At 56.2% G+C, this 139325-nt stretch overlaps 2 protein-coding genes across 10 annotated transcripts in view; both read left to right on the top strand.

Annotated features, from left to right (window-relative positions):
* The window catches only part of CHCHD6 (coiled-coil-helix-coiled-coil-helix domain containing 6), a 247727-nt gene extending 236325 nt beyond the window's left edge, over window positions 1–11402 (top strand). For 6 of the 7 annotated variants that reach the window (XM_054551314.2, XM_054551311.2, XM_024245304.3 and 3 more), the window contains 2 exons: window positions 8428–8563; window positions 11199–11402. In XM_054551314.2, coding sequence (XP_054407289.2) covers window positions 8428–8563; window positions 11199–11204 — 142 coding nt within the window. In that variant the 3' untranslated portion in view covers window positions 11205–11402. The other variant, XM_054551312.2, reaches the window with a different exon arrangement.
* Window positions 11403–34128: 22726 nt separating this feature from the next.
* Window positions 34129–88311, top strand: PLXNA1 (plexin A1). 3 transcript variants are annotated; one of them, XM_054551305.2, is made up of 32 exons: window positions 34129–34302; window positions 39508–40783; window positions 42379–42561; window positions 54343–54483; window positions 55499–55599; window positions 55773–55896; window positions 55978–56131; window positions 56974–57073; window positions 58701–58815; window positions 62844–63044; window positions 64908–65004; window positions 65070–65263; window positions 65366–65517; window positions 65594–65714; window positions 66067–66203; window positions 67423–67590; window positions 67849–67942; window positions 68348–68587; window positions 68672–68815; window positions 69221–69455; window positions 71109–71251; window positions 72987–73243; window positions 73654–73720; window positions 78837–78983; window positions 79078–79237; window positions 79891–79994; window positions 80338–80434; window positions 80796–80986; window positions 81168–81337; window positions 83310–83522; window positions 83609–83759; window positions 84844–88311. In XM_054551305.2, exons 2-32 carry the CDS (start codon window positions 39530–39532, stop codon window positions 84937–84939), a joined length of 5751 nt encoding a protein of 1916 aa, XP_054407280.2. In that variant the 5' UTR covers window positions 34129–34302; window positions 39508–39529; the 3' UTR covers window positions 84940–88311. The 3 variants fall into 3 exon arrangements, with proteins under 3 accessions (XP_054407280.2, XP_024100494.3, XP_054407281.2); XM_024244726.3 differs by lacking the exon at window positions 34129–34302 and having other exon boundaries at window positions 38827–40783; XM_054551306.2 differs by lacking the exons at window positions 34129–34302; window positions 42379–42561 and having other exon boundaries at window positions 38827–40783.
* Window positions 88312–139325: the final 51014 nt, after the last annotated feature.

Raw genomic sequence — 139325 nt, 5'->3', positions numbered from 1 at the left:
AACCCATGCTACCCAGGCCAGAAGGGGAGACTTGAGAAATAAAGGGGCATCTCTGCCTTACCTGAGAGTCCTGCTGTGTGAAGTCAGTGTATTAATAGACAGCAGTGGCACAGCTCCTGCCTTGTAGCACTGCCAGGTCCAGTGTTTCCTTCCCTCCAATGCTCCTGCTTGGCAGAGTCTCAGATACAGCCAGTTGTGTGCTTTGAACCAGCAGGCTGTGCTGCTGACTCTGAACCAAGGAGAACAGAAGGGACAACCTGACCCTGCCCAACAGTCTGCAGTTCCTATCTAGGCACAAACAGACAACACTTCATAACCCGGTGGCGGCCCTGGACCCAGGAGGTTTGTGCAGTCATGGACAGCTACACAGGTGCCTGCCATGGACGGAAGGGAAGGCTGCACCAACAGGTCTGCCGTGGACGGAAGGGAAGGCTGCCGCGCGGACTCCTGCCGTGGACGGAAGGGAAGGCTGCACAGAGGTCTGCCGTGGACGGAAGGGAAGGCTGCCGCGCGGACTCCTGCCGTGGACGGAAGGGAAGGCTGCCGCGCGGACTCCTGCCGTGGACGGAAGGGAAGGCTGCACGGACTCCTGCTGTGGATGGAAAGGAGGTTGCACAGAGGTCTACTGTGGACGGAAGGGAAGGCTGCACAGAGCCTTATCACTAATGGGAAAGAAAGGCTGCACGGAGGCTTGCTTGGATAGAAGGGAAGGGTGCAGATTGTCTTGGACATGAAGGGAAGGCTGCACACAGAATTCTCATGGATGGAAGGAAAGCTGCACAGAGGAATGTTTATGATGAGAAGGGAAGAATGCAGAGCCTTGCCATAGATGGGAAGGAAGGATGCACAGAAGCTTTTTTGATGAGAAGAAAAGGCTGCACAAAACCTTTTCATGGATGGAAGTGAACGCTGCACAGATGTCTTGTCATAGAAGGAAGGGAAGTCTTCAGAGACACTTGTCAGGGAGGAAGAGAGGGCTGCACAGTGGCTTGTTGTGTTATGAATGGGAAGGAAGACTGCACAGAGGCTTGCCATGGGGTGAAGGGAAGTCTCCACACAAAATTCTCATTCCTTCACAGATGATGGGAAAAGAAGGCCACACAGAGGATTGTCATGGATGGAAGTGAGCAAGCACTGCACCAAGTTTTGTCATTGAGGGAAGGGAAGGCTTCAGAGAGGCTTTCTGTGCATGTAAGAAAAAGTTGTATGCAGAGTAGTCAGAGACAGAGATAAAGGCTGCACAGAGGCCTCCCATAGAGGGAAGTGTAGTTTACAGGGGCTTGTCCTACAGGAAGGAAGGTCTGCAGAGAAGCTTATCATGGATCGGCAGGAAGGCTGCGCACTAGAATGTCTATGAAGGGAATGGAAGACTGCAATGAAAATTGTCATTGATGGAAGGGAATGCTACAGAGAGACTTTTTTTTTCTTTTGAGACAAAGTCTCTCTCTGTCTCTCAGGCTGGAGTGCAGTGGCACGCTCTCTGCTCACTGCAACATCCGCCTCCTGGGTGCAAGTGATTCTCCTGCCTCAGCCTCCCAGCTAACTGGGATTACAGGCCCTCACCACCATGCCTGGCTAATTTGTGTATTTTTAGCAGAGATGAGGTTTCACCATGTTGGCCAGGTGGGTCTCGAACTCCTGACCTCAAGTGATTGCCTGCATCAGCCTCCCAAAGTGCTGGGATTACAGGCATGAGCCATTGCGCCTGGCCTGCACAGGATTTTCATGGATGGGAAAGAAAGGCTGCACAGAGGAATGGCTATGATGTGAAGGAGAGGGTGTTCAGAAGCTTGTCATGGGTGGGATGGGGCAGCTGCATAGAGCCATACCATTGTTGGGAAGGGAATGATGCAGAAAGCATTGTTGTTGATGGGAAGGAAAGGTCATATGGATTCTTGTTTTGGATTGAAGGTTGCATATGTCATACATGGGAAGTGAAGGTCTCACGGAAGCTTGTCACAGATGAAATTGATATGGTTTGGCTCTGTTTCCCCACGTAAATCTCATCTTGAATTGTAATCCCCACGTGTCGAGGAAGGAAGATAATTGGATTATGGGGGTGGTTCCCCCAGGCTGTTCTCATGATGGTGAGTTCTCATGAGACCTGATGATTTTATAAGGGGCTCTTCCCCCTTTGCTTCTCTGTCTCACCTGCCACCATGTAAGATGTGCCTGCTTCCCCCTCCACTATGATTGTAAGTTTCCTGAGGCCTCACCAGCAATGCAAAACTGTAAGTCACTTAAACCTCTTTTCTTTATAAGTTACCCAGTCTCAGGCAGTTATTTATAGGAGTGTGAAAACGGACTAATACAAAAAAATGAATACTGCACAGAATGTTGTCATGTAACTACGGGAAGACTTCATAGAAGCTTTCTATGGATGGAAGGAAAAGTTGCAAAGAAGCTTCACATGGATTGGAAGGGAGGTTGCTCAGAGGCATGTCATGAGTGGAAAGGGAAGGGTGCAGATGTTATGGATGGAAGGGAAGGTTGCACCAAAACTTATGGATAGTGGACCAAGACCAGAGAGAAGGAAGAGGGAGGGAGGATTTCCTGGGTCTCTAGCTAGTTATGGGTTCTTCACCAAGTGCAGTGTATTCTGCCTAAGGAGAAGTGGAAATGAGACCAGGGGCCAGTCGGCCACCAGAGGTGTGAGGTCAGTTCCCTCATCCAGCTGGGGATGGGCTGGGGATACAGACCACCTTCTCAGGGCACTCAGGCTGGTGGCAGAGTTATACCAGCTCTGCGACAATGGCAGGGTGACAGGTCACAGTGTCAGGGTGCTTGAGGTAGCCTGAGGTCCATGGGAGACCTAGCAGGCCGTCAGGTCGGGGTACAGTCTAAGTAGGCCTGAGATCTGGCCCTGCTTTTCAAATGGTGAACTGGAGCAAGTTACTGTATCACTTGGAGACATTGTGGGTTTGTTTTTGTTTTGTTTTGTTTTGAGGAAAAACAGAGCTTCTACCTTATATGGGCCTGCTTGGGATTAAATGAGGTAATGCTTCGCACATTGTGCAGTGAGTTGTGATTACCTAAGAAATGAGTTTTTGAACTGCCTTGGTGTTTTAGAAATCTGTGGCCTGCATTATGTTCTAAAAGTATCACTGTTGGCTGGAAGTAGAGAGGACCGTTGGGAGGCTATTTAATGACAGTGAAGACAAAGGCATGGGCTAGGGCTCTCCTGTAGGCTAGACTTGGGGGCGCTCTGTGGGCATGGGGGCTGGAGAAGTTGGGTGCTCCGGGTGTGCAGCTGGACCAGCTGGGTGTTGGTGCTGCCGACCCAACTGAAATTCAGGAGGAGGAGATGTTGGGGTGAGGGCTAGCCACATCTGGTCCATGTGGGCCCATGGCCAGCTGCTGGGCTGCATGGCAGGCAGGGGACAGCAGGTCTTGAGCTGGGCACCATGCTGGTGTGCTGAGGGGACAAGGGCAGGGGCCACAGGTGGAGCTCGCACACAGGCAGAGGCCCAGGGTCCAGCAGAAGAGAACCAGAGTAAGTGGCCAGAGAGGCAGTGAGGGCCAGGCAGGTGCCGTCAGCTGAGCAGTGAGGCTCGGCATGGGGCCCAGGGGAGTGGGGCAGGGGGAGCCCCAGGCAGCACCTCTCTAAGCAAGGAGAAGCTGCTGTGGCCTGGGACAGAGACGGAGGCAAAAGGGGGTTTCGATTTGAAAAGCTTTTCCATATTTTGAGAGATGAATGTGTTTTGGATGGAGTGCGGGGAATGGAGAAGGTCCAGGAGAGGAGGTCAGTGGGAGAGGCCTGCTCAGGCACAGGGGTTGGAAAGGAACCACATGGGGCCTCTGGACTCTGCTGTGTCTGTGGTCTCAGCCGACAGGGTGGGGGCTCTGGGAGTCAGGCAGACCTATGCGGCCTGCTTGCCAGGGACCAGGACCCATGTGCTTGTCCGTGGCCATCACACTCTCAGGGCCATCAGGAGGCTGGGTGTGGGGTCTTCTGTGGTCCTGTTTACTGAACGCCGATGATTCCTTCAGGGCCACACTGCGTTACTGAGCACGTTCTGACCGGGCCATCTTGGGCTTCACCTGCCATTCTCCTGCCATCCTCTCAACAGCTCTTTGGGGCGGGGTCCTCACCCGTACCTGATGCACCGACCACACAGTGGAAAGTGACAAAGCCAGCGCCTTGCCCCAGGTTTGTCTGATCCCAGAACCTGTGTTCTTTCCACTAGACCAAGAGTCCCAGCCTCAGACATCTGCCAGCTCCTTGTTGAAGAGACACGATGATTATGCAGACATGCTAATGCCTTAACATGCCTGAGGAGGAGGCACCACTGAGGCTGGGTGAGGTCTGAACTAGGTCTCGAATGACATCAGAGCTTACGCTGTAGAGGGAGGGACCCTTTAAGATAAGGTCCCACCCTCCAAGCCCTATGTCTGCAGTTCCACCACCCCAGCATATCCTCAGCTCTTCTCTGCCAAGTGCCTCCAGTAACCCAGCCTTTCTGCAAGCGCACCCCACTCTGCGCCCTGGCCCCACCTCAGTTTCTCACACTGATGGCTAGGTTGCTATGAGAGCTGCACTTCACAGCACACACTTCTGTTCTTCTATGGGGCAAGTGGTGTTACTGTTCCCATTGTACCAATGAGGAACATAAGAGCCGGTGAGGCAAGCCAACTTCCTGGGCATTGTCTTTGATGCCTGTGCAAACAGACACCCCATACTCCAATGCGAATGGTGTGAACCCCTTCGAAGCCACATGGACCATTAGATCTTCATTCTCCAAGGAAATTTCCTTACACAGGGGTACAGGACTTATTTCTATCCCTGGCAAGTTTGTGGCACACTTTGTTTACCTTTATCTGTGCATGTGAAGAGTAGCTGTTTGCAAGACCATGTTTCTGAACATGGGAGCTGTTTTGTATGCATTGTAAACAGGGTCATGGTGTGCCAGGGCTGGGAGGGGTTCAGGGTGGATAGAGTGCACCTACTTTTGTGAATGGCTTCACCCAAGGCCTAGCCCTGCCTTGCTTCAGAGAAAGCTTTTCATTTCCAGAGCTGTGCTCTCCCTGTCTTATCCTATTCAGAGCCTTTTTGTGGACAAATGGGTGAAATTTCTTCCAGTTGACATTTGCCTTCCATTGTGTCTCCTCATATTGTTCTGATAAGTCCCAGGAGAGAGAGGCTGTCATGGTCCCACGGGCAATACTGGCATGGAGGGGATAGATTTCGCCACGGCCCAGTTTCTCCTGAACTGGGAGCCCACTGGGAGGTTTGCCCTCAAAATGCAGAGGCCCTTGTCCTGGCACCTGAAACTAAAGTAGGAGAAGCCAGTGAGGAGGGGACACAGCCAGGTTGACCATGGGGAGAGGGGCAAATGTGGCTGTGTCTTCCTGTACAGTACCATTCTGCAAAGTGTCGGCGTCTCTGTTGTGCCTCTGTAGAGGGCAGGGCTCAGCAGGTCAGCACTCCAGCTCCATGAGGCTCAGCCGCACGACTCAGGCTGGGGCCACTTAGCCTCCGCCTGTCCTGTCTGTGGTACCTCTTTTCACATAGATCAGTAAGCCTCACAGAGTTACAGCTTAGGACAGCTCTGCCCTTACTAAGCCTGGGGCTTCCCCTGAGCCACTCACCATGACACACAGGTCCCCTCAGTGCCTGCTGGCCTCCACGGTGCAGCCAGGAACCAGGCTTACCAGGGCCCCATGAGGACAGGGTGGGGTCCTGCTTCAGGGGAGTGCAGCAGAGGCTATGATGGAAGTCATGCTCTGGGGTCTCAGATTCTAGAGGGCCAGCACCATCAGGAGGAGCAGAAGGCACAGCAAGAGGCTGGTATGAGGGGACAGCAGTACAGGTAACAGGAGAGAGCCTAGGGAGACTGGCAGTGCCACTGAAGGCACCCACTGCCCTACAGATTTAACCCTGCCTGGGGAGGGGAGAGCACAGCCTTCCAAGGATGGAGAGCCGGGGAGCAGAACAGGAGGGGAGACCTCTGCGATGGAGGCAGAGAGCCTGGCCTGTGACTTAAAGGTGCTCCTAAAACAGGTGTCAGAACAGTCAGAACCAAAGCTGTACGTGCAGTCCCTGAGAACGCCTGCCTGAGATGAAATGCCATGAAGCCAGCCATCTGCCAAGGAAGAAGCAGCCTAAAAAGCCCACAACTAGACACACCCATGTCACAGTTCTTAAATACAGATGTGGAGCCATGCTTAAGCACCTGGAGAGAGGAATCAGGGGCTGCCCCAGACACCCCAGCTGTATTCTTGCCCCAGCCGCCTGTACAGCAGCTGACGCAGGCCAGTGAAGCGGCTCTCCAGAGCTGGGCAGAGGACTGCATGCCAGGGGCTCATCTGCCCTGCATATGTAAGAACGAGAAGTCAATGCAGATAAAGACCCCCCACCCAGTCCTCTTCAGGAAATAAGAGGACCCTTTAAGACTTGGTGCATGCAATGTAGACATGAGTCAGAATTGTGACCTCAATGGCTAGGATGGGGTGGAATTCAAGGACCCAGACCAGGGCTGGGCCACCATGGCCTCCCCCGGCAGGAAGGGAAAGGCGTGCTCTCCTTTCACATTCTTTACCTTGGCACTGGTGTGGCATGGCAGTCACAGGCGGCTGCACCCCACCCCACACTCATCCCTCCCCGTCTTTAATTTAGGGACTGTTCATTTTGTTCATGCCCTGGGGATGGGTCTTGCTGGCCTTAGCTGAACATGGGACACTCACTGTTCATGTTAGCGATGGTGTTAGGCATGGGTATGTGACCTGGTCCTAGACAGTGAGTGGAGGAGAAACCTGGAGTGGGGTTTGAGGGGAGCATTGTCCCGCATAGTCAGATGAGACAGCAGAGAGACCTGCTCCTCCCTGCTGCCTTTGACCTCTGCTGCAGAGAGGACTGCGCTGCATACAGTGTCCTGGGGATGACATGGATGAGAAGGGAAGACCAGGCCCAGGTGGCATCGCTGCTAAGTCAGCAGTGTACAGAAGTGTCCACCCGCAGACTTCCGGAGTGAGACAGCTAAATATGGGGTCCTGTTCCCAAGCTGTCGAGCATCCTGGTGCTGGTGGCTTCTAGCTGAGGAACTGTGTTGGAATTACCGTTAGATGATAACGGCTCTGGAGACCCTGGTGGGAGAGCAACTGACCTACACATCTCTCTCTCCACGTACCTGGAGCGGAGCTGTGGCATGTGTGACAGTGATCCTTTCTATTGCTAAGAAACTTGAGGAATGGCTTTCTACATTTTTACAGCTCTTTTTGGTGCCCTCAGCCATGAGTGGTGTTCAATTTGGAAAGGCTGTTAAGTGTTACAGTGGGTCAGTCTACAGCTGGGAAGGGTCCTGGCCTAAAACCCACTTAAGAAAACAAATGGGCAGCAACAGTACATCCAAAGCCATGTAAATAAATATGTCCCGCTCCTCCACTGTCCAGCTGCGTGGCCTTAATTCTCTGAGCCTCAGTTTCCTCATTTGTGTGAACAGCATGATGAACAATAGTGTCTGCTACCAGAGCTGTAAGGAGCAGCACTGAGCACGCCCAGCAGCCGGAGGACAGCACCTGGCCAGCAGGGAGTGCACGAATGTGCTGCTGTGTGTGTCATTGTGTGGGTGTGTGTGTGTGTGTGTGTGTGTGTGCAAGAGAGAGAGAGACAGACAGAGAGAGAAATCTGGAAGGAGACCAACCAATCCAAAATTACGCTCAGCAGGCTGGGCCAGTGACTGACTTTAGTGTCATCTATATTTGCTCTTTTTTCCCGCAACTTTAGAAAGTGAACTTACTCACTTTTGTGGATTCTAAAACTACTTTGAAAAAGAAAGAAAAAAATAGTAAATTACCCCCAAAATATTATCATGGTTACCTCTAAGAAGTAAAAAGAAGAACATTTTTCATTTCTTTAGACATTTCTGTAGATTTCATTTTCTTTGTTGCACGCATATTAGTTTTAAATCAGGAAAAAAAATAAGTCACATGGTTATAGTCATGGGTAAACCACAGGCACAGGAAAGCCCAGGAAAGCAGCTGACAGCTATCCTGGGCACAGTGGGGCAGGCTGTCCCAGGCATAGAGGGACAGCTATCCTGGGCGCAGTGGGGCGGGTTGTCCTGGAGGTGGGCTGCACCATCCTCATGGGGGCCCTCCAGTGGGGGCCAGCTCGCTGGGCTTTCCTGTCTCCTGAATGTACACAGGCCCCAGTGAAGGAACCCGGTGTGGAGCCCCAGACCACAGCACGTTTCAGTGTCTGCTATATTGTGAGCCTAAGCCACCCACCACAGGGCTTGACCCCTGCGACCGTCCTCTCATTTCTAGAACGGGAAAGCACAGGGCTTCTCCTTGAGGGTTAAAAGGACGCTGCTGGGTGTCAGCGGCTTAGCCTAGTGCCTGGCAGGTAGGTGGAGTGAATGTGAGTTGTTTCTCTCCCCTGCCTGCTGGCACCTGAGCCCCAGGCCTGCCTGCTCTTGTCTTCTGCAGGCCCCGCAGGGTGGAGCCCGTCTGCTCAGGGCTGCAGGCCCAGATTCTCCACTGCTACCGAGATCGCCTGCATGAGGTGCTGCTGTGCTCGGACCTGGTCAAGGCATACCAGCGCTGCGTGAGTGCCGCCCACAAGGTAAGGCCTTGCCTCCCTCCCAGGTTTCCAGGGTCCTTGGGAGGTAGGGGAGGTACCTCTATCTAGCATTGGAGATCTCTGCCTGCCTTTTCCTGTTAGAGTCAGATGCTCCACCTGGAGGTCTCTGCATTTGCCAAGGGAGGAATTCTTCACTTTCCTCAGTCACCTGCACACTCTCCTGGCTGCTTCCAGGAGCGCCTTGGACATCTGGCCCCAGGGAGATGATCCCTGTTGCGTTTGCCCTATTAGGCTGGGTGGGAGCAGGCTGGGTAAAGTCAGGCCTCACCTTCAAAGGCCGGGCCCCTTGTGGGTGCCAGGGACTTCTTAGCTCTCGGCACTTAGGGGTGGGAGCGTGGCAGAGGCCTGAGTGCAGAGTGGGGGTCCCAGCAAGGACAGGCCATCTGGAAGAGGAGTGGGAGCAGGTGTGGCTATCAGAAGCTGCTCGCAGCCACCCCCTCTGAGCTAGTCTAGAGGGGTGTGCTGGCTTGGCCTTCCTGGTGAGTGGTCCCAAGCCTCATGTGCTCTCTGGTCACCTCCCACTCCAGTGGGCCTCGGTTGTCCTGGATGCCTGCGATGCGTTCCCAGCCAGCTCCTACTGTCTTCCTCCCCTACCCTAGATCTAGGAGGACTATCCTAGATAAGGCCTCCCCTTTCCCAGGTCCCATAGCGTCCTCTGGTGCAGTCAGGCTGTTCCCAGCCATACCTCACCCTTGCCCCACCCCAACAGGACAGCTCCCACCTTGGGGAGCATCATTCACTCTCAGAACACCTAGTTTGGGCTCACCAAGGAGTGCGGCCGGTTTGTGAAAATGTATGGGAGAAGCAATAGGATGTCGCCTTTCCCACCTAAAAGCCTCTTTGGCCTGAGTAGGAGACAGGCTGCTTTAGGTACTTGGGATGGAAAAGGCTGAGGCCGGATGCTCTGTGCTCTCCAGCCATGTCCGAGGGGAGATCTCTCCCACTGAACTGAGCGGGGTCCTGCAGCCCCAGGCCTGTGAGAGCTTCCTTGGGTCATGCCCTGCTCACACCCATCTGCCAAGGCTGATTGTTCCACTCTGGGCTGGTCACAGCCCCAACCAGCACCGACTGTCCCTTCATGGCCAGAGCACAGCCCAGAAGTAGCTCCACACAGGACGAGTGGACACAAGGCCTCTGTCAGCCTTCCAAGAGAGGGAAGCCCTGGGTAAGACAGGCGGCCTCCTCCTCCATCTCAGAGTGTGGAAGGCTGCTCACTCTGCTTCCACGTGGGCAGGAGGCGCTGGGGCACTGGGTAGGCTGGGCCAGACCAGGGCCCTTCGCACCGACCAGACACTTAGCTCCCTACTCACCAGCAAGGTGAAGCCTCCAGATCCTCCACACACCCAATCAAGGGCAGCTCCGAGTCTCTGTTCATCACACACCTAACTATTTACCGAGGGATCTGCTGCAGCCTCTTGGCTTCCTGGCAGGGCCCACGCCTCAGTGGCCAGCCCTAGACTCCATCCTCTCTCCATCCAGCCCCACCTCTGTGGTAGTTTTCAGCCCCTACTCACTACCTCTAAGAGTATTTCTTTAACAAACACACCTCACCAATATATCTTCCTTGCACCAAGGCAAAAATGTGATTACCAAGGAAGACAGATCTCATTAAACCCCAGTGTATTCCCTGAGAGAGGCTCTGGAACACTGCCAGGCCTGGCTCCCTCCTTCCCGGCCCCTACCCCTGACTAGCAAAGAAACCAGAGACTGAGCAACGGCAGTGCCAGAGGCCTGCCTGCTCTCCCCATGTGCTGCCTTGATAGTGTGTGTGCGTTTGGAGACAGCATATTCAGCCTGACTCCCTCGGAGCCCCAGCACCCAGGCACTTGGGTGGTGCCCTGTGTGTGAGATGTGGCAAGTGCTGGAGAAACTCTCAAGACCCTTCACCAGCCTTTGCCTCAGAAGGCTGCTGGCAGAGCCAGAGAGCGGGGAGTGAAGGGTCCCTAAGAGGGATTTGCTTCTGCAAGGGGCCAAGCGGCAGGGGACAGAGGCCCACATGGTCAAGGGCCTTGGGGTGGGGCAGCACTGCTTCTCTCTCCAGGATCTAACATCTGCCCTGGGGCTCCTAGGGCAGGTAGGCGATGCCTAGGCCCAGAGCCTGGCGCCTGCCTGTGTGCAGATGTGCTGGGCATCTCAGATGAGGACAGGGGCCTCAGGCTCTCCACCACAGGACCCTGACTGTGCGGACCCCAGCATCACAGCAGGCTCCCGCTGAGCTGCGAAAAAATCAGAGAACAGAGGAGAGGACTTGATGAGGCAGAGCAGAGTTGGGTTAGACTCTTCTATACCCAAGGTGCTTGTCAGAAACACCGCAGCAGGTTGAGGGGGCAGGGCAGGGGACCTGCCTTCTGAGCCAGCCCTGGGAGAGTAAAGGAAAGGGGAGCATGTGCTGGTGTCACTGTCACGTGGGGTGAGGGCCTGTCCCCTGCTGCTGGGGACTATGCTGGGTTCCGGGGTACAGAGGTGAAGAGACTCACTGATGGGTCTCCAGGTGAGGAGGGAGACCAACTCACAGCTGCTCCCTGGGAAGCGGTTGCTGTCACAGGGCGGTCTGCGCGGAGCTGGAGGGCATGGGCGGATTTGGCTCTGACTCAACTCTGACCTGTTCTCTTTGTAGGGCTGAGGAGCAGACATCATTCCCTGCCCTGGCAGTGACTTGGAGCCCTGAAGAAGGGACCAGTCATGGGACCACAGCCACTGTGCCCTGCCGTTTCCTGCTGGGCCCCTGCATATGCCCCTGAGCCTGGGGCTGCCATGTGTTTAGGAAACAAAGTATGCGCTACTGTCTGAAAACAAATAAAGCAGATGCCTTTGTTTTCAATCGTTGACTCACTGGCAAACGGTCACTGCTGCCCACTCTGCGTCCAGCCGTCTGCTGGACACCAGCAAAGCGGAGCTGAGGAAGATAGGCTGCTCCCCTTGGGGAGTCCCTGGCCTGGAAGGGGAGATGGCCTGGGAACCCCTAATTACATTGCAGCAGCAGCAGGCTGCTGCGGAAACAGGGAGGAGAAGGAAAGGGAGCAGGCCTTTCTAGGGATGGCACAGAGGGAGAGCAGGCCAGCTTCCTGCAGCGAGTGCTGCCTGCGCCCAGGGCGGAAGCTGACCAGACGAGGGCAGGGCAGGCCGGAGACCCAGCAGAGTGGATCCCAGGTGTGAGGGCAGCAGGCAGTGGAGGAGAGCAAAGGCAGGCAAGGCAGGCAAGGCAGACAGGCGGCGCAGCTGCAGAGGCGGCAGGACTGCGGTGCAGCAGGCTAAGCTGGCACTGTCTCTGAGTGACGTTGCTCCGGCTGTCAGGTGGTGCCAGGGAGACAGGACTCAACGCCAGGGAGCATCACCAGTGTGGAGGGCCCTGCACAGCTCAAGCCCAGGGCGGGTTAGTGGGGCTGATTGGCAGAACTGAAACCGACTGAGCGACAGAAAAGGCCAGGTGACTTTGAAGTCTCTGGCTTGGGTGTTGGGGGTTCTAAAATAAGGAATGCAGGGATTGAGGAGGGCAGATGACAAAATGGGTTTGGGACATGCTCTGCCTGGTAGGTGTCCAAACACTGGCCTTCCAGTCCTTGTCCTTTGGCCATGTCCTCCACCCAAGGTGCCCTGACCACACTCAGCCTGTACCACGCCAGCAGGAGGATTTTGGGTTGGAGCCTGGGATCCTCTAACTGCTCTGCTGGTGACCTTGGGTTTCCTGATAGAGCCCTTGGGGAGTCCCCATGCCATCTGGAGCTGAAAGCCTGCAGCCTTGACTCAGGCTTGGTAGCACAAACTTCCCTTCTCAGATTCTCACACTCAGAGCTCAAGGGGTGGGTTGGGGCTTGGGCATGTCCTACTGGCTGGGCGGGTAGTATACTATCAGCCAGACAGACAGCTTTGGGAGACTCCCTCTCTAGGAGTCCCGGGTCAGCCTGTGGAAATGCACAAGGAGACTCCATGCAGTGTGATGCAGCGAGGAGGGGTGGGGTGCACTGGGCACCCTGGCCTGAGCCTTTTGGGGAGGGGCCTACTAAGAGGAGGGGTGAGGGGTCACAGGTCAGGCCTATCCACCATGCTGTTCTGACTCCCTCAGAAGCATTTGGCTTCCAGGGCTTTGTCCAACTTCAGATCTCACAGGAATAACTTTCAGCTGTTCATCCTCTCCTCCAGGTGTCACTTTTGGGGGTTGGGGACGCATCCTGGAGTGGGAAACACACTCCCAGGTACACAGACACCTGTGGGCTGCATGCTGCCTGAGCCTGTACCAGCTCGCTCTGTCTGGATAACAAACCACCCCCAGACCTCGTAGCTTAAAACAATGCCCATTTTATGTGGCTCATGATTCTGCTGGGTGGAGCCTATGGCCCAGGCCCACTCATGTCAGCCAACAGACCTGTGACCTCAAATGGCCTCCAGTGTCCAGCGGCCAGCGGCCCCATGGTTTCTTCCAAATGGCCCCTCCTCCTCCAGGCTAGCTCAGGTTCCAGTTTCAGGCTCCAGCACAGCCAGAGAGCCAGCTTCCAGGGGCAAGCACTTCCTGATCCTCTGCCTGCAACCCCTGGTTCCTTCATTCCCTGGTAGCCAGTCTGGTCAGATTGCAGTTGGCCCGAGAGGAGTGAAAAGACCTCTTTGGCCTCTGAGCTCCACAAAGCCACCTCCTGCTTTGGGAATGAGGCCAGAACGAGGTCAGCAGTGGCAGTGGTGGGTAGCAGCAACAGCCCTCTCCTGCCTGGGCAGGGCCTGTGCAAAGCGGCCTCATGAGATGGCACTGTTGCCCGCACGTCACTGCATGATTGACTCAGACCGGGAGCTGATAGAGGTTTGAAGGCCAAAGAGCCGAGCTGGGGCCACAGGTGTGGGAGGTGCAGGGCAGGGGCCTTGGGTCTCGGTGTCCACCATGCAGGATGACTGTGTGTAGGGGCTCATGCAGAATCCAGGGCCCTTCCTTGAGGTCCCCCACTGCCTCTGGCCGGCCCCTGGCTGGCTGGGTCTGCCTACCTCTCTCCCTCCTCCCCATAGTGTCCTTAGCCCTGGGTCTCCCACACCCCCAAATCCACACATCTGTCCCCAGATCTTGCTGGATTTTCATAAACTTCCACTTGGTCCTGAAAATAAGACTCACGCCTGACCCTGACCAGTCTGTCCACTTCCCACCTCCATGTCTGGCTCATGGCCCCTGCCTGAGACTCTAGCCTCCTCCTCCTCCAGGCTCTGTGTGGGAGCTTCTGGTCTCCTTCCACATTACTCAAGGGTTAAGCCCTGTGTGAGTCCTCGAAGCCCTCCTCCTGGGTGCCCACCCAGCCCCGACACAGGCCTCCAACCCAAAGGCAATACAGTGTGTGCACAGCCCACCAGCTTGTCAAGACCAGCCTGACGTGGGCTCCCATTGGCCACCCCTGTGGTCCCTGGTACAGGCAGGTAGGGAGTCGTTTGGGGACCAGGACTAGTGAATGAATGAGATGTAAGAACTATTACCAGCTTCTTCAGCATTTCCGGGCCTGCTGGCATCTGTCTGGAGTCCAGGTCTTGGCACCTCCTATAGTGGGTTCAGGCAGGAAGGGAGCCCGGTGCACACAGGAAAATCCACAGGCTCTGCAGGCCTGGGGGCCTCAGTTTAAATCCTGACCTGTCTCCTGTTGGCTGCCAAGAAAGGCTAGCAATTCCCTTAGGCCTGAGCCTCAGTTTCCTCATTACGGAACAACTAAAGCAGTGTCTAGGATTTATAGGGAACACCTGTGGCTCACTCTGCATCCGCCCGTCTTCTTTTAGAAATAGCTTTTCAAGTTTCTGAAGAACCACTCTCCCCAACTCTATCAATGACTCCTGTTCCCCGCTTCCCAACACCTTCACCTCCACACAGAGAGAGGGTTCTAGAGAGCAGAGCCGGCAGAGGCACACAGCCAAGGGATGGAGAGACTGTGCAAGGTCATTGAGCACCTGGATCCAGCCAGACCTGAAGTTAACATGAGCTAGCAAGTTTCCCTTTTTGTTTGAACTGGGTTTTTGTCATTTGCAACAGGACTTCTCTGTGAGAGAGCATTGTTCTGGGAAGCAAATGATCTGCTGTCAGCGCCTGGCTTCCCTTTCCTTTGAGCCAAGTTGAGGTGGCAGGTTTGACTCTTCCCAGCCTGGGGAGGGGAGCACTGGCTTACACTGACTCTCCCCTCAGGGCAACTTCAGAAGCTATCCCAGGCTCAGCTACAGACTCTGCCATAGGGACCACAGGGCAAGACTCAGGAATGGACTTTGTAACTGGAGAGGAGCAGACAGACGTGCTAGTGGCAAAGGCTGAAGCACTGATAGGGAGGTGGGGGAAGCATTCTGGGATTTCTTCAACCAGACCAGTTGGAGGTGAGGCACCCACACACACCTCACCTGGTGAGCTCCTATCCATCCTTAGGGGCCCAGCTTCGACTTCCACCCCTCTGTGCCCCCACCCACACCTACACACCTTTAGGTAGAGGCTAGAGGCTCCTGTGAGTGAGTCCCTACAGTCTTCACCTGAGGGGGTGGAGGCCAGGCCTGGGGGGCTCCAGTGGATGGGGCTCTACTCCCCAAACTCCAGCACCCCTGAAGGACCAGGGCATGTTCAACCATTTCTATCCGCTTCTCTCTCCCTCATTGTTTTCTGGGGGCTTTGGATTGGGATGAGGGAACGAGCTCCTGACTGTGCACATGACATTGTGCATTCCTCCACTTGGGTCTCGGTGTCCACCATGCAGGATGACTGTGCGAATGTGTGTGCATTGGTGTGAACTGTGTGTCCAAGTACACAAGTGTGTGTGTATGGGTCTGTGTGCACATGTCCATCCTGCGTGTGTATCCATGTGTGTGCACACATGTGAGTGCATGGTGTGCCAGCACACATGTGCAAGCATGTGCATAGGTGTGTGTGTGTACCTGTCCATCCGCATGTGTTCATGTCTGTGCATGTGTACTTGAGTTTGTGCACAGGCAGCCAGCCATGCTCGGCACCTGCGGATCCTCACGGGCTCTTCCCAGCCTGGATATCATCTCATTTCTCCACTTTCTCAGAGCCAGATCTTTGCCCCTCCCCTGCTGGAGACTGTGTGTGTGCTGGAGCCATCTGTAACACTGTGTTGAAGTGTGAATGTGTGTGTGCTCTCATGTGTACCTACACCTCAGTACCTCCACGTGTGTGGTAGGAGGTCAGGTCTGAGAGAGAAATGCACAGGTGAGGGGTGTGTCCAGCAGGGTGTGCACCTGGAGGCAGGTGCTGCAGGCTCATGCCCTGGCTGAGTGACCGTTAAGCAGGAGTATTAATACTCATCCCCCCGGTTGCAGGGGCATTCTTGGTGATGACATTGGTTGTATCATTCAGGGTCCAACCAGGAAAACAGCACCCTTGCTTTTGAGCAGGGGAAGTTGAATGCAAGGGATTGGTCGCAAAGGAGATGGAGGAACTGAAAACCCAGATGGGATAGTGTGAGAGGTAACTCAGATGAGCAGCCATAGGACCTCCCGCCACCTGGGGCTGCAGAGACAGAGGGAAGAGGCAGGATCACCCAATGGAAGCTGGCACCACAGGGGCCCTGCACAGGGCAGCTGGGGCCTCTGAGGAGACACAGCAGCTGTTGAGAGTGCTGCCCATGGCAGAGGAGGTGGAAATTCCCTGGCTTTGTTCTGCCCTTAGCCATAGTTAGTGCCTCCCATGGCGAGAAGCTGGAACCGAGGCAGCTAGGAGCTGCTGCCGGCCACCCCCTGTGGTAGAGGAGTGGGTCTGAGAAAAAGGCCCAGGAAGGCGCCTTAGTGGGACCGTGTGGGCTGTGTTGAGTGTGTGTGTGTGCCTGCATGTGTGCCTGTGCTCGGGTGGGCATGTAAGATGTAGCTGGAATGGCAGGTGTGTGCATGTACCTGTGCACCTTTATTCCTTGTGTCGACAGGACAACCTGCAGAGAATAGTGCCGATAATCACACTGAGCATGTATCAGACCTTTACCATGTGCCAGGTACTGTGCTGAGCCCTTTATAAATACTTACTTGGTAAAGATTTAACATAACCTTGTGAAGCAGATACTGCTGTTATCCTCATTTTATAAGTGGGGAAACTTTGGCATAGCGTGTGAATAATTTGCCGAAGATCACGCAGTCTAAGAGCTAGGGCTGGGCTTGGAGCTGCCTGGCTCCAGAGTCCTGTGCCCAGTAACAAACTGTGCCTGCTGTTGGAGTCAGGGCCCTGGCTGTGTGCCGGGCGGGGCTCTGACACCCAGAGTCTTACTATGCTCAGCTCCAGGGACTCAGCTGAGGGGCCAGTCCATTCCCCTCGCCTCTCCAGATGGGGAAGGTGGCCCCTGGCAGAAATGGCTGAAGTTTGTTCCTTCCCACATCATTACTGGCCTGGGGAAGTCCAGTGACCCCAGGCGGGGATCTAAGCCAGGCATCACCAGCAAGGTGGCTGTGAGCCCTGGAACAACAGCCCAGGTGAGGTGGGAGAAACTGGTCCTGCCTCAGCCTCTCACTGCCACCTCACCCTCCCATGGCACTGCCCCCCCCACAGGTGCAGATGTGGCCGCGGATGCCTAGAGTCAGGTGGCTGGGAGGGGAGTGGGAGCACCCAGGAAGGTGCCGAGTGGTCACTGGTGCTGCCACAGGAGGTGAATCACTGAGACCTTCTGGGAGGCCTCATTGGGTGAAATGCATCGAAGCCTTTCAGAGTGTGCAAACTCACAAAAACAAGCAAAACAAACCCCACAACATTCCTCTGTTTGCTATTTACAAGAGACATCACCTTAATTATGAGAGCACAAGTTGATTGACAAGAAAGGAATAGAAAAAGATAGTCCCGCAAACTGTAAGAAAGCTGAAATGGTTGTATTAGTATCAGACTGAGCAGACTGAGACAGGAAGCATTATAGGCAACAAAGGGGGGGCATTTTGAATAACAGAAGGGACAGCTCAAGGGAAGACTTAGAACCCCAAAATAAAACATGCGTGCATCTAACACAGAGCTTCAAAATACAGGAAGCCAAACTGGCAGAATGGAAAAAGCAAGAGCCCAATCCGGAATCATCACTGGAGATTTGGGAATGTGCACACCGTTTGCAGAGCAATTCTAGTTCTAAGAACCAATCCTAAGGAAGGTAGCATGTGTGCAGGTCCTGTGTCCTGGGCGCTCGTCCTGATGTCTGCTCACTGCCTCCTCCCTTTGTTCACACATAGCCCTGGAGCGCCCGCCCTGGAGCTGGAGCATCCAAGCCTTGAGCCACTCCTGAACATCTAAGTCTGTTTTCTCATGTGTAAAGTGGGGACAGGCATAGGCACCATCCCCTAAGGGAGCTGAACGCTCGTGGAGTTGGGAACACAGGGCAAGTCTGCCCCCCAGGAAGGCCTTGGCTGCTGAGAGTCACTTCACCAATAGTCACGCCCTGGGGGCCAGGGGCTTCATCCCTTGCCTGGTGATGGGGTGGGGTATAAAGGGTATCTTCACTGGGAGTGACTTGGAAGGGGATCCCAACTCGGGAGCTAGCCCAGCCCACCCTCTGCCCACTGCCCCCTCCCTCACCACGTGGATGTGGACCCCAGTACCTCCTGAGAACTGCCCTGCAGGTTTATCTCTGAGTCAACTGCTCAAGGGACACAGAGAACTAACATTACGCTCTCCCCATTCTATCCCAGGTGCCCTCCAAGCAGTAATGATACCAGTCCATTTCCTCATGGGCTTAGGGTCTAGCAGGAAAGGTGACATTTGCCATCAATTGTGGTGAGGCCCCCAAGCTCAGGGCCTTAGGGCTTGGCCTAGGTCAGTGGTCCCCAGCCTTTTTGGCACAAGGGACCAGTTTTGTAGAAGACAAATTTCGCATGGATGGGGTCGAGGCAGTGGGGAATGGTTTCAGAATGAAACTGTTTTCCCTCAGGTCAGTGGGCATGAGCTGGATTCTCATAAGGAGTACGCAACTAGATCCCTTGCATGTGCAGTTTACAATAGGGTTTGAGCTCCTATGAGAATCTGATGCTGCCTCTGATCTGACAGGAGGCGGAGCTCAGGGAATGCTCGCCACCCACCGCCCCCGTTCCTAACAGGTCAGGGACTGGTACTGGTCCACAGCCTGGGAGTTGGGAACCCCTGGCCCAGGTGATGCGAAGTTAGAGGGCTGAGCCGGTGCTAGCCAGGTGAAGGAGCTGCTTTGTTCATGCTTTTTTCAGCGGGTGGGGGTTCTTTTGTTGTTTAGAAACAGTATCTCACTCTGTCATCCAGGCTGAAGTGCAGTGGCTCGATCCTAGCTCTCTGCAGCCTTGACCCCATGGGCTTAGGTGATCCTCTTGCCTCATCCTTCCAAGTAGCTGGGACTACAAGTGTGTGCCACTAGTGTTTATAATAGTGTCAAAGTATTGGAAACAACCTAAATGCCCAACAATAGGGGATGAAATAAAATGTGGTACCTCCATAAGATAGCTCTAAAGCCTCTAAAAATAGGGATACTGAGTGTATTCACATGGCACTCTCTCCACTCCATTTAAAGAAGTAGCATGCACTGTACAAACCCATTCTTTAGATGAAAAAAATCTTACCTATGCATATATAAAAGTATATAGATGCCCAGAGAAAAAGGTCAAGAGTGTTAGACATTAAAATGTTATTGCGCTTTTCTCTGGGGATAGGATTATGGATGTTTTGGTTTTTGTTTTATAATTGACTGTATTTTCTGTTTTTCTAAGTTAATCTGAATTTTGTTTATTACCCCCAGGCTAGAAGCCTCCTGAATGTAGACGTTGGACATGGTCTTCTATAGTCTGGGCCTGTCGGGTCATGGCCAGGCCGGGGTCCACTCTTCCAACACATCTGGGGTCTTCAGTGGGTGCTACCTGGGCCCAGCTGTTCAGCCCCCAGGCCAAGCCTGGATGTCCTTGAGTAAGGTGCTGTCCCTGCCTGCCAAGCAGGGAGAGGCAAGGGAATAAACCCTGTGGAGGAGGAGAAGGGAGAGGAGGGACAAGGCAGGAGGTGACTGTGTGCCAGAGGGAGGCCCCTAAAGCCACGGGAGTGGCATCTGCAAGAGGGATCTCCGTTGTTTATTCACCCTTTGTGTTCATCTACTGAAGATGGAGCATGAGCAACACAGAGGGAAAAGCCCTGTCCTCTGAGCTTAGAGATCAGTGGGGGAGACAGACCAGATCAAAAACAGGTTCTATAGAGTGGTACACAATGCAGAAAAAGCACAGGGGATGGGACAGCCCGAAGCAGAGGGGATGGGAAGCCCTGGGACAGGGGCTGCGGTTCCCTGCACACCTCTTCTCCCAGGAGAGACACCCACACACAGGCGAGCCACCTCATTGCCCTGGCCCTGGGACCAGCACCGCCCAAACCGGGTTCTCTGTAAGGAAAAACACTTCCCCCTCATATGTGATAACCTGCCTCATTAAATTTAATGGGCTGGTTATTCCCATTAAATAAACATCAACTAATTATGAAAAACATATTTGCCGAAGTTTGACTATGAAATGGACGAACCAATTACATGGTTATTCAGCCTCAAAACACACTCAGTAATGAAGTGGGGTGCACACTAGCAGTGGGTGGGATAGGGCAGCGCCTGGGAGGCAGAGCTCCCCTCTACCCTTTCCCATGCTGCAGAGCTTGGGGGGCCTCCAAATGTCAGTGTGCTGGACAGAGGCTCAGTGTCAGTCACCCCTTCCCGCACACATGAGAGAACCCTCGCTGAAACTGACTACCGCAAAGAATGTATGGGCTTCAAAAGTCCAGGAGTAAGCTTCAGGCCAGCTGCATCTAGAGGCTTAACCACAGTTACTGGGACCTGGGCTTTCTCCTTCCAGTCCAGCTCTTTCTGTCCCCATTGTTCTGTTCCCAGCTTTCCATGGGTCCGAGCTCTGGTGTAGCTTAGCAAGGTCCTCTGCTGAGGGGCTCGCCAGGCCAAGATGAGATGAGGCACCCCCTGTGTCTCCGTGAGAGGCTCCAGCAATGCTCACCTTACAAGGTGAATTTCTCTTTCCCTGAACTTCCAGCTCAGGGTTAAAGGTCAGATAAAAAAAACAAAAAACCCTAGCACTAACAAAGTAATATTAGAAAATCCTCCAGGGAGACCAGTAAGCATACCAAAAAAACTATTCCACATCATCACTGCTAACCAGGGAAATGCAAACTGAAACCACTAGGAAGTGCTTCTACATCCAAGCAATGGCTGAGGTGAAAGGACAGGCAATACCCAGCGTCAGTGAGAAGCAGCAACCCCCGGGGGCTCACTGCTGCTGTGAGGAGTAAGAAAGGATGACAGTTGCTTCGGAAAATGGCTTGGCAGTTCCTTACAAAGTTAAACATCCGCCTACACTGCGATGCAGCAATCTTACTCCTGAGTTAATACCCAAGAGAATGAATATGTATGTCCTCTAAATAGTATGCACAAGAATGTTCATAGAGCCTTACTCATCACAGCCACAAGGTTAAAATAACCCAAGTGCCCATGGAAAGTAGAATGGTTAAGTTGTAGTTTATTCATACGATGAAATACTACAGCATCACGAAAAAGAACACACTCGAGCTCCCTGTAGCAACACGGATGGATCTCTCAGACACCTTGCGGTGAGAGACAGAGGCAGATACAGAAAAATTCGCAGTTGTATTAGCTTTCTACTGCCTCCTGACTAATGACCACAGTCACTTGCAGCAATGTATGTCTGTCCCCCGCTTTCCGTGGGTCAGAGCTCTGGTGTAGTGCAGCGAGGTCCAAGACCGCCCTCCAGATGTGGCCAGCCTGGGTTCCTCTCTGCAGCTCAGGCTCCTCATTCAAGCTCACCTGGATATTGGCAGAATTCATTATCTTGCTGGAGGACCAATGGCCTGTCTTTTTGCTATCAGCTCAGCTAGAGGCCCACCAGCTGTCCTCTGCCTGGAGACTTGCTCACAGACCCTCCATTGCCAGCAAAGAGATCTCTTGTATGTATAACATAATCATGAGACGGACATGCCTTCACATTTGCCCAATCTATTGCTTAGAAGCAAGTCACACACTTAAGGGGTGGGGGGATTATAGAGATCTGACTCATGGGGGACCTGGAGTATGTCTGCCATGGTACTGGATGGGTCTGTTTATATGAAGTTCAAAGATAGGCAAAACTAACCTATGGTGAAGGAGTCTGGATAGGGGTTCTCTGGGGGGCGAGGAGTGGGGTCAGAAGGAACCTTTGTTTTGTGGAGATTACACATGTATTTGTGTAGAAGTGTAAAGATGCATTCATTGAGCTGTGTGCCTAAGGATTGGGGACTGCATTGTATGTGACGGAAATAAGAAGGAGGGAGGGAGAAGGGAAAGGAAAAAGGAAGGAAAGAAGGGAGGAGAGAGAGATCTATCTAAAAGCAGCTCTTAGTTTGTATGTTTTTTGCAGAGAGGCAGGATGTCCCTCTGTGTCTGTACGTTGGACACAGTGTATACGTCTCTTCATGGACACAGGAGACACCCATATCAATTTTCGCTCTGGTGAGCTGGGGGCAGGTGCTGGAGGGAGGCCGACTTCATTGTATCCTTTTATGCATTTCTTGGATTTTTTTTACAATGAGCATATATTTTAATAATTAAAACATCTTTAAAAAAAAAAAAGGCCAGACAACTCAAAGGGTAAAGCGTACTTGGGGCAGCGGTGGCTGTGATATCAGAGCAGTCATCCCCACACCATCCCCACCTTATAGTGTGAAGTTGAGAGGTGAGTGCAGCTGTAAGTCGGGGAGACTGCTAGCATCTGTTCCAGGTTGGGGAAAGTCTCTTGTATTTTCCTCCTAGTGGCTGCAGCAAAGGGTCAGGTAGGGACACCACACCTGGGAATGCACACAGAGGAAGGTGAAACCAAGAAATAGATGCCTGGTGACATTATGGGAGTCCCTGGATTCAGCCCTGCCTGAAGCCAGACAGGGAAGCACATCGATGAATGTCCCTTGGGATGAAGCAAAGCAGGGTTTCAGCCAGCTTTCTCCGGTGCTGTCCTGCCCATGGTTTATGTCCGGTGTCTACTCTGACTGGCTGTTAAACATATACATATTTTTCAGTTTTTAAAGATGGAGTCACACTATGTTGCCCAGGCTGGAGTCAACCTCCTGAATTCAAGTGATCCTCCCACCTCAGCCTCCCAAGTAGCTGGGACTGCAGTCGCACGCCACTGCGCCTAGCTTTGGCTGTTAAATATTTAAATGTTTAAATATTTTAAACATTTTGGTGTTTATTCCTTGAGCCCAAAAAGCTCTGCCATCTGGATGGGGTCTCCAGGCCATGGGGCTTGGAGCTGGGTGCTGTGTGTTCGGGTCCAGCTCCTCCCTTCGCTGCCCTGCTGCCCCCTCCTCAGTGGGCCCGTGTCCCTGAGGCTGGTACCTGGCACACCAGGTGCCCAGGAAGGGTGGGCGGCACGGTTGGCCTGGGCTTCTGAGGGCACAGGAGAGCTGGGCTGGTTCTGCCTGTGCGTTTTCTGTGGAATGCAGACCATGCTGGCAACACCAGGGCCTTGGGACACCTCTGCTTCTGACGCAGGCCCAGGACCGGGGGTAATGCCCTGTGGTGAGCTGCAGCTGCTCCCGACCTAGGCCGGATGGGCGGGTGCTTCAGGGCAGGCTTCCCAGAAGAGGAGGAGCCTGCGCGGGGGCTGGAGGAAGGTCAGCAGGGTGACCTCAGGGGAAATAAGTTGTTCCCTCTGTCTCCAGAACAGAGGAGCAGAACAAGCATCATGTGCAAAGCTCGTGGTGAACCAGGGAAAGCACAAAGCACCCCCGTGACGGAGCGTGGGGGTAGGGTAGGAAGAGAGGCTGGCAGGGGGAGGGCGACTCTCTGCTTCCTCTGGGGGCCTCTGTGGCTCCGTCTGTGGCTGTCCAGAGCAGTTGCCAAGTATGCCCCTGGGGCCTGTCACTTCTTCATGCCTTGGTTTCCTCATCCGTGTAAAGGGGGCAGTCGTGGCCCCTCCCCACCCACCCGGTGGTCGAGATGCCTTGGGGAACCTGGCACAGGGCCGACCCTTCAAATTTCTTTGCTCTGGTCCTCACAGAGACCCCAGGGCCACGTGATTTGTGGTGTGGTCCCGAAAAGGCACTGAGGGATGGTGTCGGGAGGGGACCACATGTTGCTGCCTTCAAACCCTGTGCTCTTTCAGAAGAGCCTGGAGCTGCCATGGTGGCATTCCCCGCTGGGCCAGGGTTGCCCCATAGGGCTGAGGCAGAGTATGGCATGGTGGTTAGAAAAGATCCCCAAACTCCCGCCCTCCCTTTGCATCTCCACTCCCACCCATGCACCGACCCATCAATAGCACAGGCTGCTGCAAAGAGGCGTGTGTGGGGCTGGGGGTGGGTAGGGGGCTCCCAGCAGTCTCTCCATGGCTGGGGCTGGAATCCAAGGCTAGCAGCTCAGGCCCCTGGAGGCCAGCCTGCTGCTGGCCAGGTGGCAGATTGTATTTTCCAAAGACTGCCTCCCCTGCACACCTGTCCTGCAGGGCTTTGCAATGCACAGTGGGCCTGACACCGCTGCCAGAGGTAGGGGCTGTGCTCTGTTCCCTGGAGAGCCATGGGGCTTGTCACCAATCTGCCTGATGCAGCGTAGCCCAGCGGTGGTGCCCTCCAGGCTTCTGAGCCCCAAACCCCCACTTCTCCTCCTCTGCCTTCCCTCTCCCTGCCCCGCTGGATGCGAGCCATGCATGGACACATACGAAGGCCAGCTGCCCTGAAGCCACCATGCTGGAGAGGCTGTGGAAAGGCCCCACAGAGCTAGACAGAGCTGCCAAAGAGCCCCACCCTGGGGGAGTCTTGCCAGACAGGTGGGTGAGGAGCTGCAGCCTGTGCAAGTCCCAGCTAAGGCCTCGGACACTGGGACAGAGACCAGCTTTTCCCACTGTCCTCTCTGAATTCTCCGCAGAGACCATGAGAGAGAAGAGCAGCTACTGGCTGAAGCCACTACATTTTAGGGTGACTTCTGATGCTGCAGCAACTGATAGCAACTGCACCCCCACAGCCCCTGATGGATGCTCTGCCTGGCACCAGGCTCTGTGCCCCTGAGAAGATGGGCTACCTGGCTTGCAGAGTTGCTATTTGTGGGGCTGGATAATAAGCAGCTGAATGGACCAGAGACTATCAGTTGGTTAAATGGGACTGGGATGCATTTTCCATCAGGGAATCAATCGGGGGCTCCTCTGAAGAGGTGATATGAGCTCTGAGGCCTGGAGAAGGAGGAGATGGCTCTGGGAGCTGGGACCAGGCAGCCCGGCCCAGGATTGCTGTGATGGCCTCTGCTGGGTATGGCCCCCAGAGGCCTGCTGGCCTGTGAGCTCTGTGGGGGTGCACAGGGCACTGGTTCTGCCCAAGAGGAAACGCCAGCAGTGGAGTTGGTGCTGGCGTAAGAGCAACAGCAAAGATTTTTTTTTTTTAACTTTTTATGTTGAAATAATGATAATCTGTAACAATTACAGAATCACAGGAAGTTGGAAAGATAATAGAGAGAGAAGCCTGTGAACCCTTCACCCAGTTTCCCCCAATGGTCACATTCTACATAACCACCGCACATCAGAAAAGGGACATTGGCACTGGTGTGACAAGGGTGTCAAGCCCTGTGTCACTTTATCACACATGGAGATCCATGTTTCTGTCCCTGTAACCAGGGTACAGAACTGTTCCCTCTCCACGGAGACCCCCTGGTACTCCCTTTCACAGTGACAATCACCCCCCTACCCCAGCTCCTGGCAGCCACCAATCTCCTCTCCATCCCTATGATTTTGTTATTTCAAAAATGTTATATAAATGGAATTATGCCATTTACATTTTCTGTAATTACTGACATAACTTCAGTCTGCTGTTTTATTTTTTGCTTGTTTGTTCCTGTGTTTGTTGGTGGTGGTGTTTCTCTATTTTCTTTTTTCTGACTTGCTGTGTGTTACTTGGACATATTTAAGCATCTATTTTGGTTTATGTACAGTATTTTTAGTGTATATCTTTGTATAGATTTCTAGTGGCTGCCATATTGCATTATACATATGTACTTATCACAGTCTACTGCCATCAACATTTTACCATTTCAAGTGACATGTGGAAAGCTTACCTCCCTTTGTGTCCCTTTTCCTCCCCCATTTATAATATAATTATCTTAAATATTTTTTCTACATACATTGAGACATTCGACAATGCTATAATTTTTGCTTCAACCACCAAATGTAACTTAGAAACCTTCAGAGAAGGGGTCCATTGTATTTACTCATAGTTTTGCTCTTTCCATTGTACTTTCTTCCTGATGTCTCAAGATTCCTTCATTATCACTTTCTTTCTATGAGAAGAACTTCCTTTGGCCCTCCTTTCACAGTAGGTTTGCTGGCAACAAACTTACTTTTCCCTTCACCTGAGAAGGTCTTGATTCCTCCTCATTCCTGAGGGATAGTTTCACTGGGTATAGAATTTATTATTGACAGCTCTTTTCTTACGGCACTTAAAAACGTTCCACTTATTTCTTGCCTCCATGCTTTCTGATGAGACATCCATGTTTTTTGGAAGGTGGTTACATGGCTGCTTTCAAAATTGGGGTTTGTTGTTGTTTAGTTTTTGGAAGTCTGACTGTGATATATCTTGGTGTGGATTTCTTTGGGTTTATAATGTTTGGAGTTCATTCAGCTTCTTGAATCCTTACATTTATGTCTTGTGCCAAGTTTAGGAGATTGCTTCTTCAATATTTTTTCGGCTTTGTCCTCTTTCTTTTCTCCTCCTGGGAATTAGATGACGTGAATGTTAGATCTTTTGTTATCTCTCAGAGAACTCTTTTCTCCCACCCCTAGTCTATTTTCTCTCTGTTTTGGACTGGGTGGTTTACATTGCTCTATCTCCAGGTTCACTGCATCTTTCCTTTGTCCCCTCTGTTCTGCTTTGGAGTTATCGATTAAGTTTTTATTCTGAATATTGTATGTTTTAAAAAAATTCTAAAATGTCCATTTGGTTCTCTTTATAACTTCTGTTTCCTTGCTGAGACATTCTTTATTTTCATTTGTTTCAAGCATGTTCATAATTGCTCATCAAAGCACCTTTATGATGGCTGCTTTAAAAGCCTCATCAGGTAATCCTGATATTCCTTCCTGTTCAACATATACCAGTATTGGTGTATGCTGATTGTATTTTCTGGTACAACTGACATTTCTCTGGTTCTTGCTATGACAGGTGATTTTCTTATTGGATCTTGAAAGTTTGGGGTATTGTATGATGAGACCCTGGATTACATTTCAATCTTCTGTTTCACAGCTGGCCTCTCCTGACCCCATATGGTAGACAGAGAGGGGTGCTGCCCCATTACATTAGGAATGGGGGAGGGAAACCCAGCTTCCCCACTTTAGCCCAGGTGTTTTTAGCACAATGAGAAAACTTGGGCTGCTTCCCTCATCTCCAGGGAAGCAGGAGGCTGATCTCTTACTGCCCTGCTTCTTGGCAGGGCAGTGGGGGGCAAGGGCTGCTAGGCCTTAAAAAGAGGGTGCCAGGGATGGCTTTTCCAGAGGCTATGGCCCTGGAGAGGGCTCCCATACTTGGGAACATCTTTGGTGACCTGACTGTGACCCCCAGGGTGACAAGCAGCATTCTGGGAGTGGTAGGAGCTGGACTGAGCCAGACACTGCAAACTGGAGGCCTGGTGGCTGGGATCTTCACACTTTTGAAAGGTCTTGTTCACTCCACACTCTCCCAATAACATGTGCGTGCATTCCACCGCTCACTGCTGCTGCAGCCCTTGCCTGCTCCGGCATTCAGCTCATCTCACTATTTACCTCCATCAGCTACTTGGCTCCTGAAGTCATCTGAGTTTGCAGCCCCAGGAGGAGGCGGTGCCAAGTCCCCCCAGTGCTCCAGGGATTGCTTGCATGTGTGGGGGCAGGTGGGGGGCAGGGGGAGGGACTCTGCTACTCTGTCTTTTGTGCAATAAAGTATTGACATTGACCTGGTTTTGTCTCCAGACCGGGAGTGGGGTGGTGACAGACCTGAGCCCAGAGTGGTCAAAGGGAAAGGAAGCCAAGGAGTGCTCCTGGGGTGGGGTGGGGGCTGCAGAGAGGCTTCCTGGAGGAGGGGAGAAGGAGCTTGGGCCTTGAAAAATGAATGGTGGCCGGGCACAGTGGCTTACGCCTTAATCCCAGCATTTTGGGAGGCTGAGGCAGGAGGATCACTTGAGTCCAAGAGTTTGAGACCAGCCTGGCCAAGATAGGGAGACCCCAGCTCTACAAAATTAAAAGAAAATAAAAATAAAGAAAGAGGAAAGGGCCAGATGGGGACCCTCTTGGCCAGGAGCACAGCATGAGGAAAGGCCTGGTGTGGAGGTGTCTTTGGAGCAAGAGTACAGTGTGCAAAGAGCACTGGGTACCAGGGAGACATGGCTGTAGGGTGGCCTGTTGGCCCCACAGGGTCCTGAGTGCAGGCATCTCCACACTACCCACTGTGCCACATGGCAGAGCATGGGTTGCAGCGTCCACAGGGGAGCCACACCACTTGCTCTGGAAACTGGGCCCCGCCACCACCTGGCTGTGTCCTTGATCAGGTCAGCCCCTGACTTGCTGCTGTGTCCATATGTGTAGATGGGGGACAGCAGTCTGCCCACCTCATAGAGGAGCTCAGCAGGTAAGCATGTGGATTCCTGCCTTGTGCGTGCTGAGCATTTGGTACCAGCTGGATGTGGGGGAAGGTGGACAGCAGTGGGCTGTGCTGGCTGTCGAGGTGCACATCAGGGCTGCAGTGGCTCCTGGTGGGTTTGACCTGTCCTGCATCCAGGCCCACTTGTTTGAAAACTGCACCTGGATTTTCTTTGGGGAAACCACTTCCCCAATTCCACCTACTCACTCTGGAGTGGTCCCTGATCCCAGCCAACAATAGAGCCACAGTGACGGGTTCAAGGGGGCCACACGATCCAATCTGGTTCACTGAGGCTTCATTCTGGGAACTTTCCTGGACCTATGAGGAAAGAAAAGCTTGGAGCTGCCAAGGCCACCAGGAGCAGAAGGGCTGTGTGGGCATGAACCAAGCCAGCGGCCAGCAGAACCCTGCTGTGCCCAAGATCCTGTAGGTCTGAGCTGCTGCTCATTTGAGCCGATAGATGCCTCTTGGAGCTTGAGTCCAGTTGGGTTTCTGTCACTTGCAACCAGCAGCAGGGGTGGGCAGAGAATGGTGCTGTGTGAGCCTTCTCTTTGGCATGCCTGCAGCTGGGCTGAGCCCTTCTCCTCCTGCATAGGGAGGAGGACCAGGCAAAACCCTCGGAGTTGGAGGATGAGTCCATGAACACCAACCATAGGCATCACCTCTTTTCAGGCTTCTGCAATAGTTAGCAGTCTCCCCACATTCATGCTAGCTCCCAATGTCCTCTCCACCCAGTGGCCAGAGTGGGCTTCCTAGAATGCAACAGTGATGGCATCTTGCCCCTACGTCCACTGTCAGCGGCTCCCTGTGGGCCTAGGCTCACAGTTTGACCCCACAGGGGCATGTGGGGATGAGCTGAGATGACCACAGTGCTCTACACTCACGACCCGGCACAGGGGGCATCTATTCCATGCCAGGCCACAGGCAGGGTGACAACAAAGTGCACAAGGCCCTGACCCCATGAGCAGGGAGGACAAGGGAGGGAACAGTGACAATAAAGTGGTGACATGGGAAGTCAGAGAGAGGAGGGCCACCCCGGGTCTCCCAGGTGGGAGAATGGGTGTAAGTGCCACAGACATAGGGGGAAGATGAACCTGTGTGCCAAGGGACAGGGAGGATGGCATGTGTGCACAGGAAGGAGAGAGGTGGGAAGCAGGTCCAAGTGTGTGTGTTCTTGCATGTGTGAGTGGATGTGCATGTGCATGCTTGCATATGAGTGTATGTGTGCATGCTTGCATGTTGGAGTGTATGTGTGCACGCTTGCATGTTGGAGTGTATGTGTGTGCTTGCATGTGTGAATGTGCATGTGTGCTTGCGTGTGTGTGTGCATGTGTATGAGTGTGCTTGTGTGTATCTGCTTGCATGTGTGTGCTAGCGTGTGTATATGTGCTTGCATGTGTGAGTGGATGTACATGTGTGTGCTTGCATGTGAGTGTTTGCATGTTTAAGAGTATATGCATGTGTGTGCCTGTGTGCATGTGTGCTTGCATGTGTGTTTGCGCTTGTGTGTGTGCTTGCATGTGTGTGCTTGCATGAGTGTATGTGTGTGTTTGTTTGAGTGTGTGTGCGTGTGTATGTGTGCACATGTGTGGAGGCATTTCATGTGTTAAAAGATGCCACTAGAGGGTCTGAGCAGAGGGGTTCCCCCAGCTCTCTATCAGATCCCTGTGGACCAGTGTGGAGAGCAGAGTTGGGAGGACTGCGCTGGCAACTAAGGGTCCCCATGTCCTCCAGGCAGGAGGTCACAGAAGCAGGGGAAGTGAGACAAAGATGGGTTAGGAATATTTGGCAGTGGTGGTGCCAGTTCCAAAGTGGGCCCAAGCAGGAATCCAGATGCCCCCCCAACCAGCTTTGAACCCAGTGACCAGGGATCTGAGGGCCATTCCCCAGAGCTGGGGGTGCCTGGATCCTCCCCATCTCCTTTCTCACCCAGCAGCAGTGGGGCTGCCTCAAGGGGAAGGAGATCCCAAGAGAACTTTTGCAGAAAGCTCTGACTCATACAAATGCAGAACAGTCTCCAGAGCTGCCCCAGGGGCAGGAGCATGGGAAGGTGCCAAAAGAGGCTCCTCTCCAGACCCCCCTGAAATGGAACCATGTTCCTAGGAATCTCCTGCACTACTCTACAAACTCCCCAGCCCTCTGAGCTGCCGAAGGCAAACAGAAGCTAAACCAACAGGGGAAACCCAGAGGGAAGAGCCCAGCAGCCTGCTGAGTCACTTCCCCTCTATTTGATGTGGGGTCAGGAGCCCCAAAGTCATAGACCCCAGCTCCAATCCCAGCTCCTCCAGGGTTGCTCACCTCCAACTTCTCCGTCTGCATTTGGGGTGCTGCAGTCCCTCCTCAGAGTGCAGTGTCAGGACCCAGTGTGGTCACACCAGGAGCTCAGAGCTAAACAGAGGGCAGCTGCTGCCGGAGCCAGACAGGACCCACAGGAGCTCTAGAGCCTGCCTCACACAGCCCATCCGTAGCAAGAGGCACTCGCCTCTGTCCCCACAAACCGCCTGTAGAGTCTTCTCCCCACCTTCCTGTGGGGGCACAGCCTTTTCCTTGTTGACTCTTGGGAGTTCTTTATATATTCAGGATACACATCCTTTGACAATTAGATGTGTTATAAGCCATCTCTTTCTAGATCCTGACTTGTCTCATTATTTCATTATTTATAACTTTTAATGAGCAAAAATAACTAATTTTAATGTAGTCAAATTGACTCATATTTTCCTTTCTTTATTTTTTTAGCATCTTGTTTATGAAATCCTCCCCTAGCCCAGGGACAGGAAGCGAATCTGCTCTCTGGTCTCCTAAAAACCTTAGAATTTTCTGTGTGGTGCTGAGACCTAGGCCACCTGGAATCCACAGTTGCTCATGATGGGAGAAGGAATTCCGGGCGTAATGAGAGGGTCACATGAGCAGATTCTCACAGTGATGGCTTTTGCTGCTGCTGTCTGGGGAGTGGACAGAAAGGCGTTACCAAGTACAGCAGGCAGAGCAGAAAGGAAGTGCTCCTTCCTGAGGAGCCCAGAGTGGGGATGGAGGGAAGTGGAAAGTTCTGGAATATGTTTTTGGGACGAATCCACCAGGCTGAGGGATGCAGGGGGCATGGGGAGCATGGAGGTTCCCAGTAGGGCAACCTGGGGGATGTGGTAAGTTTCGCAGAGACGGGGAAAATGAGGGGAGGCACCTGGTTAACCAGGAGCTTGGTCCTGGACACCCAGACTCCAGCAGCCCTGGACCTTCCCAAGATGCAGCTGGAGACAGGGGGCTCTACCTCAGAGGAGAGGCCTAGGCTTTCCCGGGCACCATGAGCACAGAGCAGGAAGCTCCTTGAGGAGTGTCTGCCTTGGGGCAAAAGGGCAGGAACAGGCAGACAGCAGGGACAGCCCCTGGGGCTGGTGACAGGCGGCGCAGACAAGAGCTGGTGAACATTCCCCGAGGTCAGCCATGGTGCCCACACTCACTGTGTCCCTCGCCACAGCTCTGCAAGCTCTCACGTCCATTTCACACATGAGGAAATCGAAGCTCGGAGAGCAGTCAGGACTTGCTCTGCCCTCACCAGCCATGAGGATGGATTTGCGCCCACATGTGCGCCTCGGCAGTCCATGAGGAAAGAAAGCTCTCCAGTCTTGTTTGCCAGGGAAGGGAGGGGAAGTATAGCCCAGAGGCTGGGTCAGGACCACAGACTGGAGAAGCCAGACTCCTGGGATTAGCCTCCCAGCCCGGCCTCCTATCCACTGGGGAACTTGGGCACGTCTCCAGCGTCAGCCCACCCATCTGTAGAAGGTAGCAGAACCAGCACTGTATTAGTGCTTGGGAAATAAAATAATAAATATAACTTTTGAGGAAGATGTTCTGCCTCATTCAGGAACATGTAAGTTAAAACTACAATGAGGCTGGGCATGGTGGCTCACGCCTGTAATCCCAGCACTTTGGGAGGCCGAGGTGGGCAGATCACCTGAGGTCAGGAGTTTGAGACCAGCCTTGCCAACATGGCAAAACAAAAATTAGCTGGGCATGGTGGCACATGCCTGTAATGCCAGCTACTCAGGAAGCTGAAGTGGGAGGATCACTTGAACCCAGGAGGTGGAGGTTGCAGTGAGCTGAGATTGAGCCACTGCACTCCAGCCTGGGTGACAGAGTGAGACTCAATTAGGCTGGGTGCCATGTCTCATGCCTTTAATCACAACACTTTGAGAGGCTGTGGTGGGAGGATCACTTGAACCCAGGAGTTTGAGACCAGCTTGGGCAACATAGAGACCTCATCTCTTAAAAAAAAAAAAATTAGGCAGGCATGGTGGTGCCCATCTGTAGTCCCAGCTACTCAGGAGGCTGAGGCGGGAGGATGGTTTGAGCCTAGGAGCTTGAGGTTACCGTGAGCTCTGATTGCACCACAACACCCCAGCTTGGGTGATAGAGTGAGACCCTGTCTGTCTCTAAAAAAAAAAGCAGACAAGCAAAACCACCTAGTGAAAAACCAGTTCATGCCACTAGATTTGCAAAACTAAAGAGTGCCAAATATTAGTGAGGATGTGGGACAGCCAGACCCTTCCACACTCCTGCTCAGCTGCTGGGAGTGTAAACTGGGGCTGTCACTTGGGAAGACGGTTTTGCTGTATCTCCTAAAGCTAGACATATCCTACCCCGTGACACTGCAGACCGTCCCTGGATCTAAAGGTGCCCACCGAGAGGCACGCACAGGATGCTTATCACAGCTTTGCTCATCATGGCTCCAGATAGGCAACAATCCCACGTCCATCAGCAGGAGAATAGGTGAGCAGAAGCCCAACAAAACAGGCTGAGAAGACGATGCCTGCGAGCAGCTGCCATGTGCCCTCACCACACAGAGCAGACAGAGCAAACAGCCACAGGCTGAGTGACCCCGTTTCTATAATGCCCAAAACAAGCCACCCAAAACAGCGTCCCATGCTGGGATGCAAATATAAGACGTCACACCCAAAGAAAAGCAGTTAAAGATGAACACAAAACTGAAGGTTAGGGCTGCTCCTGGGGAGGGACACCTGGGCCCGGTATGAGTCCCTTCCCTTTCCCTCTTAACCATGTGAACTGTAGAGAGTTCCTCTTCTGTAGGGCTGACGTGATTCACACAGCAAAAACCGCACCCCTCAGGCTACAGATGGGGGCCCAGTCCCCAGCCGGGACTCAGCCCTCCCACGACGGGGTTTTCCTGGCCCTTCTACTCTGTTATCAATGCTCCTGTTGCCGGCTTCCCCTTCCTTGGCCTGGTTGCCCTCCACCGGGAGGCCCTCCCGGATGCCTCCCGCCTGCGAGTGGCGGTTGTGAGTACAGTAACTGAGTGCTGGGTGTCTGCCCCTCAGCCTTGCCATGCGGGCTGGGGGTATTGCCTGGACAGCTCCGGCCCGTCACCCTGGACTCTGCAGCCCCACACCTCGCACCGTGCAGACACGCTGCCCCACGCTACACCCGGAGTTCGCGTCTCGCCACGCCTCTGCCGCGGGACTTTTCTCCCTGGGCTGCGACCCCAGCCGGGAATGCGCCACCAGCCTGGGGCCTGCAGGGGGCGCCCGGGCTCCCCGCGCAGGTGCCCGCCCATCTGACAGAGCGGAACGCGCGAGGCCGAGAGCTGGGAACACCCGGCCCCGCAAGGTCTGGGAACTGCGATTGCCTCCTTCAGCCTCAGTTTCCCCTCCCGTGAAAGGAGGCCATGCTCCTAGCCTGGGCACACTGTGCCAGGCGCTGTTCCCGGGGTCGCGGGCTAGCCCGCTCGAGAGCGGGGGGCTCCCGGAACTGCCCGCGCGGCCCCGGCGCCCAGCGAGTTGAGGCGGGCAGCCGTATCGCCCTTTGAAGACGCGCGGTGGGCCCCTGCAGGCGCGCGGCGCGGGGCAGAGCGCCCTCTGGAGGCCGCCGCCGGCGCCGGCCCCGCCCCCGCCCCGCCCCCGGGCTCTGGGCGGCGCATGCGCGCGGCGCGGGGCTCCGCGGGCGGCGAGAGCGAGGCCGGTCCGCAGCCGCGCGGCGCTCGGCGCCCCATTCATGCTGGGCATCGGCGGCGCGGCCACGCAGCGGAGCCCGGGCGCGGCGGCGGCCTCGGCCTGGGCGGCCTGCGCGGCTTCGGCGGCCCCGCGGCGGGGCGGGCGGCGGCGGCGGCGCGGGCGGCTGGGCGCGGCGATGGCCGGCGGCAGGGCGCGCCCCGGGGCGGCGGGTGAGTCGGGGCGCAACTTTCCCCGCGGCGCGGGACGGTGGGCGGGGGCCGGGCCGGGCCGGGCGGCCCGTGGGTGGGCGCGGGGCGTCCTCCGGCGGCGGCCCTCTCGTGAGGCAGCAGGCAGGGGGTGTGCGCGGGGACTGCGGCGCGCGTGTCCGCGGCCCGCGTGTCCCTGCGGCTCCGGCCCAGGCGTCCGCGTGTGTCCGGGCGCGGCCGCGGCGCCGACGCGGAGAGACCGCACCCCCGTGCGGCGGGGCTGGGACCGCGGCCCGGGATCCAGCGCCGCGGCCTCCCCCGCCCCCCGGCCGGGCCCGCCGAGCCCCGCGGCAGCTCCGGGTTGGCGGGGGGCGGGCGCTGCCCCTCCACGGAGGCTGGGGAGAAAGTTTGCGGCGGCCCCGCGGGGAGGCCCCTGCGGTGTCCAGGCCCGGCCCGGCCGCTGGACCTCGGCTCAGACCTCTGGCCGCGGGCGAGGACGGGATGGCCAGGCCCGGGTAGGGATCGGAGCCGCCCGGCAGGGCCGCGGGGGTCGGAGGAGGTCATGCAGGCTAAGCCCCCGGCCGGCCCTGGGGCGCGGGGTGGAAGTTGGAGCGGCTTCCCGGGACCACCACTGCCACCGCCCCCTCTGGCCCGGGGTGGCGGGGAGGTGGGCTCTGGGTGTCGCCCGGGAGGCCGCCCCGCTCGGGCCTCCTCGGCCTCCCCCTCTCGGGGCCTCTCCGGGGTCAGCGGCTTCCCCCGGAGGCTTCCGATTGCTTCCTGGACAGTCCCGGGCCTGGTGTGCCGCGAAGCTGGAGGCGGCGGGCCGATCCCGGGCTGCCAGGGGAAGGGGGAGTGGGGACTCCAGGGAGGCCCCTCAGTCGGCGTGAGGTCCCAGGTGCAGCCCTGGAAAGGAGGGGAGGGGCTCCGAGGGGCGGCCCCGGGCGGCGATCTGCCCCCGGCTCCTGTGTGGGGTGCTGGGGCCACGCCCCTTGAAAGAAAGGGGTGTGTGTGCGGGGGAGGGGACGTGGTCGAGCTTCTGTCCCCTCAGCGCGGTTCCTGTGGCTCGGGCTGCTCCGTGCTGCCCCACCTCCTTTCACACGTAGCCGGTTTGAGGGTCGGTGCAGGGATGGGGCGCAGTCTCTGCTCCCCGGGCCCTTGAGGAGCTTGCCTCAGGTCCCCTCCGCTTCCTGTGGTTTGGGGTGTGAGGCAGAGGCCAGGTGCTGCACCAGGGGCACCAAGACGCTGCCCAGCTCTTGAGGAGCACCCAGCCCCCTGCCAGAGGCAGGCATGTGAACCAGTGATTTGCTGCAGGGCCAGGCTTCCATTCCTGGGGGGTGCCGGTGGGGCCCAGGAAGGGCGTTTTGGGCAGAGAGGACAGCATGGGCGGAGGCCTGGGTTTGTGGCCTCAGTGTGTGCTCTGGGGGTGGGGGACACATGAGGTGCCTGTGGACAAAGCAGACAGTCCTTTGCTGGACTCCTGGCCCCCCAAGGTCGTTGCCTGCCTTTTTTGATTCCCCAGGAAGGCCCCCGTGCACAGAGCAGCTTAGAGCAGCTGGCCAGGAGGAGCGGGTGCCCCAGGGGAAGGCCTGCAAAGGTGGGCACTTTTTCTCAGGAGCAGGACTCCAAGGCCGTCAGATCCGGATCCCCTAGGACTGGTTGGGAGCAGGACCACTGGGACCACCTCCCATGAACCCCGTTGTGGAGGAGGCGGAGTGCCAGGAGCAGCTCTCTTCCCCCGGCTGCTGTTGTGAGCTAATGGGCATGATGGCAGCCCCACATCCCAACCTGCCTGAGCCATAGCAGGATCTGGCGCAGGAGGACTTGGGGGGATTGGACTCTCCCTTGTGGGGAGGGCTTTGGGGGTCTTTGTTTCTCAGGGTGAGAAGGAGCTGTGGTGTCACTCAGGCCAGGAAAGGGAAGGGGACACTGCTGGCTTGGCGTTCCACCAGGCGGCGATCCCCTCCTGTCCAGGAGAGGAGCCCCTGGGCTGGGGCTCCTGCCCGCGGACCGCCGGGTTTCTCTATGCCTCTCTTTCCCTGGCTAGCCCCATCAGCATCCCAACGCCAGTCTAGCCTCCTCTGCCCTGGCTCTGGCTCTGCCTCAGCCTAGAACAGCTCTGGCCATGCCGGAGAGCCACAGCCGTTCTTACTGCCCTCTCTGCACAGCCAGTGTTTCCCACCCCAGGCCTTTGCTCCTCCTATTCTGCCCCCCACCCCCACCATGAATGCCCACCCTCCTGCACCAGCTCCCAGGCTACCTGGTCCTCCCTTGAGGCCTTTCCCCAGCCACAGTGGCCAGCTCTGCTCCTAGGTAGAGTGCAGCATCTGCCCATGCTCCCCTCCTAGCCCCGGCGTGGCCCCCTGGCACCCTGGCACCTGGGCCCAGCTTTGGAATGAATGCATTTTTTGCTGGGCAGACCCGGCCTATGAGAGTTGAGCCCTGCAGGCTGGCTGGCCGGCCCAGTCTCTGGAAGCTCGAAATTTGGGCCCTGCCCTGCTGGGACTAGTTGGGTGACCTTGAGTCTGAGCCCCAAGTCTTATACCCCTAAGGTGGAAGAAGTGGCCCAAGCATTGTCACTGGCCTTTATTAGATGCTGGGCGTGAGGGACCCAGCCCTAGCCTCGGGGCTCCCCCTTTCTTGGCCGGCAACCCTGTGACCCCAGGCAAGTCCCTTCCCAGCAGCCTTTGTTGGGGCAGTGGGGTGAGGGTGGAGTTTGGGGCGGTGGGCCCAGGGCCAGGCTGGAGTTTGGATGGTGGCTTCTTAGCCTGGTCCCTCCTGTTGAATATAAAAAGTAGGGCCCATAATTGCATTAAGACGTGTATAATTATCCCAGAGGAGGGGAGAGCCCAGCCCCTGGTAATTGCAGGCCTGCTTTGAACTGATAAACGGTGAGTGATTCATGTTTTCTTTGGAGTTCACATGTGCTCAGCTCCCAGCCGCAGCCCCACTACCACTGTGAGGAGCCTGTTCTCTGGCTCCCGGGTCTTCCTTGAGCTCTGAGGCGGGGGCGGGAGTGGGGACTCCTCCCCTGCTGTTCTTGGGGCGCTGTCCGGCAAAGGCAGCTGGCAGCCTGCTAGGAGCACCCTGCAGTTCCTGCTCTGGGATTCCAGCCAAAGTTCTTTGCTTCTGAGAGCCTCAATTTCCCCACCTGAGCAGTGGGTGTGTGCTGTGCACACACTGGGCAGGGAGTGTGTGGGGAGTGAAGCAGGAGTGAGGAAGCATGGGGGGCTGCCGCACCCAGGCCTGGCTGGCCCTCTGCATACCCTTCATTCATTCGCTCACTCATGGGGATTTATTGAGTCTTCCTGGGTCCCTGGCTTGGCTTGGGGATGCAGTGGTAACCACCCAGAGCCAGGCCCTGCTCTCACAGGGCAGCCATTCTGGCCGGGAGAATGGGAGCAATAAGTAACAGAGACCCTTCATGAGTCCTGTGCTGCAGATGAGAACAGGGTGACTGAGCAGGGCGGGGAGTGGAGACAGGGGCCCAGAGGCCTGGGGGAGGGGCAGGCAGCCCCACACTGCATGTGGGCACCAGGCACAGAGGCTGATGGGACTGTGCCCAGCTCCCCGGTAGACTTGGAGAAGGCATCCATCTTCAGGCCTCAGCTTCCCCATCTGTAAAATGGGGCCAGACCATACAAGGGGTGTCTGGGATGGTGTGTGCAAACTGGCTGGCTGAGGCTTGAACTCAGGACTCAGGACTCAGCCTTGCTGTGGCTGGCTCCAGCCAGGAGTGGGTGAGAGGCCCCAGCACATCAGGCACATCCAGAGCAGCAGGCCCTACTGACACCAAGGGGGTGGCACTGCTGACTATGCCTTGTGAGCAGGTGTGCCCTTTCCTCTTTCATCCATGAGAAAAGAGCTTTCATGCCCCTTTTGCAAACGGGGAAACTGAGGCTAGGAAAAGGGAGTGTCCCCATCAGAGTCATCTGCCTACAGAGTAACAGGGTCTAGATTTAGCCCAGTGCTTGGCTGCCAGTTGCTAGGCAGGGGGTGGTGAGACTTTTCCAGAGGCAGTGGAGGCCAGGACAGGATATGGGGACTCCCACCAGGATCTGGGCAGCACTGACCTCGTGTGCAGGTCAGAAGAGTGGCCTTAGCCTCTGCATAGGGACCTGGCTGTAGGTGGTTGTGGGTGGAGGGAGCCGAGTACCCTGGCAATCCAGGAAGGAGGGGTGGGCATTTTGTGGAGTTTGGGGTGGAGTCAATGGACCTTGGTAGTGAGTGTGACCAGGAAGTGAGGGCCCGATGTGGAGCAAGGTGGGAGGGGGCCACACAGGTCTAGGTGGGTATGGGGTGCTGAGGCTGGGAAGGGGTCACTGTGGAGGGGTGGAGTGCAGGGAGCACCTGCCAGCCTTCCCTGTGGAGGAGTTCCTCTTCCCTTGGAGTTGGGTGTGAGGCTGGGAGCAGGAGTGACAGCTTGGATAGAGTGTTGAGAGTCAGGGCTGGGTGGGCCAGGGAGCCTGGGAAGGGGTAGTGTGGCGGGGCACCCATTGGCTGGGTGGGGATGTGGGTGGGACGCATTGCCTGGCTTCTGGACTGCAGGTCTCAAGGTTTATCCAGCATGGGGCTTGGGGTCCCACGGAGAGCAGCCCAGGCTGCCACCTATCCACAGTGAGAACTGCTGCCTATGTGGCCTGGGCCTCCATGTCCTCCGTGGTGCCTGTGCTGTGGGCTGTCAGGGCGTGTTCTGGGGAGAGGCAGGGCTATGGAGGCGGGAGTGAGCACTATAGCCTATCTATGTCAAGCTTCTGTAGGGGACGGTAGTGGAGTATGTCCCCACCAGCCTCAGGCAGGGAGCTGGTGCCCACCCTGGGAGTACAGAGCTGTGGAGAGGGTCCTGCTCCCCAGTGCATAGGGAGGCTCTGGGTGAAGGCTGCTCTCCAGGTCGGTGTCAGCTGTTGGTGTCAGCTGGGGTCCCATTCCACACCTCAGGCCCTTGTCCCCTGCCTTCCTGTTCCTGGCCTCCGCCAGTGATGGCAGGGCACAGGTGCCAATGGAGTGACCTCTTGCCAGGTGTCCTAGGGATACCTGGTGCACCCCACAGCTTATAGGGCCTCAGGCCAGGGAGGTGCCCGGTTTGCCCCTGGCTCCTCCTGGTGGGTCAGGTCCTGCCTCCTGGAGGTGCAGTGGGCACGCCCAGCACTGGAAGGGCTCACACTGGGAGATCATGATATCATGGGATGGGACATGCCTGCATTCACATGCCCTCTTCTGCCCCTTCCCCAGGGCTGAAGCTCCCGGCACCGTGATGCTCGCCCCAGCAGGACCAGAGCGCCGAGGCCCAAGGCCCCAGCCTGCCATGCCGCTGCCACCGCGGAGCCTGCAGGTGCTCCTGCTGCTGCTGCTGCTGTTGCTGCTGCTGCTGCCGCTGCCGGGCATGTGGGCTGAGGCAGGCTTGCCCGGGGCAGGCGGGGGTTCGCAGCCCCCCTTCCGCACCTTCTCGGCCAGCGACTGGGGCCTCACCCACTTGGTGGTGCATGAGCAGACAGGCGAGGTGTATGTGGGCGCGGTGAACCGCATCTATAAGCTGTCGGGGAACCTGACACTGCTGCGGGCCCATGTCACGGGCCCCGTGGAGGACAACGAGAAGTGCTACCCGCCGCCCAGCGTGCAGTCCTGCCCCCACGGACTGGGCAGTACTGACAACGTCAACAAGCTGCTGCTGCTGGACTATGCCGCTAACCGCTTGCTGGCCTGTGGCAGCGCCTCCCAGGGCATCTGCCAGTTCCTGCGGCTGGACGATCTCTTCAAACTGGGCGAGCCACACCACCGTAAGGAGCACTACCTGTCCAGCGTGCGGGAGGCAGGCAGCATGGCGGGCGTGCTCATTGCCGGGCCACCGGGCCAGGGCCAGGCCAAGCTCTTCGTGGGCACACCCATCGATGGCAAGTCCGAGTACTTCCCCACACTGTCCAGCCGTCGGCTCATGGCCAACGAGGAGGATGCCGACATGTTCGGCTTCGTGTACCAGGATGAGTTTGTGTCATCACAGCTCAAGATCCCTTCTGACACGCTGTCCAAGTTCCCGGCCTTTGACATCTACTATGTGTACAGCTTCCGCAGCGAGCAGTTTGTCTACTACCTCACGCTGCAGCTGGACACACAGCTGACCTCGCCCGATGCCGCCGGCGAGCACTTCTTCACGTCCAAGATCGTGCGGCTCTGTGTGGACGACCCCAAGTTCTACTCGTACGTCGAGTTCCCCATTGGCTGCGAGCAGGCGGGTGTGGAGTACCGCCTGGTGCAGGATGCCTACCTGAGCCGGCCTGGCCGTGCCCTGGCCCGCCAGCTGGGCCTGGCCGAGGACGAGGACGTGCTGTTCACCGTGTTTGCCCAGGGCCAGAAGAACCGCGTGAAGCCGCCCAAGGAGTCAGCACTGTGCCTGTTCACGCTCAGGGCCATCAAGGAGAAGATTAAGGAGCGCATCCAGTCCTGCTACCGCGGTGAGGGCAAGCTCTCCCTTCCGTGGCTGCTCAACAAGGAGCTGGGCTGCATCAACTCGGTGAGTGCAGCAGGGGCGCCCCTCCTCTTGTGGCCCCATTCCCTCCAGGGACGACAGCATCGGTGTCAGATGCACGCCCAGTGGTGCCTGCTGCGTGCCTGGCCTGGCCTTTGGCTTGGCCATCCCCAAGGCTCAGCTAGGTGGGGCTGCCCTTTTCCATCCCCCAGAGAGTGGGTTTGGACCCAGGGTGCTAGTCCCAAAGGCTGCTCCCAGCCATGACGCGGTCTGGTGCCTCAGAAGATGGGGTGACGAGGCCCTGCTGGCGTAGTCCACAGCCCCTGTGGGACACTGGACAGAGTGCCAGCCACATGCCTGGTCCTACACCTGGTGCTTGCCTGCTCCATCTTGTCCCCATCCTACAAATGAGGTGACAGGATCAGAGAGGTGGGGTAACTTGCCCCGGGTCACACAGCGAGTGAGAGGCTGGGGCCAGAGCCTATCAGGTGAGCCCAGACACCATTTCCATGGAGCGCTTTTGTCCCCCACATGACACTGGTGGCACCTGCCCGCTAGGCCTCTGCCTTTGCCCAGCAGTGGGAGCTGATGGTGCCCTGGTGCAGGCCACAGTTCATAACTTGCAGAGAAGGTGACCCTGACTGCAGGGAGCCACAGCCCCCAGCACCTATCCCAAGGCACAGCTGGGGCTGGGCCTCTATCTTGCTGCCTTTCGGGGAGTGTCTTGTTCACACTCCTGGGCAGGCTCAGAGGGCACGGGCCTTGCTTAGGGTGGAAAGTGAAGGGGCTGGGACTCGCCCAGACCTGGGACCCCTGAGGCCAGGCCTTCTGGGCTTGCTGCTGGGGGTCGCTGGCCATCGCAGGGGAAGGCCTGGCCCTCTCTGGCTGTAGTCTCCCATGTCTGACCTGAGGGTGATGCTGGTTTTGTCCTCAGGGCAGAGTGGGACTGCAAGGGCCCCTCAGCCCTTCCGTCTCACGCTCACTGCCTGTATGAGGCAGGGCCCACGTGTGCTTGGCAGATATGGTTGTCCACCCTCCCCTTGGGTTTTCAAGGAACGTGTTTTCTCTGCACCATACAGATGGAGACACTGAGGCTTGGAGGGGCAGAGCCTGGGTGAAGCCCCACCACACTGTCTCTTTGTGCCCTGCCCCAAGGCTGGGGCCTGCTCTTTCCTCCCTGGGGACAGTCCCCACTGCCCCCTCCCACCTGTTCATTCCATGTGGCCTAGCCCTGGCCCAGCCTCCCCTGCTCCTTCCTCCTGAGCAGCCTGGCCCCCGCTGATGAACCCGCTGCAGATGAGGACCATCTGCCCCACTTCTCCCCACACCCCTTCCCTGCCTGCCCTGCCGTCTCCTTAGGCCTGGCGGTGGAGCAGCGCCCCCTCCACACTGGCCCCCAGCTGCTCCGGAACCTCAAGCTATTGATTGCTTTCTCGTGCTCTTAGCTGGGAGCCCGCCCTCTGCCTTTCAGGTGTGACCTGCTCCCTCCTGTCTTAAACCCTCTCTGTCTGCACATCTCCTCTGGGGGCTACCCCCAGCCTCTCTAGAAAGACAACTGCACTCCCAGCTCTGCCCAGGGAGGCCCAGTCCTCTGGGAGAAGGCGCCCGGGGAGTGGCTCTCACCCTGCCCCTTCCCACAGCCCCTGCAGATCGACGACGACTTCTGCGGGCAGGACTTCAACCAGCCCCTGGGGGGCACAGTCACCATTGAGGGGACACCTCTGTTCGTGGACAAGGATGATGGCCTGACCGCCGTGGCTGCCTATGACTATCGGGGCCGCACTGTAGTATTCGCCGGCACGCGAAGTGGCCACATTCGCAAGGTCAGGCCTGGGTGGGGTGGGGTGAGGAGGGGGCTTGGGGCAGGAACAAAGGCTTGAGGCCGTCCCAGGTGGCGGGCCCAGTGCTGCTATATGCTGTGGGAGGCTAGATCTGGCGTACGGGGGGCAGGGGGAATGTTGCCCTACACTGGGTCCAGTGACCTTGAAGGGCCCCCCACTCCCCTCTGTGCCTCTGCCCATGACTGGCCCCAGGCCCACTAAGCACGGACACTTTGAGATCACGCAGGAGTCTGTGCAGGGGCCCAGGGATGCTGAGGTGGGGGCCGGCTCTCCAAGGGCACTCGACCTCCTGGGGAGGCTGCTGTGTGTGGGTGGTGAGGGCAGGCCTGCGCGGCCCCCTCCCCTCTGGGCCCTGCTCCCCAGCCAGGAGATCCAGTGTCTGCTGCCTCAGCACTCTGCCTGGCCAGAGGCCTTGGCCCTGCCTCTCCCCAGCCCCTCTACTGGGCCAAGGGCAGGGCAAGGGTAGTGCCCCTGCCTGTCTTTGGCTGGTGCTTGAGGAGCTCCAGCACACAGCCCTGGGCTGGCCCCACGGTGGCAGGGTGAGGGCTAGGTGCTGCAGGGATGTACATCTGGTCTTCAGGGTTCTCCTTTCCTTCCCCAGAACAGTGGGCTGGACAGAGGCAGTGCAGAGCTTCCTGGAGGATGTGGGTGGAGGGGAGCTGTCTGGGCTGGGGTGGGTACCAGGCTGGCCTGATGTGGAGGAAGCTCCCGGAGACACTGAAGGGTGGGGATACTTGGACACCCCAGAGGCCCAGTGGGCAGTGGTGGGCCCTGGGGAGCATAACAGGCACCAGAGGCTGGTGCCAATGCAGCTCCCCTGAGCCCATGTGTGCCCGCGAGTGGGGCTGGGTCAGGGGCTGACCAGGGCTTGCAACTCTCAGCCCCGTGCCCAGTGTTAGGAAGGGGGCCTCCCATCTCTGCCATGGTAGTTGCGCTGGGAATGGTGGGGAGTCCTGCCCCTCCCTGGCTCTGTGATCTCTGGGAGGGGATCCCCTGCAGCCTCAGCTTCCCTCTGTGAAATAAGCCAGATGTTCAGGCTCTGGGCTGGGGGCGGGGCGTGCTGGTGGTCTTGGGGCCAGTGGGGGCCCAGCTGCTGATAGTAGGCCCCCCAGGGTGGGGGTGCCCTGGGGTCCTGCTGGTTCTTCTCATAGTGGCTATGAGGCTGAAGCTGATGGAGGAAGTTCTGTGACCCCTGAGTTGGTCCTCTGCTGTGACTTCCCTCTTGGCCCCCATGTGGGGTACCGCCCTGTGGCTCTGGTGTGAGGCCCCTCCCGTCCTCTCAGCCTGCACTCCCTATCCTCACGCTGGGAGGCACACAGGGCTCTCGAGCGCATGGGGTGGGTGTTGGAGTGGGTTTTGCCAGACAGAGGGCCGTGCTTGTGTGGAAGCTCAGTGCAGCAGCTTAGAGACATTTTGTAGGACGCCCCAGAACCTGTTACCCAGCCAGTGACCAGGTTCCTCTAGCCCTACCCTGTTCCTGCTGCCCGGCACTCACTCTCTTGTGCCCCAGGGGCACCGTTTGGGTCGGAACTTTGCTGAGGGAGCAGCAGGACACAGCTGTTCCTCTGGGTGCCAGTTGGCCTGTCTCCCCTGCCTCCTCACCCCATTCCCACAGAGGGAAACTGAGGTACAGAACATGGAACTGCAGAGTTGGGCTTGGGCCCATCTATGGGAAGAGGCTGCTTCTGGGTTGAGATTCTACCAACTCTTTCCCTTCTTCCTGCCCCCACTCCTTCCCCCAATTTTCCCCTTCCCACCCCTAGTCCCAAGGAGGGCCATTCTCAGGGAGGCAGGCAGGGGTGGAGCCTGTCCTCTGCTCCCTGGGCCAGGCGCCTCCTTGAGCCTGGCTTTGTGGGCAGCTGCTGGAGAGTGCAGCTGGGAAGGTGGAGGCTGCGTCCTCATGGCCTGACATGGCTAGTTCCTGCCTGGTGACCCTGGCCGGGCCCCCACCCCTCAGAGCCCCAAGTTCTCCTCAGAGGCTCTAGGTGCCCACACCTGCCTCCCAGCACCCATCCTGGGTACTGCCTCCCTCCACCCCTAAACAAGTCTGGGCTGGGTGCCGTGGGCCACGTGTGAGTGGATGGCACCCTTTGGGAGCATCTGGGGTCAGCTGTGCCCAGTAGTTGCTGGCCTGGCAGAGTCTGCAGTCGGGGACTTGGGTCTGAGTTTTGTTCGGAGGCCCCCCCAGGCAAGGCACACCTCTGCTTTGTCCCCCTGGATGCAGACATGGTCATGTTGGTGAAGAACCTGCCACCTATGCTCTTTCACCCAAATCCATCTGCTCTCAAACTGTCCAGCAGCTGGGCATGTCCTGTGCAGGGTTTTTGAACCTCAATGTCTGCAAATGGCTGCATGTCAGCGTGGGTCCCAGCCCTCTCCCGCCCACTGTGTGGCTCTGAGCAAGCCGTCCAGCCTCTCTGAGCCTTAGTGTCTCCTCGTACCATGCAGACCTGGCATGCTCGTGTGGCCTGGGGTGTGCGATGAGTGCTGACCGTGTGCCAGCACCCTACAGAGGCCTCATAGCAGCCTGTCATCTGTTTGACAAGTGGGGAAACTGAGTGCTCAAGGCAGGTGCTCAGGGCTGCTGGCTCTTCCCTCCCTTTCTGCGGTTCCTTGGAGGAGGCTGGGCAGAGTTCTCTGCTAACCTTGAGAGCTAGGCCCCTTCCTCAGTGACCCCCTCTCTGAGGAGCCCCTCGCCACCCACTCCCACCTGTGTTACAGTCCAAGACCCTGGCTGTCTGGCTAGCTCCTGCCCTCAGACCTGGCTGGGGGTCCTGCTGCTGTGGGTGCATTTTGGGGTGGGTGCCTGTTCCATCTGCTCTGCCTCCCTTGTTCCCTAGTTACCGTGGGGCCTTCAAAGCCTAACTTCCCACCACAGGCCACATGGGCAGAGGGTGCCCTGGGTTTGGGGTGAGGGGCCAGGAGGAGGAGGTCTACCCTCACTTGTTCTGGGGCCTGGGTTCGAGTCCTACTCTGCTTGCCTTGGCTCTGTTATGTCCTGCAGGCTCCAGTGCGAGGCCTCTGGCCTTGCTCCACTGTGAAGGATGCTTGCTCCCCGCTGGCCACACAGGCCTCTACTTGGCGGGGCCTGGGGGCAGCAGAACTTCACTTCTCCTCGTCTCTCCTTGTCATGCTGACCCAGCCTATGTGTGGGGCTGGCTGTGGTCCAGGGTCCAGCGCCAGGGTAAGGAGGGCCATGCTGAGCCCGGCCCCCGGGCTGCCCTGCCTCCCTCTTGCTCTCAGGGCCTTGGGAGGGGCCGGGCCCTGGGGCTTCCTCCTGCCTGTTCACACAGAGCTCCTCCTCCCCTGAGGCAGCTGGCCTGGCTGTGCTCTCAGAGCACAGGGCCCCGCCTCCTGCCTTCTCCACTTGGTCTGCTGGAGCTGGGCCCTGGGGACCCCCAGCCCACTCTTGACCCAGGGGCAGGCCTACCAGGCTGACCATTCCCCGTCTTTCCCAGGCCGGTCCTTTCCGGGCTTTAAAAAGTGTCTGGGTAGCTCCAGGGACTTGGCTGGCCCCAGGCCAGTGCCTGTCAAACTGTTGTTGTGTAAAATTGTAGCTGATTAATTTAAGACCTGTCAACTTCGGCTATGAGTCTGACTGGGGGTGCCCCTGTCCCCCCTCCTTTCACCAGAGCCCTGCCTGGCACCTGCCCCACCCCCACAGAGGCAGCCTCTCCCCCTGGGGTGCCTCTCTCAGCGAACTTTCTGGGCCCTGCTACCAGCTCCTCCCGTGGCCTCTGGGGACCCCGGGCCGTGTCAGGAGCTTACAGGAGCAGCCCCTGTTTTGGGTCCTGTAGCATCAGCCCAAGTACCCCAATGCGAGGGGAGAGCACAGGCCCCGGCCTCCTGCAGAGTGGGTGCCGTCCCCCTACAGAGGAAGCTGGGGAGAGCCTTGCCCTGTGGGCCGGCTGACGGGCACCTGAGGCCAGCCCTGCTCTGGTCCTGCTGCTGCTGCGGGGCAAAAGGAGCCAGCCCCTGGCTGAGGCCCAGCCTGCCCGTTCTGGGAATAGTAGGCCTGACTGCCTGAGCACCCGGTTCTTCAAGATTCTGGAAACCTGTATTTTGTGTGAGATCGCTTGGTTATTAAATCCACGTTTTAAGAGAGTATAACAGGACCAACTCAAGCATCCCTTTGGCCACCAGTTTGTGGCCCAGGGACCTGCACTGTGGCCTCGAATAGCTCAGGGAAGCCACCCACCTGGGCTCTGGGGCATGGCCCTAGTGAAGCCCCATCCTCTGGGGCCTTGGTTTCCTTCCCTGGATGTTGGGTGCATCTGGGCATACCCCAGGGAGGCTTGGGGCTTGAAGTTCCTTCTGGATCTGGCCCCTGATGAGCCATCGCACATCTCCCTGTGGCGGTCCCTGCACAGAGGCTGCAGCTGCAGTTCCCTGTGTGCGTCCTGGCCTGGCTGGCCCCTGTGCCTGTGCTCATGGGCCCTCAGGACTCATGCTGCAGCATCTCCTGCAGCTTGCCTGGTCCACACCACTCTTCAGCACTCCTGGGGGTTCCCAGTGGCGGGACCTGCAGCAGCTGGGTCTCTGAAGTGCTTAGGAGGCCTGTGGAATTAGTTGCCATCCCTGAGCTTCGGGAATGGTGGCCTGTGGGGCCTGGAGCTGGATCGAAGCCTCTGGAGCCCTGCGCAGCATTGGAGGTGTCCTCTGCCCGGCCATCTTCCTCTCTGCAGACAGCTCGGCACCTGCTGTGTGCCTAGGCTGCCTGGGGACAAGGAACACCTGCCCCCTAGAGGCCCCGCTGCTCTAGAAGCTTCCAGCATGCTTTAGAGGCCTCTTTGCACTCCCCTCATACCCCCAGACCCCAGGCAGGATTTTGGAATTTGTAAGTTCTGGAAGTTGAGTGGCATCTCACAGCCCACGCAAGTGCAAGGCAGTTGGTGGCAGGTGCCCACTGTGGGGTTGGCAACTTGAGCCTCTTCAGGTCTGTAGTGAGCCTCCCTGTCCAGGGTCTGTGCCAGGGATGTGGTAGGAGACCGTCCTGAAAAAGCTGGAGCCGGGGGGGCAAGAAGTGTGCTGGCCACAGGCAGCCCTGACCCAAGGGAGGTGCAGGGCAGGACTGAGCCCCCAGCCCCTTAGCCGTGGAGAGGCTGCTGTCCCTCACCATTGAGTTTCATCTTGTGTGTTGTTGAGGGAGGGACGAGGGGAGTTGATTTCAATGACTTGCCCTTGAAGCCTGCAGTCATTCCCAGGTACAGCCTGTGCTGCACTGTTGGCGTTCTTTGGTGCCCCTTGCACCTGCAGCATGCAGCCCACTCCCGAGCCTGCAGGAGGGTCCTGTGCCCTGCATGGTCAGCCTGTGACAGACGCCACATGGAAGTGACACACATGGAAGCGTGCATTGGGGGTGTGTCACGGGAGAGCATAGGCACCCACCATCCCCAGCAGCCCCTCCTGGTCCTTCCCTTCCCAGGGTGACCGCCCTGGCCGGCTCCTTTGACGCTGTGTGCTGCTATGTGGGCTCTGGGGTTGAGTCATCATCTTTTGCTTGGCAAGACTCTTCCTTACTGTGGGCAGCTGTGGTGCGTGCCATGTCCTCATGTTGCGTGTTTCAAGCACACATGCCTGTGCATCCTGCCCACTCTGGATGGCCATGGTGTTGCCAGTCCTTGCAGGCCTGTTGTAAGCATGGCTGTATGTGGATTCCTGTGGCAGAAGGATGGATTTCTGTTGGGTTTCAGCCTGGGAGCCAGGCTGTGGAGCCTCTGTTGTTGTTCTTCCTTAACTCTCTAGGACCGCTTCTGCTGCTGCTGAAAGACTTGGTGGCGGCCTGTGGCAGTGCCCAGCAGCATGCGGGGTCGATGGGCATGAAGCAGGTGCTCCGGGGCAGGCCACCGGGTCCGTCTTTGCTGTGCCCCCGCTGGTGGTCTTGGTGGGATGGGGCAGAGCCAGCTGTCTGTCGTGGCTGCTCTCTGTGGGGCCTGAGTGTGTGTTGCCACTGCCCGCCCAGGCCAGCAGTCCCAGTCTCCTTCGCGGGGCCCTGCACGGTAACCTGCTGACATCTGTGCTTCCTGGTGAGTGTGTGCCTGCCCCCTTTCCGCCTCTCCTGGATGTAGTTGGCCACTGTGGGCCGAGCCATGAGGATGCAGGGAGTGATCTCCTGTTTGCCCTGTAGGCATAATGAGTGCTGTCCCAGAGCTGGTGGTATGTGAAGGTGCATAAGCATCGATTCTGCTTCCCAGTGGCTGGCAGGGCCACCCATGGGGCACTCATGGAGAGCCCTGGCCAGTCAGGCCTAAGCCCGGGCACGGGCCCCTCAACACCATTGATAAGGTGGAGGCAGCAGTGGCTTCCCCATGCCCTGTCCTGTGTGTGCTCGGGCTCATGGCCAGCCTGGCAGGGGCGGCCTTGTGAATATCCACACCGGGCAGTCACCTTCCCCCACAGGCACATGGGGCCTGTGGTCCCAACCACAGCAGAGACCATGGTGTAGGAGGCGCTGGCAGCGTGCAGTGGGTATGGAGGCTGGAACAACCCAGGGGGCTGGGTGGTCTGCTGGAAGGGTGTTCTGGAGACAAGGAACGGGAGGGCCAAAGCTCAGAGGTGCCCCCTCTGGGAGGCACACTGCTGGGAAGTGCACTGTGCCTTTTGTGGTTTCAGGGGCTGCCTCGGGCACACTGTGCTTGTGTGGTGGGTCACTTCACCAGAGAAGGTGGCAGGACCAGCTGGATGGGGCGTAGGTGCTGATGTGGGTCTTTGAGGGCCCAGGGCCATGGAGTGGCACTAGGGTCAGAGCTGGAGGTGGCATTGAGGTCACAGGATGGAGGAGAGAGGGCACCAGGCGGCTGGTGGGTTTGAGGAAAGACACTGGGGCAGATGGTCCCTGCTGCCTGCGTCCTCACAGGACCCGTGCTGGTGACAGCCTGGCTGTGGCGGAGACTCTGGCCAAGCCCCAGGTTAGCCCGGAGCCCAGGCAGTGGTATGTGACTGAGGTGATGCGGTCTACGGTGGTTCATGGTGGCCCCACCAGGTGTGGCCTCACCAGCTGGAGGCTAGGTTCCCCAGGCAGCTGTGCACATCTGCCCCGCAGCTGGGCCAAGCAGACATGCCTCCTTTTCCCTTTGGAACCATGAGCTCCTGAATTCTCACACAGCTCTGTGAGGTGGATGTTGGCAGATGAGACCAGGGGTTGGGGAGGTCCACTCCTTGCTGAGGGGTTGCTGCTGGGGTAGGCTGGAGCCTGTCTAAGGCAGCCCTGGCTGTCCTTCACCTGCCAGAACCCTGACCTCAGTCTCTGCTCTCTCCTGTGTGCTGGGGGTTGGGGGTGGAAGAGATGGGATTCCTAGGACACCCTCTCCCCCGACAGGTGTGTCTGGCCTGATTCCAGCCCTCGGGCTTCCTGCAAATCCTGTTTTAATTACCCAATTACTGCCAAGAGGAAATCGCTAATTGCTTTTCCAGTATCAAGTTCCTCCTGGCCTTTCTGAGAGTGGTGGGGACCCAGGAAGGAGGCCTAGAACCTGGCCACAGCCGGAGGAGGGGGCAGTCCTGTGAGGGGTGAGGAGGGTCTGGGAGTGGGTCCGCTGGGGCCTACCTCAGCTGTGCAGTTCTGGCTGGGAAGGGGAGGGGCAGGTGGGCTCTGCACCCTGTGGGGGTCCTGAGAAGAGAGGGCAGCAGAGGCTCCTGCCCCTTGGGCAGCCCTTCCTGGGCCCACCTCAGGCTGGGGACGGGTTTGGCAGCTGCCTCTGCAGAAGGGCTGAGAGGTGTGTGAGGCCTCCACGTGTGGGCACCTCCCTAGCTGCTGCCCCTGGTCTTTGCCTGTCCCTACGTCGTCCTGTCCTTCTCCCAGCCCTGGAGCCAGGAGGCAGCTCCACAGGTGCATCCCTGCCTCACAGGAAGGGGGAGGGCCAGGCCCCTGGCTGCCATCATGGGGCAGGCAGAGCTGGGCAACTCCCCTTGCCAGGTCAGGGCCAAGCCAGGCAGCCCCCTGCCTCCCGGCGGCTGGGGCGCGTGCCGGTCCTGGCACATAGCCTGGGCGGCCCAGACATCCTCCCGGCACCCCCGCCTGCCCTCAGCCCGGAGAATGGGCCCTTTGTTGGCTCTGGGCGGGACGGACAGCTGACCTGGCCGGGCCCTCAGCTGTCCGCCGGCAGCAGTTGGCCAGGGCTGTGGCGGTGATGGGAGTGGGTACAGCCAGCAGGGCCAGCCTGGGGCCTGCAGTGAGCCCTGCCTGCTGTGTCCTGGGGGCAAAGGGGTGAACCTGCTCCCTGGCCTATCTGTGGGGAGGATCAGGTGAGCCCTGTGGTTGTAGGAGGTGCTCAGTCCAGGAGTGAGGGCCATGCCTGGCCTGGCCTGGGCACTGAGAGGCCTCGGGACCTGGTGCCTTGGGACTGCACTTCGGTCTCGGCTCCGAGCCCAGAGTCGACTCGCTCGTGTGCATGTAGGACAGGTACCCCAGGGTTAGACGGTCCAGGCAGAAGCAGGTGGGGACATCCCGTGTTCCGCCAGCCAGGGGTGGGGTGGGGGCCTGGTGCAGCTGAGGGGCATATCCAGGGAGGCTGCTGGCTCTGCTGAAGCCCCTTGGGTCAAGGGGAGAGTCCTCTCAAGCATGGGGCGGCATGCATGGGCAGCGCCAGCTCCTGGTTTGTGCTGGGAGGTGGGAGGGTGGGCTGTTGGGGCCAGTTGTGGAAGGTTCTGGTGGTCTTTGGGGAAAGATTTGCAGAGCAAGGAGGTGGCAGCTGGGGGAGGATTCCAGGGCATGCCTGTGGCCCGGCCCCATGCCCGGGACACGTCAAGCCTCTCGTTTGCTCTGCCAGCTGCCCAGCTGCTGTGGGAGGGTCTTCTGGGCCCAGCCACCTCGAGGGTGGGCTGCCTCCAGGCAGGTGGCCTGCAAGTGGACAGCTGTGGCCAGGGTGTGGGCGTCAGCACGTGGGCTCCCGGCCGGTGTGTGCCCCGCTGTCCTGCCACCCGCTCTGGCCTCAGGTCCACCTGCCGTCTGTGCCCCTGTGCTCTGGTTCTCCTGGAATGCCCTCCTGCGGGGTGCTGGCTCCCCCTTCCCACTTTACGAGCAGCGTCTGTACTCCTCCCGGGTGCAGTTGCGGGTCCAGGGCCCAGGGTTCCTCTGGCAGGTGCTGTGTGAGTCTCAGCTTACCTCCCGTCTGTGTGGTTTGATAAAGCTGGCTTGGCTGCACAGGCCCTTCACCCTGAACTCTGGCTAGGACACAGACACGTGTCCTGGGGACCACTGTCCTAGCTGGATGCCCTGCAGAACATGTGTAGGTGCACAGGGGCCCTGCTGAGTCTGGACCGTGGCGCCTCAGTGAACAGTGTGGGGCCTGCCCCTGCATCACATCCATCCTCTGGTCTGGTGTGCTGTGCCATAGTGGCCTCCCCAATGCCCGGCTCACACTGGCCATGCCATGGCCTCTCCTGGGGCTCTGTCTCCCTGGGCCCAGCCTGTGTGTATGAAGGGGTGGGGGTGGCAGGTGGGTGGACAGATGGGTACATGGCGGATGGACAGCTGGACGCGTGTACTCCCGGCTGCAGCTGTCAGAGCCAACTGTCCAGTCAGCATGCTGCTGGGCGGAGCGGGGCAATCTGGAGCCTGGGGCCCAGCTCCAGAAGAAGCTCCTATGGCTTCTTCCCTTCCTGGGACCCCTCCTTGCACCCCTCACCCACCGTTCCTTGCCTTGGAGCTGGTGTGCCCCCTGGACCTGCCCTTCTCTGACCTGTTTCTTCACCCCTTGGTGTGATATCTGTGCCCCCAACCCTGAGTGGGTGGATGCCTGGCAGGCCGGGCCAGGGTCAGGCTCCGGCATCATGTGGCCCTGGCTGTTGGGGAGGCGGGTCATGTCCTTGTTGAGACACCTCTCAAGTGCTCCCTGCATGCCGGGCCAGGGTCCATCAGCTCAGGCTGAAGGGGCTCTGCTACCAGGGGCAAGAGGGGCCAGGGGCCATATCCCCTGGTGCTGGTAGGGGAGGGGGAGCTGGGGCTGGGCTTCACAGTGGGAAGCCACTGGGGATATCCACAGGGCAGTGAGGATGGAGATGAGAGGAATCACAGTCCCTAACCGGGGTCTTCCAGGTTGGAGCCGCAGATCTGCACACTGGGCACACCTGCCCCAGCCTCCACCCAGTCTGTGTCCTGCCCTCCTCGCCTTCCTGCCCCCACTCCCTGGTGGCTGTCTTAAGCCGCTGGCCTGGATGTGTGGTTGGCTGCTCAGGTGCGGTGATTGCTGTGGGCCTGGCCACCCTGGGTTCCCCTGCTCCCGCCTGGCACACCTGGCCTGGTCCTCATGTAATCCTCAGAACAACTCTGTCTGAGGGAGGCAGAGAGAAGTTTGGACCCAGGCACTGTGGTCCAGAGGCTGGTCCTGGCTGGCATCCACCTGGGTCTGAGTACCTGCCTCGGGCCACTGACCCAGAGCAAGGCAGGGGGTTTGTGGTGCTGGCATCCTAAGCGTCCGTCGGGCAGGCCTTGGGCCAGTGGTCATTTTGAACAAGGACTCCCAATGCTGCTGTGGCTGCAGAGCAGGCAGGCATGGGTGCACTGGGTGTGGGTGTGGGTGCAGTCCAGGCCCCATCGGCAGGGGTGCTGGGCGGCCGTGTCCTGGTTGCTCCTGGGCCGCCCGCTGTCCCTGCATCTCTCCTACCAGAGGCCATGGGCCATGGCCCTGCAGCCAGTGCAGCTGGGCCCATCCTGGCCACCTCCTCCCCTGCCCAGCTTTGGGCTCCACTCTTCCGGGTCTGGTTTGACTTAAGCCTGCTTGGTGGCGAGGCAGCTGAGCGGATGTGGGGGGTGGCCGGCGGCGCTCAGGAATGCGGCCCTCCCCCTCTCCCAGCCGACAGCCTCTTTGGCCCAGAAACACAGCGCCCCACCCTGGCTGGCTGCCCTCAGCCTAGGCCTGATGGATCGGACTCCAACCAGGGGCTTTCGCTGGGCCCTGCTGCCCTGGACCTGCCCTGCTCTGTAACCGTGAGGAGTGAGGATACAGAGGAGGGGTACTGAGTCTGGGCCTAGGCCCCTGCCCTGAGGTGGAAGTGGAGAGGTAGAGCGGGAGCAGGAGCAGGTCAGGCTGGGGGAAGCAGGCCACAGTCCGCAGCCTGAGAGCCTGCCCCGGACTCAGAGCTGGGCAGACACGCCCCAAGAGTCCCATCTCTGGAAAGCCCCCTGGGTCTCTCTGTTAATTAAATACATTTGTTTGGTAAAAGCAACTAAAAATACTTGCAGCATCGCGAGCTGCAGAGAAGAGCTGGCTAATTAACGCCTGGTTTGTTTGGGATCTGGAATACATTTCCATGCCGATGAGACGCCCACCCTCCTCCACTGCCTTGCCAGGATGCCCCCACCCCTAGGATACCCCATTCTGGAGTCTCCTGGTCCACTGCCCTAGACTTCCTGCGAGCCCTGGCCTCTGCCCCCGACAACCAACGTCCCTCCTTCAAAAGCCCAGCCTGGCCCCAGGGATGGTTAGGCACCCGTGGGACTCCTGTAGCCTTCACCCTGGGTGTGGCCATGCTGCTCCGTGGTGGGTGCTGGGCTGTGGTTGTCTCCAGGCCCCAATACCTTCTGGCCTCTGCTGACTGTTAAAGGGGCTGAGTCCCAGACTGGCCTGTTGGGGTCTGAGTTTGCCCTGCACTGGGACTGGGGCTGGGGATGTGGAGAGTGAGTATGGCTGGCGCTGGTCCTCTCTGCTCATGCATGTCTGGGCAGCTCGGGGAGGAGCTTTAGACCCCTGACCTTCCTTGGGGGGTGGAGCTGGGTCAGGGAGGTATCAGCACAGCCCCAGTTAGGGCCCCTTGCTGCCGCAGATCCTGGTGGACCTCTCAAACCCTGGTGGCCGGCCAGCCCTGGCCTACGAGAGTGTGGTGGCCCAGGAGGGCAGCCCCATCCTGCGAGACCTCGTCCTCAGCCCCAACCACCAGTACCTCTACGCCATGACCGAGAAGCAGGTGGGTGCTGCACCAGTCAGACGGTGTGGCTGAAGGTGGGGGCCTTCCTACCAGGAACCCCAGTCACAGAGCAGTAGGGGTGGGGCCACATCACAAGTTGGGCGTCCATGGCTCCTGGTGAAAGTAGTTTCAAGCTGGTCTGTGCTCTGCCTCCCTGCAGACTTGTGGGCTCGGCTGGGTCTGCAGGGGAACTGGTCTGGTTACCAGGGGCCCCACAGCCTCATTGCTGCCTCCATGTTCTCCTGGGCTGGGTTTGGCATTCCCACCCCTCCCCTGTTGACTTCCTGACCACAGAAACAGATGTGTGAAGGAGAGCAATTTCAGAGGCAGGTGTCACTGGAGGGTTTGGGGTGTGTACTGGGCCCCTGAGTCCTCAGGCCTAGGGCTGGGTCTCTGTCCAGTGGGTCTACCCACGGGGCCTGTGGCTGGCCTGGTCTACCCAGCCTGGTGCCTGGCCCAGCTCTGTAAGGCCACGGACTTGAGTCCCTGGCCTGGCCTGCCTGGAGTCCACCCCTGCCCTTTGGCCCAACCTGGTAACCTCATGGCAGCTGGAGGGTGGGCAGATGGGGCAGGTGGGGCCAGGTTGGGCACACCAGCTCAGGCCAAGCCTCCCTGCCCTTGTGGCTGGCTCGTTTTTCCTCTGCCCCTCCTGGGTGCAGTGGGGTTCTGCCTTCCTGGGGACCTCAGGGACGTGCCTCCGTGGGCACTGGGATGCTGGGCTGAGCCAAGGAGCCAGAGTGAGCTGGGGCCCAGCCTGCCCCTCTGAGCGTTGTCTGGGCCTGCGTTGGAGCTTAGGATTGGGGCCCGCTGCAGCCCCCTGGGTTTCCAGGGCAGAGGCCTGACCTGTGCGACCTGGCTTGGCCAGGGCAGGGTCACCAGATCTGCCTTTGAATAGACTGAGAACAAGTGCAGGGCCTCCCTGGGCCTAAGGAGAGCAGAGTAGGGAGTCAGAGGTGAGGATGGTCAAGGACCCTTGGGGTGGTACTGGAGGGGCCTGATACCTCCCCCACCCCAGGTGACGCGGGTGCCTGTGGAGAGCTGTGTGCAGTACACGTCCTGTGAGCTGTGTCTGGGGTCACGGGACCCCCACTGTGGCTGGTGTGTCCTGCACAGCATGTGAGTCTGGGCAGGTGGGCGGGGGCAGGCAGGGAGGGCCATGGTGGTCTCACAGTGGGGGAGGGGGAGCCTGGTGCAGGGCAAGCCACCCCGAGTTCTCTGCCCAGGTCCCACCTGGCAGGCAGGCCCTGTAGGTCTCCCCATCCGCCCAGCCTCAACCCCTCTGCCTGCAGCTGCTCGCGGCGGGACGCCTGTGAGCGAGCAGACGAGCCCCAGCGCTTTGCCGCAGACCTGCTGCAGTGTGTGCAGCTGACTGTGCAGCCCCGCAATGTGTCTGTCACCATGTCCCAGGTCCCAGTAAGTGTGGCACCCCAGGGGGTAAGGTGTGGGGGACAGCCATGGGGACCCTGCTCACCACGCCTCCTGCTGCCTGCCCAGCTCGTGCTGCAGGCCTGGAATGTGCCTGACCTCTCAGCTGGCGTCAACTGCTCCTTCGAGGACTTCACGGAATCTGAGAGCGTCCTGGAGGATGGCCGGATCCACTGCCGCTCGCCCTCCGCCCGGGAGGTGGCGCCCATCACGCGGGGCCAGGGTGAGTGGCCCCAACACAGTGGTGCCCGCTGCCTGGCCAGGTCCAGGGCTGCAATCCAGTTGCTGCCTGTTTAGTGCCTCCCTTGTTCAGTTCCAAGGGCATGTTGGTGACACTCTGACAGCTGATATGGGGGGGGCTCTCACCACCTGCTGGTCTGGGAGTGGAGAAAACCCTCCAGGCATGCAGCCAGAGTGAGAGCCTTCCTACCAGGGAGGTGGACAGCGGATACGTCCTTCTTAGGGTTTATCTTATGGGCTCACCATATATTTACAGCAGGAATAGACATAGACACATGAGCATACTTCATCTCCACTACCATAATTATTGCCATCCCTACTGGCATTAAGGTCTTTAGGTGTCCCATGGTGACCCAGAGGGTGGAAGAGCAGGGCAGAATCAGGGTAGGTGAGATGAAGGGACCACATGGCGGAGACCTGGGGTCTTGCTGGGGGCTGCAGGCTGGAGGTGGGAGTGGGTGAGGGGTGGGCTATGTGGGGCTCAGGTTGGGTGGGGGACAGTCTCATGGGGACTTGGGGTGCAGGACCCCTCTGGCTGCCACAGCCCGTTGGACAGTCGCTCTGCAGGCCCTTCCACAGGAGCAGGCAGCCTGGGGGCCTGGGGAGAGCCTCGTGGTTCTCAACCCCTCACACTACTGAGCAGGAGGCAAGCAGGGCAGATCCCAGGCCCTGGTCACCTGGGGGCTGAGGGGGCTGGATGCGTGTTTGATGCGACTGACGGTGGCAGCTAGGAGGGTCTCCGGGCAAGTTGTTCCCGTCTGGACTTGCCCTGTGTGGGAGTCCTGGGCAGGCAGTCCTGGTGACTCAGCCGTGCTGCTCGTGCAGGAGACCAGCGGGTGGTAAAACTCTACCTAAAGTCCAAGGAGACAGGGAAGAAGTTTGCGTCTGTGGACTTCGTCTTCTACAACTGCAGCGTCCACCAGTCGTGAGTGTCTCTAGGCCCCTCCGCTCACCTGGGCCTGGGCTACTTGCCCCACTCCCGTCCCTGTGGTCCCGCTGTGCTCGCTGTCTGCAGACCTGTCCTGATGTGGCCAGGCAGCAGATGGTGATTCCATGATTGGGGCTCCTGAGGCTGGGCGGTCAGGGAGGGAGGAGAGGCCACTGTGAGAGCAGCTTGCAGGTAGAGGAGCCAGCCAGGGCAAGGCCATGAGTGCAGAGGGTGCCTGAGGCTGGGGCAGGCGCACCAGGAAGCAGCGGTCAGAGTGGGCGGCAGTGCCTGCCCCACAGGGATCTTGTAGGGCCCCAGGTGGCTGTGTATGGCTGCAAGGGCACATTGTGCAATGTTGCCACCGTGGTATGGACAGTGGCCCATGGGCACTGGTGTGGAGGGGAGGCGCTCAGGGAGGAGCTGAGGGCTGGTTTGGGGGCCTGAGCAGCTGAGGGCTGGTTTGGAGGCCTGAGCAGGAGCCCAGACACGGTCCCTGGGTGCCTGCTGCTTCTGATTGTGGCAGGCTACTGTTGGACGATGCAGCATCCAGGTCCCCTCTGGTTGGTGCTGGCCCCTGTGCAGGCCCCCTGCTTGGGCAGGGAGTGTGCTAGGAGGCAGCTGCTACACCTGCTGCCCATTTTGGCTGTGAGCACCCCCAGCCTCAGAGGAAGGATGGGAGGAGCTGGGGGCCTCCTGTGAGTCCCACTGTGAGCCTAGAGGAGAGCCATCACTCCTTCCCTGAACCAGAGGACCCAGGCTGAGGCAGTAGGGTTTGGCCTCAGAGACAGGAGGTGCCTGGTTTTTCAGGTATGCCTTTGTTTGTTGACTGACTCACAGATGGACTCTGTCACAGCTCTTTGTGGAGCAACTGCCGTGAGCCAAGCAGGCTTTTTATTTCCAGGATGCAGCATCTCCTGTCCCAGGTGGGGTGGGGGATCTCTGGGGCAGAGGCCTGGAGGGGGCCGAAGGCTACAGGAGAAGCAGGGTGGTTGGGAGAGCTGGCGGGTCAGGAGATCCTGGAGAGGAGATGGAGGTGGTGTCTTCCTGGAGGCTGTTGAGATGGCAAGGTGCCAGCCCTGTGCAAGGCTGAGTTGTAGGCAGAGCACCTACAGTGGCCAGCCTGGCAGACCCTGGGGTGCATCAGAGGGAAACAGACAAGCTCCTGCCCCGGTGATCCTGCTTTCTGCAGGGAGGTGATGTGCATGGCCCTGTCCAGCTCTGTGGCAGCACATGCTGCTTCAGTTTAAATCTAAGTTTGCCAAAAGGAGTCAAGACTTAAAATGAAGTTCCTTAGTTGCACTAACACATTTCTGGTGTGAGCATCCATGCCTGGCTGGCAGTCAGGTGGTGATCAAGGCTCTGGAGGAAAAAGTGGCAAAGAGGAAAGGGAGCCTGGGGTCAGTAGGGTAGGCAGGCAAGACCAGCTGTCGGGGAGCTGTGAGGAGGCAGAGAGGCAGCCACATTCAGGTTTGGGGGAAGAACTTTCCAGGCCAGGGGCAGTCAGTGCCAAGGCCCTGAAGTGGCACTGTGAATACCAGCAGGGGCGGCACAGTGTCCTTCTGATCATGGGTGACCCCATGTGGTTGCGGGTCCCCAGGCTTCAGCACCCACCCTCTCCCTGCAGCTGCCTGTCCTGTGTCAACGGCTCCTTTCCCTGCCACTGGTGCAAATACCGCCATGTGTGCACGCACAACGCGGCTGACTGCGCCTTCCTGGAGGGCCGTGTCAACGTGTCTGAGGTAAGGCCGGGCAAGGGTGAAGGTCAGGTTTTCAGAGGTGGAACAGAACTGGGTTGAGACATCCCATCTGGATGTCACCTGAGACCTGGCCCAGGGAGCGCCTGTGGGCGTCTGGGATGTCAACGTGTGGTGCACGCACCACCAGGCTGGGTCAGCGAGGTGACCCTGGATGCCAGCTGGGAGGCCTGTGGGGTCACTGTCTTGGCCTGAAGTCAGGCCTGTGGTATTTGTTGGTGACCCCTGGATGTCCTTCGTGACACTCAGGGAGGGGGAAAAGCCTTAGATGAGTTCTGTCCCTGGGCCTCTGTGTTGGGGGCTACAGACACAGGCTCCTGGGTGCAGTTGGGGGCACTGTCAGGCTGCACAGCAGGTACGGGCAGAGCCTGGAGTGCGGGTGCCTGGCTGGGCAGGCACAGAGGCCTCCGTGTCGGGCAGGGGAGCTTGCCGGCCTAGCGTGCCTGAAGGCTGGTGGGTTCTGGAATCGCCAGGCGCTGAGTGGTAATTGCTAGTAATTAGGTAGTAATTATTCCGGGCTGGGCAAGGCACTGGCTTTATGAACAGTGAGCTGTTCCTTCTGGAACCTGAGGCGCTTAGTAGCAGGACAGGGCAGGACCCAGGGCCCACAGGTGCTGAGTGGCAAAGCTAAGGCTGGAGCTGTGGCAGCCCCCACCCCCATCCCCACCGGGTCCGGCTGTGGGTGTGGAGCTGGGACTTGCAGCCAGGTCCCTTTCCTTTGCTGTGGACACTCCGCCTGTTGGCTGGAGGGGGCAGGTTCTGCTTGCCAGGGAGATCTTGGAGGCTGCAGCTGGGCTGCACTTCCCTGCCAGGCTGGGAGCTGGGGGCTGAGGAAGTTGCATGGTGGCCCTCTCTTCTCTGGGTACCTTCTCACAGAGGCCCCCTGGCCCCCAGCATCACCCTCTGGACTGGACTTTTCTGCTCCCTGGCATGACATCAGGGCACAGGACAGCGGTGGAGGGTAGCCCGGGGCAGCAGGGACCACAGTGCCTGTGTCAGGGTGACTGCCTGTAACAGTGGGTGTGCAGGAGCCAGGGACACAGTGGGGCGCTTCTCTGGGGGTGCGGCCTGCCTGAGGAGCCAGGCCAAGGTGTCCTGGGGTATGGGCAGAGCCCACGGTGGAATCTGAGGCGAGAGCTGGTTCTGGGGGCCTCTTGGGCCAGGGAGAGCCGGGCGTGAAGTCACTGTGGGGATGATGTGCAGATGCAGTGGCTCTGGTGCTGTGCGCAGCCCAGGGTTCGAGCGGTGGGGGGCAGCACAGCGGTCGTCAGGGGTGGTAGCAGGGCCCTGGGCAGCTTGGGATGGTTTTGGGACTGAGATAGCCCAATTCCTCAGTGGCGGCCTTCCCTGAGCCCTCCGCATCCATGCCATGAACTTCGAGGCACCCTTGGGGAGTGGAGGAAGTGGGCCCTGGAGTAGTGTCCCTGGGCCTCAGGGTTGGGGAGGCAGAGCAGGCAGGGCTGGTCTAGGGGCGTGTGTGGGGTCACAGGACTGTTTGGGTAGTGGATTCTCTCCACAAATACTTTTTTTTTTAGCTTGAGTCCCAGATTTTTATGGAGCCATTCCTAAGGGGCGTGATGTGAGTCCTCCCGGACTCAGGGCACAATGGCCAGTGGCAGTCGCCCCCCACCAACAAGCCCTCTTTCCGTCTCTTTCTGGTGGGTTCCTCAGGCCACCTCCTGAGACAGGAGTGTACTACATTCAGCTTCCTGCTGAGACAGCTAGGCCTAACCCCCAAGGCTGCCGCCCGCCCCCTGCCCCCATGCTGGGAGGGGGTCTCTGGCCCCTTCTTGTGCCTGCCTGCATGCTGGGGTCTGTGTGTTTTGTCTGAAGGCGGAGTGGCCTGTGCATGTTGATGGGAAGGGCCGCCGGACTGGGGCCATGGAGGCAGCTGGTGCTGTGTGCCAGGGCCTAAGGGCTCCCACGTGGAGCCCCCACCAAAGCGGAGCTCATGAGACACACTGAGAAGTCGGGACTTTCTCTTAGAAATGCCTGTTTCTGGACTCTGCAGAAAGGGAGGGGTGTGGTTCGTGTCTTCACATAACAGTTGTATGTCCCACCAGTCAGCTCCCAGATCTGAGCAAGTCTGTAGACTCCTTGCTTGAAGGGAGGCTGGGGTCCCTTGAGGAAGGAGCCTTGTGCGCTGGCAAAATGCACCTCCCCCATCGTTTCCCAGAGGGACCCCCAGCCTTTTACCAGGGAGACTATGCACTGGGGAAAAGGTTGTAATCGGAGCCTTTGGGGACAACTGGACCTGGCTCTGAAGAAGGACCTCCAGCCTTTTACTGGGGAGACTATGCACTGGGGAAAAGGCTGTAATCAGAGCCTTTGGGGACAACTGGACCTGGCTCTGAACTGTCATTGATCCCAGGAGACCCATGCCACTGCGGGCCTCCTGTCAGAGTCAGAGTCGGGCCAGGTCGAGTCAGAGTCAGTTGATCACTGGAGTTTCAGCCTAGGCCTGACTCAGTGGGCCCCATGGGTGCCGAGCTTCCTGGGTTCTCACTCAGCTGGGTGTTGGGGAGGAGATGGGGTGGGGGTGCGGGGAGCACCTGAGAGGACCGGGTGTGGCCCAGGCAGCCAGTCAGCTTCCTGCCCCTGGCGGAGGGCAGGGGTGGCGAGGGGACAGGCCAGCCTCAGGGTGATGGGGCAGGCAGGTGGGGGCCAGCCACATTGGCCTCGATGCGTGCTGGGCCCACACACTCACACTGGTGTTGGGGTGGGTGGTGCTTTTTCCTGGCTGGGACCTGGGTTCTGGGGGTGGGCCGTGACTGAGATCTCACGCCAGGTGAGCCAGCTTCATGTCTCGTGCTACCGGCCAAGAGGTTTCCTGGACTTACAGGCACCAACAAAGCCCGGGCCTCACCATAGTCACCTTCTGGCTTGCTGCAGGCTGAGCCGCCTGGGCTCCTCTGGGCATTTTTTGGTTGGGTGGATGGTGGGGGCAGCTCAGCTGGTCTCAGACTGACCATTCTCGGGAGCTCACAGGCAGCCTAGCTTGGACTGAAAGGAGTCTGAGTGCCCTGAGCCACCCGTTTTCATGGCTGGGGCCCTAAGGTGACAAGGCCCACGGTGGCCCGTGTCACGGTGAGACTCCAGCCTGAGCCTCAGCATGCAGAGTCACTGGGCACGCCTCAGACTGCCAGGGAGGTACGACATAGGTATGGCCACTGTGTGTGCCGGTGCCTTCCGGCTGCAGCTGTGGTGGGAACACAGAGTTGCAAGTGCAACCCCTAAGTTGGGGCCAGTGGCCCTAGCTGCAAGGTGCCACCACCTGCCTCTCCCCAGTGGACACAGGAGCATCCCTGCAGACCCAGAGATTAGTGGTCAGCTTGCCCAGCTGGGCCTTGTTAACTCTGCTTCCCTGGAGCTCCTGAGGGGCCAGGCCAGAGTCCAGGCCCCCTCTTGGGTCCTGGAAAATCTCTGCAGAGCTGGGCCTGGGCTTTCCTGCCTGCCTTGGGGGCTGTTGCAGGGCTTGGGGATTACAGCCTGTTTTCAGCATCCCTATTTAAAGCCCAGCTTCTCAGTGTTCCTGAGGCGCCATCTCCTGAGGCCAGCAGCAGCCATGCTGCAAGGAAGCCAGGCCATTGCATCAGTTATTGTTGCCGAAATGCTGGCCCCAGAGGCCAGGCCTGTTTTTCTGCTGGGCTCTGGCTATTTTTATACACTCCCTGGGCCCCCAGCACAGAGCCTGCAGCCCCAGAGCCCCAATCTCTTTTGCCTCTGGGGCCTTTTCAGCTGCTGACCAGATGGGGCTCCTTTGGTCTCTGGAATGGTGGAGGTCCTAGAACATGGGGCAGGGCATTCAGGGGCCAGAGGTAATAGAGCCTGTCTGGGTCACAGTATGCAGTCACTGTCTCAGCCAGCGGTCCTCGGTTTGCCAGTGCATAAAATGGGCACATTGGTGCTTCGCTGGGAGCACCACAGGCCCAGTGCACATCTGGAGCGTAGTGGGGTGCACCTTGCTCACTGGTCTCTGCCCCCGGGCTCAGCCAAACTCTTCTTATCCCCAGGACTGCCCACAGATCCTGCCCTCCACGCAGATCTACGTGCCAGTGGGAGTGGTAAAGCCCATCACCCTGGCCGCACGGAACCTGCCGCAGCCACAGTCAGGCCAGCGTGGATATGAGTGCCTCTTCCATATCCCGGGCAGCCCGGCCCGTGTCACTGCCCTGCGCTTCAACAGCTCCAGCCTGCAGTGCCAGAATTCCTCGGTGAGGTGGCCAAGGCAGGGGCTGGGGGCCGTGAACTGGAATGGGCTGGTTATCCTCACGGCCCTGGGTCCTGGCGTGTGCTTGTTCACAAAGGGCGGTGCACGTGCTCACGTGTATCTCTGATGAGTCAGAAGCCACTCCTGGCTTCCCCAGGCCATTGCCAGGCCCTTCAGATGTGCCTGGGTCATGTGGGCAAGTGGGCTGCAGGGGGCCCATGCTGTCCTGGTAGCTGCTGAGAGCACCCAGATCTGTGGTGGGAGCAGCCTGAGTGTGGGAGTGGACAGCAGCCAGACTCATGGGACTCGCACATTGCGGCCTCCGTGGGTCTTAGGCATGGGCTGATCATCAGGTCTGAGTGTGTGCAGGAATAGCCAGGTGGCTGCCAGCCTTCATCACCGTGGCTCCCGGAGGGCAGAGGTCAGGGTGCCAGAGCGCATGGCTCCATCCATCCCTGGCCAAATGCAGAAAACACTCCCATTGGCCCATACTTGCACACTAGCAGACGGTTGTTGCCTGTGGTCCGAGCATGTGTAGATCTTCAGATCTGACACGATAGTGTTTGAAAAGCTTTACTGTCAGGTGCAGTGCGTTCAGTGACAGGGGATCTCTATAGAGCCAGCCATTTCCTGAGTAGTGGGGGAGTGGGGCCTAGTTGCCCAGCAGTTGGAGGCCTGGGCTGAAGTCCTGCACTCCTGGCAGGCCTCTGTCTCCCCTTCTGCTCAGGATGGGTGTGATCCAGGGAGCAGTGGGCTTCCTGGAACTCACTGCAGGGGCAGGTGCCTGGGCTGTTGCATGGGGCACTGGGCTGTCGTCAAGGCCTTGGCTGGACCCCATCCCCTGGAAGCCCTGGGGAGGGCCTTGATGGGGTCAGAGGTCCGAAGCCCCTTGACTGACCCCTGGTCTGTTCCAGCAGTGTGGGGTAGGGTCTGGAGGGTCACAACAGGCTTCCTGGGGCAGGGTGGGTTGCAGGTCAGCCATGAGGATCACTCCTGGCCACCACAGCTATCTGGAGTTCCCTCTGCCGTCCAGCCTTTCCAGACATTTCTGCTCTATCACCAACTCTTCGCCTGCCCTGCACCTTCCACCTGCGTCTCCCTCCCCACCCTCCCTTCTCACCAGGCCCACATTAATCTTCCCTTCAGCTGTGTTTAAAGGGAAGAGGGAGTATCGGGGAATTTGATAGGATCCAATTAAATTCCTGCAGATAAAATAATGATGAATTGCCGGGCCGTCCCTTGGAGACGCTGGGCTCCCTGCACCACCCCAGCATGGGAACAGAGTTGAGGTCATCTGCGGCAGAAAGTGGGGCACAGCTGGAGTCCTAGCCAGGCTCCCTGGGAGGGGCAGTTCCCCTGGGCCCAGCCCAGCCTTGTTGAGGAGGGGACGAGGAGCAGGGCTGCACCTGACAGTGATTTTGCCTGTCTCTGCCCCAGTCGGGGGACACAGATCTCCCACCTCAAGGCAGGGCAGTCCTGGCCCATTCAGCAAAGATGCTGAGGTTCACAGAGCATGCTGATGTGTATTCTAGGGCCAGCTGGGAGTCCTGGTTTCCCAGCCTGGCTGACTGCAGAGAGTGGTCAGAGGCTGCCTGTGGTTGGAGGTGGTCTCCAAGTGGGTGCCACCTTGGAGGTGACTGTGGGAAGCACAGAGGTTCCCCTGGAAGGGCACCTCATATGGTTGCTAGGCTGGAGAGAGGGGGCTCTGGAGTCAGGAAGGAAGCCCTGTGTAGGGTGAGGGTGGAGAGGGAGCGGTTGTGGCTGCAGAAACTTCCCCCTAAGCTGGCGCCCTGGTGGCTTTGTGGGCGTGAGGCTCCGGCCTAGAGGCCGCTTAGCTGGGAAGCCTGACTGCGCCATCACCCAACAGTACTCCTACGAGGGGAACGATGTCAGCGACCTGCCAGTGAACCTGTCGGTCGTGTGGAACGGCAACTTTGTCATTGACAACCCACAGAACATCCAGGGTGAGTGGGCGCCCCGGCGGGGTGGGCAGTGAGTGGGCCCGAGCTGACCGCACCCCTCCCCACAGCGCACCTCTACAAGTGCCCGGCCCTGCGCGAGAGCTGCGGCCTCTGCCTCAAGGCTGACCCGCGCTTCGAGTGCGGATGGTGCGTGGCCGAGCGCCGCTGCTCCCTGCGACACCACTGCGCTGCCGACACACCTGCATCATGGATGCATGCGCGTCACGGCAGCAGTCGCTGCGCCGACCCCAAGATCCTCAAGGTAGGGCCCCCAGCCCTGCCCCACACCCCATGCCCCGCCCTGCACCACCGCACACCCTACGCCCTGCGGGGATGCCTGTACCTCAGCCTCTGCCTCCCTCAGCTGTCCCCCGAGACGGGCCCGAGGCAGGGTGGCACGCGGCTCACCATCACGGGCGAGAACCTGGGCCTGCGATTCGAGGACGTGCGTCTGGGCGTGCGGGTGGGCAAGGTGCTGTGCAGCCCCGTGGAGAGCGAGTACATCAGTGCGGAGCAGTGAGTGCAGCCCTGGGTGTGCGCGGGGCGGGACGGGGCGGGGCTCCTGCAGCCCCTGAGGCCCGCCTGCCCACAGGATCGTCTGTGAGATCGGGGACGCCAGCTCCGTGCGTGCCCATGACGCCCTGGTGGAGGTGTGCGTGCGGGACTGCTCACCGCACTACCGCGCCCTGTCACCCAAGCGCTTCACCTTCGTGGTGAGTCTGCTGCCCTCCCTCTCTCCCTATTCCCTGCTGCTCTGAGAGGGTGCCGCTGAGGGCTCCTGTGCCTCTTCAGGGCCCCTTGTCTGGCCACGCTCTGCCACTGCTTTTCCACGGCCTGGGTGCTGCCCCTCCCCTCCTGTGCCTAGGCCAGCTCCAGGGCTCCCTGGCTCACCTTGGGCTGTGCCTGAGAAACCTGAGAGTACTGGCTCTGAAGTGCAGCTCCCGGGCATGTAGGCTCCTAGTCTGGGGAACTGTCTGAGGGGGTAAGCAGGCCAAGTGGGGCCTGTCCCCATGTGGCCCGAGGGGGACTTTCCTGAGAGTTTCAGGAAGTTCCCTCTTCCTGCAGACACCAACCTTCTACCGTGTGAGCCCCTCCCGCGGGCCTCTGTCAGGGGGCACCTGGATTGGCATCGAGGGAAGCCACCTGAACGCAGGCAGTGATGTGGCTGTATCGGTCGGTGGCCGGCCCTGCTCCTTCTCCTGGTACGGGGTGCAGGTGGGGGTGGGGGCCTGGCTGCCCCTCCTCCTGGTTCAGATGGTTGCATGCCCCTTCTTGTTGCCTGGGCAACGGGGCTATGGAGAGCCTGGCTGGGGTGATCACTGTGAAACCCAGAGGCTGAGGTTACCATGGAAACAGGCTACCTCCAGAGTGGTAGGACTGGGCGGTGATGGGCGCGGGGCCTGCCTTTGTGGGGCGGGGCAACCTGGCTGCCTCTGCCCTGGTTCTTCCCTGTGGGGAGCGGGGGAATCCCTTGGGTACAAAATAAGAGGTGTTTTTAAAAATTTTTAAGAGAGAAAACAGAAATCTTAACAAAAGCCCTGAGACTTGAAATGGATAATTTTAGATTAGGGATGATAATGGAACGTCCCTTTAAATATTTTCCTGTGGTAATTACCCGTTATCAGACTAATCATTGGTGTCTGCAGCTGAGGAGGCCTGGTGGCTGTGGGGCTCCTGGCAGTGGTGGAAGAACTGAGGGTCTGGACCCAGGTGCAGGCCATGCCCGGCTGCCTGCCCAGTGGGGTGTCCCCGTGACCCCCACCTAGGCCAGCTCATCTAGTCTCCTCACAGCCCCCTGGGATGCGGGGATAGGGCGAGGTATTCCCACTGGGACAGGGCGAGGTATTCCCACTGGGACAGGTGCCGAGAGGGAAGGTGTCTGCCTGGCCCAGGGTAGTAGGAGTGGGCGCTGGGCTCCCAGCACTCGGAACACAGGCTGAGTGAGGGTGGCCCTGGGACAGGCAGGGAAGGTCGGGCCAGGGCTTAGTCTCGCCTGCCCTCCCTAGGGACAGAGGGAGGGCAGCATGAGCCTACCTCCCAGCCTGGTGTGCGTGGGACGGGCCTGCTGCCTACTGCCTCTGGGGAGGCAGAGGCCTGGTGGGTGTGGAGCCCTGGCCAGGGTCACCAGGAGTGGGTGTGGGCGACAGGGAGGCTGTGATGAAAGCAGACCTGGAGAGGCGGCAGGCCGGGTCCCAAATGCCAGGCTGGGCAACAGTGGGGGCCTGAAGGGGCTGGGAGCCAGGGCGAGGGTAGGACAGACATGCACAGCCCCGGGAAGGAAAGTAGTGGTGATAGTATGCAGCCACCCAAGGCAGTACCTGTGACAGATGGCGCTGTTCCCACCGTCCCTCAATGCATCTGCATTCCACCTGCCTGGGTTCCACCTGTGTGCTCCTCACTGTCCCACTCGGGCACCTCCAGGAGGAACTCCCGTGAGATCCGGTGCCTGACACCCCCCGGGCAGAGCCCTGGCAGCGCTCCCATCATCATCAACATCAACCGCGCCCAGCTCACCAACCCCGAGGTGAAATACAACTACACCGAGGACCCCACCATCCTGAGGATCGACCCCGAGTGGAGCATCAACAGGTGGGGCCCAGCAACAGCCATTCCCTATCCCCAGCTATTGAGAGCAGTACCGAGCCAGGAGCTCTTCCACTGGGCACTTGGCGGTGGCCCTCTTGCATGCTGGGTGCTATCCTGCTGGGAAGCACCCCTTGCCAAGAGCTTTTACCTGTTTCCTGTCTTTGGGGAAAGCAGGCTTTGCCTGGCTGAGCTGTGGCCCATGTTTCCAGCTCACTGGGCCCCAGCATCATTTGGTGACCCCCCACCCCTGTCCTGTTCCAGCGGTGGGACCCTCCTAACGGTCACGGGCACCAACCTGGCCACTGTCCGTGAACCCCGAATCCGGGCCAAGTATGGAGGCATTGAGAGGGAGAACGTGAGTCTCTGCCCTCAGCTGCCCACCTCAGTCCAGGCCTTCACCTGGGATGGGGCTCCTGCTAGGAATACCCGTGTCCCTGCCCCTGTCCCTGCCCCTGCCCCTGCCCCTACCCCTGCCCCTTCCTAGCTTATGCCAACCTTGGCTGTGCCTGGAGATCGCTGGGGAGGCACCTGTCCTGCCTGGCGGGTGGAAGGTCTGGCTCTGGGTTGCCGGCTGCACACACCTCTTCTTCAGGCCACATGTCCCTGGTCCACGTGGGGTGGGTGGCCCAGGACCTGCCCTGCTGGTGCCTGGCATCATCTGTGCAGGGAGCAGGCAGCCCTCAGGCCAGGGGCTCTGTCACTGGGAGCTGCTGGGCCACTTGGGGAGGTCCCGTCCAGCATCCCCACCCTGTGTCTCCAGGGCTGCCTGGTGTACAATGACACCACCATGGTATGCCGCGCCCCGTCTGTGGCCAACCCTGTGCGCAGCCCACCAGAGCTGGGAGAGCGGCCAGATGAGCTGGGCTTCGTCATGGACAACGTGCGCTCCCTGCTTGTGCTCAACTCCACCTCCTTCGTCTACTACCCTGACCCCGTACTGGAGCCACTCAGCCCCACTGGCCTGTTGGAGCTGAAGCCCAGCTCCCCACTCATCCTCAAGGTAGGTCACCATTGCCCGTAGGCTGGACCAGGCCAGGGAGGAGGCCCCTCGTCCTGGGCTCTGGCTCACCCCCACCTCCTACAGGGCCGGAACCTCTTGCCACCTGCACCCGGCAACTCCCGACTCAACTACACGGTGCTCATCGGCTCCACACCCTGCACCCTCACCGTGTCGGAGACGCAACTGCTGTGCGAGGCGCCCAACCTCACTGGGCAGCACAAGGTCACGGTGCGTCTGTCCACCCGGGAGTGCGGAGCTGGGAGAGCCACGCCCCATCTGTGGACCCTGCCCCACTAGCACAGCCCCAGCTCTGACCTTGCCCGAGACTCACCCCTAACTCAGAGGGTGCCCAGCTCCAGTGCAGGCCCTGCCTTAGCCCTCAGCCTGCCACCTCCTTGAGCCCCCCAGACTGCCTACCCACCCTGAGCCCTTGCCATGCCAGTGGTGCCTTGGCTGGCCAGGTGCCTGCCCTAGGTCCGAGTGTCTCCACCCTGCTGACCACTCTGTGCCCCTGTCGGTGGGACCTTGCCCACAGGCAGGTGTTGGTGGAGGGGGGGTCTTGCCCATCGGGAGGGGCTCCCGAGCTTTGTGGAAAGCATGGGTGGCTCCTGAGTGGCCTCCACCCACTGGCAGGTGCGGGCAGGTGGCTTCGAGTTCTCGCCAGGGACACTGCAGGTGTACTCGGACAGCCTGCTGACGCTGCCTGCCATCGTGGGCATTGGCGGGGGCGGGGGTCTCCTGCTGCTGGTCATCGTGGCTGTGCTCATTGCCTACAAGCGCAAGTCACGAGATGCCGACCGCACACTCAAGCGGCTGCAGCTTCAGATGGACAACCTGGAGTCCCGCGTGGCCCTCGAATGCAAGGAAGGTGTGTTGGGGCCGGGGCTCACTGGGGCAGCTGCCACCTCCAAGCCAGGCCCTGGCCTGTCCCCACACCTACTTCCCACCCTGCTTCAGCTCAGTTTACAGTGTTCCTGATAGCCTTGCTGTGCCAGAGCTGGTCCCAGGGCAGTGGGCGGGTGCCTGACCAGGGCCTGGCCCTGCAGCAGGTACCACCTCCTCAGGGTGCTGCTTGCGACACAGAACCCAAAGCCAGACTCTTTGCATTTGTATCCCAGCTGGGCTATAAGGCTGAAGGTGGCTACTTACCCTTCTGTGCCTCAGTCTTGTCATCTGTAGAGTGGGCACAGTGACAGTGCCTACTTTCCCTGGGCGCTGGGAGTTGTGGTGGGTTGGCTGTTGCCAGCGGAGCAGCAGAGAGGGGTGCTTCCACCATGCAGCAATGGGGAGCCCTTACGCTTTGGCAGTCCCTGGGCACATAGAGATCTTGGCCTGAGCTGGCCTTTGTCCTTGAGATGTCTATAGGAGGAGTCATGCCACACCATCCTGATCCAGGGCAGCTGTGAGTGGCAGAAATCTGTTCCATGCTGGGCGAGACTTTGAGCTTTTGCAGATAGTAACTCACACATGTTCAGGGCTCTAGGGGGCAGATACTAGGAGTGCTCCTGCTGCAGTGTAGGACCTTAGCCATGTGGTCCAGCATGGGGTTGTCATGAATTCCACTGGGACTCAACTGGGATGGGGTGTTTTGTTTGCACAGGACTCAGCCAGTCTTAAAATGCAAAGTTCTGCATCCTGGGAGCCCTCTCAGTCCCAGACAAACCTAAGTGGCCCTGTGGTAGGGTCGCCCTACCTCTTGGGCAGCCCTGGTGGGACTGGAGGCAGGTGTATGTCGGGGCCAGGTGGGAGGCAGGTGGCCTGGGCCTTCCTTGTGCTCCCGCCTGCTGAGGCTGGCTGTCTGGCGAGGCTGGCGTGTGTGGATGCGGTGGCTGGCGGCTGCTCCAGGCCAGCCAGGTGCAGGTAACTAGACGCCTGGTAGCGGTGCCCAGGAGACAAAGGCTCCAGCTCTTAATTAAACCTGTGAGATGTCCCCCAGAGCCTGCCTGGCACTCCTCTGGCTTCTGATCAGATAACCCGATCCTCGGGCTGCCGCAGGACTGACACCTCACAGCTCTGGAATGTTCTGTCAGGGCCTGCCTGCCTTTGTTCCTCACAGAGGCAGAGCTGGCCCTGAGCAGGGTGGGCCACATTGAGGGTGCATCAGGCCCGAGATGTGCATGCAATGGTGTGGGGGCTTGGGGACAGCCTGCAGCCCTGGGACCTCACCCCTGGCCACACTCCACCGCCTCACAGTGGGTGGAAGGAGCCCAAACTCCAGAGCTGCTCTACACTTAACTGCCAGTGTCTGAGATGCAGGAGGCCCCGCCCAGCCTGCCCCTGATGCCGATGCTTTCTCTGCTCTTGTCTTACTTGATCCTGTGGGAACCTCGCAGAGGAGAGTTACTATCTCTGTGCTAGGGCTGTAGTAGCTGGGGAACGAAGAGGCACAGTAGTTTCCTTAAGATCATGAAACCAGTAAGTGTCAGAGCCAGGATTTGATGTAGACCCCAAGAGTGGGAGGGTTAGGGCATGGAGCGGGGCCACCAGGGCATGCTGCCCCTTACGCCGCATCTGGCCACAGCCTTTGCAGAGCTGCAGACAGACATCCACGAGCTGACCAATGACCTGGATGGTGCCGGCATCCCCTTCCTTGACTACCGGACATATGCCATGCGGGTGCTCTTTCCTGGGATCGAGGACCACCCTGTGCTCAAGGAGATGGAGGTAGGACCACTGGCTCTGGCGTCACAGGAACTCAGAGGCAGCTGCTATCTTCTGCCTTTGAGGCTCCTTGGGTGCTGATGGATGGTATGGGGCAGCCTGTGTGGCCTGGGGGAGGGTCCAGGCCTGCAGGGCTCTGGGCTCAGCCAAGTGGGGAGCACGTGCTGGGAGGCAGAACCAAGACCAGGCCAGCACAGTGGAGCCCTGAGCCCTGGGGTTGGGGCAGGGGAATGGCCAGCGTGGCTCTGTTCCATGAAGTACCTCCAGAGGGCAGGAGGAGGCTCTGGCCCCAGGGCCTCCGTGGGATGCCAGGCCTCATCCCAGCAAACCACTTGTCAGCCTGGGCTTCTGGCACCTCCCCGGTGGCTGCCCCTTGGGCCCTGCCTCTGTTGGGGGTCCCGCCTGTGGCTCTACTGGCCTGGTCTCCTGGGTGGCTCTGGATGCGAAGCCTCGCTGGGCAGGGGCTATGTGCTGGGAGGTGCGGGTGCCTGATGAAGTCTGCCGTGGCGGTTTGGGATGGGAGCGTGTGGCTGGCATAGTACCAGGGTCTCAGAGAGTAGGGCTTTGCCCCGTAGACCTTGGCAGCGAGCCCAGCGAGGGAAAAGAGGGCTGGCTCCCACATCCCCAAAGGGCCCCCAGTGGCAGGCAGGCTAGGAGCCAGTCCTTGGCGAGCCACTGCCAGGGCCTCGGCAGGTTAGCTCAGTCACACTCTCCAGCTGAGGGCACCCCTCTACCATTTGTCTTGGATGTTGGGGAGCCCATGTCCTCTGTGGTGGCTCTGTTGGTGGGAAGTCCCTTTTGAGCTGATACTGAGCAGACCTTCCCGCCTTGGGCCCTGGGCTGCCTGTGGCTGAGCGCTGCCATCCTGTTCCTGGGCTTGCTGCCACACGGGGCTACACAGCCTCCCCAGGTTGTCTCTCTCTTTCAGTGCCTCCATTTGCTGTGTCTGTCAGACTGTCTCTCTCAGCCATGACTGTGTGTTCTGCCTGGGCCATTACCTGTCTACCTGATACCTGTTGGCCTTGGCTGGGAGCCTGGTATCACTGGTGGCCTCTGGGCTCCGCCTAATAGGGAAAATCTTGCCCTGATAAACCTTAGTATGAACGAGAGAGAGAGTAGGGGCCCTGGAGCCAGCTATGCCTCTACTCCACTCCTTTTTCCTACCTGCAGTGTGGCCCTAATCAAACCTCTTCCTGTCTCCAACCTTGTATCCTCATCCATGAGATGCAGAGGCTGGTTGTGCATTGGTTATCATTGTCAAGGCAGAGGGAGATAGTAGACATGCACTCCTGGTACCCAGTGGATGGGCGCATTGAGTTGGACTTCCTTTGAGCTGCTGCAGGCCCGCTGCGGGGGTTGCTGTTCAAAGGGCCCAGCCACGGAGAGGGTGGCGTGAGCAGCCCCTCTCATTCTGCACCCAGCCGCACTGGTAACACCTTTGTCATGTTGGCTTGCAGTGGGCTTCTCAGGCTGCCACAGGGACTCTGTGGCCAAGGCTGCCCTGATGGCAACAGGCAGTGGTGGCAGCACCCAGGTCATGTCCATTTTGCTAAGGACAGGTGAAGCTTGGGAATGACCCGCTGAGCTGAGGAGTCAGGGCAACTTGTCAGTTGCCTTCCAGGCCTGTCCTCTGATGGGGCCCTGCCTCACCAGCCAGGCCTGGACAGCCCCTCACCGGTCAGCTTGGGGGCTGGGGCTGGGTGGTTCTCTGTGGTCTGAGCTCCATGTGCTCCCTCAGGTGCAGGCCAATGTGGAGAAGTCGCTGACACTGTTTGGGCAGCTGCTGACCAAGAAGCACTTCCTGCTGACCTTCATTCGCACGCTGGAGGCACAGCGCAGCTTCTCCATGCGCGACCGTGGGAACGTGGCCTCGCTCATCATGACGGCCCTGCAGGGCGAGATGGAATACGCCACAGGCGTGCTCAAGCAGCTGCTTTCCGACCTCATCGAGAAGAACCTGGAGAGCAAGAACCACCCCAAGCTGCTACTGCGCCGGTGAGCCTGGGGGGCACTGGGGTTGGGGGAGGCAGGCCCATGCCTCCAGCTTTGGACAGGCTGGTCTAGCAGGCCCAGAGACGTTGCTGTGGCAGTTCCCACCGGGCAGGGGTGGGAGGACTCACCTGGCCTCTGAGGCTCAGCTGCCACCTCCCTAGGTACTGATAGTGAGGACCCAGGCTGGAGTCTCCATACTCACAGGCCTGGGCTCTGGGCGAAGGGCTAGGGTCTCCATGGCAGCCCCTGAAGCCCCTGCTGCTCACTCATGTGGGAGGCTTTCGAGACCTGACCTTTGGTGCTGCAGGAAGGCGGGCAGGGTGGGGTGGGGTTGCTGGGTGAGGCCTGCAGGGGCCCTGTGCCTGCTGGACAGCTGGAATGACACCACTCTGCCCATATTCTGTGCCCCCTAGGACTGAGTCGGTGGCAGAGAAGATGCTAACCAACTGGTTCACCTTCCTCTTGTATAAGTTTCTCAAGGTAAGCAGAGGCGGGAGGAAGCAGGTGTCAGAGGCAGGTGAACAGCGGGAAGGGAAAACGGAGAGAGGCAGGGATCAGTGGGAGGTGCTGGAGAATGACAGCTGGTGGGGTCTTGGTCGAGTTCTGGCTTGGGCCCAGGCCCCTGGACATGCAGCCGCTCTCGGCTCCTGGCTCCCGGCTCCCTCCTCCCTCCTTCTGAGGCTGTCAGGCCCTCACACAGCCCACCAAGGTAGGTGTGGGAGATCGGATACAGGCTCTCAGTGCCCACAGCTGGCCTGGGCTCAGGAGGGTGGGGGCACCCTGGGCAGGGGCCTCTGAGGGGCCAGCCTGGGGGTGCCTGAAGGCTCTAGTCCACCACCTGTCATGGGGACAGGTGACCGCACTGGGCTTCCCCTGTGCTGTCCATTCAAGCCCCTCCCACCCCCCCAGCGGAGGGATGCTGCCATCCTCAGAACAGGAACAGGGTGTAGGCCAGAGCTGGGGCCCAGGCTGGATGGGGATCTGGGTGGGCTTTATCTGGGCAGTAAGCAGTTGAATTGCTGTCTGCACTTCCGATGTTGGGACTTATACAGACTCAGGTATCTGGCTTCTCTTGGAAATCTGAAGGCCTGGTTAGCCCACTCCTGAGAGGTGGGAGGAGCCCGGTGTGTGCATGGTGAAGTGCATGCTCCTCGCCTGGCTTCAGTGGTCCCCGTCGCTGCTCTGTGGGTGAAGGTGACTGACAGTGTAGCCCAGTGATTGAGGGTGGGAGCTGGCACTGACTGCCTGGGTTCGATTCTCCTGGTTTCCTTATGGAATCCAGGGATGGCATCTCTGTCTCCACTGTCCCGTGGGGCTTTCAGGCCTCCTGCAGCCAGATGCGGCTGAGCTCAGGTGATCAGCGCACAGACGCCTGCACAGAGGGGAGTCCTGGCCGGGCATCCTCGCTGCGGGGAGAGACACTGGACGGGAAATACAGCAGACAGGCAACGGGGCAGGGCCGAGCAGGGAGGGTGGGATTTGAGCAGAGGTCTGAAGACCAGGCCAGGGGAGGGAAGAGAGTCCCAGGCAGAAGAGGCCACTGGGGAGAAGGCCCCAGGTGGGATAGGCAGGGGCGGGGCTCGTCTGTCCTGGGTCGTCTCTGGAGGTGGGACATTTATGTGTATATACCAGTCCCTGGCACCTAGTAAGTGCCCAGTAGATGATAACATCCTTAGGCAGAACTGGAAGCAGGTAACACAAAGTCGTACATGTCCTGTAGAAAGTACGGTTCTATGAAGACTGCACAGTATGTATGCATGCTGGGTAAGCTGGGCTCTGTGAGCCTAAAGCAGCAGGCGTCCTGGGTGATGTGGAGAGGGCACCGCTAACCTGGGTCCCTGTCTGATCCCGATTCTCCACACCCACAGAGACAGGGCTTAGGGCAGCAAATGCCTGTAAGCACCGACGTTGGGTGTGGATTGTCTTTCATGCCACGATATAGGGGGCCAGCCTCAGCCAACGCAGAGTGTGGCCCCACAGGGTATTATAAGCAGAGAGGGTGGCAGTGGGGCACTGTGGAGGGGTTGTCTTTAGGCTGGATCGGACATTCCATGGAGAGGTGGGGACATTTGGGACACGCGCTGAGGGATGTGTGGGCAGTGGAGGGAGGGAGAGGGAGGCCAGTCTCGGCCAAAGGAGCCATAGGAAGGGGACACAGGGAGGAGGGAGGCAGGGGTGAACATTTGGGTGGGAGTGGTGCAGGTACAAGGGGTGCGGGCTGTGTGTTGGGAGCTTCACAGCCTATGCCCATGACCCCAGCCCACCCTCGTTGTTAGTAGGGTCCCAGTGTGGGGGGCAGGCAGGGGCCAGGAGCTGTTAGATCTCCTTAGGTCATCACTGCCCTCTTCCAGTTCTAGGAGGACCCCTATATATGCAAGGGAGGACACGTACTGGGCGCAAGGACATGGCCTGAGGCTGAGAGGCGCAGACAGACATGCTGGAGCTGGGTGCCCCCTGGATGGGACTGAGATGGGCCCAGGGCTGTTTCCATCCACGTAACTGGCCAGTGACTTTTTTTTTTTGCCACCATATCTGGGGTTTTTTTGCTTTTGTCTTTTTTAAGATAGATATTGTTTAGAGCAGTTTCAGATTCACAGTAAAATTGAACAGAAGGTACAGAGGTTTCCCATGCACCCGCTGCTCCCACACATGCACAGTCTCCCCACTGTCAGCATCCCTAGGAGAGGGGTGCATTTGGTCCAGTCAATGAACCTGCCAGGACACATCTTCACCACCCGGTGCCCCTCGTTTCTATGCGGGCTCACTCTTGGTGCTCTGTATTCTGTGAGTTTGGATGAATGTATGATGCCATGTATCCACCGTTATAGCGTCACACAGAATAGTGTCGCTGCCCTAAAAATCCCCCGAGCTCACTTGTCATCTCTCCCTCCCCCTGAGCCCATTGATCTCATTGTCTCCATAAGTTGTGCCTTTTCCAGATGTCACGTAGTGGAATCGTGCACTGTTACTGTAGCCTTTTCAAACTGGCTCCCCTCACTTCGTAATCTACTTTGAAGGTTCTTTTATTTACTTTGATAGCTTGTTGCTCATTTCTTTTTAGTGTGCCACAAACTTAAAAAAATTTGTTATGGTGAAATACACATGACATAAAATTACCATCTTAACCATTTTTAAGTGCACAGTTGAGTGGTATTGGATGCATTTACAGCGGTGTTGGCCATGGCCACCTGCTCCATGACTCTTCATCTTGTAAAACTGAAACTCTGTCCCCATTGAACACCCACTCCTTGTTCCTTCCTCCCCAGCCCCTGGAACCATTCTACCCTCTGTCTCTGTGAATCTGACAGCTCTAGGGACCTCATATGAGTGGAATCATGCATTGTTTGTCCTTTCGTGGCTGGCTTAATTTCATCAGCTTAATGGGGAAGCAATCCAGGTGTCCATCGACAGGTGAATGAATAAGCAAAATGTGGTCTGTGCCTACAATGAGATAGTAGTCTGCCTTAGAAAGGAAGGAAATTCTGACATGCCGCAACATGGATGAACTTTGAGAACACAAACTCTTTTTAAACAACCCAAATCCTTTTCATTCCTTGCTGTCTTTAGAAACAAAAACTTTAACTAGAAAAGTAACCCATGCCATTTTGGCACATGTAAACAACCTGGAAGGGAGGATGGAGAAGCGCTTGTCGTAATGTCATTTATTGAACTGCCTGTATTATCCTTCTATTTGAAAAGTGGCACTTTTTGTTGGGCAGTTTTTGCACATTTCTGACTGGGGCTGGGAGGAGTCTGAGGTCTTCCTTTTCCCCCTCACTGCACAAGAGATTGAGGCTGTGACAAGAAAAGAACTGGGCCTTCCTCTTCCCTGGCCTCTGAGCTCTTGGAACCTGCTTTGCAGCCTCTAGGCTGGCCTGGCTGAAGAAGTGGGTGGAGTGGGGCGGGGCCTGCTGCCTAGGTTGAGTGTGAATGCCCGGCTCAGCCTGAGCCTTCTCTGGGGACACCTGGCTTGTATGGGGCAGGTGCTTTGGGGTCAGCTGGATCTGGGTTCAGATCTTGGCTTCTCTAGTTTCCTGCTGTGTGACCTTGGGCCAATAGCTGCACTCCCCTGACCTTCAGAGACTAGCTGCGGTCCTTTCACTCTCTGAGGCCAGGCCTGGGAACCCTCGGACAGGTGTCTGACTTTGGGAAACCCTCGAAGGCTTCCTGTCACATTAATGGCTCTCCATCCGGATCTGCACCCCTTTTCCTCCTCCTTCGTGGCTAACTTAATGAAACCAAGTTTGCAAATGAAACATGATTTCAAAGACAGGCATGTTGTTGGAAGGTCTGGGATGGTCTTAACAGCTGTCTCTCTAATTACCGCAGATGCTAACGAGGTGCCTGGAGTCTCTGGTTACAGGAGCAGAGCTGCTGTTTGTTTGCCAGGGCCGGGTAGGAGGCAGGGCTGCCAAGCCTGCCCCTCCATTGAGGTGCACACACACCTGAAGGCCCTTGGGCAGGCAGGGCCTACAGTGGACCCCATGCCCAGGCTCTGGGCGGGCCTCGCCTGTGTGGCCAACTCAGCCAGCCCAGACGTGAACGTTTCTCAGGGACAGCTCTCCATTCACTCAATTCGTCCAGCAAGTGTCTGTGATGCCCCATGCACAGGCTCAGCCAGAGCTAGCAGTAGGGTATAGTGAGCAGGCCAGGCAGCTTCCACTCCAGAGGGGTTGGCAGGGGTGCGCTAGATCCTTCAGAGAACGATCCGGGGGAGACTCAGCGAGGCAGTGGTCGGGTTACGTGTGCTGGGTGCTCCCCAGGAGCCTTTCTGAAAAGGGCACATTGGGTTGTGTCCACAAGGGCCTGTGAAGACGCCAGGGGAAATTTCTGGTTGTAGAGGCAGCAGTTGCAAAGGCCCTGAGGTGGGACAGGAGGCGGTTCTCATGCTACAGCGTGGGGAGCGAGAGGGTGAGGGGTCAGGTGCCCGCTGAGGGCCCGGGGCTGTGCTGCTGGCCCTGTGCTGTGTGCTTGGGTGCTGGTGAACCTCCCTGGGTAGGCAAGCCTCCTCAGGTGGGTATGTCAGCATCCATGACACACCATAGGTGTGTCCCGGAGTAATATGGGGGCCCAGCTGGGTGGTCCCTCAGAGGCCAGCGGATCACAGTCACACTTGGAGTTGCGTAGTATGGGGTCCGCTTGTGCCACGGGCAGCGGGCCATGGGGAGCTTTGTCCTGAGCATCTCCAGCTGGGGAGCAGGCCCCTGGGAGGCTGGAGCTAGGCGGGGATCCTGCTGAGACCAGGGGAGACTTCTGGGTGAAATAGGCCTCGGCCCTCCCTGATGCAGGCCCCGCGTGCCATGCCATGTTCCTCGGTACGCTACTGCGCCTCCTGGCTTATGTGTTATTTGTGTTATTTGTGTTATTAGGGTTTTCATGTGATATATGTGGGATGGTGGGTATGTTTTGTTTCCTGATTTTCTTGCAGTCTCTGCTGGGCTTTGGGACTAAGGCTCTACTTGCCTCCCAAAGAGTTGGGAAGTGCTGCTCATTTCTCCTTGCCGGGAACACCATGGCTGGCACTCGACGGGTGGAGGGGCAGGTGGGGGGTAGGCCCGGGGGTCCTGACTGCAGCCTCATGCCGCCACCCCCACAGGAGTGTGCTGGGGAGCCGCTGTTCATGCTGTACTGCGCCATCAAGCAGCAGATGGAGAAGGGCCCCATCGACGCCATCACGGGTGAGGCACGCTACTCCCTGAGTGAGGACAAGCTCATCCGGCAGCAGATTGACTACAAGACGCTGGTGAGCGTGGCCGCCCTCTGTCCTGGGTGCCCTGGTGCCCCCCACCCCCCAGTTGTGGGGCTGATGCTGCCACCCTGCTCCACCCCGCCCGCAGACCCTGAACTGTGTGAACCCTGAGAATGAGAATGCACCTGAGGTGCCGGTGAAGGGGCTGGACTGTGACACGGTCACCCAGGCCAAGGAGAAGCTGCTGGACGCTGCCTACAAGGGCGTGCCCTACTCCCAGCGGCCCAAGGCCTCGGACATGGACCTGGGTGAGCGGGCAGGGCCACGGCTGCCCGGGGTGTGTGCTGGAGCAGAGGGGCAGGGCCATGGCCCAATACTGAGCTTGGCAGGGAAGGTCAGGCCAGTCCTCCACACCAGGCTGGTCTGGACGGCAGTGGAATGGCGAATGGGCTGTCCAGTCCCAGGTTGGGTATAGAGGGTGGCTGCCTTGCCCTGGTCAGAGACTCTGGGAGGTGGTGGTTTCCAGTGCACTCTGGGAGGCAGTGGGCTCTTGGAGCCCTGAGGGGGATACTCAGGCTCATGAGAGGGGCAGGTGGAGCCATTGAGGGCCAGAGGGGATGGGACAGGTTTGGGGTGGGGCCCGGAGTCCTGCTGCAGATGTGACTGGAGAGGCTGGGTCCCCACAGAAGCCTCGGTGCCAGGCTGAGGAGTTGGGGCCCTAAGGCTTGGGGAAGGCAGGGCAGACCCCCTTAGGCTGGGAATGCTGTGGCAGATTGGGAGGGCTGTGGCATGTTGCGGGGGACTACGGCAGGTTAAGGGTGCTGCAGCAGGTGCGGAGGTGTGTCCCTGCCCTGTGCTGGTGCTGAGAGCTGCAGGCAGGCCCCGTCCCACTACACTGCTGTGATGGAGGAGGGAAAGAGGGCCCCAGCGGCCCCACCCTCCAGCTCCCTCCTCCCCGCAGAGTGGCGCCAGGGCCGCATGGCGCGCATCATCCTGCAGGACGAGGACGTCACCACCAAGATTGACAACGATTGGAAGAGGCTGAACACACTGGCTCACTACCAGGTGGCTCCCAGCCCTCCGACCCTAGCACAGGCCTCCCTCCCCTTGGGGCTTCCACAGCACAGCCGCCAATGTTTGCAGCATGTGGGCTGGACAGCAGCTGGATCTGTCGGGGAGAGGAGGGGAGGTGGTCACATATGTGTGTGGACCGTCCCAGGACCCGAGCTGGGCTTGTGGGATTGCCTAGCATCCCTTGGCTGTCCTGATATACAGTCCCAGACTGAGTGAGGTGGCTGCCTCCAGGCACAGCACTAGGGTGTCACCGGGGTCCCCAGCCAGGGAGCGGGAGCCTGGTGGTGCAGGGGCACCCTGGTGGGTCACAGGGTCCCCGGCCCTCTGCTCACAGGTGACAGATGGGTCCTCGGTGGCACTGGTGCCCAAGCAGACGTCCGCCTACAACATCTCCAACTCCTCCACCTTCACCAAGTCCCTCAGCAGATACGGTGAGGGGCCAGGCAGCGGGTGAGAGGGCAGCGCATGGGTCCCTGGCGAGGGCAGCGCATGGGTCTCTGGCCTGGGCAGGACGTCCCCCGGGCTCCCATGCTGCAGCAGCCGGACGGGAGGACCCAGGGGCAGGTGTCAAGCCTGTCACTAGCACTCTTGGCCTTACCCTCCAGCTCTGCAGGCTGCGCCTCCCCGTGACTGTGTGTCCATACACAATGATGCCACCTCCGTGGTGTCATCGGCTGCCCCAAAATCCCACATGGGTGGGGATGCCATCCCCAGCTTTCAGATGGGGAAACAGGCTTGGGCGGGGGGCGTGGGGTGCCAGCCAACGTGGGCGCTGACAGCCTGGTGCTGCAGAGAGCATGCTGCGCACGGCCAGCAGCCCTGACAGCCTGCGTTCGCGCACGCCCATGATCACACCCGACCTGGAGAGCGGCACCAAGCTGTGGCACCTGGTGAAGAATCACGACCACCTGGACCAGCGTGAGGGTGACCGCGGCAGCAAGATGGTCTCGGAGATCTACCTGACGCGGCTACTGGCCACCAAGGTGGGCCTGGCTGGCAGATGGGGGCAGGGGATGCTGGGCCAACTGAGCTTGGAGAAAGTGCCAAGCCCAAAGCAAGGGCCTCACCCCCATGCTGCTCCCATGACCACTTGCCCAGTCACCCAGGAGGTGTAGGCAGCCAGGTAGAGCCCTGGAGCTCAGTGTCCCTGCCTGCCCCCCGTAGGGCACACTGCAGAAGTTTGTGGATGACCTGTTTGAGACCATCTTCAGCACAGCACACCGGGGCTCGGCCCTGCCGCTGGCCATCAAGTACATGTTCGACTTCCTGGACGAGCAGGCCGACAAGCACCAGATCCACGATGCTGACGTGCGCCACACTTGGAAGAGCAACTGGTAATGCAGGGCAGGGGGCAGAGGGGCATCCCCCAGGGCCAGGCCAGATGTGTTCCCAGGGCCCTCGCCCTGTTCTGATCTGGAGCCCCCACTTGGGGCTCCCTGGCATGGGGACACGACCCAGCAGGGGCATGGCGGGCCAGCCCTGTGCTAACTGGCCTTCCCTATCTGCCTGCGCCCCTTGACCCACGGCTCACCCTCTGCTCCAGCCGCTGAGCCCCTCCCACTGCTGCAGGAACTGTGTGCAGGTGTGAGTGGCCCTGGGTGTGCACAGCTGTGCACACATGAGTGTGGGCTGCAGCGTGAGAAACAGGGCACAGTGGACCAGCCCCAAGCCGGCTGGTTGCAGTGATGAGAGCAACAGGGACTGCAGGTACTCCTGGTAGTCTTTAGTGCGAGGAATTTACAGCCTCCCCACTGCAGTGTGGGGCCGGGCCAGAGCCTGCTTACTGAGGTGCAGAGGCCGAGCCACTTGCCACGGTCTCACGGAGCAGTGGAGTACAGAGCAGGGCCTGCCCAGCCTGCACCGTGCACAGCTACACCAATGTGAGCTGGGGCTCTATGAGGCTGGGTTTCGTTATGAAGAGGCACCCAGCCTCCGAGTGGCCTCTCTCCAGAGTATCTGCCTCCCTGGCCAGCCAGTCCCTTGCTTTCATGCGGCCTGGCCCACCTCTGGGACAGTGACCTGCTTCTTCCCTGGTCATGGACCGCCCAACTCGGCAATGTTGGCTTCCTCTCTGCCATGCAGGCAGGCCAGCCCTTGGCCTCACTCCTTACTCAGGGCCCCCAAGCTCTGGTCTGTGGCCCCCTGCTCCAGTTGGCACACCCTAGCCACACCCTAGCCCCTGGAGCGGGTCCCTGCTGTATGTGTGGCCCCCACCCCAGCAGACAGCCCCACCATTGCCTGCTACAGGGGAGCCCCTCTCTGTGCACCAGGCCCTTCCACCTGCATGGCCGAGGGGTTCTGGGGTAGGACTGCTCCCCGACACTTGGGGTCAGGTGGATGCCCTTGCCTGTATGGCTGGACCCTGCTTCACCAGGAAGTGCCCCTCCTCACCCTGCATCCTGCTGGGGTCTCGCCCCAGTTCTGTGCACACTCTCCACTGTCTTAGCTCCCCTCTCTCCTGAACTGTCCCTGCCGCTTCTGCTGGCTCCCGGGCCAGCAGCCACCCCCGACTTGGTCTTGTCCAGCCTATGTGTTGCTTCCCAAACCTGGGATGCAGCCACCCCAGCCTGTCCCAGCTCTGCCCACTGCTGGCGGAGTCTAGGGTTTCGGTGAGGTGTCACGAAGCCCCTCTCCTGGGCCATGCTGATTGGGCACAGTGGGAGGCGGGGCCTCCAGGGACGCAGTGTCTCCAGGTCAGCATGTTCTGGGAGAATGCTCTGTCATAGTGGAACATTCTAGACCCGTGCTGTCCAGGGTGGTGGCTCCTGAGCATTTGAAATGGCACTGGTGTGGCTGAGGGTCTGGGCTCTTAACTTCATTTAAGTTAAGCAGCCATGTGTGGCCAGTGCTGCCAGGCAGCCCAGCTAATGGCAGTCCCTGAGGTGGCATTTGGGGCACAGAGGGCTGGTCTCTGCAGGAATGGGTCCCCTGGGCCGGAGCTGAGCTGCAGGTCTCAGTGCAGGAGCCAGGAGTGCAAGCCAGCATGCAGGCCTAGGAGGGTGGTGGCTGTGTGGAGTGGGCCCCTGAGGGCCTGGTCACATCTTGCCCTTGTGCAACCGAGTGCGTTTGAGCACGCCTGTCTCATGATGCTCTGTGTGAGATGCAGGTGGTGGGGGCAGCACATCTCTGGTTGGGTGGCAGGGGACGGCCCTCACTTAACCATGGGCCCGCACCTCTGTGGGCCTCGTTTCCCCATCTGCATGGAAAGCCGTGCCCACTTTGGATTCAGAGCCGGGAGGGCCACAAGGTCGCTGCTCAGGAGGGAGCAGAGGCCTGTCTGAGCGGCGCCTGGACTCTCGCCTGCAGCCTGCCCCTGCGCTTCTGGGTGAACGTGATCAAGAACCCACAGTTTGTGTTCGACATTCACAAGAACAGCATCACGGACGCCTGCTTGTCGGTGGTGGCCCAGACCTTCATGGACTCCTGCTCCACCTCTGAGCACAAGCTGGGCAAGGACTCGCCCTCCAACAAGCTGCTCTACGCCAAGGACATCCCCAACTACAAGAGCTGGGTGGAGAGGTGGGCGGAGGAGGCAGGGGTCAGGGGCAGGGGCCTGGGGGCAGCCTGGACTCTGCTCATGTGCCCACCTGGCCACTCACCTGCAGGTACTATGCGGACATTGCCAAGATGCCGGCCATCAGTGACCAGGACATGAGTGCGTATCTGGCTGAGCAGTCCCGCCTGCACCTGAGCCAGTTCAACAGCATGAGCGCCTTGCATGAGATCTACTCCTACATCACCAAGTACAAGGATGAGGTGAACACCATGGGAGCCTGCAGGCTGGGCTGGGAGGGCTTGCTGGCCCCTGCCAGAGCCACCTGCTCTGCCCCGCCCTGCCACTCCTCCCTGAATCTCTGGGCTGCCACCAGCCACCTTCACTCCTCTGCATCCGCTGGCCACCTGGTTCCTTGGGGCCAGGAGGGAGCCTGCCAGGCCGAGCAGAGAAGGCAGTGGTGGAGTCACTGTGTGCAGCCATGTGGGGTCAGGGGTGGGGAAGATGGGATGGCAGCTTCTTCCTGAGGCAGAGGGTGTGTGGGTGGTGAGCAACTTCCCTGAGGGGCTCATTTCAGGGTTTTCCAGTCTGGGCCAGCATCTCCAGGGCTGGGCATAGGCTCTTGGCAGAGCTTTCCTTTCAGTATCTTTTCTGCTGACTTGGAGTGAGGCCACGTACGTGGACCTGGGGACGGGGTCCAGGAGGTATCCAGGAAGGAGAACTGGCTCCTGGGCCGCACAGGATGGGAGTACGGGGCCAGAGGGCAGGACAGTTTCGGCCTGTGCCAAGGCTCTGAGGGCTAAGAAAGCCACGGGAGTGAACCAGAGCCACCCTGGGGAGGCCGGGGCAGGTGCAGCAGAGGCAAGGAACCTTCCCCAGGGTGCCACAGGAGGCAGACAGGAGGCAGAGGGCTGTCCTCAGGCAGGTGCCCCAGGGAAGCAGAGGAGCAGCCAGAGACTGCATGTATTGGGTGGGGGGTGGGGACAAAAGCCTGGGGTCCTGGGGCTCACCAGGGAAGGGGGAGCTGAGGCTCTCTGCGGAGCTCTGCTTTAAAGGGGCACAGAAACCCCAGGGTGTGAGGACTGGGTGGGGACATGTCAGCAGCATGGCCAGGCAGCCAAGGGATCAGAGCCTGCTGTTTTAGGGGGTGAGGGTAGGATGATGACAGGGGCGGGGCTCATTCTCTATATTGGGGTCCTGGAGGGTCCAGGCTCACAACCAAGGTCCTTTGGCCAGGAATAGATGGGGTTGAACCTCTGGCACTTGCTCTGGAGGCATCCGCCCTGGGCCTGCTGAGTGCATGGAGGCTGATGGCCCGGCATGCTGACAGTTCTCCTGGCCCTGCAGATCCTGGCAGCCCTGGAGAAGGATGAGCAGGCGCGGCGGCAGCGGCTGCGGAGCAAGCTGGAGCAGGTGGTGGACACGATGGCCCTGAGCAGCTGAGCCCTGGCTGTGATCGTCCAGCATGACGCAGCGTGAGGGCGGCCGAGCAGGGACCGGGACAGCCCTCGCCGCATGCGTGTGGAGTGTCCGGTGGTGCTGGGGCCGCCGCAGTGCAGCGACTGCCCGGCCCTCCCTCCCCTGCCTCGCCCGGCCGGGTCCCGGCTCTTCCTGTGTGGAGGTGATGGTACCTGCCACACCACAGCTGCGCACACAGCTGCTTGCTCAGGGGCTGGGACAGCACTGGATGCTCAGGCTGGCCAAGGACCTTCATTGCCTGGCAAGAGCTGCCCGGTGGCCTTCATGGGAGAAGGGCTGACCTCTGAGGGACTGAGGGGTGAGGCCAGGGCCCTCCAGGGGGAGGGGTAGCCAGCTTGGGCTGTCCCCTTGAGACCGGGACAAGAGGCTGGGGGTGTCAGCATTCCCGGCTTCCCAGGCTGCCCCCAGGCGGCAGAGTCTGAGGGTCCGGGGGCCCGGTTGGCAGCTGGAGAAAGAGGCAAAAAGCCCATAGCCGGGCAAGAGGAGCTCAAGTCGGTCTGGGCCCATTGCCACTGCCTCCCACCTCCAGCACCCATGCCCGCTACACCGCTGCCATCCTCAGATTCACCGCGTGCTCTGCGTGGCCGAGGCCGGAGCACCACATCCACCTCGCCCCAGAGAGGCCCTGCTCCCTCCTATGGAGGGGCTGTGGGCCAGGCTGCTCAGACTCCTGGGTGGCTTCCAGACGGACCGGGCAGCCCCTCTCCGTCCTCAGGGCTGTGCCTCTGGGAGCCACTGGGCCAGGGGCCCCGGGTCACAGAGAGCACGTTCCCGTTATTTATTCCCCTCCGCATCCTACACAGGCTGCCCTGGCAGCTGCCTTCAAGGGTAGGCCGAGCTCCCTGCCCTGGAGCCCCTGAGGGTAGCCCCTGAGCACTCCTCTCTCTCCACTCTCTCTGTCCCTGCCCCAGCGGCTTCCAGTGTGGCATCTCAGCAGTGTCCTGGCCCCTCCAGAGCAATGGGACATCTGGGGACTGTTTTTGTTTTTAGGGGAAAAAATTCTGCTGCACTCTGCTTGGGCCTTGAGGTCTGTGGCAGGGCTCCTCTGGCCCGCAGTGGCCTGGATCTATCTGGGCCATGAGTGATGGGCAGTGACCAGAGGGACTGGAGGCCAGCGGTGTCCACCCTTGCCCTCAGCAAGAGAGAATGCATTCTTAAAAGAAAGCTGTACATGTATATATATGCATATATATATATGTGGCTCTAGCCTCAGGCTCCAGCCCCAGTGGGGTACTGTACAGTTAACTGAAGAAGAATTTTAAAGACGATTTGAACAAGAAAATGAAGGCAGTGGGAAAGCAATGCCAAATGGTTGTGGAGAAAGTGGCCGGAGCCCTGGAGTGGAGCAGCCCTGAAGCCTGTGCCCCCGGACCTGCGGGCCGCTGTTTTGGTTTGACATGACAAGGAAAGGACTTCCTGCCGACCCTGAGAGCCTCTGGGGTGCCGCGGCACCACGGGGCATGCATGATTGTGCTAGCGTTTAGTCTGAGTTGATCTTTTTAAAACTGCAAGTGTTGAATACTAGAGGTTGTTAGACCCTTTTTTATGTTTTTTAATTAATCAGTCACTTGTAAAAGCAAACAAGCGGTCCATCCCCTTTTCAAGGTCACTTTTTTGATGGTACCGAAGATCCCATGGACTTTAAGGGACAGCTAACTGTGGCCAGACTCAGCCCCATGTCCTCGGCCAGGCCCAAGGAGAGCACTCGGCCCCACGGGGTGTGCCAGTCTTGCAGTCCGCCCCACCTGAGCAGCGTGAGCCAGATGACGCCGCAGAGACCCGCCCCTCCCCTGAACGCGGGTCGGTGTGGAGTCAGTGACTGCTGACTCAGGGAGCTCCTTGGCCCCGTGGGCACTGTGCCAGGTCTGGGGCCTTCTGCTGCTGCCACACCCAGCTCAGGCCTGGGCCAGCCCCTGCCCCCAGCCCACTGAGGGGGTGGGCTTACTCCCTGGGCAGTCTTGGGGGCCAGAGCTGAGGCCAGTCCGTATTACAGTGGCTGGGCTGTTTTTTTCAGTAGCCCCTAGCATTGGCTGCGATTCCCGTCCCTGGGTGCGCCTCCACCTCCCTTCCGATGCTTCCTGGCTATGGTGGGGTGGGAACCACGGTTTCCCCCAAAGTCTTCCCTGGATGCTGGCTTCAGGTTGAAGTCCCTGGTTCTTCCAGTTCCTCATGGGTTAGGTAGGGGCTCCTGCATCACCTTCAGAATCCAGTTCCAAACCCCACTCTCCTTAGGCCTTGTGCCCTGCTCTGCCCTGCCAGGCTGCCCTTGTCCATGTGAGTAGCATGGGCGGGTGGTGGGGACGGCAGTGGTGATGAAGGGGGTGCACCACAGGCCTCATGGAACAGTTCCCACATGGGCGTGTGGCTGGGGCGTGGCCACCACAGAGCACATGGCTGTGTCTAGGCGCAAGCACTTTAGCAGTATCTGTTTACATGCGCAAGGATCAAGCCGACTACCCGTGCTGTCTACTGGGACAGCAGTCGCTGAGCTACTCCGTACTTCCCTCTGCCAGGTCGTGGAGTTAGGCCCCAGTCCCCACTTGTCACTGGTTCCCACTGTGCTCCTAACTGTGCAGCACCCGGGAGCTCTGGCCTGGGGCTGGAGGCCCTGGTAGGAGCTGCGCTTGGAGGCCGTTCTGTGCCCAGCAGCGGTGAGCGGCTCCCATGGGCCCTGTGTCTGCAGGGAGCCAGGGCTGCGGCACATGTGCTGTGAAACCGGCACCCACCTGGCGTGCTGCTGCTGCCGCCACTTGCTTTCCGCAGCACCTCCTACCCTGCTCCGTGTCCTCCCTCTCCCCTCACCTGGCTCAGGAGTGCTGGAACAGCTCACGCCTCGGCCTGGGAGCCTGGCCTCTTGATATACCTCGAGCTTCCTCTGTGCTCCCCAGCCCCAGGACCACCGGCCCCTTGGCCTGAGGGGCTGGGGGCCCCACGACCTGCAGCGTCGAGTCCGGGAGAGAGCCTGGAGCGGCGTGCCATCCCGGCTCGGCCTTGCCGAGAGCCTCCGCCCTGGCTTTCTCCCTGTCTGGATTCAGTGGCTCACGTTGGTGCTACACAGCTAGAATAGATATATTTAGAGAGAGAGATATTTTTAAGACAAAGCCCACAATTAGCTGTCCTTTAACACCGCAGAACCCCCTCCCAGAAGAAGAGCGATCCCTCGGACGGTCCGGGCGGGCACCCTCAGCCGAGCTCTTTGCAGAAGCAGCACCGCTGACTGTGGGCCCGGCCCTCAGATGTGTACATATACGGCTATTTCCTATTTTACTGTTCTTCAGATTTAGTACTTGTAAATAAACACACACATTAAGGAGAGATTAAACATTTTTGCTAAAAGCTCTTGGCTCCAGGTTTTCCTTGTTGGGAAGCAGGGGCGGCCGCAGGAGCGCAGGCACATCCCAAACGCGGAAGCATATCTCCCTGGGAGACTCAGCCATACCCAGGACAGATGGCCACGCTCTGTGAGCTGGGTGCGCTCAGCCCAGGTAACACATTGGAGCCCTTGGCGGAGACTAAAACACCAGTGGCTGACCCCCACTGGAGCCTTGGAGCTTCAGGGGGCTGAGCGGTGGTCACTTTTAGATGCTCCCCAGGCGATTCTCCCGTGACCCCTAGCTCGGAGCAGTGGCTTCCAGCCCATGCCACGAGGCAGGAATTCCTGGGTGCCTTGTTAACTAAAATCAGATTCTGACCCTGAGGGGCCCATGAGCAACAGCCTGGGAGATCTGAGTGCAGTCCTGGGCCCCCTGCCTTCAGTAGCCAAGGCTGGAATTGTGTTTCCCAGACTCGCAGCCAAGGAACCGGGTTTGAGAAATGTTGGTCTTTCCAGCAGAGACAGGCTATGCTGCTTCATTTCATGAAAATTTGTACAGATACTAATGATGGAGGTGTGGATGCAGCTTCTGCCAGTGCATGGCTTTGGTCAGTGGCCCCGTCCCTGGGCTCATTTCATCCATGGCCCAACAGGGGTGGCTGCTCCTGCCGCAGAGGGTGGGTGCAGGGTCAGGTGTGACACATCCCCAAGGGCCCTGGGCACCTGCTCTGCAGCTGCGCCTCCAGGCAGACCCCAGCCTGGACGGTCTGAGCACTGCCTGTAAGTGAACTCACTGGGACTTCCCGGCAACCCTGGGAGGTTGGGGTCAGCTGCACCTGCAGCTGAGGAATTGAGGCACATACAGGTTGCACAATGTGTCCCAGCCACGTGGTGGTAAGCAGCAGCCCACCCAAACGTAGGCCCTTGGGACCCCAGGCCCTCCCCACCGCCCCCAAGCTCCCACCTGTCTCCCACCAGCCTCTCTATGGACTCATTCCCAGGGCTGACAGTGGCCCATAAGTCATCATCAATACCTCCCGCTCTCAAACAGGCACATCTTGACAGCGGGGCTGCAAGCACAAGCTCCTTGCCAGGCTCAGTAACTCAAGAGAAATCAGTGTAATCACCACGAAATTGCGTCGGAAACAAATTTAGCAAATGTGGTCCCGTTTAGGGTGTGACGCAGCCTGTTCTCATGGCTCAGTCCCCTTCAGCTTTTTTCCGGCACAATCAGCCCATCCTCAATTACCCTCATTAGGCCTCCAAGGGCTCCGGCCCGTCAGCCTGGAAGCTGAGCCATCTCTGAGCCGCAATCAGCGCTCGCTGTGCGAGTGATCGGGCGCAATTACACAGCAGCAGTGATGGGGCCTTCTGATTGCTGCTTGAGTGTGCTGGCTCCTGAGGGTATTAAACCATCAGCTATTAATGCTGGTGGCTCTGAGCAGGGCACCTGGACAGGCTCTCTGCAGGGCAAGGGCGAGGCCAGCCTGTGGGCCTGAGTGGGATGGAGGCACCCTCCACCCAGAGCAGATCCAGAGGTGACTTCGGACTTCCCACCTGGACCCCAGAGCAGCCACAGGTCAAGAACAAACACAGGCTCTGAGCAGAAATAAAAAATAACAGGCCAGGCTAAAACCTGATACAGTGACTATAGATGGTGTGTTGCCCTGAAGAAAACTGGTGGCATGGGAGGGTGCCCACCTGGCCAGGTGGGCAGGGAAGGCCTGAGGAGGGATGGAGGAATTGAGGCTTGAGAAACAAGGAGCCAGCTGAGGTGACATTGGGGAGAGCATTCCCTGTGTCCAGAGGAATGGAAGAGGCCAGGTCAGCTCTGTGCAGGGAGGCGCAGGAGGTGCTGTGCCTTGGGGAGCGAGGAGGATGGGCTCTGATTCGCATCTGGCAGTTGCGGGACGAGGCCAGAGGAGGCTGGAGACCATGAGGCTCCTGCAGGTATCCCCAGGGCTCGTGGCCCGTGGCACCCCTTTGGGGCCTTCCTGGAGAGCCATCAGCCCTGATGGTGGAGCTTTGGGGGCAGATGTGTTCTTTCTGAGGACAACAGTCATGGAGTTGTCAGTGGAAGTGACTTGGGTCATATCCAGGCTGAGCCTCTAGTCCTGGAGCAGAGCCTCCAGCCAGCCTGCACTGGGCACGTAGGCAGGTGCAACACAGACCTTTCGGGAATGGGACACGAATGCTGGGGAGTGGTTTCTGCAGCATACAAGGCTGCTGGGCTGCAAGTCAGTACCAGGACCAGCCTCATTGTAGGGAGGAGAACCTGGGAGCAGAGAGGTAAAGTCACTACCCTCAAGGACACATGGTTACCCATGATGGGACCAAGATTCAAACTCAGACTCTCTACTTCATGCTGCAGCACTCCTCTAGTGGCTGGAGACTCCTTGAGGACAACACCAGGGCCTGATGACCAGAGTCTGGACACAGAGCAGAGGGGCGTGAGCAGCTGGCAGTGAGCGATGCCCTGGGGCCTCGGGAACTTTGAGGAAAGCATGTTCTCAGGAGCATTTCCCCTGTAGCCATCTTGTAGATACCGCCAGCCCCTTGAGTCTGCCCCCGTGGCTGGGAGACTCACACACTCTCCCCAGCGTGGGGTCTGTTTGAGAGATGGGTTTTCTAGCCATCATTGCTGCATCCGGCTAAAATCACCCTGAGAAGCACCTGAGCACATGTTCCCTGCTGGGTGCCTCCCTGCATTAGAAATGATAGAAACTTAAGCTGGCTGGGGCAAGAAAGGGAACTAGCAGGCTCTTGAAATCAAAAAGTCCAAGGGTGCATCTACCTCAGGCACGGCTGGATCCAGGGGCTCCTGGAGGTCATGAGAAGTCTGTCCTCCTTCTCTGTCCTCTGTATGGGCTTCATTCTCAGGCCACCTCTTCCCAAGTGGGGGGCAGCTATGACCACCAGCAGCTCTAGGCCTACCAGCTGAGCAGTCCTGGTGAAAACAGGACACCCTTGGTCATCGCGCACATCCAGGTAGGGATTTCATTGGCCAATGTTTGGGGCAATGTCTTGATTTGCTATTTGAACCAGTCATTCTGGCCTAAAGGATGAGGTACTCTGATTGGTAGACCCAGGCCACATGCCAGAGGAGGGATTAGTCCATTTGAAAAGCAGGGTTTTGCAGATTGTGGAGAAGTGCGCAGGTGGAGGGGAGGGTCTCCCCACTGCTGGTGGGGAAGGAAAATCGTCAGTTGCTGTGGACAAGGTGTGGCGGCTCCTGAAAAGTTAAGTATAGAATCACCATGTGACCCAGCAACCCCGCTTCTGGGTGAACACACAAAAGAATGGAGAGCAGTGCCTCAGAGACACTTCCACACTCACGTTCACAGCAGCACTATTCACAGAGCCAAAAGGCAGAGGCACCCCAAGCATCCATCGACAGGTGAATGGACAAAAAGTGGTGCATCCAAACAATGGAATCCCATTCAGCCTTTGAAAGGAAGGAAATTCTCACGCATGCTATGACATGGATGAACTTGAAATAAGCCAAGCACAAAAAGACAAATACTGTATGATTCCACTTTTGCGAGGTCCCTAGAGGTCCCTAGGTAGTCACAGTCATAGAGATGGAGATAGAATGGTGGGCGCCAGAGGCTGCAGGAGGAGAGATGGGAGTTAAGAGCTGGATGGGGACAGAGCTTCAGTGGAGAAGATGAACATTCTAAGACGGATGGTGGTGATAGCTGCAGAACGATGAGAATGCTCCTAGTGCCACTGAGCTGTGCACTTACAAATGGTTAAGATGTTATATTTTATGTTACGTGTGTTTTCCCACATTTAAAATTAATAATAAAGTTTTTAAAAAACAGTTTGAGTTTCACTGTGTGGATGCGAATGCCACAGACTGTCCTCAAGCAGGAGACACTCATCATCAGCTGCAGCGATGCTGGTGCCCCAGCCTCCCCGCAGCCCTGGCCTCTCCTTGCTCACTGCCCTAGGGACGCTGGCATCTCTGGCTGCTGCTCACAATGTCCAGGGCAGAGCCTCTCATCTCCCTGCCATGCCCCATCACGGGGTCCCCATCTTGGCAAAGCCACCTCCAGATAGAACCCTCCCAACCCTGCAGAAGCTCCTGCCCCACCAAGCAGCCCTGCCTGGGTGACCTGCCACGTGCTGTCTGTGGCAGGCCTGTCCCTCGCTGGGCTGCAGTCACAGGTAGCAGGGCTACCCCAGGACCAGCACCATGGCCTCCACCCCAAGCAGGGCCAGGACGGAGAAGGAGCTCAGGACGTTCAGAATCCCAGACAGCACAGGTCCTGTCGGCTGTGCCCCTGCCCAGGGATGTCCCCAACTCTCTCCAAATCTGTGCCTCTGCTCAGAATCTCAGGTTTCAGTTTCCACCTTACAGCTCATTGCTCCCAGGTGAACGTTCCCGAAGCCCAGCTTTGACAAATACCTCTTTCCTTTGTTTATGAGACTGTTTGTATTTTTTCTAATGGATAGACATTTTCTTCTTATATAACCGCTGCGTCATTATCACACTAACGAAATGAATGTTTGCATATTCCAATGTCCTTAACTATCTCAAACCTGAATTTTCACAGAGGGGTTGCTTGGATTTGGACAAGGCCCCCTGTTACACTTGGTTTTCTGTCTCTCCTGTGTGGATCCCCAGCACTTCCCTTCTGTTTTCCAGCCGTTTTAATTACAGAACCAGGTTATGTGTCTGAAGACCTGGACACTGTGGGCTTGGGTGGCGTTTGACAAGCGGCTCCATCCCTGCTTGCTGGGTTGCAGGTTCAATCTCCCAGCAGGCAGTGCTCCCTGCCACACCTGCCAGGAGGCCCTGGTGAAGTCAGGCTGATCAGGAGTTCGGGGCACAGCCTTGGCATGCCCTCGCCTTGGCGTCTCTCACTCCATGCACCCAGGTCTTCTATCTACCTGGACTTTTTCTCTGAAAACACTCTTCCTTTTTCGACCAGAAGAAATTATTCAAATGGAAAACTTGATGGCACTAAGTGGTTACCGTGAATAGGACAGAACCATTCCTAATAGAAGAGGTCTGTACAAATAACTACAATAGAGGTAAAAATAATCTTAAATTCTAGCAAAAAGCTGTTGTTCACGTAAAGGCTTTTCTCTGATCAATGGCGAGGTGCTAGTGAGATGCTGAAGACCCTGGCGGGTCTCTGTTCTTGGTGCGCGGATCTCTGGGCTACATTCTACCTGCCGGCTCAGGGGTCTTTCTCTGGTCTACCCTTCTCTCTCTGGGAACATATGACCTTGCAAAGTCCACTTCTCAGCCCCCTCCACTGGCTGCCTGGAGGGAGGTTGGGTGGGAGAGAGGAGCCGTTCTCGGCTCCCCTGGCCCAACCTTGGGGTGGGCATCCTCCTTTGTCCTGGCCTGTGCTGGTGACAGCCCCTCCTCCCTCTGCCCCTCTGGCCTGGGTGAGCACGGCTTCCCGCTGCCCCATCCCTTTGTGGTACCCTGTGTTGGTGACTGAATGTGTCAACTTGCCTGGGCCTCGGGTGCCCAGATACATGGCCAGGCCTTGTCCGAGTGCTTGTGAGGACGTTTCTGGATGCGATGAGCGTTTGGGTGGAGACTGAGTGAACCAGACCGCCCTCCCCAGTGCAGGTGCGCCTCCTACATCAGGTGAGGGCCTGGAGAGAACAAAAGCTTGACCCTCCCCAGAGGAAGAGAATTCATTCCGCCTGACAGCTTTTGCGCTGAGACACAGGTCAGACTCGAACTGAAACATGGACTCTTCCTGAGTCCCAAGCCGGCCAGCCTCCTGGCTCCACTCACGCTCGCCCTGCAGGCCCCGGGACTTACCCTCCATGAAACCACAGGCCAACTCAGAACGATCACCTGTCTGTCTATCTACAGCTACTGAGAACCCTGACGCATTTCCCTCTGCAGATCAGCCTTCCTTCCACCAGATGCTGCCTGCGGTGGGGGGTCCTACCTAAGGCTCTCACCAACCACCCAGACGCTGCCTGGTGTGAACGGAGCTGGGGCCCAGCCTGCCCTGTGTGTTCGCTTTCCTCTGCCATGCCCTCCCCAGCACTTTTTCTCCTTTGTTCCACGTGGCTGAGCCTGCCCAGTGGCTTCCACCCCTCCCAGTGGGGCTCTGAGTGGGGCTCACCTCCTCTGGGCCTGGTTTCTCAGACAACTTGGCACCCGCAGGTGTGCGACATTCTTTGTGCATTTGCCAGCCTGAAAAGCTGGAGGGAGGGTGCAAAAACAGTTTTAAGTCCAAGAAAGAGAGCCAGAAGTCCTCTTGTCTCTCAGCAAAACAAATTCCTTAAAAAGTAGTTTTCAAGACGCAAATTCCTTTTTAAATGAGCAGTCCATGGGAGCAGAAGGAGCAGGCCTGGCCGGGGATCCTCGTCTTGTGGCCTGTGCCTCCTGTGATTCGGAGCAAGTCTCTGTCTCTTTCTCAGCCTCAGTTTCTCCATTGTAAAATGAAGGAACAATTGTAATGGCCAGTGCCCTCCCCTGCAGGGTGAAGTGGAACTGCGTGATGATTTCGTGCCCTCTAAACCCATGTTTCCTGGAGGGTGGATGCCGCCTGGGACAAAGAAGCCCTCATTCCTCCTGGCCACAGGCCATTGAGACAGAGGGAATGGGGGTCGCCCAACCCTTCTGCTGCCTCATCTGTCAAAAGCAAAGCTTTGATGGGAAGAAACTCAGTTAACCCTCTACCTCCGGCAGGGTCAGGAGTCACGGTGAGGGAGGCCCCGGCTCTCCTGATGGGACTGAGAAACGTGGGTGTGAAGGAGAGGCCTGCTTTCTCCCGTAAGAGACAGCACCCCTTGTCTCCTGTGGAGGGGTGAGTGACCCAGAAGTTGCCTATGGCCTCTCAAGGGGTAGAGAAGTGCTGAGAAGCCTGCCAGAACAGCAGGGCCTGGAGTCAGGAAGAGGCTGCTGGGCAGGGCTGCAGAGCCAGCACACATCTAGAAGCCAGGGGCATTCAGGGCTGAGAAGCAGAGGGGAGAGACAACTCCAGGGAGTACCAAATACACTCTAGTCTATGCTGATGTCGTCCCATGGAGTTGTGCAGTGCACAACCCACACAGCTGTACATGGTGGCCCTGAGTGTGCTAAGGCACTCCCACAGCAGGCCCACAGAGCTGACCTCCCCTTCCCTACTGCCGAGAAGACCTGGGAGCTTTGCATTAGCCCCCAGTGTCATCTTGGGAAGAAGGAAGAAAAGGGAGAAAGATCCTGATAGGAAGTTGAACTGCAACCAGAACTTACCATTTTCCCACAAGAGACTATGAAAACAAGAGAGATCATTTAAATAGCACTAGATTAAGCTATTTTCAAAGTTTGGAATGTTGTTCCTGCTTCCCAGTAGGACAGAAGCTTGGGAGCAAAATTAGGTAAGTTACAGACAATTAAGAAGCTCCATTAACAAAATGCCTGAGCAGAGCTGTGTACATTCTCAGCCCTAGAGAGTCCGGGCTCAGGTGCAGGTGGAGGGTGGGGGACGCTGCTCCTCCTGCCCTGCCAGCAGCGGAGCAAGTCACACCCCCAGCAGACACATGGGGCCCGATTGGCCAATCAGAAGATCCCTTCCTCTGGTCAGGGCTCAGCATGCCACTCCATGGGGACATTTTCTTCCCCTGAAAAAGAGATTGCTCCTTTACATAGAGGGGAGTTGGTAAACCAAGAACTGCTGGGGGCCACTCCATGAGCCGAGAAGAGAAGATGATTCAGAGGAATTCAGAACCAAGAGATGGGGAGAGAGGGAGGGAGCAAAGAGGAAGAGAGAAGGAGAAAAAGAGGCAAAGGAGGAGAGAGCAATGGGGAGGGAGAAAGGGAAGGAGAAAGGAGAGGGAGGGAAGGACAGAAAGGGAGAGAGGGAGGGAGGGAAGGAGAGAAAGGGAGAGAGGGAGGGAAGGAGGGAGAGACAGAGGAAGAGGGAGGGAAGGGGAAAGGGGAGAGAGAGAGAGGGAGAGGGAAGGAAAGAGAATGAGAGAGAAACAGAGGCAGAGAAGGAGAGAAAGGAGGAGAGGGAGAGGGAGGGAGGAAAGGACAGAGGCAGAGAGAGAGGGTGGGTAGAGAGGAAGAGAGGGGAAGGGAAAGAGAGAGAGAAAGTTTAAACTTCTGGATCCGTGGTGTCTAAAGACTAGAACTGTCGGGGCGTTCAGTTACCTTTGCCAAGTCCCATTTCTCCCTTTGCCTAAGCCAGTCTGTCACTTGGGACTTACAGAGGGCAGCTCTCTGCTGTGGCTGTTGAGCACTTCAAATGTGCTTTGTCTGAATTGAGATGTCCTGTGTGTGCAAAACACACATCATATGTAAAATATTAAACATTTTAAATGGGTTATATTTTGAAATTATAATGTTTTGGATATATTGGATTAAATAAAATATGGTATTAATTTTACCTATTTATTTTGCTTTCTAAAATATGGCCACTAGAAAATTTAAAATTAAGCTCCTGGTTCATGTTGTGTTTCCATTGGACAGGGCAGGGCTAGGCTCATTTTTTGGGTATGAAAGAATATACATTGTAATTTTGTGTGGGGAGGAGGTTGTCAGCTGCTTCTAAAGAGAATGATTTCTGTGAAGCAGAGTGGGGCTTGGCTTTCTGAGTAGATAATGGATCTCATATGCAAGTTTGGGGTTAGAACCGAGGAAGAGAAGAAATGCTTTGCCTTTTTGTTTTTTCTTTTTTTTCTTCATTATTATTATTATTTTTTGAGACAGAGTCTGGCTCTGTCGCCCAGGTTGGAGTGCAGTGGTATGATCTCAGCTTACTGCAACCTCCACCTCCTGGGTTCAAGGGATTCTCCTGCCTCAGCCTCCAGAGTAGCTGGGATTACAGGCATGCACCACCACGCCTGGCTAATTTTGTATCTTTAGTAGAGACAAGGTTTCTCCATGCTGGTTCTGACTGGTCTCGAACTCCCGACCTCAGGTGATCCGCTGGCCTCTGCCTCCCAAAATGCTGGGATTACAGGTGTGAGCTGCCGCGCCAGGCCATGCTTTGCTTTTTGTTGTCTCAACAGCTTTACTCAGAATTCACATAACACCCAATTCATCCACTTAGGTGTGTAACTCAATGGCTTTTTCTATCTTCACAGAGTTGTGCAACCATCACAGCTATTCAATTCCAGGACATTTTCATTACCCCAAAGAGAAACCATGTATGTCCCCTTTCCTCCATATCCCCCAGCCCCTGACAACCAGTGTTCTGCATTCTGTGTCTGCAGATTTGCCCATTCTGGATGTTTCATATAAGTGGAATCATAAATTAGTAGTTCTTTCCGACTGGCTTCTCTCACTGAGCATGTTTCCAAGGTTCACCCAGGTTGTGGCATGTGTATTTCCCTTTTTATGGCTGAATAATACTCCACTGTAGGGTGCACCACATACTGTTTATCCACTTGGCAGTTGATAGGCATTTGGGCTATTTCCACTTTTTTGCTAAACTGAATAATGCTGCTGTGAATATTCAGGTACAATTTTTGGGTGAACATTCATTTCTCTGTTGTAAAGAGCTAGGAGTGGAATTTCTGGGTCACATGGTAACTCCATATTTAATCATCTAAGGAGCTGCCAGCCTATTTTCCAAAGCATCTGCGCCATTTTACATTCCACCATGTATGGAATCAATGAGGGTCCCAGTTTCTCTGCTTCCTTGTCAGCATTTGTTCTTATGGGTTTTTTATTCTAGCCATCCTAGCAGGTGTGAGGGGACCCTGCTGCGGCTTTGATTTGCATTTCCCCGAGGGCTAGGAATTTTGAGCATCGTTTCGTGTTCTTTGTGGCCACGTGTATATCTTCTTTGGAGAAATGTCTACTCAAGTCCCTTTCCCACTTTTAAATTTGATTATTTGTCTCTTTATTATTGAATTATAATAGTCCTATATATTCTAAATACCAATCCATTATCAGATGTATGATTTGCAAAATTTTTCACACATTATGTGAATTGTCTTTTCACTTTTTTAATGGTGCCCTTTCAATGCACTTCTTCTAATAAGAGAATGAGAAATCTGAAGTTAGTTTCAGCGGTGGGGCGTGGGATCCAAGAGAGGGAGAGTGGAGCCGCAGGCAGGGCAGTGCCCAGGGAAGACAGAGGAAGAGCTGCAGGGAAGACAGAGGAGGAGCCGGCAGACAGGGTGGGGCCCAGGGAAGACAGAGGAAGAGCTGCAGGGAAGACAGGGGAGGAGCAGGCAGACAGGGTGGGGCCCAGGGAAGACAGAGGAAGAGCTGCAGGGAAGATAGGGGAGGAGCAGGCAGACAGGGTGGGGCCTAGGGAAGACAGAGGAGGAGCTGGCAGACAAGGTGGGGCCCAGGGAAGACAAAGGAGGAGCTGGTAGGGAGGGCAGGGTCCAGGGAGACAGAGGAGGAGCTACAGGGAGGGCAATTCCCAGGGAAGACAGAGGAGGAGCTGCAGGGAGGGCAGGGTCTAGGGAAAACAGAGGAACACCAATGCTGGGCACCAGAATGTGGAACACAAGTTCCTTTGACGTGTCTCTTGGTGATAAACCCTCTCTTTTTTTCTGAAGTTACCTTTAATTCATTTCACTCTCTTTCTTGAAAGATAGTTTTGCTCGGTATGCAATGCTAAGTGGAGCCATTTTTGTAGCACTTTGAGGACATGGATCCACTGTTCTGTGGCCTCGGTAGCTGCCCTGAGGAGGTGGGCTGTCAGTCAAACTGTTTTTCCTCAAAGGTGATTTTCTTTTTTACTGGTTATTTTTAGGATCTTCTTTTCATCTTTGGTGTTCTGCAATTTGGATACAATGTCTTGTCGACTCCTGCCTCACAGCTGGGGAAGAATGTTCTGGATATCAACACTTCCAGTGGGGGTTTTCTGGAGAGCCCACCAGAGGTCATTTCTCAGCCTTCCCAGTGATGGAGTGAGCATGCCATTCCCACTGCTCCATACCTTTCTCCTGAATCACTGCAGTGGTGTCTGTTTTGTGCAACAAACCCTTACTGACACGGGCCCTCACCCCCTGCCATGATCCTGTGAGCAGCATTTTGTCTTTCCTCTAAGTCCCACAGGCCCTGACCCTGATGAATGTCTTGAGGGGTGGGGCTCACACTTCCCCTCAGGGTTTCTCCACCCCTAGGGTTTCCCATTCTTGCTCCCACTCACTGAGGGAGCACTGTGCGGGAGGCAGGGAGCTCCTCTTTTTCCCCTTTTGGAGCCTGGTCATGCTGCTTGATCACGGTCATTTCCTTAGAAATCTGAACCAGGGCGGACATGATGCGGATGGGGAAGCATTACTGTCACAATCCCATCCCCAGTCTGACAGCTCCTCCTAACCAGCAGGGCTCCTCACTGGCCTTTTTCACAAGCATGGGTCTTTTCCAGCAGTCTGTAGCTCAGGTTACCGGCAGAAGCCCATCTCTGTCTGCAGTCTTGGACACTGCACCTGGGACAGGTGTCTGTTACCCAGAGCTGCTGTAACCACCAGCACGTGGGAGATTGGCGTGTTCCGTAGCTTAACCATCCAGTAGTTGAGATTGTCCCCTCTGCCTCCACCCGCAGAGGTCGATGATGGCTGGGGGTGCCTGCTTGGACAACAATAGAAAGGGCAAGCAGCACGGCCCCCGCCTCCTGGCAGCGTAATCCTGGATTAGGAAGCTGCTGCATGGCTGCAGAGCCACTTCATTCCTGGGGCGAGTTCCCAGCATGCCCGATAGAGGCCCATTAAATCTCCCAGGTGGGGGCCCTTGAGGGTTGATAGGCAGTCATTCTTGACTTTTGAATTCCTGCCAGTTGAAATACTTCCCATAGCAACTGACTTTCAAAATGCCTTCCATGGTGAGGATGGGTCGGAGTTCGGAGAAGAAATTTCCCCACTGCTCTGTGCCCTGGAGGCTTGCAGATCCACAGCAAGGGGCACCATGAGAGTGGATGGCCAGTCATCCTGGGGCTGGGTTTCTGGGTTCTGACCACTGAGCTCTAGAAACTAAATAACCACCAGGCCTAGGAATTCTAAGCTTTGCTGGTCTGAATTCTCCATCCACCACACCTACTCCAATGCCTTTTTCTCAGCGACTCCCTCCCTGTTTGAATGGCCATTTCCAACAGTGGCCCCTGTCCCTCAATCCTGCTGTCTTTTCCCCAAAACACGCATTGCCATAGTTTTATCTATCTGATTTACTGGCCTGTGAGAACAAGGGTTTTGTCTGTCTCAGCTCCTGCTGTGTCTTTAGCCCTTGGGACAGTGCTCAGCACACAGTAGGTCCTCAGTAAATACCCAGTGAATGGAAAAATGAATGACAATTGAACGCTGGTTTTTGCACACACATGGCTGCACTTCTGTGCACACACCCTGCCTGTCTCCAGCCTGACAAGTGTGCAAAGTTGTCCCCCACTCCCCTGGCACCACGGACACCTCTCCAAGGCGGCATGAGCTGTCTCCACAGCCATTCCCAGGGCTTTGCAAGACCCGAAAATTGGGTACAATGGACAACTTATCACCTCCCAGGATAGAACTTCTGTGCTTTAAAGAATCAGAGGCCTCCCCACCCCTCTGTGGGGCCATGACTGTGGTCACCAACCCTGCTGTGCCCACAGAGCTTTGAGTGCAGGCTTCACAGGACCTCCCCACGCAGAAGCCACCGTGGGCTTCAGGTTAGGAGGTGACAAGGCTGTCAGGGCCGTGATTGCAAAGCTGTCCCCATCGCATCCCCTGCTGCTCCTTGCAGGAAGACACAGAGTCCATTTCCCAGCCCATGAAACCGGGCTGTTTCCGTGACCCACTTTGGCCCATAAAGTGTGGCAGAAGTTCTGGTAGTCAGCCCCAAGGCGGTGCCGCTCTGTCTGGAATCAGGAGAACAGGCCGGGGAGCCGCTGGGGCTGAGTCTGGAATGTCCTCAGTGTTCCAGTTCCCTGTCCGTTCAGAGTGCATCCAAAGGCCAAGGACCTGGAGACCTTCCCACACTTGCGGCTGCCGCTAGGACCGGCCTTGGAGTGCACAGTAGTGCCCTGGCTTGGCTTCCCGGGATCTGAACTCCCTCCCGACCCTGGGCGGCTCTGCCTGCCGAGACTCAATCTTCCCTTGCAGGGTTGGGCAGGTCCAGGCTCCCTTCCCAGCCTCCTTTGCAGCAGCACACCACAGCATGGAGGCTGTGGTCAGGGTCAGCCCCACCAGCGGCAGCCTGCTCGAGGTGAGCGGTGGCTATGCAAAGGCGCACCCACAGCTCCATGGCAGCACCAGGGGACTCCACACCAGCCTGGGCTGGGGTGTGGGTTTTGGCTGTGGTCCTGGCTGTGGCTTTTCCTGCCTTGTCCCTGTTTCCTCCAGGCCTCCTGAAGAGCCTCTGAGCTAGCCCTATCAGTGCATAGAGTCTCCAACGTTTGCAACTAAGAGCCCTGATGGTGTCAAGGTCCCTGCGTGGGCCAGGCCCTGGAGTCAGATTGACCAGGTGCTTGGCCAGACAGCACTTCTCTCTGGGTCACCCAGGACACCCATTCTCTGCAGTTGGGTAAGGCAGGGTCAGGAAATAGGAGAGGACCTGTGTACACTCCCAGATGGCAAATAATGTGCCCACGTGTGTCCCCGTGGGGCAGCATAATGGCCCCTGCCTACAGACTCTCTCCCTTCCCACTCAGAGTCTTGAACCCAGGACTTGCTTTTTCTGAACCTAAGCACATTATCCCCAAACTCTGCCACTTCAGTCCTGCTGGCACCCCAGGTACTCTCCCCACACCTGCCTGGGGCTCCCCAGAGCTCCTGAAACATCCCAGCAAACAAAAACGTCCTCCTGGGCAAAGATGCTGGCTTTTCCTCCTCCACCTGCCCACCCCCAATACATAGTCTTTGCATCTCCTGCAGGCAGCCCGGTGGGTGCCAAACCCCTGGTGGACCATAGCACATGGGATTTGTGCCATCACTAGTGCATGTCCTGATTCCTCAGATTTCTCAGGCTCTGTTGTGCTGGGGTGCACGCTGGGAGGCTTATGTGTATTACACGAGGAGACACTCCTCGTGTCTCCCTTTTGTACACTTAGGTACCACCAATGGGTCAGTCCTTCCAAGACACTAAGAGCCCAGGGGCCCTGCCACTCACCAGGGGCCACTCCATTGTCATAAGCCTGAGCCCCAGGTGGGTCTTCATTTGGGACTTCTCCCACTCCTTCAGTGTTGGGCCTTCATGAGTGCTAAGTTATCTACACACAGTTCCCTGGCACCATCCTTGGTGTGCATGCCCAGGAGGCCCAGCAGAGATGTTCTCATGGCCCGTGTGGTGACCTTGCAGTGCAACTTTGGCCAAAAACTGTTCCCTAGCCACAGAGCAACTGTGTCAGCCAGAGTTCCCAGCTGCAGGCAAACAGAAACGAGCTCTGATTTGAAGGGAATGAAATCTATTGAAAGGCTATAGGAGACCTCACAGAGCCTCCAGGAGTCCATGCAGCCAAAGTTGTGCTGCGAGGCTAGGCTGAGGCACATGTGGCTGCTGCCTTGTGCATTTGCCAGTGTCGCATGCCCTTGGCCATTCTGCAGTCCCCGCTGCAACTGCAGCAGCCTCTGATGCCCTCACAGTGGCCCTTGCTTGTGTCACCAGCTTCCCAGTCAAATTTGGGGGTGGGGGTCTGATGGTGGAGCCTAGGTCCTGCTCTCCAGCCCTGGGCACCACTGGGAGCTTGTTAATGCCCAAATCTGAGGCCTCAATGCGGCTTAGGGAGAACCTGCGTTTTAACTAGATTCCCATTGTATTATCTTTTCCCACATAACAATTATTGCAAAACTCAATGGCTTAAGACAACAAACGTTGATGATCTCACACACTCCCTGAGGGCCAGGGAGTGGCTGGGCTGATGGCTCTGCTTCACTGTCTCATTAGGCTGCAGCCACCTGCAGGCTTGACTGGGGCTGGTGGGTCTGCTCCCAAGGTGACTTGCTCACTGCTGGTGTTGGCAGAAGGCTGTGGCTCCTCATTGTGGGGACTCTCCATGGGACTGCTTGAGTGTCCTTGCAATATGGCAGCTGGCTTCCCTGGAGTGAGTGACCCAAGAGAAAGCCATGTTGTGGCCCAACCTTGCAAATTACATGTGTCACTACACAGGTTGGCCCCACTCAGCCTGGGAGGGACTGTGAGGTGGAGAAGGTGAGGACCTGCGCTTTTGTGCGGCTCTGCTCACAGAAAGAGTATTCACCTTGCAGGACAGCCAAAAACAATGACTAAGATTATTCTCTTGTTCTTTTTCTAACCTACTGAGTTGGATGTTTAATTCAATTATTTGCATTGCTTCTTGTTTATTAATATAAACGTTTAAGGCTATGAATTTTCCTCTGAGAAACAATGGCTCCAATGTAGTGTTATTATTTTTGAATATGTCAATTTAGGATTTTATTTCTTCTTTGATCCAAGCTTTGCTTAAGAGAGCTTTAAAATTTCCAAGCAAAGGGCCTTTATATTAGTTATATCTGGTTTTATTGCATTGTGAAGAGACTTTTTTCTGTAGTTCTTTTTTTTAAACAAAGTAAAATGTATATGGCTTAAAAAATTCAGATCGTAGCATGATCAAGCTTAAAACAAAAATCTTATGTCCCCTTTCCTTCCCTTGGACACTCCAAGTCCACTTAGTCCTGGAAGCAACTGTCTTCAGCCCTCTTCAACGGCTTTTCTGTTATGTCCCACCCCAAGCCTGAGAACAGGACTGCACCATCAATTCCAGACGTTCCAGTATTAGGCACTATCTGCTGACTATCATTGTCATAAGACCAGGGCGCAGCTTTTTATCTTCCCCTCTCTTTACACACGTCCCCACCTCCCTGTCCTATTCTTGTAGTCATATCACGATTTTTGGTGAAATGCATTTCTAGCACTGGTATTCCTCTGGTTGTGTAAATATTGTTCATAGATGAGTCCCATAGTGCACCATGATTACATTGATTTTCTTATGCAATTTTCCCTCTGGATTTGCCCCATTTTAGGGGTTTGCTTGGTTTTTATTATTGTTGTGTGTCTGGAATCGGTAGGTTCTTGGTCTCACTGACTTCTAGAATGAAGCCGCGGACCCTCGCAGTGTCAGTCACACTTCTTAAAGGTAGGGTGTCCGGAATTTGTTCCTTCTGATGTTCAGATGTATTCGGAGTTTCTTCCTTCTGGTGGGTTCATGGTCTTGCCAGCTTCAGAAGTTAAGCTACAGACCTTCACAGCGAGTGTTACAGCTCATAAAAGCAGTGTGGACCCAAACAGTGAGCACCAACAAGATTCATTGCTAAAAGCAAAAGACCAAAACAACAATGCCTCAGCGGTGTGGAAACGGACGTGCGCCGCTTGCCGGTACTGGCTCGGGCAGCCTGCGTTTATTCTCTTATCTGGTCCCACCCACATCCTGCTGATTGGTCCATTTTACAGAGAGCCGATTGGTCTGTCTTACAGAGAGCTGATTGGTCCGTTTTACAGAGAGCTGATTGGTCCGTTTTGACAGGGTGCTGATTGGTGCATTTACAATCCCTAAGCTAGACACAAAAGTTCTCTACGGTCCCCACTAGATTAGCTAGATACAGAGTGTAGGTTGGTGTATTTACAAACCCTGAGCTAGACACAGAGTGCTGATTGGTGCATTTACAAACCTTGAGCTAGATACAGAGTGTCGATTGGTGCATTCACAATCCCTTAGCTAGACATAAAGATTCTCCAAGTCCCCACCAGATTAGCTAGACACAGAGAGCTGATTGGTGCATCCACAAACCCTGAGCTAGACACAGGGTGCTGATTGGTGTGTTTACAATCCCTTAGCTAGACATAAAGATTCTCCAAGTCCCCACCAGATTAGCTAGATACAGAGTGTGGACTGGTGCATCCACAAACCCTGAGCTAGACACAGGGTGCTGATTGGTGTGTTTACAAACCTTGAGCTAGATACAGAGTGCTGATTGGTGTATTTACAATCCCTTAGCTAGACATAAAGATTCTCCAAGTCCCCACTAGACTCAGGAGCACAGCTGGCTTCACCCAGTGGATCCCGCACCGGAGCCACAGGTGGAGCTGCCTCCAGTCCCCTGCCATGCCCCCGCACTCCTCAGCCCTTGGGCGGTCGATGGGACTGTGCGCCATGGAGCAGGGGGCAGTGCTTGTCAGGGAAGCTCCTGCCGCGCAGGAGCCCATAGCGGGGGCTGGAGGGGGGCGAAGGGGGGGCGGAGGAGCAGGCAGGGGGCGGGAGGCAGGGGGTGAGGGGGCAGGGGGTGAGGGGCCAAGGAGAGGGGGGCAGGTGTGTCGGGGGGGGCGAGGGGAGGAGGTCAGGGAGAGGCGGGAGGCTCAGGTATGGTGGGCTGCAGGTCCGGAGCCCTGCCCTGCGGGGAGGCAGCTAAGGCCCGGTGAGAAATCGAGTGCAGCACCTGTGGGCCGGCACTGCTGGGGGACCTTGCACACCCTCCTCAGCTGTTGGCCCGGGTGCCAAGCCCCTCACCGCCGGGGGCCGGAGAGTTGGCCAGCTGCTCTGAGTGTGGGGTCCGCCAAGCCCACACCCATCCGGAACTCTAGCTGGCCCGCAAGCTGCCACCTGCAGCCCGGTTCCTGCCCGCGCCTCCCCTCCACACCTCCGGGCAAGCTGAGGGAGCCGGCTCCGGCCTCAACCAGCCCAGAGAGGGGCCCCCACAGCACAGTGGCAGGCTGAAGGGCTCCCCAAGCTTGGCCAGAGCAGACGCGGAGGCCGAGGAGGCACCAAGAGCCAGCGAGGGCTGCGAGGGCTGCCAGCATGCTGTCACCTCTCAGTTGGTTTCTCAAACATATTCGGTAATCCACCAACTTTAATTTTTTCTTGACAACATCCCTCCTGGAGCCCCAGATGCTTACACTGGCTGTTGCTGTGTTCTTTGTCTCTCTGTCTTCACCACCCTGGGAACCCCCTGGCCTTAGCTCTGGGCTCCAGCCTCAAGGTTGTTACCGGGCGAAGGGGCTCACTGCCCAGTGTGCTAGAGGCCAACACCGTGATACTTAATGAGAAAATAAAAGCTTTATATTGATAGTTGACTCCCAAGGAGATAGGCATCCATCTCATATCTGTCCCCTGTGCTGGCTTCAAGGCAGTGCTTTGATTAGAGAAGATTCCGGGGGTAGATTCTGGGATTGGCAGGTGATTGGCAGAGGGAGAGGGAAGGTCTGGAAAGTCCTTGGGCATGTGCAGTTATCTCTTCATGCCTCCTCATGGGTCTCGAGTGCAAATACTAGGGGGAGTTAGTCAGAAACATGCAGGGGAAGTTCAGGCTGTGACCAGCAAGGTCCTTCTGCACAGACTGCAATTGGCCATCTTGGTTCCAACTGGTGTCAGCCAGTTCTTTTATCTCTTAAGCAGAGGGAGTTTCAGCGTTTCTGAAAGTTGTTTCTTTTCTTATCTGCCATCCTGCATACTCAAGAATTTCTGTTAGTCACTGGATTTTAAAAAGCTCTTTGGGGCATAGTTTCAGGGTCTGATATCCTCGTGCCCCTTTCTGCCCTGGCTTGTGTGTGCACATAGACCTAGCACATTCTCCAGTAGACTCGCAGTAAGTGTGCACGGGAGAGGCAACATTTTTGAAGCCTTAAGTATCTGAAAATATTTTATTTTACATTTACATTTAAACATTTTTATTTTCCATGTATACTGAGGATACCTTGGCTAGGTATTGAAATCTAGGTTAGAGCCATTGTGTCATCATCTAGCTTCCACAGTGCTGTGGAGAAGTCAGATGCTGTTGGAACCTTATCCTCTGTGACCCAATCCTCTGTTATCTCCTTGACTTTGACATTTATGGAAATGTGCCTTGGTGAGAGTCTGTCTGTCTTCATTGGACTGGACCCTTCATGAGGCCCCTCAGTGCAGGAACCAATGTCCCTCAGTTCTGTAATGCTCATATTTATTGGATGATTTTTCTCTCCTTAGTTTTCTCTGTTCTGAGTGCCTGTTATTTAGACGGTGGACTTCCTGGACTAAAAATCTGATTTTCTTTTGTTTCTTCCTTTTGCCATTTTGTCTAACTCTCTGGAGTGTTTCCTCACTCTTATCTCCCCCTCTTCCAACTGGATTTCCAAATTTATACTCCAAATATTTCATTTCTCAGAGCTCCTTTCCGTTCTCATCATTTTCTTTGCTAGAGCCTCTTGTGCATGTTCCCTGGATCTTCCCTTCTCTCTCTCTCAAGACACTCCCTTCAGTTTCCTTCTGAGACCCTTTGTTCTACTCCCTATTTTTCAGACTACAGGTTTTCTTCAGGTGATCCCTTGACTTTCTGTTCATATTTAAGAGGGAGGCACTAAAAGCTGATTAAACACATAATATGTATTTGTAAGAGCCCAAATTGTAAACGACTCCAATGTTCATTAACAGCAGAGTGGACAATAGTGTACCCACACAATGGAATGCTCTCCAGCACCAAGAATGGACCATATTTGTGCAAGTCATGGGGCAAATCTCAAATATGATGCTGAACAGAAGAAGCCAGGCTTGAAACAGCACACCTTTGCCTAAAGCATGGTACCAGGCAAGACAAATCTGTGTGCTAGGAGTCACGATAGTGTTATCTTTGCCGGGGGGTGGCGACTTGAAGGGGCTGAGGAGGCTTCTGGGATGCAGGTTTATTCTATCTCTTGATCTGGCTGACTAAGGGCGTGTCCGGTTAGTGAAAAATCATCATGCTAGACTCTCAGGATGAGTGCACTTCACTGTCCAGCAATTATACTTTCAGCTAAAACCATACAAGGGAAATCTGTGGGACTTGTGGGCTGGTGGGTGACCCCGTGGGGCCAAGCTGTTCCTCCAGAGAGCAATCTTCCATTCTCTTGCCTGGGTGAGCCATTTGTGAGTGGACTGGGAGTGGGGCAGGGGTCTCTTGACTCCGTGTGCAGGCTTCTCACACACTCCACTTTTTCAGTAAAGAGCCTCACTTCTGCCCTGAGAAAGGCTGAGCTCCCCACCTCCAGAGAGTCTGGGTTCACCCTCTGCAGAGAATAAACCTCCCATCTTCAACTAGGATGGTGGGGGATAGGGATCCAAATGCCCAGACCTTACCTCCAGGGTATCTGGTGCCTCCAATTCTGCAGGCTTGCTGGGCCTCGTGATTGGCCTGATTCTGCCTGGCTTCCTTAATTCTTGCTTCAGAACAGTTTTTGTTTCACTGTATTTTCTGGGCCTTCTATTAGTAAGTGAGGGACCATCTGGACTAATTTGCTAACACTTCTTTTTTCTCTCATATTTCCTCTCTCTTTCCTTTTGTTCTGCTTTCTTGCAGATTTCTGCAACTTTATGTTTTAATTCTTGGGTAGATTTTTAAAAATCAGCTATCACATTTTAATGTTGTTATTACATTTTTTATTTTGGGATAATTATATTCACATGCACTTATAATAAATAATACAGATATTTCTATGTACTCTGTACTCAATTTCCCCCAGTGGTAATGGTTTGTAAAGCTATGGTAGACTATCACAACCAGGATATTGACATTAATGCGGTCAAGATAAAGAACATTTTCATTGCTTCAGGTATCTCTTGTAGTCCCCCTTGTTTATGTCCAAAACAACTTTTCCTTCCCCCGTCCCTCTAACCTTGATCCTTGGCAACCACTAATCTGTTCTTCAGTTCTATAATTTTGTCATCTCATTGGTATTATATGAATAGAACCACAGAGTATGTAATCCTTTGGGCTTGGCTTTTTCACTCAGCAGAATTCTCTGGAGATCCATCCAAGTTGTTGCGTGTATCAATAGTTCATTCCTTTTATTGCAAAATAATATTGCATAGTACAACATACTACAGTTTGTTTAGCCATTCACCTGGTGAAGAATATCTAGATTGTTTCCAGATTTGGGCTATCACGAGTAAAGCTGCTATGAGTATTTATGTACAGATTGTTGCAGGAACATACTTTTTCATTTCTCTGGAATACAGTGCAGTTGTTGGGTTGTATGGTAGTTGCATGTTTAGTTTTATAAGAAACTGCTGAACTCTTTTCCAGACTGGCTGTGCCATTTTACATTCCTACCAGGAATGTACGAGCAATACAGTTTCTGCACATTTAGAGTCAGTATAAATATTGACGCGTAGTCCCTTTGCAAGGGTGAGGTCTCGAGTTAAGGCAATGAGTTCTGCTGGCTGAGAGGTAGTGGAGGGGGGCAGAGTGCTAGCCTCAATGATAGATGTGGAAGATATGATAGTATAGCCTGCCTTTGCTAGTGAATGGCGATTAGGATGCACATCCTCACCAGCATTTGGTATTATCACTACTTTCCATTTTAGCCATTCTGTTAGGTCTGTAGCATATATCTTTGTGGTTTAACATGTGTTTCCTTTATGGATAAGATGTTGAACATCTTTTTATATGCTTATTTGCCATCTATATGTCTTCTTTAATAATATGTCCATTTGTGTCTTTTGTTCACTTTCTAACTAGATTGGTTTGTTTTTCTTTTTCAACTTTTAGCTGCCCTATTAACTGAAGGGATTTTTTTTTTATTGCTAAGTTTTGAGTGTTCTTTTTATATTCTAGATACTAGTCCTTTATTGGATATGTGGTTTGCAAATATGTCTCCTAGTCTGTAGCTTGTCTTTTCACCCTGTTAAAAGAGCCGTTTGCAAGCAAAAGTTTGTAATTTTAACGAAGTCCAGTTTGTTAATTTTTCTTTTTATGGCTCATGCTTTCTGCATCAGGTTGAAGAACTCTTTGCCTAGCTCTAGAGCTTCTGTTATGCTTTTTTTCCTAAAAAATTTATAGTTTACATTTAAGTCTGTGATCCACTTTGAATTAAATTTTATGTAATGTATGAGGTGTAGGCTGATGTTCATTTTTTTGCAGCTATCATTTAAAAACTAAATAATAGACCACTTTTAACTGGTGGATTTACAGAGAAATTGAGCAGATTGTATAGAGTTCCTGTGTAATCCCACCCCTGAACACAATTCCTCTGTTATTAACATCTTGCATTAGTGGCACACTTGTTATAGTTAATAACCCAATATCGATATGTTATTGTTAACTAAAGTCTGTAGTTCACACTTGGTTGTACGTCTCTGTGGGTTTTGACAAAGGCAGAATGTGGTGCATCCCCTGTTATAGCGTCAAACAGGAACTCCACGGCCCTAAAATTGCCCTGTGCTTTAGCAACCATTGATCTTTTCACTGTCTCTATAGTTTTGCCTTTCCTAGAATGTCATACAGTTGGGATCACACAGTATATAGCCTTTTCATACTGGCTTTTTTTCACTTAATAACATGCATTTAAACTTTCTCCATGTATTTTTGTGACGTGGTAAATCATTTCTTTCTTTTTTTCAGAGACAGGGTCTCACTCTGTCACCACAGGCTAGAGTGCAGTGGTGCCATCACAGCTCACTGAAGCCTTGACATCCTGGGCTCAAGTGATCCCCCTGCCTTAGCCTCCCAAGTAGCTGGGACTACAGGCACATACTGCCACACCTGGCTATTATTTAAAATTATTTTTTGTAGAGACAAAAACTTATTTTAAATAATATTTTTGTCTCTACAAAAAAAATTTTTCTTTTTTGTCTCTACAAAAGTCCTGTTATGTTGCCCAGGCTGGTCTTGAACTCCTGGATGCAAGCCATCCTCCTGCCTCAGGCGCCTGAGTAGCTGGGATCACAGGTGTGGGCCGGATCATTCCTTTTTTTTAGTCACTGAAGAGCATTCTATTGTGTGGATGAACCTCATTTGTTTATCCATTTACCTATTGACAGACATCTTAGTTGAGTCCAGTTTTTGAAAAATATGAATAAAGCTGCTATAAACATAGCAGTAGGTTTTTGTGTGGACATAAGTTTTCAATTCAGTTGGGTAAATACCTAGGAGTGTGATTGCTGGATCATATGGTAAGACTATGTTTAGCTTCATAAAAACTGTGTCTTCCACAGTGACTGTACCATTTCGCATTCCCACCAGCGATGAGGGAGAATTTCTGTTGCTCCACATCCTTGCCAGCATTTGGTGTTTTTTTTTTTTTAATTAGCATACTGTTCTTGTTTTATAGCTGTAGCATTTCTCTCATTTCTCGAAAACTATTAATTAGAATTTTTGGTAAATTTCCTTGTGTTTCCTTCTGTAATGTTGGTTTCTTTAATTTCCTTCTCTATGTTTACTTTGTTTTCTGTCTCACAAGCTGGGGCTTTCTGCAGATGTCTGGTCATCCTCAGCTCCCCATTTATCAGCAAGAGCTGATTGGATGCTCACAGGCTGGTCTTCGCTTTTTGGTTAATTGCAAGCAAGAGCAGCTGTTTGACTGCCAGGGGGACCGCCGAAGGTCTCCTACTTGGTGGGGGAGTGGGGAAGTGGCCTCCTTCCTGCTGCCCTATGTTGGGTAGAGGAGGGGGCTGGGCTGGTGGGATTTAACCAGTAGGTGTCCAGACTTTCAGAGAGTTACCCTTATGTCTCCCATGTTCACTACATCCACAGAAGAATCTACAGTCTCCCGCTGGGGTTGGAGTGGCGTCTGCCTGGGTGTTGAACATGGGCAGGAGCAAGCAATGGGCTTTTTCGAGTAAAGATTTCAACTGCTCCCTCTGTGGTCTACTGGGCTTCTCATCCCTTCCTTGTTGCTGCCATCAAGTCCTGCGCCTCCCAGGGCTTCTGCAGGGAAGACAAGCTCACTTCCCGTCTGCAGTGCTTGCCCTGGAGGGCGAGGCTTTCTGACCCATTAAGTCAGATGTCTTATCTCTATTCTTCCACAGGCAGAAGGTCTCTATCCACTGACATTCCCATTTATACCTCCTATGTCAATGTGGGTTTACAATTTTAAAGCATTTTAATTCTTTAGGCAGAAGCAGAGATAAACTTATATGGTCAGTCAATCCATCACCTTTAACCAAAATCTCTCAATCATTTTATAATTATAAAGTTAGGGGATACAGGCCGTGTGCAGTGGCTCACACCTGTAATCCCAGCACTTTGGGAGGCCGAGGTGGGCTGATCATCTGAGGTCAGGAGTTCAAGACCAGCCTGGCCAAAGTGGTGAAACCCCATCTCTACTAAAAATACAAAAATTAGCTGGGCATGGTGGCAGGCCCCTGTAATCCCAGCTACTTGGGAGGCTGAGACAGAAGAGTCGCTTGAACCTGGGATGCAGAGGTTGCAGTGAGTCAAGATTGAGCCACAGCACTCCAGCCTGGGCGCAGAGCCAGACTCTGTCTCAAAATAAATAAATAAATGAATAAATAAATAAATAAGGTTAGTGGATACAGAAGTATCTTAAACAACATAGACACATGTAAAACAAAACAAACACACACAAAAAAGTGACATTTTCTTAGCACCTTCTGCCACTTTCCCCTTCCCTAGATGCCACACATTAGCTGTCAGGAATGTGTCCTTTCTCTGTGCAAGTGGACAGCTGCAGACTGAGAATTTGTGCCTACATGTACACGTTGCCTGGCTGTCCTTGTAATCACACTCTGCGTCTCGAAGAGCCCTCCTGGAAGGCACTTGCTGCCCCACAGTGGCGTGGGGGTGGTGGTGGGGGGCTGGGCTGTGAGCTCCCTTAGCAGGGGATTCGCCTCAGGTGCTGAGACAAGGTCAGTAGTGACTGAGCAAGATGGAGGCCTGTCTGGTTCTGCCTGGCGCAGGCTCCCCTCCCAGCCGTCTTTGCTCTGAGCTCCCCGTCGGGCTGTCAGGTCTGCACCAGGGAGGAGGGCTCCCTGCCCAGTGCTGCTTCCGTCTGTCCTTTCCCAGATGTGACTCCGGGCCTCCTTCCCTGTCCTCACTGTCTCAGTGTCAGCTCCTGGAGGAGCTCCGGACACACTCTTAGTCTGAACCCTGAGTTTTCTCAGGTCCCATTTATCAGGGATGCTTTTCTAAGCCAAAAGCATACATCTGCCCCATCCTTTTTAAGAACTGTGTGGTATTTTATGGCAAGAATGTAGCATAAGTTACGTACAGTCTCTTGGGTGTTTGTTTGTTTGTTTTTTGAGATAGGGTCTCACTCTGTCACCCAGGCTGGAGTGTAGTGATGGGATCTCATCTCACTGCAGCCTTGACCTCCTGGACTCAAGCAATCCTCCCACCTCAGCCTCCCTGTAATTCCTATAGCTGGGATTACATGTGTGTACCACCATGCCTGGCTAATTTTTACATTTTTTGTAGCGACCAAGCCTCCCTACGTTGCCTAGGCTGGTCTCAAACTCTTGGGCTCAAGCAACCTTCCTGCCTTGGCCCCCGCAAAGTGCTGGGATTACAGGTGTGAGCCAGTGTGCCTGGCCCACACTGTCTTGTTGATGGAATCTTAAGTCTAATTTTTCTTGTGAAAAATCTTGTGAAAAAAAGCCATTTTAAACATGTATTTCCTGTTGTTTTGTGTGTATTATAACATATATCATTATATATTACATAATATGTAATACAGATGATATGTATGACTTAATATGTATAACATGATATAATAGATATCATGTTGTTATATGTGTATCACATGTTATATACATATAAATGTGTATCACATGTTATATACATATAAATGTGTATCACATGTTATATACATATAAATGTGTATCACGTTATATACATATAAATGTGTATCACATGTTATATACATATAAATGTGTATCACATGTTATATATATATAAATGTGTATCACATATTAAATATATGTTTCATAAGTATTTCAACCCAACAGATTAGTTTGAAAACAATGTACGCCTATGTTTACTTTCTCTGTCCACCTCTCCCTCAGGACCAGGCGCCTGGCTGACTTAGCGCATTCTCTGGAGAGGAGTGTGTGGAGCGGGATTGTGTGGGTGCTGAGGGCCTGCGGGCCCAGGCAGGGCTGTTCACATAAAGGCAGACCAGATCATCACAGCCCATCCTGCCCTCCTTGAAGACCACCCTAAGGAGGCCATGGTACATGCCACTCTCTGAGCTCTGTTGGAATTTCTACATAAACCAGAGAATTTAAAAATAGACATTTTATTCTCCTGCAAGGTCTCTGTGGGATTGAGAGGTCCTTCTTGCACATTGATTCTTAAGGATGTTTCACCTTCCTGTTTTTGTCATGTCTCCCTTAAGTCAGTCGTGCGGTTTCTCCTTCTGGCCTCCTCCGACCCCTGCACTCTGAGTTCTCCTCTGAGGCTCGGAGCCCTCCTTCTCAGTGGTTTTTGGGGGCTCCCTTTTCCCAACCCGCCCCTTCCAGCTGGGACAGTCTCCCTGGTCCCTGACATACTGGAGAGGGAGGCCGGGCATTGTTTTTAGCGCCCAGCACCCTCTCCTCCCCACCTTCAGTTCAGTGGGTGCCTTGTGGACACAGCTCTGATGCCATGCGATGCCATCTCCATAGGACACAGCGTTATGTCTCAGTGAACATGGCCGATGACAAAAAATAAAACACACAGCAACAGGCAAAGGTTCGGGAGGTGCCACCCTCAGGATGGGGGCAGGGGTGGAGGTCCTACCCCTAAGTGCTGGTGGGCCATGCCTCTGGGACCAGATGCCCCCTCAGCTGACAGCATGTCACAAGGACCAGAGCTGAGGATGATCTAGGGGTGCCTGGGGCCAAGGCTTGTTCCACTGGCAACACGGGCAAGTGTGCCGGCCAATAGCTGTCTCGCCAGTGGGCTGAATAGCAGCTCCCAGGGATGGCTACAGATTCTGCAGGAGAGGACATGAGGGGCCCACATGGGTGTCACCAGCAGGTGACCAGCTTAGGACCTCATGACTCATAAGTAGCTCATTATGAGTCATGAGTATTCTCACTGAGCCATGAGTATTCAATATGCCGCTGGCTCATGCATATTTGGTGTGCCGAGAATATTTCATGCCTACTTGGCCCTTCCCTGCCTTTTTCTGTGTTCAGCCCCCATGTGCCCTCGTGCTCCCCAGCGCGGCTCACGGGCCACTCACTAGCTTGCTTGTTTGTGTGTCACTCTTGACGTCCACCTACTCCCTTGTTTTCTTTCTTTCTCTCGCAAAATTGAGACAGCCCATTTGGGGGATATTTGAATATATTTATTCTCAAACAACAAATAGCAAATATACGTGGCAGTCAATCTTCTTTAAAATAATTTTATAAAATTATGTCATATACTGCTCATATCAAAGTGTGTATAAAATATATTTACACAAAACAAATACCTGTGCCTCCTCTCAGGTTAAAAAAGGTAAAGCAGCCCCTTGGCCCTCCCCTTCCTCCCTCAGCGTGGCTCCCTCTTCTGTAGTGTGTTGCTAAACATGTATTGGCTTCTAGCGACAGTTCCATCCCTAAACAGTGTGCTGTCTGGCTTGTGTGTTTCCGAGTTGAGAGGAATGCAGTCACACCACACACATTTTCTGGGATCTGCTTCTCTTGCTCAACATCATGTTTCTGAGGTTGATTGGGGTTGCAGGGATTCCTTCGGGCGACCAGCTGCACAGGCTTGCCTGGGATTGAGGGGTTTCCCAGGACACGGGGCATTCAGTGTGGACACTGGGAGAGTTCTGGGGCAGGCCCAGCTCATTTCGCTGCTGTAGAAGGTCCTGTGGTGTAAACCTGCCACAATTCTTGTCTGTGGATGTTCGGGCTGTTTCCATCTTCAAGCTATTTGAACAGGGCTGCTGTGTGGAACATTCCTGAATGTGCCTCTGGGTGCTGGGAGGCGAGGTGGGTGCATGCAGACTCCTCCAGATGACAGCATGCTGTTCTTCCAAGGGACTGCAGCCATTCACCCGTCCTGGTGGAGGAAGAGCACGGTCACTCCTCCAAATCTCCGCTGACACAGGGTGTGGTCCAGTTTCTAATTCTTCCCCATTCGGTGGGTGAGAAGTCGATCTCACGTGATTGTCATTCAGATCCCCAAGGTTACTAACACGGTTTGTTGGCCATTTCAATTTTCTTCATGAGGAATGCCAGTTCCTGTCTTTCAATCACAGTCTCCTTACTGACTATTGGAGTCCTTTATATATTCTGGATATTAATGCTTTGCAGTTACATGTGTTACAAATATTTCCTTGCAGCTTGTCATTTGTAATTTCATTTTTTATGGGGCTTTTGGTGAACAGAGATTCTTTATTTTAATGGAACTGATTTTATCTCTTCCTTTGTTTCTGCTCGTTCAAGGGCTCTCTCAAGACATTCCCCCATGTCGTGTTCTGAAAGTTTCATAGCTTTGCCTTTGGTCCATTCTGGTTGATCGTTGTGTGGGGTGTGAGGCAGGGGTCCAGCTTTATCATGACTCTCATGGGATCACGGATGAACAACACTGGTTTTTGCACTGGTTTTGCACCATTCATATTCTGGTTCCCATGGCTGTTTGGGGCTGTCTCTGGGATCTCTTCTGTTCTCTGTGAATGGCTTTCACTCGGCAGACACCTCCAGGGGTTGCCTTTGGGAGGGGGTGCCTTTCCCTTTGGTACCAAGGGCAAGGAGGGGTGTCCAGGCCTCTCTGTTCCCATGCAGCCTGGGCTGGGGAGACATAGGGGCAGGGCTGGGAGCAGGCCTTGAAGGCCATAGTGAGGGTGTGGACTTGACAGCGGATACAGAGAAGCAGTGGATGCCCTTTAGTTGGGGAATGTATGACAGATACATGGATGACATATATGATAGGTAGGTATATGCACACATAAGTGTGAGTGTGTTTGCACCTGGCTGTAGGTATAGATCTTATGGAAGCCATTTGGCCATGTGGTGGCACAGAGGTCAGTGTGGGCCAGAGTGATGGCAAGGGTCAGGGGCTACCTCTTAAGGGGATGGCCAGCTTGCGGGCCTCCATGTGTCATTCACTCCCAGCTTTACCTGTGCTCACTGAGCCCCACTATCTGACACACCATGTCATAGCTCCATTAGGTCCATGGCCCATCCTCCCTGAGTGTGACTGACACACGCACAGTCAGTGGTCAGCACTCACCAAATGAGTGGATGAATGAGCAGGTGAGTGGCGGGTCCCGTACAGGGACAGGCACTGAGAGGGCCAAGGGTTTGAAGGAGAGAAAAACAGGTAATGCCAGGGCCAAGCTGTCCCCTGATGCGACTCAGGGAAACCCATCAGAGCTCCCCGTTATGTGGCCACAGCCTTTCAGGGCTCCAGAAGCATCACGTGCCCTTGTTCCCATCTTGACTTCCCTGCCTCCTTTCATGGAAGACAGCTCAGCTGTGAGTCCAGTTTGATGTCCAGGGGGCAGCATGAGTTTCCCAAGGCCCCACAGCAGGTTTGTGGACCAACTGGAGCCCCCAACACCAGCATAGCCTGGACAGAGGACGTCCCGCATGCAGGCCTGGCCCAGCACCCACTGACCTGTCTTTCCTCATCCCAGCTGTGGAGTATCTGTTTAATACCTTGACGTCTCTTTCTGAAGAGCTGTTGCTTGGCAATGGTTGCTAAGCAAAATTCATCATTAACCAAGAGTCAGGGCTCTTGATCGGAGGCCTCCAGGAACACTGTGGGCCTGCAGGATGTGGTGGGAAGAATCCTGAGATGGCCTGGAGATTCCTACCCCAGAGGCACACACCCTGTGTGATCCATCCACTAGAGCATGGGCAGGACCTGTCAATAGGATGGGGCAGCGGCTCCCTTGATGAGATCACATTCAGTGGCCAAGGTGATGGAGAGTCACACCTGGGATCACGCAGTATTAGATTAGACTCAGTAGTACAGGGAGAGGAGCTCCTGCTGGCTGCTGATAGGTGAGTGCCACATTACTAGAAGGCCGTGTGCCAGGACTGGCGGGCACTGTCCATGAGTTGGGAGTCGCCCCCCTCAGCAGCAGGAAGACAGGTTGTCAGTGCCACCACTGCAAGGAGCTGAGTACTGCCAACACCCGGCAAGCTCACGGGAGGGACCAGGAGCCTCAGCTGAGATCCATGCCCCAGTGACCCTGAGATCCAGCCTAAAGACACCTGTGCCAAACCCCGGCCTGCACGGGCAAGGCTTTAAGTCACTTCATTTGTGGTAACTTGCTGTGTAGCATAGAAAACGAATACACAGGCCTGGGCGTGGGGAGAGGAGTCTGCTTTTAGGAGCAGCCTTGGTGCTGAGGTTGGCTGCCGGGACGAAGGAGGAGAAGAAAACAGGAGCCCAGAAGGATTGGGCCGTGGCCCTGTTCCCAGTGTCTCACACACAGGTTCTCAGAAGGTCCCTGCAAGGCGGGGGTCCTTGTCCCCCTTCACAAATGGGCCCACACATCCAGGTGGAGATGAGGCTGAGACCTGAGCCAGAGGGACCCCAGCTGCTGTGGGGGTACCCGCAGAGGTCGGTCTGTGGATAGAGTGTTCACAGGCCACGGGACTGACACATATAGGCACTGTTGGGAGGCTGACGGCTCCTGTGCCCCCACCCACATCCTACCATGCCTGGGGAAGTGCAGCTTCCCGGCCACCCCCGCCCAGGCTTCCTCAGTGGGGCTTCCTGGGGTGCTCCTGGTTCTTGTGTTTGGTGTAGCTCTCATCAGGGAAGAGGATCTCCAGCTCTTCTGTTGGTCCCTCTGGCTTTTAGGGCTCAGCCCAGGGTCCCATGGGTTCAGGCCTTTCTCCACAGGGTGTCAGCAGGCTTGGCCACCTGCCTCCTCACCCCATGTGGCTTCTGAATGTGGGATGATGGGGTGGCCACCTCAGGTTGAGGCCAGCTGCCCCTGGAGCCCTGGGTGCGATGTCAGAGCCTCTTGGTCCTGGAAAGCCGTGGGGCCAACATCTGAGAGAGGGTGTCCTGGGCTCTCAGAGGACGAGCGTCTCAAAGATCCTCGAGCAGCCCAGGAGAGGAGCAGGTAGAGTGCGTGGAGGTGAAGGGACCCTGTCCCACCCATGTCGGCCCCCAGCCCACACTGCCCGTCTGCCAGCGTGAGCAGCAGCGCGAGGCCTACCAGCAGGTGAGAAAGGGGATGCAGACTAGAGGGATCATCCCGGGAGGCTGCAGAGACGAAAATAAAGAATCGGGCATCACAGCGTAAGAAGTAATATTGTTACAGTGCATGACACAAGATCTAGAAACAAGAGAGTCACAGAAATCTAACAAAGATGAGAACTTTAGAATGTAAATGTAATAAAAGATAGGAAAATGAGATGCAGGATAAGGAGATAAAAGGCGAGAAGCCAACGAGCTGCCAAGCAGAAGGCTGGAAACACAAAGGAGCGAAGATTAAGAACAAGGGTGAAGCTCATCACCCCAAGATAATTTTTTAAGTAGCTGAAACCATAGGTCAAAAATGAGAATTAAGGGCTAGGGAGTTATGAGTAAAAATGAATATAACAACCAAAGAGAAAGTATAATCACAGAGCAACATTTTAAACGATTCTCTCCTGTCCAAAAACACACAAGTTACCCAACCGCCTTCCAAGTAAACAGGACCAGGAAGGAGAGGAAGGGGAGAGGGAGAGGCAGAAGGCAGGGAAGGTCAAGTTAACATACAAATCAATACAGTAACACGAGGGTCATGAACTGAAAAGTTACTGGTAAAATCTCAGTTTCTTCCTTCAAAAAGCACAGACCCCATTCCCAAAGAGGAAACTTCTGTGGATAACCAGACCCCTCTGGCCAGGGGGCTCCAGGAGCTGCCGCTGGTCCTCCAGTGTGGGCTGAGGGTGCCCCGAGCCCTGTGTCCCGCTCCCGAGCTCACAGCCTGTTGTGGATCTCCTGCACGCTGGCCCTGGCTGGTCTTGGTCCAGTGCACAGGGCCCCTGGCGTGGCTGTCCACATCTCCCCAGCTCCCATGCCACCCCACACTACCTGCTCACTGCTCTGCCATCTTCCATCCTTGCTGCTCAGAACCCTGTAGCCGTGACATTGCCACCCCCCAAGCATGGAGGAGGCAGAAGTCCCCACCCACAGCCACCCCCAGGCTGTCCTTGTTATGGAGGGAAGAGGCTCTCAGACCTAAGCCTGCAGAGAGCCTCATGTCTGGGCTTGCTCCAGGGCAGGGCCCCAGCACACAGGGCCTGGTAGCTCCAACAAGTCCCCGGGTGGCAAGCACGCCACTGGCTAGGACCATACTTTGAGTACGTTGGGAGTTGCTACTCAGGAAAGGAAACCTTAAAACCAGCTTCTAGGAGAGCCTGCTCCCACACTGTTTTGGCCATGAGTCCCTGGCCCTGCCACACCATGGGACTCTCATCCTCACCATGAGAATTCCCTCAGCTGAGCCAAAGACTCTCATCTGCCCACTCCTGCTCCAGTACCCAGACAGAGCGAGCCAGTCAGGGGTGCAAGTAACTGCCCCCACAGCCCCTCTTATCCACAAGGAAGCCAGACACTGCCTTCCAGAAGGGACCCTGGCTTGTCCTTTGCTGATTCAAAAGACTTGGAAAATTGTTCCTCAAAGGAAAGACCCGTCCTGGTTCTGCTCCTAATAAAGGCACGGCCTTCTTGTAGCCAGGCTGGGAGGATTGGGAATGCCTGGGTTCCATCACTGCACAGCAAATCCTCCACCTCCACGTAGTGGCACCAACTTGAGCCATTTTACTGCACTCACAGATACTGTGGCTACAGTTTGGAGAGGGCATGGCAGGCGATGGCTGGCGTGTACTCCAGGCCCAGCTGGGAAGACTCCAAGGCTGGGGGAGATGGGATAGGAAGTGAGTGGGGGCTCCTTTGCTTACACATCTGGTGCCAGGGCTTGGAGAACTTGAAGGCTAAGACTGGTGACTCATGAGTCGCCTTGGGGTGGTGGAGCCTCAGCTGCAGTGCTCCGGGGAACGAGAACAGGCAGTGTGGCTGTACTGACCTCACCATGGCATCACACAGCACCACTTCCAGCACTTTCTGCTGGCTGGAAGCAAAGCTCCATCCTGCCCACATCCAAAGGGCATGATGGGAGGATGGGAAGGCCATGCTGCAGAAGGGTGTCATATGGAGTGTCATCATGGTTGTCTCTGGAAAATTCTATCTGTACAGGACCCTACTGAGATGCTCAGAGAGCTTGTAGAACCATGGAGGGAGCCGCGGTCATCCTGAGAAGGGACATTTAAGTTGGGGCTTGGAGGATGAAGGGGTCATCCTGGCAAGGGGTGAGGGCAGTGGGCAGAGGAAGTGAGGATGGGGTAGAGTGCGGGGTGAGGACCAGGTGGCCCTGTGACAGTGGAGGCATCAGCAGGGGGTAGACCATGCAACCTGGCAGGCCAGGGTGAGGAGGGTGAGGGAAAGCCTCATGAGGCTCCGGAGTAGAGACATGCCATGAGCTGAAGCAGGAAATATGTTGTAAAAGAGTGGCATCAGGAGGTCTGCTTTGGTGCCCTTGCAATTGGCCAGACAAGAGAAGATGGTGGCAGGGACTGGGTGGGGCAGGTGGCAGCTGTGCAGAGGGAAAGGAATGAGTGATTCAAGAGAGAGGGGCCGAGCTAACAGAGCTCAGGCTGAAATGGGCCTGGGGTGCAGGAGGGGCGTGGTCACATGATGCCCAGGTATAATCGGGGTGCAGGGGTGCCACTTAGAGCCCAGGCATTGGTGCCACTTGTGGGCAGAGTGCCTGGGGCAGCAGCATGTGCCCTTGCCACTCCAGCAGATATGGGTGTTGTCCAGAGGGATCTGCTCCTTAGACAGCCAGCGCCCCAGAGTCCCTGAGCAGCCCCACGGAGGCTGAGTTGGTGCTTGTCCTCCAAGGGGGTTTCAAGCATGGTGGCTGGTGTGAGACAAGCCCAATTTCAGCCCTGGCTCCACTCTTCATTAGCTGGGAGACCTCAGGCAAGTCGCCTTGGCTCTTTAGGCCTTGGTTTTCTCATCTGTAAAAGGCAGTAAGGGTATGTGCCTTGCAGGGGTGTTGGCAGGATTAGTTACTGCTGTTACGTGGCCGGAGCTGGGTAATGTTTGCCAAATTAGCACATGCAGGGTTCGTCTGCCACCCTACATGGGCTTAGCAAGTCTGGGGCAGGAGGGGAGAGGAGGGAGGGCCCAGCAAGGCAGCCAGTGCAGACCCCCGGTGAGTGGCAGAAGTGTCTTGAAGGTAGGAGCTGGGATAGACTCCCCCCATCTGCCAAGAGCAGCTTCCCAGGGACAGTGGGAGCTGCCGTTGCAAGCTCTCAGTGGGCACAACTACATGACCAAGTGCTTCAGGGAGGAGAAGAGGAAGCAAATGCAGCCAGAGCCCTGTGCATAGTGCTGGCCCCAGCCTGAAAGTCGCCAGAGCCGCTCAGCTTCATGCATGCATGGCAGGGTGGAAGCGCCAGGGACAGACCCCACACGTGACCCTCAGAGGTCTCTGGTGTCCACGGGACTGAACCTCGGCCACCTGCAGTGGCCACCTGCCTGTGTCGAGCCCTTCCCAGCAGGTTCCCTTCCCCCTCTAATTTCTTCACAGCCCTCCAGGGGGTCTTGGGCTCAGCCCCCATGCACACTACTGGCACTGGAATCCTTGCATAGCCTTGAAGGAACCCATATGGAGACTGTGGGGCTGGGCAAGGCTGGGAGGTGTGGGCCTGCCCTCAAGCTGGGTGAGGGTCCCACTTGTGCAGAGTAGCCAGGCCCAGGCATGGGGGAACTCCCTTGTGTCGGATCACACAACTGTTCACTCCCAGGAGAAATGGGAGAACTGAGAACAGGATTGGGATGCACAGGGACTTTCCTAAGCCAAAGGGAGGGTGGAGACAGGGCTGGAGCTGAGAGACAAAGAAGAGAGACAGAGATGGATGGGGGAGAGTGACCCTCTGCTCCCCAGCACATACTGGGTGTGGAGCATCTGGCAGGTAGGTGTGGCACCCCTTCCCAGGTGGAGACACAGGCCTGGCAGGCAGGGAGGGTGGGGACCAGACTCTGCCAGCCTCTGAGGACACAGGTAACTGGGAGCCGGCCCTCTGTCCACCTGCTGCCCACATCGTGCGCCAGTGCAGGGCAAGGACTGGGGAGAAGCCTCACTCTTGACCACTGCAGAGTGGACACCAGTGGTCAGAGGGCCATAGCTGGCTGCTATGAGAACGAGAGGGGCCTACTCCCCTCCTAGGCCTTCCTCTCCTGCCTGGTATGGCCAGTGGGGGTGGGTGGAGGGCTGGGGCTTGCTGGTCTACCTTCACTGATGCGGTCCCACCCCCAACCCAGCCCCAGCATAGAAGGCATCCAGGGAGCTTCCCTCTCCACTCCCCGCCTGGCTCCTCCTCCTGAAAGATGCATGGAGTGTGAAAATTTCATCAAAGCAGCTTGCTTCCTGGGCTCACAGGCAGGGCGGGTGCTGGGAGCCCTGGGGTCTCAGGCCGCCCTGCTGCTCGGTCAGCCCTGGATGCCCCTCTGGGCTACTGTAGAACTGGGACGAGCAGCGGGTGGATGGCTAGAGTCCCTTTGGTGTGTGTGCTAGGAGGGGCTGGGGAGGGACAGAGGAGGCGTCAGGCCAGCTCTGTGGGGTGGGGGCAGTGCTGACACCCGCAGGAGGGGCTGCAACTGGGCAGGCATCAGAGTGGGGTTCGGAGTGTTCCCAAAGTCCCAGTGACCATGACTGCTTGCTCGACCAGCACGCATTCACTCATTGACTCTGCAGCTTTTCATTATTGTTATTTTTGTAAAACAGATAATGCATTTTCATGGTTTTAAAATGAGATGGGCATTTCGGGCTATTCCTGTTCTTTTGCTGCCAGAAACAATGTGGTGTGGGTAATCTTGCTCAGAGTCTCTTGGAACGTGGGTAGGTACACCTGCAGGGCAAAATTCCGCAGGTAGGATTGCTGGGTCAGTGGATAATGTTGATGGGAATTGCCACACTGCCTTTCATAGAGGTCATGCCATGAACCCCTCCAGCAGCAAGGCAAGCAGTGCTCACTTTCCTGAAGTCTGGCCCACAGAGCAGACTGAAAACACTTGGAGTCTGGCCAATCTGATAGAGAAAACATATTTTGAAATATATAAAAAAGCTGGATTTTTTTTTGTCCTCTCTGAGTGGCTTTCTTAGCAAACAGCTACAGGGTAAATTGTCCTGTGGCCAGAGTATAATGAGCTTATTTTAACTGTGTGTGTGGTGCATGTAGGAGCATATACATGTGCATGTGTGTGTGGTCATGTGCAAGTGTTCGTGCGTGTGCATGCATGTGCTAGTGTGTGTGCACTTGTTTTACTTGGAGCATCCAATCCAGCCCTGGTCACTGGGCAGGAGGAAACTCAATCTGAACACAGCCAGGTACCCTCTGGGAAGACAAGGCTCATTCCCATGGCTCTGCTCCCAAAGAGCTGAAGTTAGTGAGACCTGGCTGGTGAGTTAATGACAGGGCCAGCTCCAGAGCAGGGCAGTGAGGGGCAATGACCGCAAGTAAGGGGAGCTCGGGGGTGAGGCAGGCTCAAGCAAAGGCTTGGCTGTGGCAGACAGCGTGCTTCCAATGGGTGCTCCTAAACACTTGGAGACCTTGGAGGGTAAAGGCAGAACCTACCACAGCTCTGCAGAGAGCTGGGCTAGTGGGGGAGGCGTCCCAGGAAGCTGAGCTGTGTACCAGCCACCTCTAAACACAGGGGCCTGAAACAATATCATATACTATTTTCAGAGTTTAAGTATTGGCAAGCTGAGCTTAGCTGGTCTGGGCTGAGCTCTGTGGTCCGGGCTGTGCTTGACTGGACTGGGCTGAGCTACATGGTCTGGGCTGTGCTCTGCTGGGCTGGGCTGAGCTCCACAGTCTGGGCTATGCTTGGATCGGCTGAGCTCTATGGTCTGAACTGAGCTCTGTTGTCTAGGCTGTGCTTGGCTAGTCTAGGCTGAGCTCTGTGGTCTGGGCTGTGCTCTGTTGTGCTGGGCTGAGGTCCGTGGTCTGGGCTGAGCTCTGTGATCTGGGTTATGCTTGGTTAGTCTGGGCTGAGCTCCATGGTCTAGGCTGTGCTCTGCTGGGCTGGCCTGAGCTCCACGGTCTGGGCTATGCTTGGCTGGGCTGAGCTCTGTGGTCTGAACTGAGCTCTGTGGTCTGTTGAGCCCTGTGGTCTGGACTGTGCTCTGTTGGGTTGGGCTGAGCTCCGTAGTCTAGGCTGTGCTTGGCTGGGCTGGGCTGAGCTCTGTGGTCTGGGCTGAGCTCCATATTCTGGGCTATCCTTGGCTGGGCTCTATGGTCTCAACTGAGCTCTGTGGTCTGGGCTTGTTCAAGAACCACTGTCCTATTGCTGTGTCTTGGGGTTGGCTGCTCCAGAATTGTGTCCAGAATTGATGGGTTCTTGGTCTCACCGACTGAAAGAATGAAGCCACAAACCCACAGCAGTGAGTGTTACAGTTCTTAAAGGTGGCCTGTCTGGAGTTTATTCCTTCTGATGTTTGGATGTGTTCAGAGTTTCTTCTTTCTAGTGGGTTCGTGGCCTCGCTGACTCAGGAGTGAAGCTACAGACCTTCGTGGCGAGTGTTACAGCTCATAAAGGCAGTGTGCACACAAAGAGTGAACAGTAACAAGATTTATTACCAAGAACGAAAGAACTAAGCTTCCACAGTGTGGAAGGCAACTGAGACCAGTAACAAGATTTATTACCAGGAGCAAAAGAACTAAGCTTCCACAGTGTGGAAGGCAACCGAGCTGCTTGCCACTACTAGCTCAGGCAGCCTGCTTTTATTCTTATCTGGCCCCACCCACATCCTGCTGATTGGTCCATTTTACAGAGAGCCAATAGGTCTGTTTTACAGAGAGCTGATTGGTCCATTTTGACAGGGTGCTGATTGGTGCGTTTACAATCCCTGAGCTAGACACAAAAGTTCTCCACGTCCCCACTAGATTAGCTAGATAGTGAGTGTCCATTGGTGTATTTACAAACCCTGAGCTAGACACAGAGTGCTGATTGGTGCATTTACAAACCTTGAGCTAGATACAGAGTGTCGATTGGTGCATTCAAAATCCCTTAGCTAGACATAAAGGTTCTCCAAGTCCCCACCAGATTAACTAGATACAGAGTGCAGATGGGTGCATTCACAAACCCTGAGCTAGATACAGAGTGCTGATTGGTGTGTTTACAAACCTTGAACTAGATACAGAGTGCTGATTGGTGTATTTACAATCCCTTAGCTAGGCATAAGGATTTTCCAAGTCCCCACCAGACTCAGGAGCCCAGCTGGCTTCAGCCAGTGGATCCCGCACCGGGGCCACAGGTGGAGGTGCCTGCCCCCTGCGCCGGCACTCCTCAGACCTTGGGTGGTCAATGGGACTGGGCGCCATGGAGCAGGGAGTGGCACTCCTCGGGGAGGCTCGAGCCCGCGCAGGAGCCCACGGCGGGGCGGGGAGGCTTAGGCGTGGCGGGCTGCGGGTCCCGAGCCCTGCCCTGCCGGGAGGCAGCAAAGGACCGGTGAGAAATCCAGCACAGCAGCTGCTGGTCCAGGTGCTAAGCCCCTCACTACCCAGGGCTTGGGGGCCAGCCGGCTGCTCCGAGTGCAGGGTCCCCTGAGCCGACGCCCACCCAGAACTCACGCTGGCCCGCAAGCGCCGCAGCCCCGGTTCCCGCCGGCGCCTCTCCCTCCACACCTCCTGGCAAGCTGAGGGAGCTGGCTCCGGCCTTGGCCAGCCCAGAAAGAGGCTCCCACAGTGCAGCGGTGGGCTGAAGGGCTCCTCAAGCGTGGCCAGAGTGGGCGCCAAGGCCGAGGAGGCGCAGAGAGCGAGCAAGGGCTGTGAGGGCTGCCAGCACGCTGTCACCTCTCAGAATGACCTCCACGGGGACCACCTGGCTCCATAGGGCCTCCCAGCTTCCAGGCCGAGTTTGTGGTCAAGCAGAGGCAGGGCTCTGAGGGAGAGTGAAGTGTAGCCTGAGCAGTGGCATATCACTCCCACCCATGCTAGTGGTCAAAGCAACATCCAGCCAGCCAGAATCACATGGTGGGGCAAGGGACTCCAGAGGAAGGATGGAGACTTGTGGCCAATTTTGCAATCCATCATCTTCAGGAGGACAGAGTCCATGGGGGCCATGTCCCTGGGGCCATCTGTGCAAAGCTGGCCACCAACAACATTCAACTCACAGCACCTAAGCTGGGGGCTGGGACCCAGCAATGGTCAGCAGGTGGCTCTGCCCCCGGAGCATTCAAGCCAGTCACACCAGTGGTGGGAGCACCACGAGCCGTACCAGGAAACGTGGGAGAAGGACTCCTGGAGAAGCAGTCTGGGCCGGGATTGAAGGGTACTTAGGCATGCACGTGGGCAGTAGGGGTGAGGCGGGGCACTTTCTTCCTCCCGGTCCTCCCTCCTGGCCTAAAGGCAGAAGGCAGAGGAGACCCAGCCCTGGAGCTGAGGAGGGTGGGGATCCCAGCGTTCGAGCTGCAGGCCCACAGCCCTGCATGGGCTGTTCCTGCGTGGGCAGCCCAAGGATTAAACAGATTTTGTTGGGATTACTGCTGCCAATCAAGTTCAAGTGCATTTTTAAGAGCTTAATTTGCGGCCCTAGGTTTCGAATAAAATCGTCAAGTCCAGTCGATTAAGCTCATTAAGGCGGGTGGACTGGCTGGTGTTCACACTGCCATCAGATTTGGAGAATTAATTAGGGGCCTGTTATCCTTTGTCGAGATTAGCAGAGCCAGCCCGGAGGCCCAGGGTTTCTGCTAAAAGACAGGCCCGTAATCTCTTTATTGGGTCTTGGGAGACAGAGATCTGGGCGGCTTTTGAGCAGGAAGTGCCACATGAGTGTCTTTGATTCTGCCGTGTGCAGACTGGCCGTGGGTCAGGGGTGTGGGCAGGCTTGAGGGCTTGGGCCATTCTGAGGGGCGGCTGGCCCAGACGGCACTTCAGGCCACACGAGTCTGCATACTATCCATGACCTATTCCCCCATCTCACAACAACTTAGGAGGAGGGCCCCAAGAGGACTTCTGCTGGCTCCTTTGCCTTCAAAACCACCCCTGACCCCAACTGCTGGAGTCTCAAGGCTCTATCTCCTTGTGAACCAGGCAGTGTGAGCAAGCTGGCCACCGAGAGCATTCTAATCCCTTGGGGGACATTGATTGGTCTCTGAGTGGGTGGGTATGTGACCCAAGAAGAGCCAGTCAAGGCCATATCGGGGCGGTTGGGGGTTCTGGTATAGCTGAGGGCAAAAATATTAAGTCTGGAGCTGCCAGGCCCTGCAGGCCCTGCCTCAGGATGGAGAGAGAAGACAGATGAGTTTCTAATGACACTGGGTGAGCCGCTGGATCTAGCCACACCTAAAGTTTACCCCTGGACTTTTCAGTGACGTGAGCCAGTGCATTCCTCCTTGGAACAGGGTCTCTGTCACTTGCAACCAAGGGACAAATCAGCCCAGGTCTCAGGTCTCCTGCCTTCCAGAGCATTAGGGCTGAGAAGAAATTTAGAGGGTCTTTTTTCTTTTCCTGCCCATTTTACAGAATGGAGAAACTAAGGCCCAGAGAGGAGAAGGACTTGCCTAAGGCTGCTGCAGATATTAATGGCTTCTGGTCTTCTAATACCTCTCGGGAAACAATCCTCCACGCACCTCCCTGGTGGGTCTGGCCAGGCCAGTGCTGGGTGTGGTTTACCAGGTGTCCATACCAAAGGCAGACCGTGGTCAGAGCAAGTGAATAAGCTGGAGACATTTCCAGGAACTGGGGGGAGCAGAGCGCCCCACAGGGTCACCCACATGGGTCCCAGGTGATGGCTCTTACCCAGCTCAGGACCCTGGCTGGTGTCTCTGGGCCTGTCACTGGGCACTGAGTGTTTGCTGGGGTCTTTCTGTCCTGAGAGACCTCAGCAGGGGGGGTAGGGGAGGGGCTCAGAGCCAGATTACCGGGGTTCAAATCCTTCCTGGCCAGTCGCTCGCCATGTGATCCTGGATTGATCATTTGGCTTCCTCGAGTGCACGCTTTCTTCATCTGTCTGAGGGGGTGGTGGTGACAATGGGGCTGTGGGAGGCATGGGAGGCAATGCAGGTCTAGCAGGGAGCTTCGTGAGTGTCGTGGTCCACATTGCACCCTGCACCTCAGTGCTGCCTACTGGCCTCTCTGCCTCCACTCTTGCCCCTCCCCCATCAGTTCTCAGCACAGCAGCCAAGGGCATCTTTTAAACATTAAAAGTCAAATCCTGCCACTTGCATGCTTAAAGGCTGCTGAAGAAGCTTAGACTGTAGCTTAAATGCCTCACTGTGTCACATGTCCTGGCAAATACGGACAGGTGACAAACCCTGAGTAGCTGTGTGATGGAATATGCCAGCCATGTTGTTCTGCTCAGGCATTCTGTGTGCAAGGACTCTGGGTGGGACCTGAGCACGTGGCTTGCTTCTGCTGTACCAGGTCTGGCTCAGCGGAGCCTGTAGACTGGAGCGCCTGCCCACGTGTCCCCAAGGGACTCTAGCTTCCTCACAGCATGGCGGACAGGTGCTGAGAGGAGCTTCTGGAGAGCATGGGAGGAAGCAGGAGGAAGCTGCACGGCCTTTTCTGACCTAGCCTGGCAAGTTACATAATGTCGCTTCCACTGGACTCTAGTGGTCCAGGAAGGCACAAGTGAATGCTATTTCGAGGCCAGGAGACATAGATGGAGAGTGGCTGTGTCATTTGCAGAAGAGCATATGAAATGAGAGAAACTGGTGAGGCCATTTCTGGAAACCATTGACTGTCCAGTCCACATGGTCTGGGCATGGCCCATAAGTCTGAAGGACTTGCCTCTCCCTCACTCATGTGCAGGCAGCTACCTTCTCTCTGTGCCTCAGACATGACAAATACACTCTGCCGCAGGGCCCTTGCACTTGCTGTTTCTCTGTCTCCATGTGACTGGCTCCTTCCACTCCTGAAGTTCTCAGCTCCAGTGTTTCCGCCCTAGAGAGGCTCTCCTTGGCCCCTGGTCTAACCACTGTGCCCTCCAAGAATGCTCTAGAAAAGCCCCATTCAAGAGAAAGATTATGCAAGTCACAAATGTAATTTGAAATTTTATAGTAGCCACATTAAACAAGAAATTAATTTAAATGTATGGATATATTTACATGTCTATTTGTATTTACTTATCTTTCATATATTTTTAACCCAATTTATCCAAAATATTATTATTCAACATGTAATCAATATAAAAATGTCAGTGAGGTATTCTGTATTCTCACATTCTTTTTATTGTACTATCTTTGAAATTTCATGTATTTTACATGTATAGCACATGTGAATTCAAAAGCTACATTTTTGCAGGAAATACTTGATCTGCTTTTAGGTCTGATACAATTTACTATTGAAAGAGACTACTTCCATAGCCACCTTGTTCCAAAATAACTGAACTGATTTGAACATCCATTTTAACATTTAAATGACTTAAAATTCAATACGATGAAAAACCCAGGTCCTCAACCTCAGCGGCCACCTCACACGTGCTCTGTAGTCACATTTACCTAGTAGAGACTGCTTCTATCATTGCAGAAAATTCTATCGGGTTGTGCTGCTCTAGGACAGTCCCGGCCCCTGTCCACATAGCACTCACTGCTGTCTGCGAAGATCTCACGCTGCTTGTTCAGTTGTTCACCTACTCTCCCTTCCTCTGGAGCATAAGGACCTTATTCCTGCCCAGAGAACCATGCCTGACCCACAGAAGGCACCAGAGAGTAACTTGGTAAATGAGTGAGTAAAAATTGAATCCAGGTGCCACGCTACATCTTCTCAGTCAATCCTCAGCCCAGCTTTGAGGGAGGAGCCGGGGCCCGGAGAGCCACAGCTGCTACCCAAGGTCACATAGCCGGAAGGGCCAGTGCAGAACTGAAGTGTCTGCATCCAATGCAGAGCCCTGCTCCACCTCCCCTGTCTGTAGCCAAGTACCTCAGCTTTAAAATCCGTTTTAGAACTTCTTTTCTCTAATCTTAGAATATGGCCTTGAAATACACTTTGAAAATTCTTTGTTTCCCTCCCTTTCCCACCAGACCCTTCCTTGTGCCATGCACGCTCATCTAACTATGACTACATACTTGCTTAGAAACTCGGGCTAAGCTTGAAACAAGCCAGCAGGCAGGCGCAGCTGCGGCATTCTCCCCCACCTAGAGATTACCTCAAGGTGGTTAATTTGTAGCCCAGCGGCCGTTGAGACAGTGTCAACTGGTATCCAGAGGGACTCAAGATAACCCTTGGAAGAAGGAGTGCAGACCTATGCCCTGCACTGCTCCGGCTTGTTTCCTATACCAAGTTTCCCATTTAAACCCCTTCAGTCAGCCCAAAAATTTGGGTTGGCTTCTTAGAGGCTGATGCCTGGCCGACTCCTCATCTGCTGGCATTTGAATAAGGCCACTTTCCTTCCATCACACCTGGCTTCTTGTATATTTGGCTTTTTGGGCAGTGAGCAGCCAAACTTGAGTTTCTTCCCAAGACCACATGGCTTCACAGCTGGAGGGGATGGGACCCCTGCTCTTGGGCAGCTTATGACCTGTCACGGGAGACAAACATGCAAGAAAACCGCATTAGCAGGACAGGGAACATGCTGTCGTGGGTGTGAGCAAAGCCTGCAGAAACAAACTTCATCCTGGCCATTGGCAGAGGCTCCACTGAAGATGAGGTGATTGTCCTGGGCAGCTGTGTTCACCAGAACTCTTCTGGTTCAACGGGCAGCAGGGACAGCATGCTGGCTCAAATTGGCCCAAGGAAAGAGGCATGTCTGGGCGCCCATGGCAGAAGAGGGCTGGGCCTTGGGTGCGGCTGGGCCCCAGCACTTCAGTGATGGCCTCAGGCCCTGTCCCTCTCCAGCCCCTGGCTCTGCCTTCCTCTGTTTGGGCTCTGTTCTTGGGCAGGCTCTCTCTGTGGCATCACAACTCCAGGGTAGCCTCTCTTCAGCCACACCGGCGAGAGAGCAGATGTTTTCTTTCCAACAACTGCTGCCAGAGTCCAGGATTTTGCCTTATTTGTGTCTGCCGAGGTCATGTACCCATCACTGAACAATGGAAAGAAATGCAGTGATTAGCCAGTCCAGGTCACCTGGCTACCCTTGGACCTGGGGATGAAGGTGGCACCAAGAAAACTTCATGGCCTGAGAGTTGGGGAGTTCTCACAAAAAATTGGCTGTTATTATGCACATTAGGCAAGCAGGACCGTAGATCATGGGTGGGAAAGCACTCTGCAAACTGTCAAGTGCTCCTGCAACCTGCAGGTAAGACGCCCTCTCGTGGGAGGAGGAACCGAGACCCAGCCTTGGGGAATGGCGCCCTAGGTCAGCCTACCCGCCCAGTACCTGCCTTGTCTGCTCTCTGGGCACACATTCAACTCCAATTTTGAGTCTGTCAGAACATGTGATCCTTCCAGGTGTGGGGACTGGCTCAGAGATGGGCAGCCCAAGAGTTTCCCAGCTTTTTTTTTTTTTTTGAGACAGAGTTTCGCCCTTGTTGCTCAGGCTGGAGTGCAATGGCACGATCTCGGCTCACTGCAACGTCTGCCTCCCAGGTTCAAGCAATTCTCCTGCCTCAGCCTCCTGAGTAGCTGGGACTACAGGCATGTGCCACCACGCCCGGCTAATTTTTTTATTTTTAGTAGAGATGGGGTTTTATCATGTTGCCCAGGCTGGTATCGAACTCCTGACCTCAGGTGATCCACTTACCTCGGCCTCCCAAAGTGCTGGGATTACAGGCATAAGCCACCACGCCCAGCCCCAGCTTGTTTTGAGGGAAGGGATGAGAAATGTGCCTGCAGACGTTGGGGGCATCTTGTTAGCCATGAGGAGAAGCCAGTGTGAAGGGTGAGGCTGACCCGGGAGGAGGGAGGTCAAGGTAAGAAGAGGGTGTGGTCATGACAATACTACTGAGTCATACCTGAAGTTGATGTCCCCCATCCATGCCCTAGATCCATGAGCCAGTAGTGAAGGACCTGGCTCTGCCATGCAGGGTTAGTGTGGACCAGATTGGGCCTTGAACCTGGGGTGGGATCTGGCACCCGGCTTACCTGTGTGAGCCTGGAACAGTGTCCCAGCTCCCTGCCCAGCACTGCATGCATGGAATCATGTATGTGATGTGCCAGGCCTGTGTCACATGCTCAGCACTGCATGCATGGAATCATGTATGTGATGTGCCAGGCCTGTGTCACATGCTCAGTAATGTGAATTCCCATCCCCCCTTCTTCTGCAGGCATCTTCCCACAGGGTCTGCCCCAATCTCCCTGCCCACATCACAGCACCAGAAATCCCACAAGCTCCCTCATCTGTAAAGTGGGGATAACGATTCCTTGTGCACAGGGAGGAGGAATGTCTGCATGCATGTAACGTGTATACGTGTTATGGATGTTATGGATGTCATGGATGTTATGTGTGTGTGTCGTGCATATGTTATGTATGTGTTGTGTCTACGTGTCATGTATTATGCCATGTACATGTTTGTTTGTGTGCTGCATATATAGTAGCGTGTATGTTTATATGTATGATATATGTGTGTGGTGTATGTATGTGTGCATGTATGCACGTCATGTATGCATGTGTCATGTATGTCTGCATGTGTGATGCATTATTTGCTTTGTGACGTGCATCTCACAGTGAGGAGTGGATGGCACAGAAGCTAGAATGACATAGTTTGGATTTGTGTCCCTTCCGAACCTCAAGTTGAAATTTGATCCTCGGTGTTGGAGGTGGGCGTGATGGGAGGTGTCTGGGTCATGGGGGGTCCCTCATGAGTGGTGTCGTGCCCTCCCCACAGTGATGCGTGAGTTCTCGTTCCATGAGTTCCCGCGAAATCTCGTTGTCAGAAGAAGCTTGGCACCTCCCCTCTCCCTCTCTCTATCTCAGTGCGCCCTCTGCACATGCAGCTCCACCTCGCCTCTGCCATGAGTAGAAGCTTCCTGAGGCCTCCCCAGAAGCAGAAGCTGCTGCTGTGCTTTCTGTGCAGCCTGCAAAACCGTGGGCCAAACAAACCTCTTTTCTTTATCAATTCCCCAGCCTCAGGTGTTCCTGTATAGAGACGCAAATGGTCTGAGACCTAGCACTGAGCCTGTGCATGGTGAGTGCTTAGAAACCACACTGACCACCAGCACCCATGTGTGGGCGCTGTTCGAGGCATGTGCTGTCTGCTGGCTCCTTTAGTCCTCATTGCAGCCGAGGGTGGTGTGATCAGTATCCATGGCAAGGATACCGTGGCTCCACCTATCAGTAAGAGGCGAGCTTGGGGGCCACCCTGATCACCTGCTCCGCCTTGATGCAGGGCACAGCCACCGTTACCCTGTGGAGCAGCCTGCACTGCTCGTCTGGGTGAGGCTGGCCTCGTGCCCCTTCTCTCTTTGTTCTCTCTGGGAAGTTCTCTCCCAGGTCCTTTCCTCTCAGCTGATCAATAGCATCTTGAGCGGACTCAGCCTGGAAATTCTCATGCAATGGTTTCCTTAGCAACCAGCCCACAGGCAGCTGCCCTCGGTCAGCCTGCTTTCTGATCTGAAACTCAACTTAGAGCCCAAAGGCTTTCCTCAGATACCCTGTCCAGCACCTCCCCTGCCTGGCTGGGGGCTACAAGGTCCTTGTCCATCCTCTCTTCAAGTAGGTGATGCTAATGGGGCTTCCTGCAGAGCGGGGTGAGCACAGCTGGGGCCCCAGGCAGGGCTGCAGGTAGACCTGGGTTCAGAGGCTTGGGCCGGGGTGTGTATGAGTGGGATGATGACTAGGTGTCTGTTTTAGACTAGGGCAGGCACATAGTCCTGGTTATGTGACCACCGATGTGACCTGGCCACTGGGCAACCAGAACAGCAGCCAACCATGCGCAGTGGGTACTGGGCCACCCGTAACACCCTGGGAGTCAGGGCTCTTGTTATCCTCTGCGGAGAGGAGGAAGCTGACTGAGGGAGCAGGGCACACAGGGAGGGAGGCCAGAGCAGGATGTGAACCCTGTTGTGTTCGAGTACAAAACTCAGGTCCGCCTGGAAGGGTGGCCTGAAGTCAGTGGGCCCCAGAGGGTGTCTGGAGAGGCTGTGACATTGACAGGCCCAGTGGAAAATGCCTGGGACATGGGCCGGAGCTGGGAATTGCAGCCCCCAGCCTGGAGCTCCTTTGTGGCCACTGCCTACCCCACGTGCATCCAAGCACTCCAGGCTGTGCACAACCTGAGCAATCCTGTGCAGAAGAAGCACGGCAACCCAGCAGGGATGTGCCAACTGGGAATTCAGGAAAAGCAGGGGTAAGGAGAAACAGAGCTCCTGATTCCCAGGAACCACTGGAGGTGTTGCGTGGGTGCCTGGGATGAGCCACAGGGGCTTGCAGGACACACAGGCCATGTCAGAAGATGGGCAGCTGGGGCTCCAACCCCCATGTGCTTGGTCCAAGCCATGGCGTTTAGAAGCAAAGGCTCTGGAGTCAGGCTGGAGATTGAATTCTGGATCTGTCCTGACTTGCTGGCTGTGTGTCCTCAGGTGAGCTACTTGCCCTCTCTGTGCTCTGGTTTCCTCACTGTTGGGAACATTAAGAAAGTTAATATTAGAAAAGCCTCCCAACAGTACTTGGCATACAGTAAGTGCTTCCCGGTGTTGGTTAAATAGAATGAGGCAGCCCCAGGGCCACTCTGGGTCACTCTAGCTCTGGACCTGGCCTTGTCCAAGCAGGCACCAGCAGCACTGTGTCCCAGCATGTTTCCTCATGCATAGCTGTTCCAGGAACGGTCTCCCCTCAGAGCTCATAAACCCATGGGGGCTGTGCAGGGAGAGGGAGTCTGGAGACCGGGAACACTGGAAAGGACTCTTCCTGCTGCCTTCTTGGGCCCACCTTAAACACGTACATGAACATGCACATATGTGCACATCCCTCAAGTGTGGGCAGGGACGTAGACTAGACTCACTGTGAACCCAGCAGTGCTGGGGGCTGGCAGGCCAGGCATTGGAATGTCCACCACAGACTCTTCGAGGGCCCTGATTTTCCTGTGTTTGGCTCTAGGACAGGACTGGCTGTCAAAGTGATTTGGACCTTGGCATCCCACCCTTGCACCCCACAGCACCAGGAGCCACCGCCCAGGCTGGAGAGACAGGGCTGCTGGTAGGGTCCACCTGTAGCTGGCTTTTCTTAGCTAAGCAGCAGTGGTGTGACTGCCTCCCCAACCACCGCCACCCCCCACCAGGCAAATAAAAGTCACAGGATGACACTGATATTTCCCATTCATTAGCAAAGATTAAAAACCTGAGGACACCCAACATGAGTGAAGGTGTATTCAGATGGGCATGCTTGGCCTTGGCAGGTGGGCGTGTGAATTGGCCCAGCCTTTCTGGTGGTAATTTGGTTACTCTACCAATGCCTTAAAAACGTTAAGGCTGGGTATGGTGGTGCACATTTGTAGTCCCAGCTACTCAGGAGGCTGAGGCGAGAGAATTGCTTGAGCCTACGAGGTCAAGGCTGCAGTGAGCCATGACCAAGCCACTTAATTCCAGTCTGAGTGACAGAGTGAGACCCTGTCTCAAATAAAATAAAATAAAAATAAAAATAAAAATGTTTATACCCTTGAATCTAGAAATTCCACATCTGGGGATCAATTCTAAGGCAATCGTTTTCTTTTCCCATTCCTCCATACAAAAGGCTATCCGTCTTCTGGGCTAGAGCCAGCTTATTCTGGCTCTTGAGAGATGAGTGTTAAGTATTCTGGACAATTCGCCAGCCAGTTGTTAGACTGTTGGTAGCTTGGCCCAGCCACGGTGCAATATTTACACCATGGGCATTGGCAATGGCTACGGCTCAGAGCTCTGCATTTTTCTGGAGAGCTGGTTTGTCAGCTCACCAGGTGCTCATCGGCCATGCTATTCTGTAGCCACTCACTCATCTGGACGTTCCAGTGAGGACAAGGTCCAGTGCGTATGTGAGGTGGACACAGCAGGTTGCATGTTGCGGATTGTGGGGAAAACGGAGCAAGTGTTGGAGTGTGTGTGTTTAGATGTGTGTGGAAAGCCTCTTAGAGGAGACACAGTGCCCAGGACTGGCTGCTGCCTTGGGATGCGAAGGCAGTGGGAATGAGCGAGAGAAACTCACTTTTTCTATATATCCTTTTGTAGTCTTTGAATTGTTTCCACATTCCAATTTTTTTAAATGTAAAAGACAATAAAAAAGAAAAATCTTTTTTCATAATTATGTTCTTGTTGTGAGTTGTTTGTGAGTGTGAAAAATGAGACAACATAGCTGTCCGTGTAAAAGGGAAGGCTGAGTAAATCCAGCACAGTGGCTCCAGGCTGGGACACCATGGGCTTATTACAAGTGGGTGTTCACAATTATTAGTGCAATGGGGAAGCTGCTACTGAGTTTACCTGCAATAAAGCCTGTTAGATAGTTGTATACACAGTATTATCTTGATTGCAAAAAAACCCCAAACACATTGGTGGGAAATATTCCAAACCATAAACAGGGTGTTTCTGGTTGGTATTGTTATGAACAATTTAAATTTTCTTTTGTATTTTTTTCCTGCACTTTTCCAATTTCCTGTGTTGACTATGAGTTACTTTTGTACCCACTCCCCCTAAAATTCTATGTTTTGGTACAAGAGCTGAGGCCAGGCAAATTGTATCCACCACAATCCTGGCAGGTTGCACCACCCTTGCTGCTGGCCTGGGCCTTCCACAGCCTTCGTGGTGCAAGGTCTGTGTTTCTGTATCCTTCCGACCACTGTGCCTTCGCCTGCCCTGACTGCAGTCCTGGCCCCATCTCTCCCCTCTTGGTGTGCATGTGACTGCAGGGGCCACTCCTCCCGCCCTGTCAGCCCCTGGGAGCACCCTGGGCCTGCAGCGAGCCTCTGGGCCGGGCTTCCCTCAGTTGCAGAGGGGACGATGACAAAGCCTCCCCTCCTGCAGTGCCATGACAGTGAAGCACAGTGTGTGGGCCATGCCACAGGGCTGGACAGACACATGGCACAGTTCAGCAAACCAAATGGAACCTGGCTTGGCCAGAGGTGGAAGAAAAATCCCATTTCAGGCATTTTTGGGGTCTCCCTCCCTAGTGTCACATGAATCCCAAGGAAGAGGGGCTGAGGGTCTCACAGTGACCCAAGAGTCTGCCGGGAGTTTTCTGGGGCTTCTCCTTGCCTACGCTGATGGGTCCTTTTAAATGGGGCGTCTCTAATGGGGGCTTGAAAGATAGCAATTCCAGAATGCAAAAAAATCCACCACAAAACCCACAAAACACTGTCTTTCTGTTATGCCCGAGCCACATTACTGGGGGGTAGTTCCTCCCTATCCACAGTTTCAGCTACACGTGGCCAATCACCATCCAAAAATAGGTGAGGGTAGTTCAAGAAGATATTTGGAGACAGAGGCCACATTGACATGATTGTGCCATGTTGTCATGATTGATCTGTTTTATTATTGGCTGTTGTTATTCATCTCTTACTGTGCCTAATTCAGAAATGAAACCTTGCCACAGAAATGTAAGCGTAGTGGATGTGGGGTTTGGTGCTAGCCAGATGAGGGGGAGCCACTGTATTTAGGAAAATTTGCCAGGCATCCAGTCCCTGGGATCTGGGGTTCAAGCCTGGCTTTACCAAGGCCACTGTGTGCCTCTGTGCCAGTGACTTCACCTCCTTGTGCCTTAGTTTCCTCACTGTGAAAGGGGACCTGGTGCACTCACCACAGAGAGAGGTTGTTCGGATTAAGTGAGGTGACACAGGCACCCTGCCATGCAGCCACCTGGGCCTGTGCCCTCCTGGTCTGGAGTCCACCTCTCCCAGGAGGGGTCACTGCTGCTGTGTGTGCCCTCGGGGCCCCCAACTCCTGCACCTCCCTTCTTCCCGAGCCCTGGCTGTAGGCCCAGCATTGCTGTCCCCTCCCACACGTTTTGTCTCTCATTTCTGGGGTAACATTTGAACATCTGTGTATTTCACATGAGAATCCTGATTTCTGGTTTCTCCTAAACTGTCATAGCCACCTGGACAGACTTGGCTCCTGGAACGCTCACTAGGTTAGGGAGGGCTGCCTCACCTCGTTGTGGGCGAGGGACCTGCAGGCTGGCCTCCCGCCTGGCCCCTGGGGCCTCTGGGCCCTCACCCGATAGCACTTTTCCTGAATGGAGTGGGCTGGCTTCTGGATGAGGTGGGGACAAATACCTCACAGGCTTCTTCTCTTTCCTGACCCCACACCCAACGCCTAGGCTGAAATTGGCCTGGGGGCGATCTCAGGAAAGGAAAGGCACACTCCCTAGAAGGGCAGTGGGGGTGGCCTCTGAACTCACTCCCTGCCACAGGCTCAGCATGTTGCCTGTGTGCGGAGAGGAGCAGAAGTCCCCGGGCCACTGCTCTGAGTGTCCTGGAGCCCGGCAGAGTGCTCTCACTGACCCCGCGGTGAAGGGAGGGTTGGGGGACAAGGCATGGGCTTGGGGGGATGTGAGCTCGAGCCTGGGACCCAAGGCTGGCAGGCAGCTGGCAGGCCACCCCTCCTCGGCCTGGAGGGGACCAGCAAGGTTCTCCCTTGCATCCCCCTGGAACCCAGGTCCCCAGCTC

The sequence above is a fragment of the Pongo abelii genome, chromosome 2 (genome assembly GCF_028885655.2).
Source record: "Pongo abelii isolate AG06213 chromosome 2, NHGRI_mPonAbe1-v2.0_pri, whole genome shotgun sequence".
Classification (NCBI taxonomy): Eukaryota; Metazoa; Chordata; class Mammalia; order Primates; family Hominidae; genus Pongo; species Pongo abelii.
The sequence above is the reverse complement of the archived record's forward strand: the minus strand, read 5'-3'. Positions and strand labels throughout refer to the sequence as shown.

Bases quoted from the DNA above. Each gene is read 5' to 3' on its own strand.
- PLXNA1 (XM_024244726.3), top strand. From the start codon at position 39,449: ATGATATCATGGGATGGGACATGCCTGCATTCACATGCCCTCTTCTGC. The intron at 78,984-79,077 runs GTGAGCGTGGCC...CCCCGCCCGCAG, and splicing joins AGATTGACTACAAGACGCTG to ACCCTGAACTGTGTGAACCC. The intron at 81,338-83,309 runs GTAATGCAGGGC...TCTCGCCTGCAG, and splicing joins CACACTTGGAAGAGCAACTG to CCTGCCCCTGCGCTTCTGGG.